This window comes from Lygodium microphyllum, chromosome 8 (genome assembly GCF_053477565.2).
Source record: "Lygodium microphyllum isolate KBCC chromosome 8, Lygodium_microphyllum_v1.1.10, whole genome shotgun sequence".
NCBI classification, from domain to species: Eukaryota; Viridiplantae; Streptophyta; class Polypodiopsida; order Schizaeales; family Lygodiaceae; genus Lygodium; species Lygodium microphyllum.
Window position 1 is genome coordinate 88,143,369 of NC_141142.1, and position 144,179 is coordinate 88,287,547.

The 144,179-nt window shown below is 41.9% G+C and overlaps 2 protein-coding genes across 2 annotated transcripts; one reads left to right on the top strand and one right to left on the bottom strand.

Annotated features, from left to right (window-relative positions):
- Positions 1-7,214: 7,214 nt before the first annotated feature.
- LOC148032561 (trafficking protein particle complex subunit-like protein) lies at positions 7,215-98,979 on the bottom strand. The gene is made up of 12 exons (XM_087683202.1): positions 98,451-98,979; positions 92,294-92,378; positions 91,924-92,054; positions 52,699-52,801; positions 52,555-52,569; positions 52,316-52,461; positions 49,343-49,538; positions 16,744-16,818; positions 16,427-16,543; positions 10,582-10,626; positions 10,344-10,442; positions 7,215-8,794 (listed from the first exon to the last, which is right to left on the bottom strand). Exons 1-12 carry the CDS (start codon positions 98,717-98,719, stop codon positions 8,774-8,776), a joined length of 1,302 nt encoding a protein of 433 aa, XP_087539328.1. The 5' UTR covers positions 98,720-98,979; the 3' UTR covers positions 7,215-8,773.
- Positions 82,416-88,762, top strand: LOC148032562 (uncharacterized). The gene is made up of 3 exons (XM_087683849.1): positions 82,416-82,714; positions 82,758-83,157; positions 88,613-88,762. The coding sequence occupies exons 1-3, from the start codon at positions 82,416-82,418 to the stop codon at positions 88,760-88,762; spliced, it is 849 nt and encodes a 282-aa protein (XP_087539975.1).
- Positions 98,980-144,179: the final 45,200 nt, after the last annotated feature.

Here is a 144,179-nt window from a genome sequence, read left to right on the forward strand (position 1 = left end):
ATTCCCAACAACCTCCCACCTAAAGGTTGAAGAAAAGAATCGACTAAGTCTAAGTATGCACAAAACTAAAATACATATAGTATCCAACTCCCATCATCTGTTTTGGCAATGAGCAAGCTGCTCTACTAGAAGACCCTGTGTGTGAGAAGATCTGCAGGATTATCATCTATATGCACCTTAACAAGCTCAATGCTTTTCCTATCAACAAGTACATCCCTAATAAAGTGATGCTTCACATGTATGTGCTTCATCTTTGCATGAAAGATGGGTTTTCTTGCTAGCATGATAGCACTTTGACTATCACAATGGAGGTCAAAGGTCTCAATAATGCCAAGCTCTCCCAACAGACATGAAAGTTAGAGATCCAATAAATTGCTCCCCTTGTGAAGATGAATACATACCCTGAACAGACTTCCTGTAGTCAGCCTGACCAACATAGTTTGCATCCGTAAAGCCAATGACAGATGCCTTCTTCTTTCCAAAGCAGATGCACAAATCCTTTGTGCCCTTAAGATATATCATGATACCTTTCACTACTTCCCAATGCTTTCTATCAAGATGTCCCATGTACTTGCTAACCACTTCCGCTGCAAATGGTATGTCAAGATGTGTAGTAACCATAGCATACATCAAGCTACCCACAACTACAATATATGGAATCTTGGCCATTTCAGCCTTTTCATCATCAGATGTAGGACTATCTTCTGCATTGAGTTTTACGAATGGAGACAATGGTACACCAATTGCTTTCTTCCCCTCCATATTGAAGCACTGCAAAAGCTTGGATACATACTCTTGATGTGACAGATAAAGAAGACCTTATGATGTGTCCCCAAGTATACGCATGCCAAGAATGTGATTTGCCTCTCCAAGATCCTTCCTATCAAAACTGCTGTGTAGGTTCTACTTCAATGTATCCAAAGCATGAATATCCCTACCACCAATCAACATGTCATCCACATACAAAACCAACATAATAAGTAGTGATCCACTTGACTCCTTTTGAATCCTTGAGATTATATGAATGTATTAAACTTATGATACGATTCACACGGTGCTTGTTTCACCCATACAAGCTTTTGTTGAGTTTAGATACTATCTTCTCTTACCCGTTGGCCACAAAGCCTTGTGGTTGTTGCAAATATATATATCCTTATGCAAATCACTATGTAAGAAAGCAGTCTTTACATCCATCTATATGAGTTCCATATCCTCACATGTAACCAAGCCCAATATGGTTCACAAATGAGTCATCTTGACTACAGGAGAAAATATCTTGTCAAGAAAAATCCCATGGTCCTGCTTGTACACCTTTGCAACAAGTCATGCTTTGTACTTTGGCGAGAAACTAGAAAAGTGACCTTCACCTTGTAAACCCATTTACATGGTAGAACTTTCTACCCCTCAGGAAAATGCATCAAATCCCTAATACCATTCTTTTTTAGAGATTCCATCTTTGATAGCATAGCTTTATGCCATTTCTATTGTCCTCTCTATCCATTGCTTATCAACATGACATAACCAGTGCCATAATTTTCATCAAGAACAAACCCATCTGGTTGTTTGGTATTTTCGGTTGACCTATGGTACCCAATGATCAATGTTTGTTGGCTATTCAACCTACAAAATGGCAATAAAGCTTGTTGTTCAAAGAATTTAGCATGCTATCCTACCTATTTCGGTGGTTCTATTGGCACATTTTCTTGTCAAAATTGAGGTATATCATGGGTAACTTCTTGCTAATCGATGTTAGCATCATATTTATAGGGTCATTTATAGTAGGTATTGCTGCTATATACAGTGGGCACTCTTTGATATCATACACGTATCTCTTCTCAAAACACAACCCTTTTGACTTCCTTAGCCTTTTCAAGCAGTTTATGCATGCAATCTTGCTGAAAGATAACATCAATGCTATGTACAATTTTCTTTTTCTTCAAGTGCCATAATCTATACCCCATTTCACCCTCATCACCATATCATGGAAAAATGCATTTACAAGACTTTCGCTCCAATTCGCTAAAAGTGGTGTGATAGCCTTCATCATCTAGCTCTCGTGTGCTTATCAAGCTCTTTTTTCTTGAGCTATGGTACATGGTTCACATCATGCAAGGTGAACATTAAACCATATTGAAATGCCATTGCACACTGGCAATCCCTATAATGTCACATGCATAATTGTCCCCCAAGTGGATGACACTGTAGTCCGAAAACCACTGATGGGGTGGTGTTGCATTGAATGAAGCACTTGAATCAAGAATCCAAGTGTGCATGCCATCATCAAAATTTGCAATTAATGATTGTGCACTTAAAGAAGAAGCAACAAGTACATTACTGCCATTGTTAGTTTCATGACTGACTACATTAACTTCCTCTATTTTCACACTGCTCTTCTTTGCATGTTGCCTATCCTTTTTCTCATTCTTGCTATCATTTGTGCTTCTGTCCTTGCCTTTCTCTTTCTTCCACTTAAAGCAATCCCACTTGAAATGCCCTTTCTTGCTACAATGACGACACTACATTTTTTCCACGAGACTTACCGTGTGCTTTGTTTTTAGAATTACCCTTCTACTAGGATTTGCCTCTAGTATACAATGCATTTGAAGACTTGTTTGCTAAATTATTTTTCCTATTTAGCTTTTCCATGAGTAAGGAGATCTCCACATCTATCTGAATATAACAACATGGCATTGGAAGAACTCATTGGTGTCCTAAAAGTGTTCCAACTTTCAGGCAAAGTGCATAGCAAAAAATATTACCTTGAACTCCATCATCAATGTGAAACTCCAAAGTAATTAGCTTGTTGAAAATAGAGTTAAACTCACTCAAATGTACCGACATGGCTATACATTCCTTCATACAAAGGTCCATCAAATTTTTAAAACCAATAAACCTTTATTATCGCACTTTTCTAAGCATATAACTCCTCAAGTCTTTGTCACATATCATAAGCATATTTTAATTTCTTTATGTTAAATAGAAAAGTATCTAACACTAAAATCTCTATGGTAGAGCATGCAAGCTCATCTAACTCATCCCACTCATCTTCATCCATGGTTGTTGGTTTTATCCCTTTTGTCTTTATGGGCTTCACCTATTTCTTCTACACCAAGACATTATAGCACTACTTCTATCATATAACAAAGTTATATGCATCCTCAAGCTTCTTAATGTGCAAAAGATTGTTGCTGCCAGCCATGATTTATAGCCCAAAAATGACTCAAAAGTCAACAAATAAAATCCCAACTCTCACACAAATGACCAAGGTAGAAAACAAGTACCAAACTGGCAATGAAAAAACCAAGTAATTATAGAAATTTTAGATCTACAAATCAATTTTTAGAGTAACAAAATGTATGCTACAGCACAACACAAGTAATTGCAATTGTGTCATGAGCTAATACATCAATTGCATGCGAAAGTCCCAAATTTTAGTTGCAATTTATGCTCCAAAAGTATCTACGGGCACAAATTTGACTCACATAGTCAAAAGCCCCAAAATTTCTCTACTCAAATTGCATCAAACATACTCCCAAGTAGCTTCCACAATCCAAGTTTTTCAAAATTTTAGAAATTTTGCAAAAGCCCCAAAATTTCCAAGGATCTAATGTGCTCAATTTTTGTATAGAAATTGCACTACAAGTACATATCAAGACCAAATTTGACACAAATTTTGTAGATTTTGCAAAAAGCCCCAAATTATGTGAGGTCCAATGTGTCAAAATTTCAAGAAATTATACCTATTGCATTACAATTTCCACAAATACACAAAAGCTCCAATTTTTGAGACCTAGATGTGTGCAAATTTCACAAATTTTACTGAATCGAGTAAAATCTTCAAGCATATGCCAGAAGCCCCAAATTTTGGGAGTAATGCATACACAATCTCTAAGATTTATCAAATGGTGCTTACATGAGTGTAATAACTCACCAAAATTTGTTTAAGGAGAAACTTTTTTTAAAAAACATGCTTTTTGTCTTTTTTTAAAAAAACATGGACTATGGATGGCTATTGCACAGGACCAATGCCGACCTGAAACTGACGTGAGTGTTGATGCCTAACTGCCAAGCACTTGCACTAACATGCAGACCTGCATTGACCAAAAAGGTTGTTGCTTGAGTTGAGCTAACCCATGACCTACGTTTGCACCCTACGACTAATTGCATACTGCAACCTACAATGGATTGCGACTTGTAACGTGCAAGCTACCATTGGTGACCTGAGCCTAATCTGAATTGAAGATGACCTACTGTTGGCATAGCTCGAATGACTCCAAGAAGCACCTCACAATGACCTTCACTCTAATACCAATTTGTAGTGTCAAATGTGTAGTGGAGATACAGTAGTCAACAATGGCAATGTCAGACAGAGAAAAACATGAGTAATAGTAGAGTGTAGAGAGTGTGAGAGATGCACGATTTGTGGGTTCAATAAGTTGTACCTCTTTTAGGTTTTTGTGATAGATATATGTAAAGTACAAGTGCTAAGGGTGGATTCACACCCGAGCACGTATAAAAGGCTCTTTATTCCCAACAATGTTTGCTTTGATGATCTCCTATTGGGTTGAGCTCTTTGCTCGTATCATACATGATATCATCATGACGAATGATTGCTCCACATGCTCCCATCCATCATTAAACTTCATTTTTGGTCCATCATGATCAGTTAAAGGTAGTTGTCTTATTGTGTGAGGCTTCGGCCCCAAATGCTTGCTCCATAAAGGAGTTAGCAAGAAACTTACATTTTTTTCTTTTCCATTCAATCAAAACAACTTGGAATACTTAATGGATATAAGTGAGATACACCATTAGTCTATGTGATGTAGTGGAAAAAGTCCAGTGGAGGTGATGAGCAACAATTAAGGTGAATGGTCACTTAAAGTGATAGATAATCACGATGATGACTTGGAAGTAGTTAAGCTAATTCATTTGAAGTCCTAGACATATTCATTTTACCTTGAATGACATCTATTGGATTGGTAGGGGTTATTGGAAAGCAAGGTTTTGAGCCTCAAATGTAGCGATTGAGATGTTCAACCATGTAGTAGGGTCAAAAGGAGCAATTGAGATGCTCAACCATGTAGTGGAGATGTAGAAGCCACATTTTGGTTTTGAGCCTCAAAAGTAGCAATCGAGACCCCCCAAAAGTAACACATCTTGCACGTGACCCCCTAGAGCCCCTTGGTATGAAGATGGCATAATATAAATGCCATCTCTTACATGTGTCAACAAAGGGTTTCCTTGTTAGGCCATCATACATAGTTCACCTCTCCCATGGGATATGCAATGCTACTAGATAGAAATGGATATCATCATAGTATCTCAAGATTGAGACAGATTGGTATACACACATCTGAGGATACATGCATCTATCAATTATGCCACCATGAGGTTGAGTCTAAGGAGGACTTTATTGTAAATGTACAATATTTTATGAGATCGAAGGGAGATCTCATTGCCTTTTTTGAGAGAGGGTTGAGCCTCTCCATAAGCTAATGGGGCACAAGGATCATAGATGCCTAGGATTATTCTTATTGCAACTTCAAACATAAAGAGAGAAGCTTTGAAGGAGTAGAACAAAGGCAAAGATAGAGCCACTAAGCTAGCCAGTTCTATAGATTCTTTTAGTGTTGGCTCTAGAGCGATCTCAATAAGTGATATCCCTACAACAAAGCCACACACCACCTATGAGCCAAGGAATCACAACAAACCAAGTAGCTATAGTCTACAAAGCAAGACACCCATCACTGTGCCTAGCATCCTTACCTTCAACAAATTCAAGCCATCAATGCTTGCCATCAAAGGAGTATCTCTCCTTAAGTGGACTCAATGTCTTGGACCACCCCATGGCACATATTCTTACCTTGAGGAGGGTATATCATCTATAGAGAGTCATATTTATTCAAATGCGATCCTTGAACTCAATTGAAGGGATCATCAAGAAATCATTTTATATGTGGTGGTAGCCTTTACTTACAATCATCATAGTTGTTTTCAATCTCATTTTCATTGTTCTCAAGTTGAGACAACATGATCAAATGTGCTCATTTTTATCTCATTAGCTTTTTTGGAGCCATAAATCTCTCTCTCTCTCTCTCTCTCTCTCTCTCTCTCTCTCTCTCTCTCTCTCTCGTGGAAGCAACAAGAAGAAAACAAAGCTTGGACTTACAAATTGCACACACGAGAATGAGTCTCTCTATTCATTTTACACATTATATACATAAGGTTTCTTAGCCAAGTAGCATCAAAGCTTATTCATTCTCATGTCTACTCTCATGTTTAATCTTCTCTTTTTTACATGGCTTAAACTATTTTCCATAGATGAACGAACTTGCCCGTAGATCCACCTTATTTTGTGGGTCTTATGTGCACACATGGATGAATTTAAAAACACGTTTCTATGACTCGAGGAAGTTTCACAATATGCACAAGTAAGCCCAACTCTCACATTTGCAATAAGTATTATATGTGTGCTTCAAGAATTTAACAACCAACTCTAACTTGCAACGGACTAGCTTCAACAATTGTAATTAAATAGAGATGCAATTAAAAGAGAATATGAGATCATAAATCTCTCTAAAAATTACTATGTTATTTTCTTAGGCCACCTTGCCTTAGTCTCTCCTTGCTATTTCCAACTGAAGTTGTGACTTGGAATTTAGCAATTACTGTATATAACAATTGCTATTTATAACTTGTGAAAAACATGATTTAACTCCGAATGGCCTTCACATTTTTCTTCATATTTGTTAGTCTCGAAGTTGCCACTTTTTAGCAATTTACTATTTTTAGCAAATGTTATACTAGCAATACATGAATTTGGTTAACATCCTCCACTAGGATCTTTACACTTTCATGGAGCATACAAAATGAATAGGGTATGTATGATGCTCTAACTACATTAGAGCTACTAACCTATTTATAAGTACAAGTTTGAATATTTTAGATTTGCTTTAAATGGCGGAGAAGCTTATCATAGCAAGAGCAATACAAATCGTAGCTCCCCTTGTGTAGGAAAGTCTCTCTCTCTCAAATCCATGCCCGAGGCAATTTGGGGCATTGAGCCATCCCCATAGCCATATCACCAATCAGTTTGTTAGATAAACTACTTTCATTTATAAGATCCTTTACTTTATGAAAAACTCAGCCCATTCATTGAGAAATAGCTTATATGGGTTGTTTACCCACCATTTCCCAATGCCTTGAACATGAGTCAACTTTTAGTGCTGGAAACTTGCTCTTCCTACATTATGTTGCAAAACTTTGGCCACAAATACATGCAAAAATATCTTCCATCTCTGAGGAGCACTGGAAGAGCATTTGATGAACCTCTTATGTGCAACTCCACCCTTGCAAACATACGCATATTAAAAGGTAATATTTACACCTTTACTTGCTCCATATGCCATTGAACACACAAGGGACTTAATTTTTAATGCATAGTTGCGATCAAAACATCATTTAGGTCAATGATTAAAGCGCTCTTCTCGTCTTCTAGTGGCGGTGGAGGTGGTGACGGTATAGGATTAATGGCACGACAAAGTTGAAGTTCCTGCATGGCCTCTTCAAAGAGCCCACTTGCTTTATGACCACTGGCTGCTTGTAGTCTCTTCCCAAGTTTGTCCAGTGCCTTAATCACCTTTTTCCAATCTCCAAACCGACTCCAAGCAGCATTTAGAGGCATTAAGTAACCAGACTCGGGTACATCATCTAGAGACGTTATGTATACTAGAGAGGTAAAAAACCCACAAAACAGTGCGTGTCTCTCTCGAACTCAAAAGGAAGAGGAAAGATCTAAGATGTATATTCAATGGTACAACCAAGCCACCATATCTTCTACGGCAGAATGCGGATGCACCTTTTTAAGTGAACTCATTGAGATGTTATTTTAAGACTCCAGTGTTGTCACTCGACCATTTCTTCCTCTGGTCTTCTAATAACCATTTGCAGCATGTTCATTGTGTGAGATAGCAAACGAGATGGTTTTGTGACTCCATCGTTCTACCTACAAATATGAGATATGAGATACACACAGAGTTACGTTGTCAGTTATTTTTGAAACGGAGCCATACTATCATCAGTCGATCCCAAACGCTAAATTTTGTTGAGAGTTAAGAGAACGAGGTGAACTTGTTTGAGTTTTGTGACTCCGTTGTGCTTATAAACATGAGATGCAGGCTGTCATGCCATAAATTACGTCATTATTGTAATACGATCATATCTTCACTGAAAGCTTGGTGCTGCTCAGGACATGCACCATCTTTTCCAGCATCGTCCTCGAGTTCTGTTCCTTGTATATTTCACTGCTTACTTCCAAAAATTCAGGCTTTAGCATGTGGTGGTATGGGTGAATGAAATCTTGCCTACAAAGGACACTCTCTTCGAAGATTTAGCAGATCACAATCCAAAGTCACAGGTGGCCGCCTAAAGGTCCAAGCGCCATTGACACACAATCGATCATTCACAGCCAGCTTAAACTTGATTCAAACCATATTTATCCCGATACCTCAAAATGAAGGGCAGACTGCCATTGCCTCACCTTCCAGAAGTGGTTAATTAGTTATTGTTCCTAAGAATTAAGGCTCATACAACGATGATCGAAGTGAGAAGTTATCCTGATCGACTTGGTTCCTCGAATTGAAATGAGAATCATCTGACCAAGCTGGATATTTGTACACTCCCATTGCATCTGCCCCCCATGTACACTTCCATTGCGTCTTCCCCCTTGTGCTCATTAGTGGTATCACAACACTATTCAAGAATCAGAACCCAGCTAACAAGATTCCACAAAGACCTGCATACTCAATCAAAAGCAAAATTAGAGTCTGTCAACAAAGTAGTAAGCATGTCAAATATGCTTTGTGTTCTCTCTCATTCTTATGGTTCAGCTACGGCATGGAAACAAGCAATTACTTGATGCATGCTGGGAAAGCTAGAATAGTTCTCAAGAATACAGCATGCCAGACAGTTTGCAAGGTAGGGGCTGAAACAGTTTTGGTAAATGCACAACCTTGTGGACTATCTGAGAAAGACTTCAAAAGAGATGCTTCTGACTTGATATTAAAATTGCTTGGGCCTGGAAAGAGGCAATCATCTAACGCATGCTAGGAAATCCAGAACAGTTCTCAAGAAGGTACTGATGTTACAGTTTGTGAGATAGAAGCTGAAACAGTTTTGGGGAATGCAAACCCTGTAAAGAAGCTGAGAAAGACTTCAAAGACGGTGCTTTTGCCTTGACATTGAAATAGCTCATCAAAGCAGAATTTATTAGCGTGCAGATTCTACTGACCAATTTCAATCACATATTTTCATAGATAATCACCATTTAGCTGGTGACTTCAAACGTAAAGATGAAGGTTGGCACAACGCATGTTCTTTCTCATCCTTGCTGAGGAAACTAAACATTGAACATTGAGATCAAGCTCTGCAACCTCGCTAAGACTACTTGCAAAGTTGCTACTACACAAGAAGGCTTTGAAGCTGCTCTTCAGTGTCACAGCAATACAAATTTTCTTAATGTCTGTTGTCAATGACCTTGACCATGTTTCATGCCAAACACATATTGCAGAGAGTTTAGACACATCCTTACAAATCTGGTTTGATAAAGAGCATAGCCATATTAAATGTTCTTTCTGAAATTGAGAACCTATTTGCCAAGGAACAAGCCTTCATGTGCTGACAAGGTCATGACACAATCAAAATAATCCTGGGCTTCTATCCCTCACAAACTATCAATGTACAGCTTCACATAATATAGAACCTTTAGATTCTATCTTATTTTGGCCAAACTGGTCAGATTGAGGACTGATAGTACAGTGTGCTATAGAATTCACTAGCCCAAAATCATAACAAATGCGTATGCATACAAGTCTCAAGTGTATCCTATACAGTTACTTCCCTTGCAGTAATTCCGCTATCAGTCTCCTCATCGAATATGGCATATTTATCCCAACAAAGCTTCACTAAAGGTCTAGAAGGCTCCTTTCATATTGCACATTCAAATGATGTAGATATGAAGCATCTCCCATCGCTTAATAGCAGTAAAAATCCATGCAGGAGTTTCTGGATGGAGGCAATGATGACCTATTCAACAGTCAGCCTCAGATTTCCCTCAATCAGGTTGGACATCTGTAAACCTACTTATTGCGCAGCAGTTTACTCTGTCTTCATCCTATGTGATTGTTTTTGCCTCAGTACAGTTCTTACAACAGGGACAACACATACTAGAGCTCTTTGGTGAAGCCAGTTGCAGAAGCAGTATTAAATCACAAATAGCATGAAAATAGGCACTTTATACAAGCTGTTTCTAAATTTAAAGTATTGATATGACACAATTCTGCTACCTCTATGGCTCCCAAAGTGTCATACGGCTTCCCATCTTGGGCATCTACTATCCCTATTCCAGCTATCTTTTGGACACCAACAGCTGTAGCAACAAGGGACTGAAAATTCCAACAGCACTGGTTTAGTTCTATCAGCATATTCCCTTGACAAACCACTATAAGAACTACTCTTAGACTTTGCAAAGGAAACTACATCAAACCTGACAGAAGAAGAAAATGAAAGTGGGAAGAAGCTTACAAGATTGAGCTCAGTGGTACTGAAAGGTTCCAGAATAGGAACGACCTGTAATCATCCACATGGCTATGTCAAGCAGGATTCAAAATTTTTGAAGCAGGTAGAAGTAAATGTTTGATCATACATATGAGTTGTTTCTCAAACTCAAGAACAGTGATCCTCTTGGTGAAGAATGGGTTACTTAAAATGCCTCTACATCTTAGTCAAAAATATTACACAATTTGCTAGAAGTAAAGCATTCAGGCAATTTCAACTGCTCTCATGCAGCATTAAAATCACCAAAGAAAAGCACCTCAGTGCCTATTATTTAGCACCCAACTACCACATAACAGCTTTCAAATTCAATACCTTAAAGCTTCATATGCATCAATGTGCATGCAATTCTTAAATGTGTTGATTGGAGCAGAAACCCAAGAGTCTGCATGTGTAAAGTAAACCCCCCCCCCCCCACCAAAAAAAAAGCATCTTTCACATTTACACAATACAATAACTCAGCTGCTCTCTTATCAAATCAAACTACAGTACATCCTGAACTCCTTCGCAACGCAGCATTCACTGCTTTATTCCTTTAATTTGAGATGGAAGTAAAACGATGGTGTCAAATGAGACAACCACTCAGACACAGTTTCTAATGCTTCATATTAATTAGACAACTTCAATAACTATTACTTTCAGCCCTGTCCTAAAAATGCTAGCATGAACTGATTGACACATGGGTTGTACAGTGGACCAAGGAGCATGTTTACTGCCTGTTGCAGTCATCATGCTGCCCGTTGTCTTCTCCACACATTCTGCCCCTTCAAGCCTCTCCCTCTCCTCTTGAAACCAGCCTTCCTTCCGTGGATGGGTGGGAAATCCCTGATTACAACTTAATTACAGCAACAAACAATCAATGCAAATCTGAAAATACAAATTTACCTACTGATCTTGGACAATGCACACCCGATTGGCCCCAATATTGGCGCCCCTTTCGGTATTTCTTTAGCTTTTTTGAAGAAGGAGTTGATTTACAATGGGATTCTCCCGATCCCCTTCACAATCCAAACTCCCTTGCTGTCCAAAGTGACCAGCAAGTCTTCAATCTGATTTGCCCCTTGATTCGGGCACTTAATTAGCCTTCACCCACTTCATAGACAATGGAAATGCCCCAAATTCAATGGCTGGCTAGTCCTCTACTTGAATTTAGCTAAAATTCACTTTCAGTCTTGTTGAATCTAAGTCTTGGAGCTTCCAATTTTGGCCACACTTCCCGAGGGTATTGCTAAGCCCTAATTTCTGCTGTAAGTTAGGGTTTGCAGCAAAGAAATTTGCAATTTCTCAACCTCCAAGGGTCCAAATGTTGCAATCTTCAGAGCAAGGCTATAAAATGGCTAGGAGATGAGAGAGAAAGCTGTAGAGAGAGAAAATTCAGAGTTTTGTCGCGAAGAATGACTGAACATCAGTCAAATGCAGCTGTTGCCCTGCCACAACAGCTTGTAGATGCAAAGAACTAAAGAAAATCAATCATTTAGGGAAATTCCGGTGTAGTACTTTGCTTTTGATGCATTTGGTAGTGCAATCGAGGACGATTGCAAGGATTTCAAGGGGGAGGGCTGTCATGAGGACATGTATTTTGGAAACCTCACTTAACATGTGGATTAATTTTTAATCCACATGTTAAGTGAGGTTTCCAAAATACATGTCCTCATGACACCTCTCCACTCGTATCAGTAGTAAGCACCCATCAGCTCGGCTGCTCCTTTGCCCTTTCCTTGGCTTTGTTTCAGTCCCCCTTTCCGATAATTCCCCCTCAATCTGTAGTGCTTTACCATGTTCCCCTCCACTTGCAATGTCCAACCTCTCCTTCCTACACATATCTAACTTCATTCACCCTCCCATGCAGCCCTCCACCTCCTCCCCTCACCTTCCCTCTCCTTTATTTTTAATACAGCTGAATGCATGACTGCATCAAGCGGTATTTTAATTATGCAACCTTTATGAAACTATGATCATTCTAACCATGGGTGTATCTAAAAGTTTCCTGATTAATTATTATGGCAACTTCTGTTGAAAACAGAATCCATTTCTGGTCACCAATTTGTCAATGGCATGAGAAAGAAAATTAATATTTATGAAATCTTTGTAACACCTTATTTAATAATCATTTGATATTAGTTTGGATTCGTATAAGGTTATTGAGTTAGAGGCTTAGTGACCATCAAATTTAAGTGTGAAAAGGAGAGGCCTCATCATGTTCAATATAGGTGTAGGTGAAGAACCATACTGCACCCAAGGGGAGTGTTACTTAGTCTTATGTTGGCTCTTTTCTCATGCTCTCCCCTACTTTCTCATGCTATGCAAACTCTCATACTTGGGTCCATGGGATTTATCACATTTTGCTTGCTATTTCTACCTTATACAACACGTTTCTGCCTTACGTTGATAGGACTGTGCACAGCAGAAGATAGGAAGAGAGGATCAACACGAGAATAATCTAGGTACAATGAATGAGCAGAATGTACAGTACGCAAGCGGTAGTGAATGAACAAGTGAATATGGGTGTCCTAAAAATAGGACAAAAGTGGGGCACAATTCAATGGGCATAAGTGGGTGGACAAAAATGATCCATCTATAAAAAACACATGGCCCAAAATAAATGAAGCTGGATGAACTCTCAAGTCCCCTCTTGACAACACTTTGGAGAAGTAGAATTAGAAACTAACATGCTAAGAGGGAAAATGGAAAATAAGATGTACAAGAGTGAACCAAGGGCCAAACAAAAAGTCTCCTCTGAAAAAGAACATACCTCATGTCAATGAGAAAACTCCTTGAGAACTTGTCTAGGCACTCCAAAACTGGAGCATGGAAGGAGAGAGGGTATGCACCCCGCCTTTTTTTTTGTGAGGATAATTGAATTAAGAAGTAAATATTTACATCAGACCATCAGGTTAGCAGAGAAAAAACAGACACAAATGAAAGTCTACCAAGACTCTACCATAGAAATATCACACAGAAAGGACAAATGGTGTGGAGTGAACAATATCTAGACACGGAGCAGCAATGTCAGGAAGAAACAAATCAGCTGACACCGTAGAGGAGATTTGCCATAACACTAAACCACGAACATGGGCCACTTGACCATGGATGCCCGATGTTGAATCAAAAATAAAGGCATTCCAAGTACTCCAAATATACCACAGGGCTGTCCATCTAAGGAAATGGAAGAGGCAGGAATAATCTGAATGCAAAGTAGACATAGAGGTCATCTTTCCCATAGACAAAAAGATGAAGCAATATCTCATCGCATGTAGTGCAAAATATAAAACGACCAGCTACGCACCCCGCTTTTAAAAAGTGTGGTCAGCACATCCAATGCTGACCTCTCTTGAAGAAACTTGGTGCTGATCCTGGGAACTTGAACCTCAAACTCTGAATCTATAAAGAACTCAAACTGAAACTAGAATCCCTAATCATGTTGAACTTGAGCATTGAAAGATCCTCAACAATCTGGTAAATCCTCAGGAAAGAGAAAGTACCTAAGAATCATCCAGAATGGCCAGAAAATCATCCATCTCAAAATCTGAAACTTGCAAAAAGAACACAGAGATGTCACCAACATATGGAATAGTCTCGTGGGATTATGATGGCCCACTCAAGGACCTAGAAGTAGGCAGCCACCTCAAGAACTAGGATGAAGATGTGGCTGGCCCCTTTGGGACCATGATGGCCCCCACAGGAACCTTCATGCCCCTTGTTCGGGACTAAAAGGACTCCCTCGTGAGTTGCACTGTCTCTCTATCAGACAGGAGTATCCTCCAATGTTTGGTCTTCAATTAAGAGATATAAACTTGCAACGTCATGTGAATAGTTCCCCTCTGAACCTAAGGAAACATCTCTAGAATGAGGAGTCCTGCAATCCTTGCACCAAGAGCATTACAACCTTCAAATCATCTAAAACATCAGCTAAATACATGATAGCACAATTTTATGAAACATCCTCCAAAACATGATCACTATGGAGAGTAGCAGCCTCCACTAAAATAGGACTAGAACCAAGCAAGGAACATGCGACAGTGGCAGTTTCAACTTTCCTTGAACATAGCATCAACCTCTGGAAGGTGACTCACCATAAGCATCCGAACATAACCTCGAAAGGAATCAAACAGATCCCATAGGTAAATTACCACTAGCAGCTACATAATCATGTGCAGCTCATGCCCCCTTAAAATAATGTTGTCAGTAAACACATGACCAACTGGGTCTCAAGCTCAGGGAATCATTTTCTCTCTCAAAAACAAGTGCCCGAATAGATAAACATATCTCCAATGCTCAGCAGTGTGCATGTATGTGCAAGCTTTGTGTTAAAAGAAGCAGACATCTCCACTTCAAGCAAGCAGGAGAAGCTCAGTCTGTAAAGCCTCTGAAACTGGGACTACAGAAATGGTGACTATGACCATAAACTTATAACCTCACTACTAGTTTCATGAACTTAACAAGCATCCAACCTCAAACAAAGCCTCAAGGCACACAGTCTAGAGAACAAAATAAATGGGGAGGAAAACACCTCAAAAAAGTAGGCCAACCTGCCAATGTGCATATATCAAAAACTGTACACTTTCAGATGCATTAAGTCACATAAGTTGTACCGGCCACCACAGAAGTCCCAAAAGTCACCTTGGTCAATCTTCGGGTTGTTGCACGAAAGAATGGGATCCCTCTGAACAGTTTCCATTTCAAGCTAATCCTCTCATTACAACTAGTTCGCCCCTGTGATGAATCACATGGTATCGTTCTATCTCCCCCCTAGCTTGTAAGTCAGCTAATATACTAGCTTGTCACACATGGTGTGTGGTTCAAGTTCCCTAAGTTTTACAGGCCACCAAATCAGCATTAGGTTGCTTGTCTTGCACAATGAGTGCTTGATCTCTGTCACGCGTTTTTCCACCTGCCTCCATTCACTTCACCTGCCTCTTCAATAGTTGATCTATTTGCCGTCATCACACCCATCATGAGTGGCAACCACATTTGACACCTAAACAGTGTCTTCACAATCTGCACTAGCACCATTCTCTAACTCATCACACCTTATGTTGGAGTTGTAGAGGGGTCGACCATGTTGGACTTCTGCTGCCTGTTCAGGTACTATGATCTGCCTTGGACTTTACGCCTATCACAAACAGATATATTGTGATGCCATCCTAATGCACCATCACAATTTACTCTGCAGCCTTAACTCTGATACTATTATAGGAGTGTGCACAGTGGAAGAGAGGAAGAAAGCCCAATGACAGAGAATAGAGAAAGAAATACAAATGATATATTACAAGGACGAGTCAGATGTACAGTGAGTAAGTGGTGTCAAAATGTATAATAAGAATGGCGGGTGCCCTGTATGATAGAACGAAGTGGGACTCAATGGACAGGAGTGGGTGGACATAAAATGGTTAGTCCATAAAAGGTGTGCTGCCCAAAATAAGGCCATACCCAAGATGGAGCTGGACAAACTCTGGAGTCTCGACATATAATTGCAACAATTCTACACTTTTGAAGCCAACATTGTGCCTCTCCTTGCAATAAATGATCTGCTCTCTGTTAACAGACTCAGTTATTACCTTGAACTCCACTGGCTCCAGTATAGAAAAGTGTCTTAGAGCTCTGAAAATTGTACATGTTAATTCACATTCTGTTTTACTTCTTCTAGTGCATCCAGCAAGACAGAGATGGGGATTAAAAAATCAGAATAGCTATTGGTGGCAGCGAACATAGAAGTTATGTGATCATTAGAATATGCACAATCCACTTTCAAAATCCATGATCCAATAAAGGAACAAGCTGAAAGAAGGCCAAATAAAAAAGATGCCAGACTGACCATTGTCCAAAGACCATTCACAACAATTGATTTCTTTGCTTCACTGTCATCTCGGGACATCTGTAACTGCAATGGACCCAATTGTCTATCTGTCCGATTGCTTATATTTAAAGATAACTGCAGTACAGAAGCATCAGAAACCGTCAGTCCCATTAACTCCTCAAATAGCAGCATAAAGCATACCATGCATCTATACATTCAGTCAGCATCTAAAGCACAACAGATTATATGCATTCATTCATGTACTGCTGTCAGGACTATGAAAAACACAAGTGCAAGCATTTTCAACACATCTGTATAACAAAGAAGGCACATACCAGGAAAGGTCTCTCAACGATTATCCGTGAGGGCAATTCCCTAACTCTTACATCAATCTCCTTTTGTGGAAGAGCCTGTTGCATGAAGAGCATAAGAGGTTTTTTTCAATTGAAACCAGCATAAGCTCATAAATCTGCATCAAAAGTAAGGAGCTTCAAGGCAAGTCCTAGTCAAGATGATACAGATAGACAGCTCTGTATCCATATCCAAATATATAAACTGGAATACGGTGGAAGACAAGTGAAAGCAGTAGTTGTCAAACAATCTAAACAATTTAACATTTAAACAACCTTTCTAGTTTGTTGATGTGTAAGAAAGGTATTTCCAATTTTCCTCCATTCATTATAACCAAACATAACAAAGAAATTGTTGCAGTGTATAAACCAGGTGGTTCACAAATGTGAAGCAAATACCACAATACCATCGACATCTAGACCTATATGTGATGATAATGTTATACTAAAAACAAATTCTGGGTGTGTGTGAGTATGCATGCTGGTGAATGTTCTTTTCAGTGCCTTGTCTTATGCAATTGCCACTCTAGTGTGGTCTAGAAACCTATTTTTACAAATAAACCATGTACATACAAATGTTCCCCATTGTAATAACTATACAGATTCCTGTTCTTTTCTGAAAACAAGATGCTGCTATTACTTGAAACGCCCAAAGGCCTACAAAATCCCCTATAGTACCAACTGAAACTGCATTGCTGAGCTGGGTGCTCCCACAGGATGGCAGAGTAGATGGTCCTCCAGCTGCGACACAGTATTGGAGGGGACACAGTACAAGTTCAGATTTTTCACAGAAATTTCAGGACAATTTTACACCTGCAAATGACTTTATTTGTTCGGTTGACAGTTGAAGGCTGGCTGGTTGTTTCAGAAGTCTGTGTCATATAGAAAGATATAAACACAGCATTTGCAACTGTCCGCCTTGCAAACACAAATTGGCAAAGAGCTTGGATGCTGTTTTTAAGTGTGAGTAGTAAGTTGGTAAGTGGTAGAAGGGTCCACTATCCCCATTCCAGTGCTGGGCCATAGGGATTCCCAGCGTTGTAGCTATTAGAGTCACTAAACTCTCATGTCTCTCATCTCAATTCCAAATTTCTCACAAATGATTGGGCTAAAATGAATAAAAAGGCCATTACTTACATTAAAATGGCTGTCACAGATGATACCTTGGTTGATATAAAGGGGTTTGATACTACCTATGTAGTTTGGGAGAAACTCAAGGCTACTTATGAGAATATAACTCCTGTCAATCAGGTACATCTCGTCCGGAAGTTGGTCAACTTGAAGCTTGATGAGTCTAAGCCTGCCTCAGAGCATTTGAATGCTTTCACTGGTATTTTGAGTCACTTACAGGATGCAAGTTTGCCAGCTTTTGATCCCCTTACAATCCATCATCTAATGGTGTGGCTGAGTAAATGAATCGCACGTTATGTGAGAAGATTCACTGCATGCTGTCCACAGCTAATCTCTCGCAATCGTTTTGGGGAGAGGCACTTAAAACCGCGGTGCATATTTGCAACCGATCTCCACATCGTGCACTTGAAAGTGGCATCCCTGAAGAGGTTTGGTCTGGCAAACCTGCTTCATATGACTGCTTAAGGGTCTTTGGCTGTGAATTCTATGTACATGTACCTGTTGATAGCAAAACCAAACTTGACATGAAATCTCGTTGAGGCATCTTCATGGGCTATGGAGATGAAGGTGAAATGGGCTATAGAGTTTGGGTTCCAAGTGTGAAAAAGGTGCTACGCAACCGGGATGTGGTATTTAATGAGTCAAAGCTGCTGAAAAATGTCACATCTAATGACTCAAACAAAAAGAAAATTAAATTTTAGCATGATCAGTCACTTGAGCAACCATCAGCCACTAAAAATTCAGCTCCTTTTGATGCTGATTATGACAATCAGCGTATCATTATTGAGCCAGAAGAAAATGGGCAACAAGAGGATGTTAAACATCAGCTTGAGCACCAAAATCAGCATGTTGAAAATGAATTACAACAACTTGAAATTGTATTACAACAACCTGAACATGCAGTTCAGCAGCCAAACAATGAGGTCATTGGCATTCCCTTGGATGTGGATCCATTACCTGATAACACACATCATTGGGTAAGGTCTACATGTGTCAGACGACCTATATAAAGATTTGATCCTTCCTTGGATTGCATTTTCCTCACAGATAAAGGTTAGCCTCTTACGTATAAAGAGGCCTTATCATCTAAATTAAAGAAAAAGTGGAAGCTAGCTATGCAGGAAGAAATGAAGTCATTGTATCAGAATGATACTTGGGATTTGGTTACATTGCCCAAGGATAGGAAAGCCATTCCTAACAAATAGGTCTATAAATCAAATGTGTGGATGGCAAACCAAATACAAAGCCAAACTTGTGGCTAAGGGCTATACACAAAAGGAGGACATTGATTTTCAGGAAGCATTTTCTCCTGATGTCAAAATGACCACTCTTCGAGTGTTATTTGCCATTGTAGCATCTATGGATCTTGAACTTGATCAGATGGATGTTAGAACTGCATTCTTGCATGGTGATATGGAAGAAGAGTTGTACATGAAACAACCTGAAGGCTTTGTTATACAAGGAAAGGAGCATTTGGTATGTAAGCTTAGGAGAAGCTTGTATAGTTTGAAACAGGCTCCTAGACATTGGTATAAAAAGTTTGATGCCTTCATGCTCTCACATGGATTTAAAAGGAGTAGTGCAGATCACTGCTTATATATTAAGAAGGCTCGTGATGAAAGCCTTATTATACTTGTGCTTTATGTGGATGATATGCTTATTGCTCGTAAGCATAAAAGCCAAATTAATGCATTGAAAAGATAGTTGAATTCAGCCTTTTCCATGAAGGATTTGGGTACAGTTGAACATATTTTGGGCATGCATATAACACAAGATAGAGAGCAACAACTCTTATTTCTCTCACAAGAAAAGTACATCAGCAAAGTACTTGATCGTTTTTCTATGGGGCTGATGCTAAGCCTCTTGGTGTACCTTTTCCACCTTATCTTAAGCTTAGCAAAGCAAATTGCCCAAAAGATGATAAGGCAGCCAGTTCTGTGAAGGGTGTTCCTTATGCTTGAGCTTGTGGATCACTCATGTATGTTATGGTTGCCACTAGACCTGACATTGCTTATGCAGTGGGAGTTGTAAGCAGGTTCATGTCAAATTCTGACAAAGCACATTGGGAAGTAGTGAAATGTATCTTACGGTACCTTAAGGGCACACAAAGAAAATGTATTTGCTATGGCAAGGGTACGTTAAATCTACAAGGGTATTGTGATGCAGACATGGCAGGTGACTTGGATACTCACAAGTCTACTAGCGGGTACGTCTTTACCTTGACTGGTGTGGCGGTTTCTTGGTCCTCTAGATTGCAAAAAATAGTAGCACTCTCTACCACTGAGGCTGAATATATTTTAGCCACTGAAGCTTCAAAAGAAGCAGTTTGGCTTGGTCGTTTGGTCAAGGATTTTGAGCTGCCCACCAAAACACTTGTACTTGGATGTGATAGCCAGAGTGCTGTATGCCTAGCTAAGAATGCCATGTTTCATGCACGTACCAAACGTATTGATGTTCGGTATCATTTTATCAGATAGGTTCTAGATGATGGTCTAGTCACCCTAACTAAGATCAAATCACAGGATAACCTTGTAGATGTTCTCACTAAAAATCTTGCAAAGGCTCAACATGAGCATTGCATTAGACTTGTGGGAGTTGGTTAAAGGTTTGCTTTGGATCTTTAAGTGGGAGGTTGTTAGGTGTAAAGGCTCTTTTCGCTCTCCCGCATATATATTACTTCACACACGTGAACTCACCCTAGCAGTGTAAGTGTACCGTATCCTAAGTATAAATACATTATTTCATTCTTTGTGTATACCACACTGGTACACACCTATCCGTTAACTCACTCTCACGCACTCTTACTATTCAATACTATTGAGCACCTCGACTAATGTGCATGCCCTCTCTCTCTGCTTCTGCTTCTACTCCACAATTTGCCTAGCCAATTTAATTATTGGCCAATCACATTATTTTTCTCGACACCGAAATAATTACTAGATTAATTTTCAATATTTAAAGACTGAAAATTAATATTTAATTATAGATAAGACTGGAAAAACCATTTGAGAAGGCTGCCACGTGTTAAAAATGTATATGCAAGAATTAAAAACATCTTTAGAGAATGGAGAGAGGCATTTAAGTGCATTCAATCTGTAAGAGAGAGAGAGGAGATGCTACCGGTCTGATTTGCAGCCATTGGAGGACCTTCTTGTTGAGAAACCCTTCACCCGCAGTTTGCATTTTTGTGTTTCTATGTTTTGAATTTAGGGTTTGCAGCCCCAAAAAGGGGGTGCCACCCTAGACTGACAATGCCTATCTATAGGCCACTCTCTCATTCATTCCTTACGACTGATCCTTCAGTCCGTTCTTGGGAATAAAGACCCTCATGCCTTTTAAATGTGCTCAGGTGTGAATGCACCCTAAGCACTTGTACTTTCATATATATATCTATCTAAAAACCTAATCCCCACTACTCCGCTCTCTTACTCTCTGTCTTTCTACAGCTAACAATCACTACGTATCTCGATCCCGCGCCCTCTGAGCTCTACAAACTGGTATCAGAGCATTGGTTACAACGTTCGTGTTTCCAAGGAGTGTCAAGTCGCAGGACTTGACAAGTGAGCTAGAAGGAGTGAACGCTTCTTCTCTCAAACGGACCAACGCGATGCAAACCTGACTGGAGGCGTGGGCAGTCAACGACCAATCGAGCGGGGGAGCAGGTGTGCAGCAACACGTGACGCTGACCAGTGTGGCGACGACCTCACGGGCGCTAACAGCAGGCGACTACATGGCACGCAACGGGACCAGCGGGGCATGACCAGCGACACGACAAGACTGCAACGACGCAACAACTGATGGGACCCGCGTGACACGAATGGGCAGTGTCAGCCTTGACGGATCAACGGACCCGTCATCCTACTTTTTTTTCCCTTTAAAATTTTTTGAAATTCCTCTTCCACTACGGTTTTTTCTCACGCAAGCACAAAAGGTCAAATTTGTGCAATCTTGGCCTAGAAATTTGGGGCTTTTCCAGATTGAGTGCTGTTTATGCAAAATTGAGGTATTTGTGTTAAAAATTACAGACATTGTGCGCATTTGAATTGGGGATTTCATCAAAATTATTGAAATTTTGCTCATCTAAGTGAAATTTCTCAGCATTGGATCCATAAAATTTGGGGCTTTTATTGTATTGGTGAAATTCTATTCAGTTGAGTCAGATTGGCTGACATTGATGCACATCTGGACCCGAGAAATTTGGGGCTTTTGCAAAATCTTGTGAAATTTTGCTAAATTTTTTCCGTTTTATGCTTTCAGAAACATGTATTAATGCAATCGTGACAGATTGATCAGTGAAATTTGGAGGGTTTGCTGAAATTGCTCAGTGTCAAAATTAAAGAGGTAAATGTAGTCACTCATGACAGTGACAGTGGGAATGACATACTCTTTGTCTTCACACTTTGGTACACATGCTTAACTTGCAGATACAAATGATGACATGCATAGTTGGATTCTTGATTCACGTGCTTCCTTTCATGTCACCCCTCATCATGAGTGGTTCTCTACCTATACAGAGAGTCGACATGGTATTTTCCATCTTGGGAACAACTATGCAAATGACATTGCAAGTCTTGGCAATTTGCACTTGCAGTTTCAACATGGTTTTGTCTTCACACTTCAGCATGTATGACATGTACCTCAACTCAAGAAGAGCTTGATTAGCTAGATGACGATGGATTTCACACCACCTTTGGTGATGGGAAGTGGAAGATCTGTAAGGGATCTAGAGTGATTGCCAAAGATTGTAAAAGTAATACCTTGTGTCCTCTCCATGTATCTAGTGTGAGTGATCATGTTGTTGCTATGACCGAGCAGCCAAGTATTTCTTTGTGGCATGGCCGGTTGGGACACATGAGTCAAGCTGGTCTCATAAAAAGTTTCTTTCGCTAAAATCTTCTCCTTTAGAGTTAGTACATTCCGATGTATGTCAAATGCCAAGATTATCTTTAGGAAAAAAGAAATATTTTGTCACCTTTGTCGATGATGCTACACGGAAGATATGGGTTTATCCTATTCATAGCAAGGATGAAGTGCTTGACAAGTTTAAAAAATTATTGGCATTGGTTGAAAATCAAACTAATAAGACACTTAAGTGCCTTCACTCAGACAATGGTGGGAAATATGTGTTCAAGGCCTTTCAGGCATTTTGTGACAGCAAATGGATCAAGAGAGAGTTCATTGCTCCTCATAATCCAAACGATGCTGTCTCATGCTGCATTACCCCATGGTTTTTGGGCAAAGGCTGTTGTGACAGCCATACACTTGATTAATCGGTCACCAAACAAGTCTTTCGGGGAGAGGGGGGAGTTCCCCAAGAAGTGTGGTCATGCAAGCCACCTTTATATGCTCACCTGAAAGTGTTTGGATGCGAGACTTTTGTGTACAGTAGTAAAGAAAAACGCAGCAAACTTGAGCCAAAGTCCTGTAAATGCATTTTCCTAGGATATGGTGACGAGGGTGAAATGGGATATGGATTATGGGATCCCGAGAAAAGGAAAGTAGTACACAGCAATGATGTTATCTTCCGGGAAGATCGCATGCATAAACAGCCCGAAAAGACTGAGGAGGTCCGTAGGGTTGTATTCCGGGAAGAAATACCTTTTGGACAGTAAAATTTGCCCGCTGTACAGCAACAAATGCCTGCTATAAATGAACCTGTAAATGCAGAAAATAATGTTGGAAATGATCAGCCAGTTATTGCCCATGATAATGAGCGACTACATGTGCAAGAACAGCTAGGACAGTAAGCTGTTAATGCTGAGTTGCAGGCTGAAATGCCAAGACAGCAAGCTGAAAATGCTCAACAGCTAGCAAACAATGATCATTGAGTTAGGAGATCATCTAGGGCTACTAGACAACCTGATAGATTCATTCCTCGTGCAAACAATGTGGCTGATTATGTCATGTTGACAGACTGTGGTGAACCTTCTTGCTTCAAGGAATCAATGGACAGACAAGACAGCAAAAAATGGTATAAAGCCATGTTATCAGAAATGCAATCTCTTGAGAAAAATGGCACTTGGGACTTGGTGCAGTTGCCTAAAGGGCAGAAAACACTTCCATGCAAACGGCTTTACAAGATGAAGGTCACTTCTAGTTTCTCACCAAAGTACAAAGCAAGATTGGTTGCGAAAGGGTACAAGCAAGAACATGGAATTGACTTTAATGAGATCTTTTCTCCTGTAGTCAAGATGACTACCTTGAGAACCATTTTGGGCTTGGTTGCAGCTGAAGATATGGAGCTCATACAGATGGATGTAAAGACTGCATTCTTACATGGTGATCTGCATGAAGACATATATATGCAGCAACCTAAAGGGTTTGTTGAAAAAGGGAAAGAGAAGATGGTATGTAAACTCAAAAGGAGTTTGTAGGAACTAAAACAAGCACCAAGAGAATGGTATCATAAGTTTGATACATTTATGTAGTCTCAAGGTTTCCATAGAAGTCAAGTGGATCACTACTTGTACACGAAGCAGGCAGCAGATGGCAGTCTCATTATCTTGGTTCTGTATGTTGATGACATGATTGATTGCTGACAGGGATACTCGTGCCTTGGACTCGCTGAAGCAAAGTCTTCATGGCAACTTTGACATGAAGGATCTTAGTGATGCAAATCACATTCTTGGCGTGCGAATACTCAGAGATAGGTCGAAAGGATTACTCTATCTATCTCAACAGGAGTATATCTCCAAGGTTTTGCAACGTTTCAATATGGAAGGGGGGAAAACAATTTGGGTTTCATTGCCTCCATATGTGCAACTCAGTGCAGAGGACAGCCCTACATCTGATGCTGAGATGGCTGAAATGGTCAAGATACCATATGCTTCAGTTGTTGGCAGTTTGATGTATGCCATGGTTGCTACACGTCCTGACATTGCCTTTGTAGGAGTGGTTAGCAGATACATGGCAAACCCTGGTAAAAAGCATTGGAAAGTAGTGAAAGGTATTATGAGATACCTCAAAGGCACAAAGGAGTTTTGCATTTGCTTTGGAAAGCAGAAGGCATCTATCATTGGCTTTACGGATGCAGATTATGCTGGTCATGCGGATTGCAAAAAGTCCACTTATGGGTATGTGTTTACCTTCACAGGAGGAGCAGTCTCTAGAATCTCCAGGCTACAAAAGTGTGTTGCATTGTCTACTACAAAGGCAGAGTATGTGGCTGCCATTGAGGCATGCAAGGAGGCTTTATGGCTTTCACGTCTGGTGGGAGAGCTTGGCATTACAGAGTTACATGTTCTCCATTGTGATAGTCAGAGTGCTATCATGCCAGCACGGAATCCCGTCGTTCATGCAAAGACAAAGCACATACAGGTGAAGTACCACTTTATTAGAGATGTACTTGACAGCAAGAGCATTGAGCTTGTCAAAGTGCATACAAATGATAATCCTTCAGACCTTCTCACAAAGGGTCTTCTAGCAGAGCAATTTGCTCATTGCCGACAGATGATGGGGGTTGGATAGATATATGTATTTCAGCTTTGTACATACCTAGACTTAGCCGATGTTTTCTCCTCTTAAGGCACATTGCCTTTAGGTGGGAGGGTGTTGGGAATAAAGGCCCTCGTGCCTTTTAAATGTACTCGGATATGAACAGACCCTTAGCACTTGTACTTTCATATATATATATATATATATATATATATATATATATATATATATATATATATATATATATATATATATATATATATATATATATATATATATATATATATCTAAAAACCTAAAGAGGTACACACTTGATTGTACCCACAATTCGTGCTCACTCTCTCTATCCCCACTACTCTACTCTCTCACTCTCTATCTTTCTGCTACTAACAGTCACTACATGTCTCGATCCCGCGACCTCCGAGCTCTACATCCGTGACTCCCACTCTCTCTTCGTCAATCTTCTGACACTCTCTCTCTTCCATCATCTCTCTCTCTTCTCTCCTACCACCATCTCCACACTCTCCTAGAACCAACCTTCATCTCCAATTGGTTGCGTTTATGGTGGTAGTGTGCTCCTCTTCAGCTAGCATTCATCCTCCATTGTTGGCAACAGCATCTTCTATGCTTCTATACCTTGCGTTTGGAGTCCACATTCTCTTCGCGTCAACATCCGCCCTATCTAGCGTCATCCTTCACCCTTCTGGTGGCTCCACCTTCTTGCATTTGGCTGCCAAGGAGGTTCCTCACCATTTGGCATCTCTCTCCAACAAGTGTCACCTTCATAGAGGTAGTTGCACCTTGCGTTTGGTTCCTCACTACTTCACTTCCGTGTGACATCACTCCACAGCTAGTGTTTCACTCCCAAAGCCGATCTTCATCTGTGTTTTCAGCATCTGGCTCATCCTCACCACCTAGCGTCACTCCCAGCGGCTGGCATTACCTCATCAGGCTTGTGTTTGCAGATGGAGGCTTCATCGGTTCCTTGCTCATAGGTACCACTCTTCATCCCTACGATTGTAGATTCAGAGGCTCCTCACCCTTGGACAGCAGTCTCCATACTCCAAGTAAGACCTCCTCATCTTGCGTTTGCAGACTCAAAGGCTTCTTCAGCAGTCTTCCTGCACTTCAGGGGTTCCTTTGTGCTACGATACCCTTGTATAAGATTCATTCATCAGCATGATTCATCTTTCATCATCTTCTGTGTTACTTTTCTCTCTCTGGGTTTGCTATACACACTATATCAAGTCCTTTCTGGCTCATATGGCCTAATCTCTTATGCCATAACTCCAAATGACAGCCAATTTCAGCAACTGCAAGAAACTTGCCATTCAAAGCTTTACAGTGCAGACAATACAAAGTGCCCTTCTTGGTTCCTTTAGCAATCAGCATGGAACCCCTTTTTAATTTTCACAAACCGCCACCAAACAGTGTGGTGTAACCATGCAAGTCAAGCTGTCCAACAGATAGTAAACTCTTCTTGATACCAGACACATATCTGACATCTTTCAACACAAGTTCTTGCCCATTATCCAAAGACAAGTGTATGGTGCCAATCCCATCAATGCTGCAAGCATGATTATTTCCAAGGTAAACCTTGCCATAACAGCCTGCATCAAAAGTAGCAAAGCACTCCAAGCATGGAGTCACATGGAAAGAGGTACCAGAGTCTACAATCCAAGTCACAGTGACACCATCATCAACTGACAAAAGTGCATCAATCACATCAGCCTTGGTGATCTGCATATCCTGCATGTGACATACAAGGGCATCATAATCGACTGCACATAATACATCAGCCTCTGCATCCGAGAGCTCCTCTATGACAACACTGGAGGCCACATTGGCCTTTTCCTTGCCTTTGCCTGCCTCAAATGCATCTGTCTTTTCCTCTTTCTTCTTTTTGTCTCCTGCATTCTTCTTTCTCTCTTGTTCCTTCTTGTAATACCTGCAATCAGGCTTCTTGTGGCCCTTCCGACCACACTGATAGCATGTAACACCACTCTTTTCTTTTCCTTTGCTCTTGCTCATGCTTCTCTGTCCAGCATTTGCATTTTTCTTTTCAGCCCTGCCTCTAACATTATAAGTTGAGTTGCTGCCTTCTCCACTAGACTTACGTCTAATTTCTTCATTCAAGATTGAACCCCTCATACCATCATATGTGAGATTGGGGTTATTACTGAGAGAAACAACCAAAGTCTCCCAAGAGTCAAGCAATGTCATGATCAAAAAGATTGCCCTCAACTTATCATCAAAATCTAAATTAGCATCCTTGAGCTGATTTAAAATACCAGTAAAAGCACTCAAGTGCTCAGCTGCAGACTTGGACTCATCCAGCTGCATATTCACCAACTTGCGCATTAAATGCACCTGATTAACGGGTGTGGTGATCTCATAGGTAGTCTTCAACTTCTCCCATATTGCATGATTAGTGTCTAAACCCTTAATGTCTGTCAAAATGTCATCAGTGACACCCATCTTTATATAAGCCACAGCCTTTTTATTGACTTTGGCCCAATCTGCCTCAGACATTTGTGCGGGTTTATCCTTCTGCAAAGTATCCTCACAATCCTTTAAGAACAATATGCCCTGCATACGATCTTTCCAAAGATCAAAACCCTGACCATCAAACCATTTGATTTCCATCAAACTCTTAATGTTAGAACTGGAAGAAGTTGCAGCCATTTTTATCACAAACACAAGTGTAAGTTCACTATTCTGCAAGAGCACAAGCTTAACCAGCAAATACACTGCTGTTCTTGCCCAACCAGCAATAATCATTTGCTGTTTTTACATAAACCAGCCGCCGCACAACAAATAATGCAGAAATTTATCAAATTCTGCATAAAATCCCAAATTTCCAGGTCCAAATGTGCGCAAATGTCAGCCAAACTGACTCAGTTGAGCAAAATTACATCAATACATGAAAAACCCCAATTTTTATTGGTCCAATGCCAAGAAATTTTACTCGGATGAGCAAAATTCCAACAAATTTGGCAAAATCCCCAAATTAATTGAGGTTAATGCGCACAATGTCTGCAATTTCTGACATAGATGTCATTGTCGAGCATAAACAGCATCAAATCTGGGAAAAGCCCCAAATTTCCAGGCTCAAATTTGCACAAATCTAAAAACTGTGCTTCCACGCGTGAACCCCCGTCAGTAAGGGCCTGCTTGCAGGAAATTTAAAAAATTTAAGGAAAAATGCCTGAAAAAAGTGACGAATCTGCTGCCGTTGACCAGCCGCCTGCTGTCGTGACCTGGAAACTGCCGCCTGATGCCACGGAAGCTGTCGCCAGCCTGTTGCCTGCTGTCGCCTGATCAAGCATGACCTGTCCTGCTGCCGCCTGATCAAAAACGACCTGTCCTGCTGCCGCCTGATCAAAAACGACCTGTCCCTGCCTGCCAGGTCAAAAATGACCTGTCGCCTGACTGAATCTGCTGTCGCCTGTCAAAAACGACCTGTCCTGCTGCCGCCAGGTCAAAAAACGACCTGTCCCTACCTGCCAAGTCAAAAACGACCTGTCGCCTGACTGAATCTGTTGTCACCTGTCAAAAACGACCTGTTGATTTCGCGCGAGCGAAACATTGGAGATGTCTCACCCGGACTCCGAGGAGCGCGAGCACCTTATCCGAAGCTCTGATACCAATTGTTGGAGAGCGCGGGTAGCGGAAGCGTGAAGATTTGCAGCAGGTGAAATGTGCAAGTGAGTGAGAGTGAGAGTGACGAGCTGATTTAGGTGTACCAACAATGTGTTGGTACACAAAGAATAAAATGTATTTATACTTAGGGCCCGTAAGGGTGCATTCACATGTACAACATAACAATACACGTGTAAAATACACGGAGGTGAATAAAGGACCTTTACATCCCAACATTTGACCATAAGTGTCAATTGGTGATACTAGAGAAGTGGCATTTAATGATACCTAATGCCAATCCAATGGTTAAAGATGGCGCAGAGACACTCGGAAATGGATTGTCGTTTAATGGTACCTAGTGCCAATCTGATGCTGGAAAAACCAATTGGGAAGGCTGTCACTTGTCAAAAATGCCCATACAAGACTGAAAAACGTCTTTAGAGGTTGGAGAGAGGCATTGTAGTACATTCAGCCTACAAGAGAGAGAGAGAAGATGATGCTGGTCTGATTTGCAACCATTGGAGAACCTTCTGAGGTAGCCAAGAGCAGGAGAAGACCAATCAACAGCAAGTGACAGCATCTACAAGCTATTGAGACAAGGCAACAGTAATAAATGACTGATTTCTTCAATTCTTTGCATCTACAATCTGTAGAGAGACAGGGCCTTGCTCTGAAAATTACAGCATTGAGATTACCGAAGGCTGAGAAATTTCAGATTTCTCTGTTGTAAACCCTAGTCTACAGCAAAAATTAGGGTTTTGCAGCAACCTCAAGATGTGTGCCAAAAATTGGCTCCAAGACTTGGAGTCAACAGGGTGAAAGGTGAGAAGGATCGAGGCTTGCTTGGAGGTGAGCTATGGCGGAGAGCAAGAGCAATACGAGAGAGATACAAATGGGAACTCCAACAGTCACAATGTGTGACCGGACCTTCATTTATTCAAACTGTCACTAAAAGAATAAAGAATAACGGTGACATGCGCTCGCCACCTGCAGTGTGTAGTGGCGGGTACTGTCAGTGTAGTAATACACGGGCGGCTAGGCAGAGGCGCCTTTACCCCCAACCACCTCCCACTTAAAGGCGAATCTATCCCACTCATGAGTGAGAAGAAAAAAGAAAAGACAGTACAATGTACACATGTACAACAGGATGAGGAAAAATGTCATCTCATCCAATGCCCATCAATCTCCTGAGGAAGGCAAAGCGCTCAGTAGTGATGCTTTTCGTGAGCAGATCTACAAGATTTTCATCAATGGAGATCTTGACAAGATCAACAGACTCGTCCTCCATGACCCCACATTTGAAGTGATACCTCACCTCAATGTGTTTCATTTTCGTATGAAAGACCAGATTCTTGGCTAGCTGAATAGCACTCATAGAATCCGAATGCAATGTAGATATAGTATCAATCCCAAGGTCACGAACCAAATGGCCCAACCATATGGCCTCCTTGCAAGCCTCACTGGCTACAACATACTCAGCCTCAGTGGTAGAGAGAGCCGTACACTTCTGAACCCTGGACATCCAAGAGACAGCACCTCCAGCATAGATGAATAGATAGCCAAAAGTGGACTTCCTACTATCTGCATGTCCTGCATAATCAGAGTCTGTGTACCCCACAACTCCAGTATCCTGGCTGCCATAGCAAATACACATATATGTTGTGCCTTTTAGGTATCTCATGATACCCTTCACGGCGTCCCAATGTTTCTTGCCAAGTGTAGCCATATAGCGTGCCACAACACCAATTGCAAAGGCAATATCTAGACGAGTGGCTATCATGGCATACATCAAACTGCCCACGGCTAATGCATAAGGAATCTTGGCCATCTCGGCCCTCTACTTATCTATTTGCAGACAATCGACCTTTGAAACCTTCATATAAGAAGGTAAGGGACAGCCAATAGGCTTTACGTCCTGCATGCGGAAACGCTCAAGGACTTTATGAATGTACTCCCTCTGGGAGAGGTAGAGGAGTCCCTGATGCCTATCGCGCTTAATGCGCATACCAAGAATGTGAGAGGCATGTCCCAAATCCTTCATCTCAAAGCTCTTCTTCAACTGAGATTTAAGAGCATCCAACTCATCATGAGCTTTCCCTGCTATCAGCATATCATCCACGTAAAGTACCAAAATAAGCAATGAGCCATCACGGGCTTTCTTCATGTAAAGACACGGATCCATAGCACTCCTGCTATAACCCTGTGATTGCATAAGGCATCAAACTTATGATACCACTCCTTAGGTGTCTGCTTTAAGCCATAAAGACTTTTCTTCAATTTGCACACTAGGTGCTCCCTGCCAGATTTTGCAAAGCCCTTAGGCTACTCCATGTAAATCTCATCATGCAAATCCCCATGCAAGAATACAATCTTGACATTCATCTAATGCATGTCCAAGTCAAGCTGTGCGACTAAGGCCAAAACCAAGCATAGGGTGGTCATCTTGACCACAGGAGAAAACACTTCATCAAAGTCAACTCCAAGCTCCTATTTAAAACCCTTAGCAACAAGTCTTGCTTTATAAGCTGGCTTGGGGTGTCCAAGGGTACTTTTCAACTTGTACACCCATTTGCATGGAAAAGTCTTCTTGCCCTGAGGCAATGCAATCAAATCCCAAGTCATATTCTTGTGCAAGGAGTCAATCTCAGACTGCATAGCCCTCTCCCAAGAGTGACTGTCACCCCTACACATAGCCTCATCATAGGTGAGAGACTCTCCTGCATCTGTAACCAAGACATAATGCATCGAGGGCTCAAATCTATCAGGTGGACGTCTATCTCTAGTAGACCGTCTCACGGCAAGCTTTGCTACCTGTCCAATACCTTGGCCATGTGTACCAATTGTTGCTGTAGGCTGACCATCTGGCTGTGCAGACTGTACTGAAATACGGGGCTCCTCCTGGAATATAACCCTGCGTATCTCTACCACCTTCTCAAGCTGTCGATGCATCTTGTCTTCATGGAAAACTACATCATGGCTATGGATGACTTTCTGCGCCTGCGGATCCCAGAGGCGGTAACCCATCTCGCCTACATCTCCATAGCCAAAGAAAATGCATTTGGCACTCTTAGGATCTAACTTAGTACGCTTGTCCCTAGGCACATGGCAGAATGCCTCACATCCAAAGACACGTAGATGCGCATAAGACGGAGGTTTCCCTATCCATACCTCCTTTGCAACCTGGAAATCCGAACCACTAGAAGGTGATCTATTTATGACATGCACAGCTGTAGTGACTACCTCAGCCCAAAAGCTTTGTGGTAGGCATGTGTGGCTAAGCATACTGCATACATGCTCCTGGATGGTTCTATTCATCCGCTCAATCAAACCATTCTAGGGTGGGATATAGGGGGCGGTCAACTAACGCTTAATACCCCTCTCGTCACATAGTTGCTCAAAGGCACGTAACACATATTCTCCCCCATTGTCAGTCCTAAGGCATTTCAGTCTATACCCAGCCTGGTTCTCAACCAATGCAAGCTATATCTGAAACACAACCAAGACTTTTGACTTAAGCTTAATAGGGTAAGCCCAGACTTTACGCGAAAAATCGTCAATGAACGTCACAAAATACTTTGCACTACCCATAGACCGACAGGGTATGGACCCACAGACATCCGAATGTATCAATGCCAAGGGCTCACTCATGCGTATCCTACCAAACTTCTTATACCTATTCCTAGTTTGTCTGCCATAAAGGCAATGCTCACATGAATCAAAACATGCATAGTCAAGGGGCGGTAAGTACTACAAACCAAAAAGCATTTTCATTCCCTTTAAGGACATATGGCCCAAACGATCATGCCAAAGAGATGCATGTGGAATGGAACAGACTGACAAAACATGGTCAAGAGAGGACCCATCAACGACAAGAGAATAGAGGCTGCCAGCCTTGGCACCTCTAGTAAGCACAAGTCTGCTACGGGTAATCTTTGAACCAAAATCCCTAAATGAAACATGAAATCCAGCATCATCAAGCTGCCCTGTAGACATAAGGCTGCGTGTAAGCGCAGGTACATGACGTGTATCATGTAACAGAAAAGTACTACCAGTAGAAAACTGCAGCCGTACATCCCTAATGCCAACAATAGCAAGTGACCTGTCATTACCCAAGCGAACTGAACCAGAGACAGTGCGGTAGGAGTGGAACCACTCATGGCATGGTATAACATGAAATGAAGCACCAGAATCTAAAAGCCAACACTGCGCATACATAGAGTGAACATCGGTCAACGATATAGCATCACAAGAACTAGCTGCAAGTATGTACTCCCCATCGGAGTCATCAGTCTGTATGGCATTTATCTCCTCGATTTTCACACTGGATTTTGCAGGTACCATACTGCGATTAGAGGACTTTTCCTGTACTTTGTCTTTCCCCTTCTCTTTGCGCTTCTCATTGCACAACTCATGATACTGTGGGCGTATGTGGCCCTTTTTGCCGCAATGATGACATGGTCACATTAGCATTTCTCCCGCGAGACTTACTGCGCGACTTACCACGCAACTTGGACCTAGACTTCTGCAAGTCTCTACCACGTCCATACCCACGATCATTCTTTCCATTACCATCTCTACCTCTAACAGTCAAAGCATGCGACACACGAGAGGCATCCAAGTTCTTACGGTTGATCTCTTCCTGCAGAAGAGCACTCTCTACATCAGGCAAGTTCAAAAGAGTAGCAGGAGCACATAAGGCAGTGCGGAATACATCCCATGGCTCACTTAGAGTCCCAAGCAAAAACAATGGAGTAACCTCATCATTAAAGGTAATACCCTGCGAAGTCAAGTTCTTGAGAATAGCATGAAACTGGCTCAAGTGAGCAGACATCATCATATTCTCCTTCATGTACAGGTCCATAAGTTGCTTCAACCAATACATCTGACTTGCTGGACTTTTCTTGTCATAGAGGTTTTTGATCTTATCCCAAAGCTGCCAAGCACTCTGTGCTTCCTCAACCACATTATAATGCACATGTTCAGTGAGAGACAAGATGAGGGTGGACTTGCATAACTCATCAAGCTCATCCCATTCGTAATCGGTCATTGTTTCAGGCTACTCGCCATGCATCCTTAGTGGCTTTATCTGCGATTTCTGCACTAATACCTGCCAAACTTGCCTCTTCCAATAGGCATAATTCATACCATCAAGCTTAATGATGTTGAAGATAGCACTGTCAATGGAAGAAGAACCCGTAATGCAGTCCAAAACAGTGCAGACAGTTTAAAACTGCTTGTTGTTTTCTACTGTAAACGGTCAAAATACCACCAAAAACAAGGCAAAATGACCAAAACTGATAGCTAATGATGCTGCCCACCAAGTACCATCAAAAGTACATAAAATCAGAATGATTCAGCATGAAAATTCCACATCAATCCATGCATAACTACTTGCTGTAATAAATTACAGCCAAGTACAATGAGAGCAAACTGTAGGCAAAATCAATGCACCAAGTCAACCACTGACTGTCAAAGCATAACCAGCATCAAGCGGGCATAAATCAACATATGACAGTTATACGGACATCAAGCAAACACCCAAGCATGTCAAACGAATTCGTCAATAAGCCGGCACACCCCCTTTGTAATAGAGTAAAGTGTACACAACACTAGCAAGACCTGACATAAAGAGGTGTATGCTCAGGGAGTGCAAAGCCCAAATTAGCCCAAGTACATATATGCGGACCACAACATATCAACCATGCAACATCCAAGTGAAGAAGATCCCAGTCTCAGAAGACTCAAAGCTCAATAGCATAAATCACCCACTCAATGTCTATCAAGTATCCAAAGATACTCCCACTTGCACAAAAGCCGTATGGATCAAGCCAAGAAGCTCAAGAAAGGCATATGAGAGCACCAGTGACGAAAGATCCAAGACCAGACATCAATAAGACATCATGAGCATATAGGCTCTGTAGCCTCCAATTAAAACATCCATAGACATCAACTGTATCCCAAATACAACTCTTTAAAGCCAAGAAATATCCCAAGTAACTTCCGTGAATCTAGATATAAGCCAAGACAAGGCACTAGTAGCAATCGGCTCCAAATAATGTAACTAGCATGTAGTAGTGGCTTAGGCCAAGCATGTCAAGACCGGTCAGATATAGGTAACATACATGCCATATGTACATCCAAGACAAAGCATCAAATGCATTCCAAAGCCAACCTCAAGCTCAAATGAAGATCTGGAACCAAGGACAAGCTCGATGTCTTACCCCAAAGGTCAATACTTCATTGCATATCCCAAAGACATAGCTCGAAACCAATAGGCATAACCAAACATGAAGTAATAGGCTTAAGCCCATTGTTGTACAACAGTGATTACTATTCGAAACTGAGCATTTTCAGCAAGCAAATCAGTCCAAAATGATGGCATACCATGTGCCTTGCATCCCCCAAACAATCGGGCATCAATAGGTACCAAACCGGTTAAGTAGAAAGAATATAACATGACTGTGGGACTACTGTAAACAGTCCTAGGAATGTAGAGATCAGACCCAAATCCGATGCCAATGATCAAGGAGGCTTCAACACATGTTGAAGACCATTGCCAAGTACATTGCCAAGCCTGAAGAAGCATGACATAGCCATCACTGAGGAGTAGGTGTTATTGCGTTATGCTGTCCAGATCAGCCAAAAAAATGGCGCAAATTTGCTGATGTATGCTTCTGCTACTGTACATCCACGTGGCCTCAATGGTAATGATTAGAGGCTCCAGGGGGTGCCCAGGGAGACACACAACAAGCCTCAAGTGTCCAAATGCAAGAGGAAGTAAGATACAAGCTCCAAGGGTTTGAGCTATGGCTGCCCTGATTGACTGCAACCTGAGAACTGAATGAAAGCACTGAAAGAACACTCAATACCTCTATAGCAATGCCTTAAAGGTGCCTCAATAGGCCAAGAAGGTGCTCGGGAAGCCGAGGAGTGACGGGAGCTCGACAAGGTCGGCTATGGCTGCCAGGAAGGAGACCCAATGCTGTAGGTATTTGAATGGAAGCTAAGAATGCCACGAACCAAGCTCGGGAAGTCGGGAAGCCGAGCTCTGATACCAGTTGAAAGGTGAGAAGGATCAAAGCTTGCTTGGAAGTGAAGTTTATGCACGATGGCTTAGACTCATCTTGGATCTTATAATCTTGTAATCTTTTACTTTTTTTGTGATTAGAACAATTGCCTTTTTTTTTTTTAAGATTGTTGAAAGGCCACATCCACTAATGTGAAAATGATAGACTGAAAGTGCAATCCCTAAGGATAGTACCACACCTTTAGTGGGTGTTGACATGAGTGAAAAGACCCTTCTCCAACTAGAAGGTAAAAAGTAGCTTTGGATAAGGGAGCATTTACACTAGAAAAATGGAGAACCATAATAAGTTTAGCAAACCTCCATAGAGTGAATGATGTGAATGTGTATATGGAATGGTAGATTAATCCCCAAATGGTAGTAAGCCTAAATCCTTGCGGGAGGCTTCAAACTTTTCTCTTGAAAGAGCTTCAGTAAATACATATGCAAAATTGTTATGTGTTTGACATCATGATAATGCACCTCAATGTTCTTCGTGCAAGTGTGAAACACAACTAATAGGCACTTAGACCGTAGTTACCAAGAACGGGGAAGAACGAGAACAGGAACGGGAATGAGACCCCCCTCGAACGGAAGGAACGTCTAAAGTTAGGGAACGGGAACGGAGGGAATGGCATATATATATATATATATATATATATATATATATATATATATATATATAGATATATATATATATATATATATATATATAGAGAGAGAGAGAGAGAGAGAACAGGCATGCAGGAGAGTCAAGCCAGGCAGGTAGGAGAGGCGGGGGGCCGCAGGCCAGGCGGGCAGGAGAGGCAGGAGCAGGTAGGGCCCAGGCGAGGTAGGCGGACAAGGCAGACGACAGAGGCGGGAGCAAGCGAGACACTCTGATTCCAAGGCAGGCGACAGAGGCGAGAGCAAGCGAGACAGTCTGATTCCAAGGAACGGCCATTCCAAACAAGGAACGGCTGCTGGAACAGCCCGGAACGGGTAGGAACAGGGTTGGGAACGGACAGGAACGTTCCATGGGTGTTTCGCTAGTAGACACATGCCGGAACGCGTTAATCGGTTCCTGAGGCTCGGAACGAGCGTTCCCTCTTTCTATGACTTAGACCATACACATTACACTGTAGCTGTAAATGTTTGCAAAGAGACCAACCCATCAAAAGTGTATAAATCAGCATTATCTCTTGCCAACAAATAAAGAGTAGTTGCAAAGCTTTGATACGACTCTGACAAAGCAGCCAATACAATGGACACAAGCGATGCATTAAGAATAATCTCATCAAAATTAGGAAGCTGTTTATTGAGATCTTTGGTACAACTAAAGTAAGCATCAACCAAGTCACCTTTAATCATGTGGTCAATCTCCAACTATAGTGACCGGGAGTCACGAAGACCGAGACAGTCAGTGGTTGCTAGCACCAGCGAGACAGAGAGTGAGTGAGAGCAAAGAGTATGCACGATTTTTGGGTACAATGACAAGTGTACCACTTTAGGTTTTTAGATAGATATATATGTGTAAGTACAAGTGCTAAGGGTGTATTCACAGCCAAGCACATTAAAAGGCACGAGGACCTTTATTCCCAACAACCTCCCACCTAAAGGCAATGTGTCTTAACATGAGAAAAGAATCAGGTAAGTCTAGGTATGTACAAAGCTGAACTACACATATCTATCCAAATCCCATCATCTGTCGGCAATGAGCAAACCGCTCTACTAGAAGACCAACTCCCATCATCTGTCGGCAATAAGCAAACCGCTCTACTAGAAGACCTTCGTGAGAAGGTCTGCAGGGTTATCATCTGTATGCACTTTGACAAGCTCAATACTCTTGTTGTCAAGTACATCTCTAATGAAGTGATACTTTACCTGTATGTGCTTTGTCTTTGCATGAAAGACAAGATTCCGTGCTAGCATGATAGCACTTTGACTATCACAATGGAGAACAGGTAACTCTGTAACGCCAAGCTCTCCCACCACACGTGAAAGCCATAAAGCCTCCTTGCATGCCTCAGTGGCAGCCACATACTCTGCCTCTGTAGTAGACAATGCAACACGCTTTTGTACCCTGGAGATCCAAGAGACCCCCTCCTGTTAAAGTAAACACACACCCAAAAGTAGACTTTCTACAATCTGCATGACCAGCATAGTCTGCATCTGTAAAGCCAACAACAAATGCCTTCTGCTTTCCAAAGCAGATGCACAACTCCTTTATGCCTTTGAGGTATCTCATAATACCTTTCACTGCTTCTCAATGCTTTTTGCTGGGGTTTGCCATGTATCTGCTAACCACTCCCACTACAAAGGCAATGTCAGGACGTGTAGCAACCATAGCATACATCAAACTGCCAACAACTGAAATATATAGTATCTTGGCCATTTCAGCCTTCTCATCATCAGATGTAGGGTTGTCCTCTACACTGAGTTTCACATATGGAGGCAATGGAACGCCAATTGCTTTTCCCCCCTCCATATTGAAACGCTTCAAAACCTTGGAGATATATACTCCTGCTGAGATAGATAGAGTAATCCTTTTGACCCATCTCTGAGTATTCGCATGCCAAGAATGTGATTTGCATCACCAAGATCCTTCATGTCAAAGCTGCCATGAAGACTTTGCTTCAATGAGTCCAAGGCATGAGTATCCCTGCCAGCAATCAACATGTCATCTACATACAGAACCAAGATAATCAGGCTGCCATCTGCTGCCTTCTTAGTGTACAAGCAGTGATCCACTTGACTTCTATGGAAACCTTGAAACTACATAAATGTATCAAACTTATGATACCATTATTAGTGCTTGTTTCAGCCCATAGAAACTCCTTTTGAGTTTACATACCATCTTCTCTTTCCCTTTTTCCACAAACCCTTCAAGCTGCTGCATATATATATCTTCATACAGATCACCACGTAAGAATGCAATCTTTACATCCATCTGTATGAGCTCCATATCTTCAACTACAACCAAGCCCAAAATGGTTCTCAATGTGGTCATTTTGACTACATGAGAGAAGATCTCATCAAAGTCGATTCCATGTTCCTGCTTGTGCCCCTTCGCAACCAATCTTGCTTTGTACTTTGGTGAGGAACCAGAAGTGACCTTCATCTTGTAAACCCATTTGCATTGAAGTGTTTTCTGCCCTTTAGGCAACTGCACCAAATCCCAAGTGCCATTTTTTTCAAGAGATTCCATTTCTGACAACATGGCTTTATACCATTTCTTACTATCTTGTCCATTGCTTCCTTGAAGCAAGTCGGTTCACCACAATCTGTCAACATGACATAATCAGCCATATTGTTTGCACTAGGAACAAATCTATCAGGTTGTCTAGTAGCCCTAGATGATCTCCTAACCCAATGATCATTTTTTGCAGGCTGTTCCTACAAATTTTCATTTTCAGCATGTTGTCCTGGCATTTCAACCTGCAAATCAGCATTTACAGCTTATTGTCCTGGCTGTTCCTGCACATGTAGTCGCTCATTATCATGGGCAATAGCTGGCTGATCATTTCCAGCATTGTTTTCTGCATTTACAGGTTAATTTACAGCAGGTATTTGATGTTGTACAACGGGCACATTTTGCTGTCCAAAAGGTATTTCTTCTCGGAATACAACCTACGGACCTCCTCAATTTTTTCGGGTTGTTTAAGCATACGATCTTCCCGGAAGATAACATCCTTACTGCGTACACATTCCTTTTCTAGGGATCCCACAATCTATACCCCATTTCACCCTTGTCACCATATCCTAGGAAAATGCATTTACAAAACTTTGGCTCAAGTTTGCTGCGTTTTTCTTTACGAATGTGCACAGAAGCCTCGCAGCCAAACACTTTTAGGTGAGCATATGAAGATGGCTTGCTTGCCCACACTTCTTGGGAAACTCCCCCCCCCCAAAGACCTGTTTGGTGACCGATTTATCAAGTGTACGGCTGTCATAACAGCCTCTGCCCAAAAACCATGGGGTAATGCAGCATGAGACAGCATCATACGGACCTTATCCTGTATGGTTCGATTCATACGCTCTGTAACTCCATTTTGGGGTGGATTATGAGGGGCAGTGAGCTCCCTTTATCCCTTTGCTGTCACAAAATGCCTGAAAGGCCTTGGACACATATTCCCCACCATTGTCAGAGCGAAGACACTTAAGTGTCTTATCAGTCTGATTTTCAGCCAATGCCAAGAATTTTTTAAACTTATCAAGCCCTTCATCCTTGCTACGAATAGGATAAACCCAGACCTTCCGTGTAGCATCATCGACAAAGGTAACAAAATATTTATTTCCCCCTAAAGATAATCCTGGCATTTGACATACGTCTGAATGTACTAATTCTAGAGGAGAAGATTTCAGCGAAATAGACTTTTTATGAGACGTCTGTGCATGTTTACCATAAACACAATGATCACAATGCTCAAAATCAGCATAACGAAGACAAGGCATGTAACCCAAACGAGAAAGCACTTTCATTCTTGTTTGACTCGTGTCCCAACCGGCCATGCCACAAAGAAACACTTGGCTGCTGAGTCATGGCAACAACATGATCACTCACACTAGATACATGGAGAGGATACAAGGTATCACTTTTACAACCTCTGGCAATCACTCTAGATTCCTTACAGATCTTCCATTTCCCATCACCAAAGGTGGTATGAAATCCATCATCATCTAGCTACCCATTGCTAATCAAGCTTTTCTTGAGCTGAGGTACATGCTGTACATGCTGAGGTGTGAACACAGAACCATGCTGAAACTGCAATTGCACACTGCCAATACCTGCAATGTCACATATATAGTTGTCCCCAAGATGGACAACACCATGTCGACCCTCTATATAGGCAGAGAACCACTCTCGATGAGGGGTGACATGAAAGGAGGCACCTAAATCGAGAATCCAAGTATGCATGTCATCATCTGTATCTGCAAGTAAAGCATATGCACCAAAGTGTGAAGAGATCAAAAGTACGTCATTCCCACTGTCACTGCTATGAGTGACTACATTCACCTCTTTAATTTTGACACTGCTCTTCCTGGGTTGACCCTCTTTCTTCTCTTCCTTGCTATCATCTGTCTTCTTGCCCTTTCCTTTCTCTTTCTTCCATTTGTAGCAATCACGTTTAAAGTGACCCTTCTTGCCACAATGATGGCATTCAACATCTTTTCAACATGATTTACTGCATCCCTTGCTATCAGATTTGCTTTTCTGCTGTGATCTACCCCTAGTATGCAAAGCACTAGAAGACTTACTGGATGTATTGTTCTGCCGATTCACTTATTCCATCAGTAGAGCACTCTCTACATCAGCATACAAAAGAATCGCATTGGAATTGCTCATAGCAGTCCTGAATGTATCCCAACTTGGAAGAGTGCAAAGCAAGAACATAGCCTTAAATTCTTCATCAATCAAGAACTTCAAGGCAACTAGCTGGCTGAAAATGGAGTTAAACTCACTCAAGTGAGTAGACATTGCTGTATCCTCTTTCATACACAAATCCATAAGCTTTTTCAGCCAATACACTTTGCTTGCGGCATTCTTCTATGCATACAGTTCTTCCAGTCAAGTCCAAACAGCATATGCAGAATCCAAACCTTCAATGTTGAACAACAAGGCATCAGAAATCAATAGCTCAATGGTTGAGCGTGCAACCTCATTTAACTCATCCCAATCATCCTGTTCCATATCTACAAGCTTTGCCCCTTTGGTCTTAATCAGCTTTGCCTACTTCTTTTGCAATAGGATATTGTAGCACTGTTTTTGCCAAACTGCAAAGTTATGAGCTCCTTCAAGCTTCTTTATGTGCATGAGATTACTGCTGTCACTACTGCCAGCCATGATTTTCAGCCCAAATGTGACCAAAAAATTAGCAAACGCAGGCCCAAACTGTCACACAAGTGACCAAGGTACAAACAAGTACCAACCAGCAATAAATGACAACGTAGAAGCAAAGATTTCAGATCTGTAATTAAATTTTCAGAAGCACTAAACCATGTGCTACAGCATTCCACAACTGATTACAGCTGTTCTAGGGGCAAATGCATCACATTACATGAGAAATTCCAAATTTTAGCTGCAATTTCTGTTGTACATATACCCACGGGCATAAAATTTGACACGCACAATAAAAAGCCCCAAAATTTTTGTGCTCAAAGCATTAACCACACATCTGCATTTTCTCTGTCATGCATAGAACAAGCCAATTTTGGCAAAATAGAGCAAATTCAGCAAAGCCCCCAATTTTTTCCAAGTGTTAGATGTCCAAATTGCATGGAATTAAGCCCGCATGTACATAAAATGACCAAATGGCACACAAATTTTGCCCAAACTGCAAAAGCCCCAAATTGCACTGGATCCAATGTGCATCAGTGTCAAGAAATTGGGTAAATTTCAGCCCAATTTTGCATGTACATGAAAAACCCCAAATGTCGGAGACAAAATGTCACAAATTCCTGCAATTTCTGAGACAAATATCACTGTTGTGTCTTGCTTGCACCAAATCTGGACAAATCCCCAAATTTCTCAAGTCTGGTGTACACTAATTTCAGTGAAATTGAAAAAATTTCACTAAAATGTGAAAAGCCCCAAAATTCCAGGGCAAATGTGCACTAATTTTGCAATTTCTGAGTCAGATTGTCCAGTTTTGCATTAAGGTCCCCAAATCCGAGAAAAGTCCTAAGTTTCAGGGCCTGAACCTACACACATTTGTGCATTGTGCTTGCGCGCGCGAACACCAGGAGGCAAAAACAATCTCAAATATTTTTGAAAATAAGAAAAAATGGCAAGTCAACGGCCATTCAGGTCCGTGACCTATCAAGCAACGTGGCGCCTGCCAAATTGCTGCCCGCTGGTCGCCCAATGAAATCGTCCCGTCCGCTGGTTGCCTGCTGAAGCCATCCGTGAGCCCCGCTGGTCCATCACACCTCTCGACCGTGTCACGTCTGTCGTTAGCGCTACCACACTACCACGCCTGCTCCCTGGTCTGGTCGCTGCCTGCTGGTCTTCAACGTGACATTGGTTCCCTAGTCAGTTGGACCCCATTGCCCAACCACCACACACACCAATTCGTTTTTTTTTGCACGACCTAAGCTGCACAGGCCTTTTGCCTGACGACCTATTCAATGGCTGCCTACACGACCTGTCGACTATCGACTGTTGCTCGTCGAGTCCACCTGAGACTCCTGCAACACCTAAGTTGTCTCTTGCCCGCTCTAATACCAGTTTGTAGTGACCGGAAGGCACGAAGATCGAGACAGTCAGTGGTTGCTAGCAGTAGCGAGACAAAGAGTGAGTGAGAGCAGAGAGTGTGCACGATTTTTTGGGTACAATGACGAGTGTACGACTTAAGGTCTTTAGATAGATATATATGTGTAAGTACAAGTGCTAAGGGTGTGTTCGCACCCAAGCACATTAAACAAGGGCCTTTATTCCTGACACCAACTGCTTAGGGAAGCAAGCAACACGTCTCATTAAATACAGAATAGAGAGAAGCAAGCTTCTCCCATGCTTGTTTTGCCATAGTGCTTGACCATATATGCAGAATAATTTGATTTTTGCGTAATAGTACAATTAAGGCATATGCCTAATCATCCTTCCTTGTCATCTTAGCTGATTAGGTGTGGGGCGAGGAGTTGGTGCTAATAATCCACGAGTGACCATAGTTGTAGCCAGTCTTCCTTCTGTGAATACCCAAGGGGTAATTCCTTGATTACAAGTTAGTTACAACAGCAACATTTATTACAAAACTGAGAAATGTAAATTAACTTACAATCTTGGGCAATAGACACCCTGTTGGCCCCAAAACTAGCGCCCATGTCTGTATTTCTTTAACTCAATTGAAAAAGAAGTTGATGTACAATCGGATTCTCCCAATACCTTTTGGTATTCCAACTCCCCTTGCTGCCCAAAAATACCAACAAGTCTTCAATCTGATTTGCCCCTTGATTCGGGTAGTCAATTGACCTTTACTTGCTTTGATGGAGATGGAAAATGCCCCAAATTCATTGATTTGCTGGTAACATTGACCCAACATTTGCACATTAGTCAAAGCCAACAAAGGAGTGTTAGAGATTGTCATCCCCTGGACAGGCACAGTTAGGGTTTCTGCACAGTTAGGGTTTGTACAGCAGTATACAATGTGTTTTTCCAGCCGGACAGCCACCCGAGAGGTTTACAATGTGCGGAGCAGGTTGACGGATCAGTTGACGGGTCCGTCAGGGTCGGACGGAGCAGACCAGTGCCACATCAGCAGCCACGTGAGCAGTGCCACGACAGCAGCCACGTCAGCAATGCCACGTCAGCTGCCACGTGGCAGTCTAGTGCAGGTCGGCCAGATCTGTACTAGTCGGCTGCATTTAATGCAGCCGACCTGTCATATTTTATCGCATTTTCTCAGGCTATTTATAGCCGTCAGCCAGCACATTGTTACACACTTGCGATTGCAGATTCCAGCAGGAGATCGGGCAGATTGCAGCGTACTTCGAGGTGGACAGCAGGTTGCATCATCGAGGTGGAGACACGCAGTCACACGCACTGTGCCCGTGTACATATCTGCATATCTTTGTATACAGCATACCTTATACAGCAGATCTTCATCTTCCACTGTCTCTCTCTCTCTCTCTCTCTCTCTCTCTCTCTCTCTCCTCTCTGTGTTCACTCTCTCTCTCTCAGTCTTGGTCCCACGCTTCTGCATCGCTGCACTTTGACAAGGAGATCACCATACCATGGGTCCTTAGCATGTCTCAGAAGCAGGATCCAAACACAAGATAAGCAGTTAAGAATAAACAAAATTCTTATTTCCCCAAATGAAAGGGATCCTTCTATCAGTCTAAAAGCCTAGGGGGTTACAATGACACACTCAAACCAGCCTTCCTTCTCGAAGAGGGTGTTAATAACCTGATTTAACACTAATTACAGCAAGTATAAAATTCACATAAACTAAAAATCCACACTTTACGACTTTACTCTTCGACAATAAACAAGCCCCAAAGCTCGCTCCCCTTGCAGTATTTCTTTAGCTTTTGTTGCAAATCGATGGAGTAAAACTGAGATTGGTGCTTTCCTTGGTGGCTGCAAATCACATCACCAACATCTCCTTGCTCTCTAACAATCTCCTCCTCTCCCACAATGGTTGAAATAGACTTCCACTAGCCCTTAAAAACGTTTTTTCCACTTACATAGGTAAGTTTTGCCAAGTGATAGCCTTCTAATCCCATTTTCTAACATTATTCAGCTTATTAAATTAATTTTCAATTCTAAAAAATTAATTTAATAAGTATTCTAATCCCCAGAAACATAACTCCACTAACCAATAATTAAATTGGCTAGGCCAATTCGTCGTCCAAGTATCCTTGAGAAATTATTAGCCCTTAGACTAGCATTAATTAACTAATGTCAAGTCTCTAATGTCACCACTGACGTTAGTGGCCGAAAATTTGGTCTAGGCCAAAATCTGACATCGTGTACCACCTACTACCTCTCAAACATAACTTATTACAACTTTTGCCTTTGGCAACTGATATTTCAAGATCCTAGGTCCAAAACTGTAAAATAATTAACTTATACCTTACATATGTAAGTCACATCAGCACATTTGATTAACTTTTAATCAAATGCTAAGCAAAGCAATAAAACTTCATGTCCTCGTTAATAGCAAATCATATTCTAAAAATTAATTTAATAATTATTTTAGTGTCCAACAAAATATTTCCACAACCAATAATTAAATTGACTAAGTCAATCTATCTTCCAAGTATCCTTGAGCAATTATTAGTCCTTAGAATAACATTAATTAATTAATTAATGCCTTGTCTCTAATGTCACCACTAACATTAGTAGCCAATAAAAATTGTTCTAGACCAAAATCTGACTCCAAGTACTACCTAGTACTACCTAGTACTTGTCAAATATAACTTATTACAAATTTTGCCTTTAGCAACTAATATTTTGAGGTCTTGGGTCCCACATTGTAAAATAAATTAATGTACCGATCCACTACATAGCCAAGCTGTCCATCACTAGGAAAGAAAAGATGAAACCTCTCCATTAGGCATCAAACAATACTCTCGACCTTCTATACTCTGCTAAGCCTGAAAGAGCTTGATCCAAAATTGGCTCTAACTGCCTCTTCTTGCCTTTGCTTTCCTCTTTTAAGAAATACAAAAAGTACATGAACTAAGGATTATTTGCTAATTGCATAAACAATTCAACTGCTATCCTCAGCTGATCTTTACACTAGTCATCAAATTCCTCTTCCTCTTATTGGTCATTAACCTCTGTAGGCCTAGAAAGACTCACATTTTGGTCTAAACCAACATTATCAGCTTACTATCCATGATACATGCCTTGTCCAAGATCAGGCACTGCATTTCAATTTCAGCATTAAAGCAAAGGTTTTGACCTTCAATCAAGTGCCTCGAACCCACCAATTCAAGGGAGTTGATGGTATCCCGGCAAACAAACCTTGAAACCAGCCTTCCTCCTCATAGTGAGTGGTAATAACTTAGTTTAATACTAATTAACAAGCATAAAATTCACATAAACTGAAAATGCACATTTTACCACTTTAATCTTGGACAATGGACAGCCTATTGGTCCCAAAGCTCACGCCCATTGCGATATTTCTTTAGCTTTTATTGCAAATGGATAGAGTAAATTTGAGATTCTCTGATCTCCTCCACTAATCCAAGTACCTCTTGGTATCAAAATTGACCAGTTAGCCTTCAAACTGGTTTGCTAGTGGATTTGGCTTTCACCTTACTCCTTTCTAGATTTTGCTAAGGGGAGTTGAGAAATGGTTGAAAAATGAGAGAATGCTATAGAGGAATTTCAGAGTATTATCGCGAGAAAGGTTGAAAAACTATTGTTGCCTTGCTCAAACAGCCATGGCAGTTGTCACCTACAGTGTTAGAACCACTTGAAAGGTTACTACATCCTCCTATATGCTGTCACCTATACTAGAAGGACCTTCGACTGCTATCATCTGCACCTGGAGGGCTCCAAACTACTGTCACTTGTTATAGAAATGATCCCTGATAGCTATAAATCACATCAGCAACATCTTCTTGCTCTCTAACAGCCTATGCCTCTCTCACAATGGTTGAAATAGACTTCCACGAGCCCCCAAAACGTTTTTCCCTCTTTGTCAAGTAGCAACCTTTTAATCCTCTTTTTCCACATTCTCCAACTTATTTAATAATTATTCTAGTACCCAAAAAAATGATTCCACTAACCGATAATTAAATTGGCTAGGACCATTTATATTCTAAGTATCCTTAAGCAATTATTATCCCTTAAGGCCAATATTAGTTAATTAATTAATGCTTAGTCTGTAATGTCACCACTAACATTAGTAGCCAATAAATTGGTCTAGGCCAAAATCTAACACCAGGTACCACGACGTTACTTATTATAACTTTTGCCTTTAGCAGCTAATATTTTTGGGTCTTGGGTTCCACATTGTGAAATAAATAACTTGCACCTCACATGTGCAAGTCACATTTGCGCATTCAATTAACTTTTAATCAAATGCTAAGCAAAGCTATAAAATTTCACGTCCTCGTGACACACCCTTATGCAAATAGAAAAAGATAAACCAAAAGACATGCTCCCAAATAAACACCACTATGGCTCAAGATCCTACATGTTACATATTAATGGGTGAGAATTGTCTACTAATTGTGCAATGACCAAATGCTAAGCAAAGCAATAAATTTTCACATCCTCATGACACACACTTATGCAAATAGAAAAAGATAAAGCAAAAGACACATGCTCCTAGACAAACATCACTAAGGCTCAAGAGCAAACATGTTATTTATTAATGGGTGAGAATTGTCTAGTACATTGTGCAATGACCACACACTTGCAACTCATGAACCTTTGGTCCTTCTCTTAATCTGTCTGTTTTCCTCAACACACTTCTTCCCTATCTGCAGAAAAACTGTATGCAAAACCTCCTGTCCAGTGGAGGCTCCAAAACGGCTTATCTCTGAAGAATCTTTTATCCTGGTTGTTGGCATCCATCAAGGGGGGGACCATATCAATATCCCCTCTCATCATGTCTATTATTTGGGCCATGCTAATCATATCCAATGGATTAGCCCTCAAAGGGATTCCGAAAGATATACAGTCTAGAACCTACCATTTGGCCAAAGGAGAGGATGACCCAAAAGCTTAAACCAAAGCTGCATCATACTTTTTATCCTCAAGTAAGGGAGGTTCAAAATAGCATTTCAAGCTCTAATGATGGTCACTACAAGACTGTCCTTGTTGAAGAAAAAAGGCCACTAGCTCTCATCTTTGGTTAGATCCACCTAGTGTTTATGGAGGATGGTTACAGCAGCAAGAAGTCCTGCACTCTTTAAGAAGCTATTGGACAATGAGTTTTCCTAGAACTGTTGTGCTCTAAATATGGAATAACAAGACCGGTCTGCCTGGACTGAACAATCACTAACGATAAGTGGGCCTGGCTGGCCTCCCATCTCCTAGTCAAGAATTAACTTGGTTTGACACACAATTTGGTACATACGTGAACAAAAGAACCCAGTTCACATCCAATGATTTCATGCCAAAAGAGTTTTGCTGTTCTACTGAAGCAATTTCCTCATACTCAAGAGGGGACCTATGCCCACATAACAGCCAATATCTTATTGTTAATGACATTCATCAAGTGGTCTCCAGAATCCACATTCCACAAAACCAATGTCATAAATGAATGCCTTTGATTTATTTACTTATTTGAAAAAATTTAAAAAAACTCAGTCGCTGCTCTACAGAGATTTTCAACATCACCCTCCATTGAGCTGCTGAGTAGAGGGTAAAACCTCCTCTGACTACACGAAACAATCCTCATCCTCTCTCACACTTGAGAACAACATTGTAAGGTCTTCATGCTAGCCATGCTCCAAAAACTGAAGATATCTAATGAAGATGCTTGATTGTTGACAATGGTGGAGGGACTGGATAAGGTCTTCTATGTGAGACTGAAAACCCTAATAGTTTCCACGCGGAACTAGTAGAAGCATGGATAAAGGAAGATATATAAAACTTTAGAGAGCTTATATGGACATCTAGGACTGCAATGTGACTACAAAATATTATTTGAATAAGCCTGTATCCTGTGAAAGATTTGAAAACACATCAAAAACCTTATCCTTGCATATTTAACTTCTTTGTTGCTGGTAGATTTCAAATACATGATTCTCTCCTATAAGCACACACAGTATGTTTTAGCCACTAAAATCAACCCTTGCTGCATTCTTTTTTTTTTAATAATTTTGTAGATACAAAAGATTATCAAGATGAAACAGCAGCGTAGTAGCACTTACACTTCCCAAAATCTGTTGAGTTTGGAGGCGTCCAGGTTCACCTAGGGTCGTTCGCCATGCTATTTCCAGCTTTCCAAGTGTATTGCTACCTTCAAGCCTTAAAGAACTTGGTTCATTCACAGGCTGCTTCAACTGGTACAAATAATTGCGAACCCCTCCATTAGCTCTGATGAGATGTGATTGCTTGGTAGGTTCACTGCAAACATTTATATAATGTTCCAAAATTCTTCTGGCCCTGCTTCCCTCCCTCCCCCCTTTTCAAACAGCTTTGAATCTCCACTTCAAAACTAATATACACAAATGTAATCAGCATGATGAGAAATGTAATAGCGCATTTGCCCTGGTCATATGTGAGCTCCCTACTGATGCTCAACAAATAGCCAGAGACTTACTCAGCTCATATGCTTTCTTATCCCAAGATACCGGGTTGTTGGCCTTGTACGTTTGTTTGAATCGTTCAGCAAAACTGTAAGAAGCACCACCTGCTCTATACTTCTCAGGCTAGTTCACAACTACATGGATTTTGGATTGCTCTTTAGTGCCTAGGCCAAGACCTGGCCACTTAATAGGTTACTTGCTAGCACTATGCTGATTTGAAGGACTCTGGAATTGTCTAGCAACTTGCATTGCAAGAGGTCTGAGACGGAGCCTTTTGATGCTCTTGTTCTAGTTCCACTCTGGGGGTAGGAAACCTTTGTAATGTTCTGAGCATGAGGTTGATGAATATCAGCCCTTTTTAAGAAAAAATAGTGCAGAACTTTGTCCACTTCTGTCTATCACATGCATAGGCAACTGAATACCTACAACTGATCAGCAAACCCAAATCAACCCAACTTCAAACAGATCTGGAGAAGATATTCCCACCAGGTTGGTTGTATGAAAGACCATCACATTTAGCAAATGGTATACCTATCTATCAAGATAAGATCTAGGAACACCACATGAATTTCCATTAATAAGCTTAAATAAGATCATCCAAGATCTACCGTAATGTAGGAACATTTAGGAGCCCAAAATTGGATACAAGAAACTTGTGCTCCTTTCAAGTCTACATCCTTCTTAGAACCTTCTTCCTCAGCTATGCATAATTGGTGATAATTAATAAAATAGGCAAATTCTTGTTGCCTCTGATTTTCACTCATACATACATATGTCACTTCAAAGATATGGTATCATGTTGAATGTTGGGCACTCTTTTGTGTGTGGGAATCCTTCAATAAGAAGGCCCTCTTTTGTGGTCTTCACAACATGAGGTAGAAGTACAAATATATAAAGAGCTCTTCTCACTTGACAGGCTGAGTTTCTTCTTATTTTGTGCACAACCTTGGGTACCCAAGTAGACACCCTCATCTCAAATATGTATGCACTGGACAATAAGTCGTGATTGTGAAAAATGAATCTAAAGATCTTCATTCATAATTCAACAAATCCTTTGTGGTGGATTGCCTTAGTCAATGTGACGGAAGCCTTAAAAGTGTTTTGACCTATACAGTGGAATATTGAGTCTAAGTCTTAAAGTGGTGATACACAACTGGTTCAAAGTCTAGCCTTCAAGTAGTGATAGACAACTTGTTCAAAGTCTAAGCCTTCAAGTGATGCTGAACTATGTCTAAGCCTCTAAATGGTGGTAGTGTACGTCACCCCACAAATTACCAGCAAACTTGCATCTAAGCCCTAACTCGTGGTAGTCAAACACCTTGGAAAGGTTGGATCACCAATAGATTCATATGGCTGACCATTTTGGAGAGAAAAAGTGTGTAGAGATTGATGCTCAAACTAAAAGACTATGGCATATGTCTGATTAAGACATTAAATAATAGGGGGTTAGCCCATTTTCCCCAACTTTCATGGGGTAAATATATTTGGCATGTGATACGCAGCATGTGAATGTAAAGAAAATACTCATCTATAGATAACAATCATAATCATATGACAAAGTGCAGACTAATTAAAAAACTCATTAGGGTTAAGATAACTCAAAGACATCATCAATATGTAGATCACCAAGAGAATAGTCACACTGCTGTCCATGATACCCATGATAAGCATGTGGCTGAGAAGTAAATGAATGCTGCTCATAGTCATATTGCTGCCCATATAGATAATGTCGCCCATAAGGGAGTGATTGTCTGTACTGATTGCTGCACAAATTTAGCAATGATTGTAGTAAGCCTTGTTGAGCTGCAGCATCATCCATAGCAATCAATGCAACCAACATATGCTTGTTGTGTACATGTGCTAAACCCTCTTGCCAAAATTGAGAGTAGGTCTCAGAGAAAGAGGCCCATGAGGGTGGTTGACAACACCAACAAGGTCCTCTGTATGGATCCTGAAATGTGGCAGACAGCCTCTAAATGTGCACGGCAGCAGAAACTATAAATAGGATATAGGTGACTGCTGTAAACAATAAAACACAGCAATTATGATGACGTGGCAAGCTGGTGACAGCTGTTGCAGCAAAACATACATTAAGAACTTCAGCTTAGTGGTGCCCACCACAAGCTTCACCCATTCTAGAAACGGCTTGCTGTCTTTACACCTGCCATAACATAGCAGCAAGCATACCAAGAACATAAGCACCACAAACATGCTTAACATGTATATCATACTCTTAAAGGAGTCTCACAGCTTAATATGTACTCTATCTCAGTCTCTGAAAGAGGGGGCTATAAGTCTTTTCTTCTAAAGCGTCTTCAACCATCCTCAATGAAATAATTTGAAGCTTGAAGTCCTCCATCTCAGCCTCAATTGATAATAGGAGCCACTTCCTCTAATCTCACTATCTTTTTCATCATTTAGAGATTGAGAAATTGTCATTCACACACAATTTGGCAAGTCTCCATACATGACGTCCATCAGTAGCATTCTGAAGTTATACCTATGTACATACATTGCATAGCCTAGTACAAACAGAACATTTCTTTAACACTCCAACAACGACCAGAAAAGCTAAAGTGTACACCTTCAAAATACCTTCCAAAAAGATTTAAAGGGAATTTTTCATCTTCAACTTGTATAACAGTTACTGTCCAGGGAGCAGCAGGCTCAAAGCGCACATCATCCATAAAGAGGTGTGCTTTCGTATGATTTTCAATGCAAGCTTCCAAGAAAGTGCTTTCCTAAGTGCGACCATAGGAATGGCATAAGAGAAATCAGCCAACTTCTCACAAAGGCACTAAAATGTCTGTACAAGCCCATAGGCAATCCCTTACCTTTACAGTCCGAACCTACAAACAAGCAGAAAAGTAGCAAATTAAATATATGCTGAAGGCTGTTGTTTGTACTAAAAACAGCACAAAACAAGTAGACTTCATGTTTTCCATGATTATTGTGACATGCAAATACAAATCTCCTACCTTTGTACGAACAGAGAGTGGATTTGAAGCAACAAACTTGAAGTACTGAGGCAGATATTTGCGTTCTCCTTCAGGATCAGTGTAAACAGCCATACACATCAGTCTGCAAACATGTGCATCCGATTGGGTTGTTCAAATGTATCACAATGTGTGAACATGAAGTATATATGTTGTCAGTGTACCAAATACAAGAAACAAAATGGCACAGGTGCTGATTGTATTCACCTAAAAGCAAACGATCACAGCACTTTTAACTTGCAAGATGTCAATGTCTATGAGATCATTCAGAAAAACCATTCAACCTGTGTATCAATTTTGAAATGATATCATAAACTTCGCTATTTGAACTCAATCAGCAATGACCCTACAAGAGAAAGAGAAAGTTACTCTGTTGGAAACTTAGGATAACACTTCCAACTGTGGGTTACGCTTCTATTAGGAACAAATTTTGTTAATGGCACTGCAAGAGAATGAACACATTGCTATGGTGAATACTCTCTCCAATCAGTTTCCCTATTGGCAGTGCACTAACATTGTAGAGCAGCCCATTCACTACAAATGGGCCTATAAAGATTTGAATACACCTTATTAAAGGCCACATCAGGGACCACTAAAGGGATTGTAGCTATAGGATAGGATGTCTGCAACTCTCCTTCCACAGTTCTCATTCCAATTTTTCTCACAAAGACACTGATCATCCACAGTGTGCTTTTCGTTATTTTCATACTATTAAGAATTACAGATGGGAAACATCAAAAGAGGTGAAAACCTGCATCATTAACAATACAAGAAGGGAGAAGTTACAATGCTCCCTGTTCCAAAAAGCTGGAAGACGACTCTCTGATAGCTCCGAGAGTGTATCATATGGATTCATGCCTCAACAGATCCTGAAACGCAGGAAGCAGACTCTGAGAGTAATCAGCTTCTGTAAACGCAGACTGGAGTGTCGGGTTAGGCTGATCAATGATGACTAATGGGCTGGGCAGCTGCTGTAGGTAGGCTGCAAAGGCAGCTGGCTGAGCGCTCTGAAGTGACGGGTGTGCAGTAGAGATGTGATATTCAGAAATGGCACTAGCGGGGGGGGGAGAGAGAGAGAGAGAGAGAGAGAATGTGTGTGTGTGTGTGAGCAGCAGTAGAGAGTGAGAGTGAGAGTGAGAGATGCACGATGTGTGGGTACAGTAATTTGTACCTCTTTTAGGTTTTTTAGATAAATATATGTAAAGTACAAGTGCTAAGGGTGCATTCACACCCGAGCACATATAAAAGGCATGGTGGCCCTTTATTCCTAACAACCTGCCATCTAAAGGCAACGTATCTTAAGGTTGAAGAAAAGAATCAACTAAGTTTTAAGTATATACAAAGCTAAAATACATATACTATCCAACTCCCATCATCTGTCAGCTTTGAGCAAACCGCTTTGCTAGAAGACCCTATTAGAATTTTGCCGATTCTATGAGCAGCGCCCAATGTAATTTGTGTGGTGTGGACACTTGAAGTGTCAATGTAAGGTGTGTACACCTAGTGTCTTAGAAACTTAAAGTAGTGACACTAGGCTCTAGAGCAAAATAAACCTAACTCTAGTTAGTTGGTGGAAGGCTGATTAGGTCAATCCTTGACCTAAACATAAGTTGTACTTTCACTCTATCTTTCATTCTAGCAAGTACACTCTACTCTTTTTGCTTCAGCTCACTCTCTTTCTGTCATTGTCTCTCCTCTCTCTCTCCATAGCTGGCTGCCATTTTCCAACATTTGGTATCAGAGCAGCTCGTACGTGCGGATTCCGTTCAGCCACCGTCAGCCGGTGCATCCCGCCCAAGGTCCTACTACTGCCAACTTGGTTCTCAGCTCAAGGAAGAGTTTTCAGCTGTCATGAGGTGCTGCTGAAGTGGAGGAGGAGCTATAGCTGAGCTGTCTCTTGTCTACTCCAGATTTGTCCAGTTCAACCATCAGCTCCAAATCTGTCCATTTGCTCCAGATCTTTCCAGCTCAGTCATCTACTCCAAATCTGCTGTTTTCAGCCCGCGCACAGCCCTGCACACAATCCAACGCACAGTCCCACACGCAGCCCGAGAAGCTGTTCTTTAAGTTGCTGTATTTTGTACTTTTGTGGGCACACATTTCGAGGCAGGTGTGGTACAGCAGTATAGTGCTGTAATTTACTGGCTGAGTGCTGATTTGGGTGGCATTGTGCACACTTTGGCATTTGAGTGACAGTTTGGTACTTGTTTCTTAATCCCGTGGGGGATTTTGGTACTCTGAGGAGTATACTCTATACTTCAGCATTGATGTATTTGACTGCAGATTTTTGTCTATCATTGACAGCATGGCACGTCAAGGGAATAATGATCAAAGCAACATCCTTGGTGTCCTCACTCAAGAGGACAAACTTGATGGCTAAAACTACCCGTTGTGGAGTTTTATGGTCCGTAACCTTCTTGTGGCGAAGGACTTATGGGACTATGTTACAGGTGATTTGTAGCAACTAGGAGATCTTGCACCTCAGACACCTCAACATAACGCTCAAGGACAGGTTGCTGTTGCTGCTCGTGGTGGTATTGGTGCTGCTACTGCTGTTGCCCCTCCTCTCTCTCCTACTGAGGATCAAAGGAAATGGGACTCAAAAGATGCACAGGCACTTTCTTTGATTGCCTTGTCAATAAAAAGGGCAATTATTCCGCACATTCGGTCTTGTAAGACCTCAAAATCCGCATGGGATGTACTTGAGCGTATGTTTGCAACACGTAATGAGGCAAGGATATTCTATCTCCATAGAGAGTTGGCCAATGTGACCATGGATGAAGATGATAGCATGACAGAGCACCTTACTCACATACAAGATTTGCGTGAGTAGCTACACAACGTTGATGAGGTCATTCAGGATGCTGAATTGGTAAACATCACACTGAACTCTCTTCCAAAGTCATATCTTGGTTTCCACACCTCTTTGATGTTGTCTTTGAGGGGGGGGGGGGCAACAGCCCCTTACATTTCTAGAGTTGAAAGGCCTCTTGCTGCAACAGGAACAGACTCGGAAAAATGTAGCATTGCGTTCAGGTGATGTGACTATGCTTTCCAAGTTCAAAGGCAAAGGATTGCATTCAGCCCCTGCTAGGAAGCGTGTTACATGTGCGAACAGCAGCAGTTATGATGTATGTGCCATTGAGACAATCACTATTACTGCACAAATGGTTGTGATTTCATGCTTCTAGATGTCTTGTTTGTAGCTGGCATTACAAAGAACTTGTTGTCTATCTCTGCTTTTAATAAGCATGGCTTTCAAGTCATCTTTGAGAATGACAAATGCATTGTTAGAGACAAAGAGATGGATTATGCACTTAGGCTGTCCGGCACCCTTCATAAGGGTCTATTTTTGTTGGATACACATGACAGACAATCTCGTGATGCTTTAGCAGTCACTACTCTTTCGCTCACTATGCAAAATGCGGAGCTATGGCATGCCCGCTTTGGACACATGAGCTTTGGGAGTTTGATGACCTTCAGAGGTGTCATATGGTAGATGCATTGCCTCGAGTGGAGACTCCACCTCCTCATGCATGTGAGGGATGTATTTTGGGCAAGATGCATAGGTTTGCCTTCAAAAAGGATGGTACAGTGCCTACTGTCCGAAAATGTAGCTTATTCACTCTAATGTTTGTGGTCCCATGAGGACACGTGCACTTGGAGGTCATCAGTACTTTGTTACATTTATTGATGACTACTCTCGGTATACATGGGTGTATAGGCTGAAGGCAAAATCCGATGTGTTCATGCATTTCAAACATCTTGTTGCAAAGCTTGAAGCTGAAACTGACTTAAAAGTGCAGACACTTCGCACAGATAGAGGGGGGGAGTACATGTCTCGTACTTTTGAGACATATTTGCTTGATCATGGCATTATGCATCAAGCCACTGTTAGAATGACTCCTCAGCAAAATGGTGTTGCTGAAAGGTCAGAATCGGACTCTTATGGAGATGACTCGTTGTATGCTAAAAAGCAAGGGGCTACCTCATAAATTTTGGCTAGAAGGCCTTCAATGTGCAAATCATGTGTTGAATCGTGCACCTGCTAAGGCACTGAAGACAATCACACCGTTCGAAGCTTGGCATGGCAAGAAACCCAAAGTAGACTACTTTTGGGTGTTTGGTTGCATAGCCTATGCACATGTTCTGATAGAGCTGTTGGGTATTTGACTCACGCCTTACTTACGCCTACGCTCATATGGGAGTGTCGGTGATCAGTAGGACACTGGGGCACTTTTTACTCTCGGTAGGAGAGGTTTTTCCCCCAGACTTATGGTCTTATTGTTGTATGTACTTATGTGCTTATGTTACACACATTTGGGCACTTAGTGTGTGTCAAGTGTGAACACCCCCTACAACCCTAAGGTTTAAGGGTTGTACTTTGTACTTTCTGGTTACACTCATTCAGTCTATTCTCTTGGGTGTCGTGCTTCAACTCTGTCTCTCACTCTCACACTGTCTACTGAATCCTGGCTACACCTCGATCCTTCCATCTCACATTTGGTATCAGAGCACAGCTCTGAACTCAGCTTCTGCCTGCAGTGTGCAAGTCTATAGTCTGCAGCCCACGCCAGTTCTGCTACAAGCCGCCGACGCACAGCTCCACGCAACCTGTCTCCAGCGCAACGTCAGTCTCGTCTGACAGAGTCAACGTCAGCTCCACCCGCCAGTCAGCTCGCATCAGCCTGCTCGTCCGCCAGTGCACAGGGTTTGACGCTGCAGTCCGCCAGCGCACAATCAACTCGCATCTGTCATGTCAGCAGCAGGAGCCGACGTCTGCTTGCGCGCTATTCGTTGCTGCAGTCCACGTCAGCACTGCCGCCCGCCCGACGACCTGCCACACAACACGCGCAGCCCGCCCGCCCGACGACCTGCCACACAGCGACTGTCCTGCCCGTCGTTTGACACCTCCACGACTCAACGCCTGCAGCTCGCGTCAATCTTCCCGCCGTATGACGAGTCCACGTCAGCAACCTGCGTTTCGTTTGCACGTCTGACCAGCGACCTGCCTCTGCTCGTGGCCTGCTCCACGTCAGGTACATTTTTAAACAAAAAATTTTTAATTTCAGCCCAGAACACAGCTCTGGAAGAGGAGGTTCATACGCGGCAAGCACAGGACAGGTGGGGGATAAATTTCATGCAAATTTCTGGACTGGATCATCAGAAATTTTGGGGCTTTTGTGTATTTTGTGGACAGTTGCATTTGAACTGCTGGTACAGTCACAGAAAGACTGTTTTGACAGAAATTTGGCAAAAATTTTGGGGATTTTGAGATAACAGTGTTGCAGTGCATTGTTTGCACCTTGGGAAGAGTGCATTAAAAGACAGTTTTCTGACAGAGTACGCCCTTGCACATTAATTGCAGAAACGTATTTGCTGCAATTTCTGGAAATTTGCAGGTTTCCAGTTCATACTGCTTTGACATTGCTCATTTTGTCTTTGGAAATTTGTCATCATGGCAAATCAGGGAGGTGATGTCTTTACGTATGTATCCAAGGAAGACAGATTGGACGGAAACAACTATTCCCTTTGGTCATTCATGATGAAGAATGTATTAGTGGCCAAGAATTTATGGGATTATGTCAATGGAGAGGAAACTCGACCGGGAGTTGTAGCTCCCGTTACTCCTCCTCCCCATGGCGCACGTGGACAACGAGGACCTCAGCCCGCTCCACCTCAGCCACTTCCTCCAAGAACTGCAGCTCAAAAAGCTTGGGATACACGTGATGCACAGGCCTTGTCGCTGATTGCTCTGGCAGTTCAGCGGTCCATCATACCTCATATCCGTTCGGCATCTTCTTCACGAGATGCATGGCTGACTTTGGAGCATATGTTTGCAGGAAAGAATGAGACTGGGATCTCTTTCTTGAAGAAAGAGTTGGAAACTCTGAAGATGCATGAAGGTGATTCTATGCAGGATCACTTAAATAAGATTCAGGACTTGAGGGAGCAGCTCATGAATGTAGATGAGTATTTTTCGGATGCACAGTTGATATCCACCACCTTGAATTCCTTACCTCCTTCGTACTTGTCTTTTCATACTGCATTGAACCTCACCATGAGGATTGCTGAGCACCCACTCACTTTTATTCAGCTGGTTAGTTTGCTTCTAGAGGAGGAGCAAACACGAAAAAATAGTGGTGTGGATGCTATAGTCTCTGAGCAGGCTTTTGTGGCAAGACAGAAAGGCAAAAACAGCAAGGTTAAAAATGCTCCACAGAGTTCTGGCACTTCGGGCACATCGCAGAATCAGCCACAAGGGGGGACGCAAGCAAAGAAAGGAAAATGTCATTATTGTAAGAAGCCCGGCCACTATATCATTGAGTGCAGAAAGCGCATTGCCAAAGAGAAGAAGAAGGAGTCAGGAATGTCTGTTTCTACTACTCCTTCCACTGCTAGTGAGTCCGCGTCCTTTGTTGTGGACAGGGACTATTGTTTTTACACTTGGCAGTTATGACATCTCTTGGGCCGATAGAGCACTTAGCTCTACAGAGGATGCTGATACTTGGTCTTTGACAGTGGTGCTTCTAGACATATTACATCTCGCAGAGATTTGTTTGCTTCAGTCAGTGCACCTCCCGTTGGGAAATCGGTATAGTGTGCCAATAATGCATCATACCCTGTTCGTGGTATTCGGGAGATTCAGCTCACAGCCATTGATGGCTCTATTCTCCGCCTGCAGGATGCTTTGTTTGTGCCTGGAATCAAGAAGAATTTGCTTTCTATTTCTTCTTTGGCACGCTGTGGTATGCAAGTCACCTTTGACGATAACCGTTGCATGGTTAGAGAAAAAGGATGCATGACTTTGGTCTTGACAGGATCTTTGTGTCATGGTTTATATGAGTTGGATGCTCTTTCAGTAGATCAGTCAGCATACTTGACATCCACTCTTACTCCTGCTATGATACAGGCGGAGTTATGGCATGCTCATTTGGGGCATGTAAACTTTGGCAGCTTGATGCTTTTGCAGCATACTCAGATGTTGGATGGCTTACCTCTCTTGGAGAGACCTCCTGAGCACTTATGCGAGGGATGCATCGTTTCTCATTTCCTCGTGATGTTGCTTTTCAGAGCAACAACCAGATTGCAGTTGGTGCATTCAGATGTTTGTGGGCCTATGCAGACCATGTCATTGGGTGGTTGTTATTATTTTGTGACATTCATTGATGACTTTACACGTTTTTGCTGGGTCTACTGTTTAAAAAAGAAGTCAGAAGTGTATGATGCATTTTTGGCTTTCAGTGCACTTGTTGAAAACCAATCTGGATGCAAGATTAAGACTCTCCGTTCAGACCGAGGGGGGGAATACATGTCCTCTATGCTGAATTCTTTTTTGCAGCAGAAGGGCATAGTTCATCAGTATACTACAGCTTATACTCCACAGCAGAATGGGGTAGCAGAGAGGAAAAATCGGTCACTCATGGAGATGGCCAGATGTATGCTGAAGGCAAAGAGCTTGCCTCATAGTTTTTGGATGGAAGCAATCATGTGTGCTTGCCATATTTTGAACAGATGCCCTACCAAAGCCTTGAAGACCATCACACCATTTGAGGCTTGGAACAGCCGTAAACCTTCTGTTGGTCACTTTCATACCTTTGGGTGTCTTGCCTATGCCCATATTCCACAGGTACTTAGAAAAAAATTGGACAACAAGGCTGTTAAGTGCATTTTTATGGGATATAGCAATGAGAGCAAAGGCTACAGACTCTATGATCCCGTTACAAAGAAGGTTTTTGTCAGCAAGGATGTTGTTTTTGATGAAAAATCAGAATTATCCTTGGCTGGTTTGGACACATATCAGGCTGCCCGTGATGTTTTTGAAGGGCTGCTGCCCATTACTTTTGGTGATTCAGCTGGAGGTTCAGAAAATGAACCTAATGTTCAGCCAGCTGCTCCTATGGAAAGTGCAGAAATTCAGCCATTGGCTGATCGGAATATTCAGCATCATGCTGAAACTGAAATTCAGCAAGAGCTTACACACAGTCAGGATGCTAGATAGTTACCTAGATGGTATTTGCAGACTATGCAAGATAGTCCTTTGGATGCACCCATGGCTGGTCGTACTAGAAGGCAAACTCGTTTGCATGATTCAGCACATACCATGGAGTTTATTATGGCAGCAAGTACTTTTGATAATGAAGAGCCTGAATGTTATGAAGATGCACAACACAATGTGCATTGGATGGCAGCTATGCAAGCTGAATTAGATTCTATTACTAAGAATCAAACTTGGGATTTGGTGTCCTTGCCATTTGGGAAGAAAGCCATTGGAACGAAATGGGTCTACAAATTGAAAAGAAAAGCAGATGGATCCATTGATAAATACAAGGCACGGCTGGTAGCTAAAGGCTACGCACAGAAAAAGGGCATTGATTATGAGGAGACATTTGCTCCTACTTCCCGTATGACGACCATCAGGTCTATGATTGCTTTGGCTGCACATTATGGTTGGACAGTGCATCAACTAGATATCAAGACTGCATTTTTACATGGGGAACTTCAGGAGGAAGTTTATGTACAGCAGCCCATTGGTTTTGCAGTTGAAGGCTCAGAACATTTGGCATGCAAGCTCAAAAAGGCACTATATGGTTTGAAACAAGCTCCTAGAGCTTGGTATGAAAAAATGTATGCTTTCTTGCTTGGTCAGGGGTTCCTAAACAGCTCATCTGAGTCTACCCTTTACGTATGTAAAGAAGGGGGATCTATGCTGATTTTATATCTTTATGTTGATGACCTTTTGCTCACTGGAACACATGCTGATCAGATTTCAGCATTCAAACAAAATTTGCAGCAAACTTTTGACATGTCTAACTTGGGAATTTTGCATTACTACTTAGGCATCCAGTTCCTACATAATGCTCGAGGTATCGTGCTATCACAGTCAAGGTATATTGGGCAGCTTCTTGAGAAGTTTGGCTTACAGGATTGCAAGCCAGTTTGTACTCCCATGGAACCTGGACTGAAACTGTCATTACATGATGACAGTGATTTGTTTGATATACATACATATGCTCCTGCAGTTGGATGTCTTATCTATCTATGCAATACTAGGCCGGACATACAGTTTGCAGTTTCAGCTTTGAGCAGGTATATGCATCAGCCACGTATGTCACATTGGCAAGTTGTCAAGCGTGTTTTTCGCTACTTGCAGGGTACTCATTCTCTTGGGTTGCTTTATGCCAAGGGGGGACCACTGCAGTTACATGCTTACAGTGATTCTGATTGGACTGGTGATTATGATACACGTCACTCCACTAGTGGCAATTGTTTCTTTCTTGGCTCTTCTTGCATTTCTTGGCTTAGCAAGAAACAATCCACTGTTGCCACATCGTCATGTGAAGCTGAATACAAGGCAGCTTTCACTACCACAGTTGAATGCGTATGGCTTAGACGCTTGCTAGCTGATTTGGATGTATCTGTTACTGAGCCTACTCCTTTGTTCACTGACAGTCAGAGTGCCATTGCAGTGGCACGGAACCCAGTGTTTCATGCTCGCACGAAACACATTGAGATTCACTATCACTTTGTCAGAGAGAGGCTACATGCAGGTGATATCAACCTTGTCTATTGTCCTACCACCAGTAATGTGGCAGACATCTTCACCAAAGCTCTTCCTTGTGACAAATTTGAGGCATTTCGCGATGCTTTAAATTTGATATCCTTTGGTGGCGGATGATCCTTGTACTCTTGAGGTGAAAAACTACTGGTGCGAGGAGGATGTAGGCATACGTGGGTCACCACCTCTTGTGGGAGGGGGAGATTGGTTTGGGGGGGATCACCTGAAATGGGTGCGGATCAGGGGAGGTGCTCGGCAGGGGTGGTGGTAGGGGGGAAGAGGATCGGGGGATGGTGGGACGGACGGAGGTACGTGGCGGGTGTAGAGGGGGGCTGGTGGCCCTGGAAGGGGGAGGGCTGTGCGCCAGGGTCAGTGAGGGGGGCATGGGAGGTTGGGGGGGTGGGTGTGGGGGCTGTGGGATCTCAGGTGAGGTAGTCTGTGGCGTGGGTGGTGGATGTGGGGGACTGCGGTCTTGCCGGGTGGGGCGGGCAGGGGGGGCTGCGGGGTACTTTATCGGGGGGCATCGCTCGCCCTCCTGCTCCCTGCTGTTGTCGAGGCTGTGTCTGAGGAGCTGGCTGTGGCCCCCCCTGCCATCTCCCTCTCTATCGTCTTTGGACCCGTGTGAAGCCGTCAGTGTCCACCTGCGGGCCCGGCGACGGAGCCGCCTTGGCTCCGAAATGCGTGCAATCTGCTGCCTGATGCCCAAAGTCGTGGGCAGCGTAGGCGGTGCCCTGGTTGCCCAGTCACAATGACCAGCTGCCTAAAGGAGTGACCTCCTGCCTCAATCTCCAAGAACTTTGGTATACCCTTTTTGTCTTTTACGGCCACTTGTATCTTTGGGACTCCTGCAGCTGTCACTGTATCCGCGAAGGAGACCGGAAGAACTATGCCACAGAGCGTCCAAAGTCCTCCACTAACTGGGTGTGAGATGGAAGGATCGAGGTGCAGCCAGGATTCAGTAGACAGTGTGAGAGTGAGAGACAGAGTTGAAGCACGACATCCAAGAGAATAGACTGAATGAGTGTAACCAGAAAGTACAAAGTACAACCCTTAAACCTTAGGGTTATAGGGGGTGTTCACACCCGACACACACTAAGTGCCCAAATGTGTGTAACATAAGCACATAAGTACATACGACAATAAGACCATAAGTCTGGGGAAAAAACCTCTCCTACCGAGAGTAAAAAGTGCCCCAGTGTCCTACTGATCACCAACACTCCCATATGAGCGTAGGCGTAAGTAAGGCGTGAGTCAAATACCCAACAAACCCCCCTGGAGTGAAGAGTGATCCCACACAGCCACCAGCTCATCTGCCCCTGCCACCCGTCACACTTTCCCGAGACAGGCACAGCTGTTGCCACAAGAGTTCTTCCGCAGTGGCCCATGGTCCTACTTGAGAGTTGCGGAGCACTAAGAGTTCCCACTACCTCTAGAGGTGGGGATCTTCATGGTTCGCAAGTCAAGGAGGGGCAAGGTCCATCTACTAGCACCACCGGATGGACCAAACTACACTTTTTTTATTTAGTCCTCTCACTCAAGGGATTGGACGATGACACAAATAGAGGAGGAGTTGAAGAGTCAAGTGGCGGACCACATCTCCCAGTGGATGGGAGAAGACGGACTAGCACTGTTTGCACAGCAGTGACCTGGTTGCATGATGGACATTAATTGGTGGGCTGGTGCTGAGGTCCCACACTTGAGCATTATCTTCCGAGCCCCTCCATAGTGGAGAGCTTCGAAGGATGTGACTGAGTGGCCCCTGGCAAAGGCGGCCCGTTTCTACCAGTGTACAGAGTCACGACTCTCAGCATGGCTAATAGATACATGGATAGTACCACCTAGAACATCTATCACCCCTATGGTCTGGCCGAGGACCACCATGGGGGACTGGAGTTTGCTGTCCAGACCTATGGCAAAGCGTACTTGCATGCCCCATAGTTTTTCCTCTTCATCAGTAGCCTCCACACCCAACAGATGCATGTTCAGTCAGTCGCAGGTTTCCCCATGAGCTTACACCTTGCATCCTCGAATGTGAATAGTCTCAACTACAGTGGGGCACATGGTTCCACAAAGTTGATTGTTCGGCAAGAGTTGCAATCTGCCCTTGCCGGACCAATCGACATCGTACTTCTACAGAAGCACAAGCTCACTCCCACACAGGCCCAATGGGTAGGAAAGGTACTCCCGGGCAGCTCACACACTTACTGGGAGCACGCCATAGGTGCCCATGGCAGGAGTGGAGGCGTATGCACCTCTATTGGCCTGAGTCTCACCGCCTGTGTACGAGATCACGGGACAATAGTGACAGGGAGGGTTCTATGGATCAGATTGGAATTTGGGGACTCTTGCCTTGAAGTCCTCAATGTCTATGCCCCTACGAAGTGTAGGGAAAGGATAGGCACCGAGATCGAGGTAGACAGACCTTACGCGCAGTGAGAGAGATAGAGAGTGCGAGAGAGCAGAGTATAGAGTGAACACGTTTTTAGGTACAATGACGAGCGTACCACTTTAGGTTTTAGATAGATAAATGTATGAAAGTACAATATGCTAAGGGTGTGTTCACACCCGTGCACATATAAAAGACACGACGGCCCTTTATTCCCAACAACCTCCCACCTAAAGGCAATGTGCCTTAAGAGGAGAAAAGAATCAGCTAAGTCTAAGTATGTACAAAGCTGAAATAAATATATCTATCCAACTCCCATCATCCGTCGGCAATGAGCAAACCGCTCTGCTGGAAGACCCTTCGTGAGAAGGTCTGCAGGATTATCATCTATATGCACTTTGACAAGCTCAATGCTCTTGCTGTCAAGTACATCTCTAATGAAGTGATACTTCACATGTATGTGCTTTGTCTTTGCATGAAAGACAGAATTCCGTGCTAGCATGATAGCACTCTGACTATCACAATGGAGAACAGGTAACTCCGTGATGCCAAGCTCTCCCACCAGACGTGAAAGCCATAAAGCCTCCTTGCATGCCTCAGTGGCAACTACATACTCTGCCTCTGTAGTAGACAATGCAACACACTTTTGTAGCCTGGAGATCCAAGAGACCACTCCTCCTGTGAAAGTAAACACATATCCAGAAGTGCACTTCCTGCAGTCCGCATGACCAGCATAGTCTGCATCCGTAAAGCCAACAACAAATGCCTTCTGCTTTCCAAAGCAGATGCACAACTCCTTTGTGCCTTTGAGGTATCTCATAATACCTTTCACTACATCCCAATGCTTCTTACCAGGGGTTGCCATGTATCTGCTAGCCACTCCCACTGCAAAAGCAATGTCAGGACGTGTAGCAACCATAGCATACATCAAACTGCCAACAGCTGAAGCATATGGTATCTTGGCCATTTCAGCCTTCTCATCATCAAATGTAGGGCTGTCCTCTGCACTGAGTTTCACATATGGAGGCAATGGAACCCCAATTGTTCCCCCCCCCCCCTCCATATTGAAACAAGTAGGAGCATGGAATTGACTTTGATGAGATTTTCTCTCCTGTAGTCAAGATGACTACATTGAGAACCATTTTGGGCTTGGTTGCAGTTGAGGATATGGAGCTCATACAAATGGATTTAAAGACTGCGTTTTTACATGGTGATCTGCATGAAGATATATATATGCAGCAGCCTGAAGGGTTTGTTGAAGGGAAAGAACAAATGGTATGTAAACTCAAATGTATTTTGTATGGGCTGAAACAAGCACCAAGAGAATGGTATCATAAGTTTGATACATTCATGTAGTCCCTAGGCTTTCATAGAAGTCAAGTGGATCATTGCTTGTACCCAAGAAGGCAGCAGATGGTAGCTGATTATCTTGGTTTTGTATGTTGATGACATGCTGATTGCTGGCAGGGATACTCATGCCTTGGATTCATTGAAGCAAAGTCTTCATGGCAGCTTTGACATGAAGGATCTCGGTGATGCAAATCACATTCTTGGCATGCGAATACTCAGAGATAGATCTAAAGGTTTGCTCTATCTATCTCACCAGGAGTATATATCCAAAGTTTCTTTGCAACCAATCTTGCTTTTACTTTGGTGAGCAACCAAAAGTGACCTTCATTTTGTAAACCCATTTGCATGGAAGGGTTTTCTGCCCTTTAGGCAACTGCACGAATTCCCAAGTGCCATTTTTTTCAAGAGATTCCATCTCTGACAGCATGGCTTTATACCATTTCTTGTTGTCCTATCTGTCCATTGCTTCCTTGAAGCAAGACGGATCACCACAGTCTGTCAACATGACGTACTCAGCCACATTAATTGCACCAAGAACAAATCTGTCAAGTTGTCTAGTAGCCCTAGACGATCTCCTAAACCAATGGTCATTCTTTGCTGGCCGTTCCTGCAAATTTCCATTTTCAGCATGCTGTCCTGACATTTCAGCCTACAAATCAGCATTAACAGCTTGCTGTCCTGGCTATTCCTGCACATGTAATGGCTTATTTTCATGGGCAATAGCTGGCTGATCATTTCCAGCATCATCTCCTGCATTTAAAGGTTCATTTACAGAGGGTATTTGCTGCTGTACAGCAGGCACATTTTGCTGTCCAAAATGTACTTCTTGCCGGAATACAACCCTACAGACCTCCTCAGTCTTTTCTAGCTATTTGTGCATGCGATCTTCCCGGAAGATAACGTCATTGCTTGCCACTATTTTCCTTTTCTCGGGATCCCACTATTTATACCCCATTTCACCCTCGTCACCATATCCTAGGAAAATGCATTTACAGGACTTTGGCTCAAGTTTGCTGCGTTTTTCTTTACAAATGTGCACAAAAGCCTCACAGTCAAACACTTTCAAATGAGCATATGAAGGTGGCTTGCCCGACCACGCTTCTTGGGGAACTCCCCCCCCCCCAAAAAACCTGTTTGGTGACCGATTAATCAAGTGAACGGCTGTCATAACAGCCTCTGCCCAAAAACCATGGGGTAATGCAGCATGAGACAGCAACGTACGGACCTTATCCTGTATGGTCCGATTCATACGCTCTGCAACTCCATTTTGGGATGGATTATGAGGGGCAGTGAGCTCCCTCTTTATCCCTTTGCTGTCACAAAATGCCTGAAAGGCTTTGGACACATATTCCCCACCATTGTCAGAGCGAAGACACTTAAGTGTCTTATTTGTCTAATTTTCAGCCAATGCCAAGAATTTTTTAAACTTGTCAAACACCTCATCCTTGCTACGAATAGGATAAACCCACACTTTCCGTATAGCATCATCGACAAAGATGACAAAATATTTCTTTCCCCCTAAAGATAATCCTGGCATTTGACATACATCTGAATGTGCTAACTCTAGAGGAGAAGATTTCAAAGAAAGAGACTTTTTGTGAGAAGTTTGTGCATGTTTGCCATAAATACAACGATCACAGTGCTCAAAATCAGCATAACGAAGACAAGGCAAGTAACCCAAACGAGAAAGCACTTTCATTCCTGTTTGACTCATGTATCCCAACCGGCCATGCCACAAAGAAACACTTGGTTGCTCGGTCACAGCAACAACATGGTCACGCACACTAGATACATGAAGTGGATACAAAGTATCACTCTTGCAACCTCTGGCAATAACCCTAGATCCTTTATAGATCTTCCATTTTCCATCACCAAAGGTGGTATGAAAACCATCATCATCTCATTGCCCTGTGCTGATCAAGCTCTTCTTGAGCTAAGGTACATGCCGTACATGCTGAAGTGTATAGACAGAGCCATGCTGAAACTGTAACTGCACACTGCCAATACCTGCAATCTCACATGCATAGTTGTCCCCAAGATGGACAACACCATGTCGACCCCCTGTATATGCGGAAAACCACTCACGATGAGGGGTGACATGAAAAGAAGCACCTGAATCAAAAATCCAGGTATGCATGTCATCATCTGTATCTGCAAGTAGAGCATGTGCACCAAAATGTGAAGAGACAAAGAGTACATCACTCCCACTGTCACTGTCATGAGTGACTACATTCACCTCTTCAACTTTTACACTGCTTTTCTTAGGCCGACTGTCCTTCTTCTCTTCCTTGCAATCATCTGTCTTTTTGCCTTTTCCTTTCTCTTTCTTCCATTTGTAGCAGTCACATTTAAAGTGACCCTTCTTGCCACAATGACGGCATTCAACATCTTTGCCATGTGATTTACTACATCCCTTGCCATCATATTTGCCCTTTTGCTGTGATCTGCCACTAGTATGCAAAGAACTGGAAGACTTGCTGGATGCATTGTTTTGCCGATTCATCTCTTCCATATGCAGAGCACTCTCTACATCAGCATACAAAAGGATCACATTAGAATTGCTCATAGCAGTCCTGAATGTATCCCAACTCTCTAGTAGAGTGCAAAGCAAGAAAGTAGCCTTAAATTCCTCATCAATCATAAATTTCAAGGCAACCAGCTGGCTGAAAATGGAGTTAAACTCACTCAAGTGAATAGACATTGCTGTACCTTCTTTCATACGCAAATCCATAAGCTTTTTCAGCCAATACACTTTACTTGCAGCGCTCTTCTGTGCATACAGTTCTTCCAGTCTAGTCCATATAGCATATGCAGAATCCAAACCTTCAATGTTGAAGAGCAAGGCATCAGAAATCGATAGCTCTATGGTTGAGCGTGCAAGCTCATTCAACTCATCCCAATCGTCCTGATCCATGTCCGCAGGCTTTGCCCCTTTAGTTTTGATCAGCTTTGCCTGCTTCTTTTGTAACAGGATATTGTAGCACTGTTTTTGCCACACTGCAAAATTATGTGCACCTTCAAGCTTCTTTATATGCATCAAATTACTGCTGTCATTGCTGCCAGCCATGGTTTTCAGCTCAAAAGTGACCAAAAAACCAGTAAATGCAGGCCCAAATTGTCACCCAAGTAGCCAAGATACAAACAAGTACCAATCAGCAATAAATGACCACGCAGAAGTACAGATTTCAGATCTGTAATTCAGTTTTCAGAAGCACCAAACCAAGTGCTACAGCATTATCCAACTGATTACAGCTGTTCCAAAGAGCATGTGCATCACATTACATGAGAAATCCCAAAATTTCAGCTGCAATTTCTGTTGTACGTGTACCCACGGGGATAAAATTTGACACGAACGGTCAAAAGCCCCAAAATTGGGTGCTTGAAATTGTCAAACACGCATCTGCATTTCCTCTATCATGCATAGGACTGTCCAATTTTGCCAAAATAAAGCAATTTCAGCAAAACACCCAAATTTTACCAAGTGTTGATGTCCAAATTGCACGGAATTCAACCTGCATGTACATAAAATGACCAAATGCTGCATAAATTTTGCCCAAATCGCAAAAGCCCCAAATTGCACGGGGTCTTATGTGCCTCAATGTCGAGAAATTGGGTCAATTTCAGCCCAATTTGTGCATGTACATGAAAAGCCCCAAATGTCGAGGATGAAATGTCACAAATTCCTGCAATTTCTAAGACAAATATCACTGTTGCATCTTGCTCGCATGAAATCTGGACAAATCCCCAAATTTTCCAAGTCCTGCGTGCACTAATTTCAATGAAATTGAAAGAATTTCACTAAAATTTGAAAAGCCCCAAAATTCCTGGGCAAATGTGCACCGACTTTGCAAGTTCTGAGTCAAATTGTCCAATTCTGTGTTGAGATCCCATATTCGAGAAAAGCCCCAAATTTCTGAGCCGATTTTGCACAGATCTAAAGTTTGGTGCTTACGCGCGCGAAACCCTCAGTGAGTGAAGCAAATATCAAAGAAAAAAAAAGGTTGATTTTTTTGGGGAAAAAAATCTGACGGGTCAACGCCGTCAACCGTGCGCTTTAACGCCCGCTGGACACGGCGCCTGTTCGCCTGTCCCTCGCGCCGCGTCAGCTGGATGCCCCCGTCGCCCGTCGTGCAAATGCTATTCCCTACAGATGTTGCACCCTCTGGTCCACGCCTGCCACGCTGTCGCCTGTCGCCGTGCAGCTATTGCGCCCGTCACCAGTTTGCAATCGCGCTCGTCAGCGCCTACTGCAGTTCCCTAGTTGTCGTCAGCAGCTGTCGTCTGGTCCCTACTGGACTTGCCGCCCAATCGTGAGCACCCGCGCTGGTCTTCTTCACGACCTGTTCGTTGGCTATTTGTATGTGACTTCTTCCTACAACTATAGCCTCTGATCAACAGCTTCTCGTCTGTCGGGCTTGCAATTGGCGACTAATGCTTGTGGCCTAAGCGAACAATTGTGGCTCTGATACCAGTTTGTAGGGAAAGGATAGGCACGGAGATGAAGGTAGACAGACCTTACGCGTAGTGAGAGAGACAGAGAAAGTGCGAGTGAGCAGAGTAGAGAGTGAACACGTTTTTCGATACAATGACAAGAGTACCACTTTAGGTTTTAGATAGATATATGTATGAAAGTACAATGTGCTAAGGGTATGTTCACACCCATGTACATATAAAGGGCACGATGGCCCTTTATTCCCAACACGAAGGTTAGGGCACGTAGCAAGTTCTGGGTGGAGATCGCAGAGAGACTCCCAGAGGTGGACTCCTGGATCGTTGGAGAAGACTTCAACAACCTCGAGGCTTTGGAGGACCAACAGGGTAGAGGTAGAAACTACCAGGGCATGGCCGGGGAGGAGCAAGAGGCATGGAAGGTCTTTCTACTGGCAGTAGGAGCACGCGATGCTCGGAGAGACCCTACCTTCCACAGGAGGGAGAGGTCGCTGGACTTCTCTTGGGGATACAGGCGGATAGGTGGAGTCCTGTTGGAGCGGTTGGACAAGTTTTATGTGGGAGAGTGGGGAGGCTCTCGGGGAGGCCAAATTGGGCAGTTGGCGGGCACCACGTTGTCCGATCATTGCCCGGTTTTCCTAACACTAGATCCCCCAGCATCTGCCCTAAACACACGATCCTGTCAGATCCCTGACTCGATCTATAGGAGGGAGGAGGTGACGAGACAAACAAAGCAGATTTGGACCAAGGAGTGGGGCAAGAGGGACCAGATTGCAGAGGAGGTTGCAGAGGACCTAGCCGAGTCAAGCAAAATCTGCCAAGAGGCAGCCATATAGGCCAGGCAGCAAAGTTGGGAGAAGGAGAGAGCACTCCGACAGGACCTTGCAACCACACAAAGATTACTACAAGAGGCACCATGGGATCCCACCCTCCACGCACAGGAGGTGCGCGCATGAGCAACCATTGCTGGCCTAGAGGACAGGCGCTCAAAGTTCTCTTTCTGCACCTCAGCAACTTTCTAGGCGCAGAAGGGGGACACGATGTGCAAGGAGTTTTTCTAGGTGCACCAGCCTCACACCTCAGGAGAGCAGATACACAGCCTTCGACATCAATATGGAAGGACTCATTCTAGCCCAGATGAGGTGATGGAGATTGCCACCGACTACTACAGACACCTTTTCCAGTAGGAGACAGCCTCAACTAGAGGACAGCGATGTAGGCAACAGGTCTGGAATCACATCCCGTCCCTCATCACAAAGGAGATGGGACGCTCCCTCCTAGCCCCCTTCACAGAGACGGAACTAGAGGAGGCTTTCCACACATAGGACAAGCACAAATGCCCGAGAGAGGGATGGCCTCTCTAAGGTTTTCTTCACTACCTATTGGGAAGTGGTGAAGGACCCCCTACTAATGGCCTTCCAAGAGATTTTCACTTCAAGACAGATGCCAGGGAGCCTTTTGGCAGGCCTTATTAGTCTTCTTCCCAAAGGGGGAGACTGGTTGGAGCTTTCACAGTGGAGACCGATCACCTTATTATCAGTGGCCTATAAGGTATTGGCAAAGATGATTGGTACGCGACTATGCCCCGTGCTTCCAGACATCATCCACGACATACAGACAAGCTTTGTCCAGGATAGGAGCATCCTAGATAATGTATTCACCTTCTTTGAGGCGACATAGTGGGCTCAGCACAATGGGCACAGACTGCCATACTATTGGATTTCGAGAAAGCTTATGACAAGGTGGACCGGATTTCCTAGAGGGCACCATGGTGAGGTTGGGTTTCCCCCAGACTTGGATTCACGGGGTCTCTGCACTTTACAGATCGGCCACCAGCAGGGTCCTCATAGGGGGTAGGCAAGGGAAGGAGTTTCGCTGGAGAGATCGGTCCGACAGGACTGTCCTCTAGCCCCGTACCTGTTCCTACTCTTTGCAGAGTCGATGTCTCACTTCCTCAGGTCCGACAGGGCTGCCCTCTGGCCCCGTACCTATTCCTACTCTTTGCAGAGGTGATGTCTCACTTCCTCAGGTCAAGTGTGAGCGGATTACGCAACCTCCGACTTCCAATGAGAGAGGAGACTAAGGTGTTAGACTCAGAGTATACAGATGATATAGCACTCTACATAGAGGACAATGAGTTGATGCAGGAGAGAGTGAGGCTGGCTCTTGAGATGTTATGTTCTGCAGCGGGAGTGAAAATCAACTGGCGAAAGTCGGTTGGTTTCCTCACAAACCCAAACTCTAGTACGGAGTGGAGCATCCACTTGCAATTTAGATGGGTGAGCAAAGGGCAAACCGTTCGGTACCTAGGGTTCCAAGTGGGACTCAACATCACTCCCACCCAACAGTTTCTTCCAGTCCTCGATTCTATTTGGAGGAAGCTGACCTACTGGGAGCATGGCTCGCCTCTCACTAGCTGGCCGAACCCTGGTGGTTAACCAAGTCCTCCTAGCAACGGCCTGGTACATCGCCTCGTGTTAGTGCTTCTCATCCTCCGTAGTGCAGCTTCACCGCTAGTGCGGAACTGTTAGCAGATATTAGTCAGCTCATGGTGTGAGTCTGTGTGCAGAGGCTGGGCTTTTTATGTAGCATTTTATGCAGTATTTTATGGCGCATTTTTGTGGCCATTTATGATGTATTTTTAGCATTTATTGCTGGCCGACCAGCATTAAATGCTGGCCGACCTGCATTTTATGCTCCCCACTTTTGTGGCTATTTATAGGGCTCCTCCTCCACAGTCTTCGGTACTTCAGCCATCAGTGGAGATCCTTCTGGGAGAGAGGAGCCGGTGCTGAGGAGCCCACGCAGCCAGTGATTCACCGTTGTATGCTGCTGTCTCGTGTTCGATATGGATCCCATTTCCCGAGCATACATCTGAGTTCTCATCTGTCTATTGTGTTCATTCTTTCTTTCTTTCTTCTGTCTTGTGTTTCAGCATTTATTTCAGCATATTCTTTACGCTTCCATTGCTGCACCACTTCTGACATGGTATCAGATTTCAGGCTGCAACCTATTTGTGCTGTGTTTTCTTGCTGATTTCAGGATTTACACCCTTCTTGCTGATCAGCCAGCTGTCCTTCCTGCTGGCGACTGCTGATTTGCTGCTAGCGACAGTGTTTCAGCATTTGCGTTTTGCGTTTTTCTGGACAGATTTGCGTTTACTGCTGTTCCACTCTTTGCTGCCCGTGTTTCCTTCATCAAACTACTGGCAACAGCAATGGAAGCGTAAAGAATATGCTGAAATAAATGCTGAATCACAAGACAGAAGAAAGAAAGAAAGAATGAACACAGTAGACAGATGAGAACTCAGATGTATGCTCGGGAAATGGGATCCATATCGAACACGAGACAGCAGCATACAACGGTGAGTCACTGGCTGCGTGGGCTCCTCAGCACCGGCTCCTCTCTCCCAGAAGGATCTCCACTGATGGCTGAAGTACCGAAGACTGTGGAGGAGGAGCCCTATAAATAGCCACAAAAGTGGGGAGCATAAAATGCAGGTCGGCCAGCATTTAATGCTGGTCGGCCAGCAATAAATGCTAAAAATACATCATAAATGGCCACAAAAATGCGCCATAAAATACTGCATAAAATGCTACATAAAAAGCCCAGCCTCTGCACACAGACTCACACCATGAGCTTGATCTGGGCTGGGCATTTTTATTAGGTATTTTAGGTATTTTTCTGGTGTGGCATTTTATGCCAGTGGGACATTTTATGCACCAGTCGGCTAGCTTTAATGCTGTCCGACCAGCATTATTGCTCCCCACTTTTTCAGCCTATTTATACTCTGTGGCTCCTCCTCAGTCAGTCACTTCATCTTCACCATCTGCAGACTCTGTGGAGAGAGGAGCCAGTGCCAGTGCCCACGCAGCCAGTGACTCACTTTTGTATGCGACTGTCTCGTGTTCAGATATATGGATTCCATTTCCTCTCCTTCATCAGACTCCGACTCCGATCCTCCGACCAAGGAAAAGTCCAAGGCGCGGAAGGGATCCTCTTCTTCGGATCGCAGGAAGGGCTTGGTGGCCCCTTCCTCGGCTGCTTTCTAGTGGTGGTGATGAGGTCATCCCTCACGCCTCTCTTGTGCCAGAGAGGGAGTGTGAGCGGGTGTTGGTGAGGCTGCCGTGCCTCATCTATATTTTGATACATGTGCACAGGTTCCAGAGAGGGACGTCCCTGACGCATCGACGGTATCTGGCAGTGAAATCCTAGAGACTGGTGTTGATTTCTGGGTTCATGATGAGCTATTCTTCTTGACAGAGAGTGAGAGGCTTTCGTCTGGAGCTCACATGAGGGGACACTTTGGTGGTTTGGCCAAAGGCGGGGAATCTATGGTCACATGTTCAGAGACATGTTTGGCAGATTGGCTTTGTATGTCCTGAGTGACATAGGTGACATTACACAGAGAGCTGCTATGAGTCTTCTCTATTTTCCGGTGTTGTTGGTACGATCGACATCGACATCAGATACTCTCCGAGGCATCTTGGTGGTGGGCTGGCCACTCACCGCTTGGACATCCATGGGTCCTTCTGGTGTTTCTTTGTTGTGTCGTTTATGATTCTCCATCATTGTACTATTTCATTGTATCCGATCACACATGATCTGAGAGAGGGTGTTAGCAGATATTAGTCAGCTCATGGTGTGAGTCTGTGTGCAGAGGCTGGGCTTTTTATGTAGCATTTTATGCAGTATTTTATGGCGCATTTTTGTGGCCATTTATGATGTATTTTTAGCATTTATTGCTGGCCGACCTGCATTTTATGCTCCCCACTTTTGTGGCTATTTATAGGGCTCCTCCTCCACAGTCTTCGGTACTTCAGCCATCAGTGGAGATCCTTCTGGGACAGAGGAGCCGGTGCTGAGGAGCCCACGCAGCCAGTGATTCACCGTTGTATGCTGCTGACTCGTGTTCGATATGGATCCCATTTCCCGAGCATACATCTGAGTTCTCATCTGTCTACTGTGTTCATTCTTTCTTTCTTTCCTCTGTCTTGTGTTTCAGCATTTATTTCAGCATATTCTTTACGCTTCCATTGCTGCACCACTTCTGACAGGAACTTCCTTTGGTCCGGGTCAAACGGACCCAAGAATTCCGGGGCCAAGGTGGCGTGGGCGACCATCATACGGCATCGGTCAGAGAGAGAGCTTGGGATCATAGACCCAGAGTATCAGAGTATGGCCCTTCTGGGCAAGCTAGTTGCCCGGCCTCACACTGGGAGGGCAGACTTGGAAGGTCCTATTGCAGGAGGGTCTTCAGGATTGTAGACCGAGGCTTGGTGGTGAGTGGAGGCCATCCCTGAGATGGATCTTCACGTCAGCTCAGATCACCCCCCCCCAGATCACCTTTCCTATGCAACTTCCTCCGCGTGTGGCAAGGCCTTCGTAAGGCCCTAATCTAGAGAACCCCATGCTGCCAAGAGGAGATAGACCGTCAGCCGGTGATCTGGAACCCCCAGGTTAGGGATCGGAAAGGAGCGCAGATTAGCAAGCGCCCCCACATCCAATGGGCTGGTTGGGAGGCTGGCCCAACTCGTACCATCAGGACATGGCGGGAGGAATACAGGATGGTGGACGAGGAGATGTTGCAGCGAGTATTAGGCTGCCAGAGAGGAGTGGAGTTGAGGAGAAGGGAGATAGATGCAACAATACCTCAAGAGTAGCTTGCTCCCCCGATACGAGGGCCGATAGAGCCCGGAGAGGTATGGGCCGCTAGGTTCTCACCAGTAGGCATCCCCCTACAGGTGGCAAGTAGAGTGGGCGGCGCTCCACCTAGGACCTTCTTCGCCGTATAGGAGGGGGGCGTCTGGCTCTTGACAGAGGGCAGCAGGATGAGGGGATAGCTATCCTTTCATGGACGAGGATCCGGGCGATTGGCCTTCAGGGGAAGACATGGCGGCTAGACTCTTTTGTCTTTTGGCAAGAGCTCAGGGAGTGGCGCCTCTAGATCTTGGAGGGCAGGCCACTTGATGAACTGGAGTGGGATCCAGGAGAGTGGCTATGGCCGGCCACTGCGGTCACCGAGAAGCCACAGAGGTTCCTGGAGTACACCGCCAAGATTGGCAGACACGTACTGATGCAGGAGGATATGGATTGGGCGTCCTCACATAGCAGGCACTAGGCGAAGCACAGCATCACGGAGCCTTCCCGGTGGACCTTCTAGCGCTGCCTATGGGATAGCTGGAGGCCGAGGAAGGTATCGTATTTTCTATGGCTGATGGCACAAGGAGGCTTGGCAATGGGAAGCTGGCTTGCCCAGATGCAGAAGGGAGGTTGTAAGCGCTGCACACAACAGCCTCTGGAAACCCCAAAGCATTGCCTTTGGGCATGTGAGGTGGCGCAGCTCGTATGGAGAGGAGCATGCCGCATCCTTCGCCATATAGCACCTGGCCTTGGATGTATCTCATGGGGAGCTTTTTGCTAGCAGGCGGTCAGCCAGGGCGGTCACCTTCTATATGAGGCCAAGATGCAAGACACGGTATTCATTATCGAGGTAGGGTCATGCGCAGTGGTTGGTTTAGAGGCTCTATCCATCCGCCAAGTTCTAGAGTCCACAGCAGACCGCTTTGAGGTGGTATGGGGATCATAGGGAGTCCTATTGGTTGGCATATCTGGAAGGCGCGTTGTCAGGAGGCTTTCGGCAGAGAGAGACTTTCAGTACAGACGACCTTAGCAGAGCTTTGGGCCTCCATCATCCACTCCCTCCGTGGTCGATGGAATCAGGTGTAGGGCGAGTCCAAGGCTTGTCAAAAGCTCTGATGTCATTTCATGCGCACTTGGGGCAGCCAGGACCTGTTTTTCATGATACAGGCAGGCAGCCCCAGATGGTGATACACTCCCCCTCCATGGCTTCTTGCCCCCAGACCGCCTTGAGAGGCTTGTATACATGATGTACTTGTGACTTTCATCAGCTCTAGCTAGTCTGTTGAGCACGAGCACTCCATTGTAATCAGTTTTTTTGAGTAATATAATCAGCCACATTTTACTCTCAAATATATATATATATATATGTATGTATATGTGTATATATGCATATATATACATATATACATATATATGTATATATATGTATATATATGTATATATATGCATATATACATATATATACATATATATACATATACATATATATACATATATATACATACAAAGCTAAAATACATATACTATCCAACTTCCATCATTTGTCGGCATTGAGCAATCTACTTTGCTAGAAGACCCTTCGTGAGAAGATCTGCCTCTGTATGCATCTTAACAAGCTCAATGCTTTTGTTGTCAAGTACATCCATGATAAAGTAATACTTCACCTGTATGTGCTTCGTCTTTGCATGACAGACGGGGTTTCATGCTAGCATGATAGCACTTTGACTGTCACAATGGAGGACAAGGGTCTCTGTAGTGCCAAGCTCTCCCACCAAACATGAAAGACATAAAGCCTCTTTGCATGCCTCAGGGGCAGCCACATACTCTACCTCTATAGTAGACAATGCAATACACTTCTGTAGCTTGGAGATCTAGGAAACTGCTCTCCCTGTGAAGGTGAATACATGCCTTGAAGTAGACTTCCTGCAGTCAGCATGACCAACATAGACTGCATCCATAAATCCAACAACAGATGCCTTCTGCTTTCCAAAGCAGATGCACAAATCCTTTGTGTCCCTAAGATATCTCATTATACCTTCAAGTTTCGCTTCTTCCCAATGTTTTCTACAAGGATGTGCTATGTACTTGCTAACTACTCCCACCGCAAATACTATGTCAAGACGTGTAGCAACCATAGTATACATCAAGCTATCCACAGCTAAAGTATATGGAATCTTGACCACTCCTACCGCAGACACTATGTCAAGACGTGTAGCAACCATAGCATACATCAAGCTATCCACAGCTAAAGTATATGGAATCTTGACCATTTCAACCTTTTCATCATTAGATGTAGGGTTGTCCTCTGCACACTGAGCTTCACATATAGAGGCAATGGTATACCAATTGCTTTCCCCCCCTCCATATTGAAATGATGCAAAATATTGGATACATACTCCTATTGTGATAGATAAAGAATACCTTTTGATCTATCCCTCAATATACGCATGCCAAGAATGTGATTTGCCTCGCCAAGATCCTTCCTGTCAAAACTACTCTGTGGATTCTGCTTCAATGTATCCAAAGCATGAACATCCCTACCACCAATCAACATGTCATCCACATACAAAACCAACATAATAAGGTCACCATCTGCTGCCTTTTTGACATATAAGCAATGATCCACTCGATTTTTTTTGAATCCTTGTGATTGCATGAATGTATCAAACTTACAATTGTTAGCAGTCATGTTTGTCATGCCTTGTCATCTCCTGCCTGTGAGCCTCAATCTGACTCAGACGAGGACTTTAGGAGCTCTGACTTGTCTATCACTTGTTTTGACGCAGAAGGTAGCTCATTCTAGAGCACTCGGTTTATTGCATTTCAATGCATTTTCTCCTTCAATCGTGATTTTATGTGCATTTCCCAGGACAATTTCTGCATTCTTCAGCCTGCCTCACCTACCGGACATTGTCCACCCTTTCCGAGATTTTTCTGAGCATTCCTGGCATTTTTTCCAGCATTAACTGCTGCTCAAATTTCAGGTCCGCAAGTTTTTGGGTTTTTTTGCTATTTATAGCCATTTCCCACTTGGCAGTCAATTGTATTATCATCTTCCCTCCTTCCTTGCCAGGTGCACACTCCAACTCCATCATCTTCCTCTATCTTCGGTGTTGCCATCATCATTAGCCTGATCCGGTGCCCTCACTGACACTCCGGGCTGCGTGCAGGACTGATCAGTCCACAGCTTTGTATTCAGCATTCATTTCAATCAGTACAATACTTCTTCCTTCATTTTCTGCTCTCTCTCTCTCTCTCTCTCTCTCTCTCTCTCTCTCTCTCTCTCTCTCTCTCTTTGCATGTTCCTTCTTCCGTTGCGCACTCTCACATGGTATCACAACATACCTGAGAGCACGGAGGAGAGCTTCCATTGCAGAGGAGGACACCATCAAGTGCAGCCCTACTTCCCTCCTTTCCAGCCCCTGGCGGTGCTGTCCAGGCTGAAACACAGCCTTCCATACCTGCGTTTTGCTGTTTTGCAGCATCAGGAGTAGGTGACAATTTTCTAGGTGTTTGCAGCCTGCATTTGCATCAAACGCAGCCAACAGGAGGTCGTCCACATCAGCAGAGGAGGAGGCATCATCATCTGGAGGATAGGTGGCAATTTTTCTCTCCAGGCGGCAGCATTTTCTCTCTCCTCTTGCAAGCGACAGCATCTTCTGGGTCCTTTCTGACATAGGCGGCTCCATCTTGACTGTCTGTTGGTTGCAGATTGTTTGGTGATTGCAGATATATACGAAGATGTCTTATCACTAGTTCTTTGTTGATTCAGAGGATGAGGTCTCTATTCCTACCTTTGAGAGACGGAGAGACTTTCGTGCTAGTTCACGCGACGACCAGAGGTCACCTAGCCCATTTGTACGAGATCCCTATATTCCCCATTCTCTTCACAGAAGGCTCGTTTTGCTGGCCTTCATATGCCTTCCATGGCACCCTCTATACAGGTACCTGTACTCCCTTTGCCCAAAGAAGACCGACTTGATGTGTTCTAACTACTCGCTTTGGTCGTGTAAGGTGGAGTGTATCCTTGATACCTTTGATCTTTGGGAGTTTGTTACCCACCCTATTCCCTGTCCAATGGAGGATTCCACCGTTGGATCATTGATGGATCGTGCGGCCTTATGGGATCGGCTCAACTCAAGAGCTTGATCTTTCCTCTTTATGAGTTTACAGGATTCTATCCTAGTGCATGTGTGTAGGTTGCGGAAAGCAGCGGAAGTGTGGACAAAGCTTCCTTCTTTGTACCATCAGAAGACATTTGCCCATCGGATTACTCTCGAGAAGAAATTACGGATGCTCACTGTTGATGATTCTTCTTCCATGAAGAATCATATCAACAGGTTGGAGGACATGAGGGATGAGCTTGCGTCCCTTAGCAGGATCTCTTCCGAGGATATGGCCATGATTCTTTTAACTCAGCTGCCATCTCCCCGTTTTGATGTCTTCTACACCAACCTTCTTACATCGAGGACCCGTGAGAAGCTTCTATGGGAGGAGCTTGCCCCGCTTGTTTTGGAGTATGATGAGCGCGCCAAAGAGGTAGCCAGTGGATCCACCTCCATCAAAGCTTTTGTTGCAGGTTCGGGAGGAGGGACACAGAAGAAAGGGAAGTCACTGGCTAAAAGACAGGAGAGTTCTTCAGGTTCTGACTCCGACTCGGAGAAGCCTAAATGCCCATATTGTGGGTAGGGGACACATCCAAAGGAGAAACGTTGGCAGAAGTACCCTCACCTTTGTCCGGGAGTGAAGGATGGCCCTAAGACATCCGAGCCTTCAACCTCTACTCCGGCGGTTACCCATGAGTCAATGTTCCTTCATATTGTTGACTTGGAGAAGCCTTCTTCAGTGGTTGCCTCATCTTCTGAGACGCCTTGGCTGGTTGATAGTAGAGCTTCTTGTCACATGACTCCCATGCCTCCCTAAACATCCCAAATACTACTTTACAGAAGACACCTCACACATCTACAATGGTTCTCTGCAGACCAGTTTACATACATTGGACTTGAGTAGATCGTTGGAAGAATGTACAAGGGATTTAGCAGAGGCCATACATGGATCAACCATGTATGCATTCCCACACACCTTGCCCCGATGTAGACCCACACGATCTACTGCTCCCCAAAATAGCTGGTATGATGATGAGTGTAGAGTCACCCGAGCTCGCTTACAGAGGAAAGTGGAGCTAGGCACTCAAACACATCACCAAGCAAAGGCGTTCTTCAAACGCCTTGTGCGGAAGAAGAAACGAGACTACCTAACGAAAGCAGAAGCAGAGATATATCAGCTATTTTTGGGGTGGGACAACAAGAGCGCATGGAAGATGTTTCATGAAAGACAGCCCCCCATACAGATTACATCACCAGACGCTTGGCTTGACTATGGGAGACAGTTGTATGACCTGCCAGGACAGCCACCTATGCAGCCCCACAAGCTTGTAGGCCAACACATTGGTCTTTCTTCACATGGAAAATGGTTAGGGATGCAATCTATAGATTACAAAATGGGAGGGCACAAGATGAGGATGGACTAGTAGCAGAACACTTCTCACATGCTGGTGACATATTAGCATCCATATTAGCACATATGTTCAATAGAGCAGTATGTGAAGGTTTCCCTATGAGTTGGTTAGACAATACTATAATTCCACTATTTAAAAGTGGTGATCCCCCAATTCCTAGCAACTATAGGACTATCATGATCGGTCATTCTTTGGCCAAGATATATGGATCTATATTGGAGCATGAACTCAGTGAGTGGGCTGAAATGCAAGGCAAGAGAGCACAAGGACAGGCAAGTTTCAGACGAGGATATACCACGTTGGACCATATTCTCACACTTGGAGCCATTATTGAGGAGGGTCGAGCCCGAGACAAGAGGATCTATTGTTGCTTTGTAGACTTTCCCAAAGCTTTTGATACAGTGCCTCATACACGCATCATGCAGAGATTGCAAGACATTGGAGTACCAGGGGGTATACGATGGGGTGTCTAAACATTATATGAGGCAGTGACAGGTCATGTACGAGCACTTGGGGGGCTATCAGAGAGGATTGACAATACTATAGGAGTGAAATAAGGATGTCCACTTTCACCCACATTGTTTGGTCTATACATAGATGAAGTGTTTGATTACATAAACCGAGAAGGAGGAGCTGGAGCCAACCTGGCAGGGGTGCTGATACCGATATTACTGTATGCAGATGATATTGTTCTCATTTCAGATTCACCGAAGGGTTTGCAGTGCCATCTAGATGCTTTGCACATCTTTTGTAGAGATAAAGACCTCACAGTGAACCTTGGGAAGACCAAAACCATGGTTTTCAATACTTCAGCAGCATGGGTGACTAGATCTATGTACCAATTCACATTTGGGGGAGACATACTGGAGCATGTGAGGGAATATGTCTATTTGGGAGTCACTTTCTCTGGACGACGTTTTTCATTGAGAGAGGCGTCAAAGGCACATCTGGCACGTGGATACGCAGCACTAGGGGCACTTGAGAGTCAATGTGCTCACATACAGTTCCAGGAGCCCCGCACCAAACTTTGGTTGTTTGACACCCTAGTCACACCTACATTACTATATGGAGCAAAGGTATGGGGTTGCAACTTGTACCATAGGCACCTTACTCACTGATCAGATTGGAGTAGAGAGGGATTATTATGATAGCTGGGATAGCATGGAAAGGCCATTGATCATGATAATAGCACGTATGATTAGGAGTAAGCCCTCCACCCCACACCCCATTGTCAGAGCAGAGCTAGGGGCAACACCCATAGTCATGGAGGCACTCTTCAGGGCAGTGACCTTTTGGCACAGACTATGGGAACTTCCATGCCATAGATACTCTAGATTGGCACTAACCTCATCTAGACAACTAGCAACAGGAGGCGAAAACTGTTGGTTTTCACAGATGGCTATTTGGATGAGCCTACATGGTTTGGATATTGACCGTCTTTCACCTTTAGATTATAGCCTTAACTGCCCTACACTTTCTCTCAGCCAATCAGAGTTGAACCAAGTGATCAGAGCTGATGTCTTGAGGATTGAGACGGCAAGGACATGGATCCACCCACCACTCCCTCTAGGATCGAGGATGGAGTTCTACAGGAGTCATTTCTTGTGCCTCTGAGATGATGGTTTCACTATTCGGCCAGCATATATGGACACGGATTGCTATCGGACAGATTCGCACCTCCTCAAATAGGCTCCAGATGAAGACAAGAAGATGGACAAATATCCTAGCAGAGGATAGGACTTGCCAGCTTTGTGGTCAAGAGCCTGAGACGGAGGAGCACTATATATGTAGATGCACAGTATACTATGACATACAAGGACGCTACTACTGCCTCTTCCGGAATGGATTTGGACCCCTTCGTCGCGTCATGGAGTACGAGAACCAGAGATGCCTAGGTCTCTTCCTCCTGGAGCTCGAGAGGCGCCGAACTGCACTACTGCGAAACAGGAGGCCAGGTCACCCAGAGAGACACACATAGAGAGCAGTGGCACTTCTTCTACAGAGCCGACCCTACTAACACTACCAGCCTAGGAGAGACAGAGCCACCCCGCCAAACATCTTACAAGCCACACCGTGGAGTCACATCGGATAGAGCCATTTCCCTTCGTCGAGCATGACCACCCCATCTACCAAGACCACATCCGAGGAGGCCACACCACAGTCGGATTAGAGCCATTATCACAAGACATTGCAGACTCACCACCAAGCATATCAGTGAAGCAGCTAGGGACCGCATCATAGATGAGATCATGTGCAGATCTTGAGACCAGCTACAACTCGTAGTCTCCACCACACTTTTGTACATGGCTAAATCAGATCCGGTCCTCCTTTCCTTTCCTTTTCTTTTCTATCGATGGAACAACACTACACATGGTTCAACCCTAGTATAGCCCCATCGTATAGTAATTTTCAGTATAGTTTCATAGGCCACCCACTTACTTGTAATGTTATCTTTACCCTACTGATGAGATGACATTAGACATGGATGTAATCTAGATTTTGTCTCATAGGCCACATTGGCCTTATGTAGACGTTAATATATCTTTCTTTCTTCTGTATATGTGTGTGTGTGTGTGTGTGTGTGTGTGTGTGTGTTCCTTCTTCCGTTGTGCACTCTCACAATAATACCATTTGCATAGTGCCTGTTTCAACCTGTACAAGCTTTTATTGAGTTTACATACCAGCTTTTCCTACCCCTTGGCCACAAAACCTTCTGGCTATTATATATATATGTCCTCATGCAAATGACCATGTAAGAAAGAAGTAGTCTTTATATCCATCTCTATGAGTTCCATATCCTCACATGCAACCAAGCCCAATATGGCTTGCAAAGTAGTCATCCTGACTATAGGAGAAATTATCTCATTAAAAAAAATCCCATGTTTCTGCTTGTACCCCTTTGCAACAAGTCGTACTTTGTACTTTAGCGAGGAACAAGAAGTGACATTAATCTTGTAAACCAATTTGCATGGTAGAGCTTTCTGCCCCTTGGGCAAATGCACCAAATCCCAAGTACCGTTCTTTTTCAGAGATTCCATCTCTGACAGCATAACTTTATGTCATTTCTTATTGTCCTCTCTATCCATTGCTTTCCTAAAGCATGATGGTTCACCACAATTTGTTAACATGGCATAATCAGCAACATAATTTGCACCAAGAACAAACATATCTAGCTATTTGGTATTTCTAGTCGACCTACGGACCCAATGATCTGTGTTTGTTGCCTATTCAGCCTGTAAATCTACATTAACAACTTGCTATTCAAAGTGTTTACATGCTATCCTGCCTATTTCGGCTATTCTATTGGCACATTTTCTTGCTCAAACTGTGGTATATCATAGGCAACTTCTTGCTGATCGATTTCAGCACCATTCTTTGCATTTATAGGGTCATTTACAGTAGGTCTTGTTGTTGCACAATGGGCACTCTTTGCTGTCCTACAGGTATCTCTTCTAACACAACCCTTTCGACTTCCTCAGTCTTTTCGAGTTGTTTATGCATGCGATCTTCCCGGAAGATAATATCATTGCTGCATATAATTTTCCTTTTCTTGGGATCCTATAAGTTATACCCCATTTCACCCTCATCACCATATCCTAGGAAAATGCATTTATAGAACTTTGGCTCCAATTTGATGTGTTTTTCTTTGCATATATACACAAAAGCCTCGTAGCAAAACACTCTCAAGTGTGCATACGAAGATGGCTTGCCTGACCACACTTCTTAAGGGACTCTCCCCCACAAAGACCAATTTATGAAGTGTACGGCTGTCATAACAACCTCTGCCTAAAATCCATGAGGTCACATGCTCTACAACATTGTTTTGGGGTGGATTACAAGGGGCGCTGAGCTCCCTCTTTATCCCTTTGATGTGACCAAAGGCTTGAAAGGCTTTTGACACATAGTCCCCACCATTGTCAAAGCAAAGACACTTTAATGTCTTGCTGGTCGTATTTTCAGCAAGTGCCGAGAATGTTTTAAACTTATCTGATGCCTCGTTTTAGGGCGAATCAAATAAGCCCACACTTTATGTGTACAAATATTTACTTCACCCTAGAAACAACCTTGGCATCTCACATACATCTAAATGCACTAAGGGTGAAGAGACTTTTTATATAATGTTTGAGCATACTTACCAAATATGCAATGATCACAATGATCAAAATCGGCATACCTCAAACACGGCAAATAACCCAAACGAGAAAGCACTTTCATTCCAATTTGACTCATGTGCCCCAACTGGCTATGCCACAAAGACACACTTGGTTGCTCGATTATGGCAACAACATAATCATGCACACTAAATACATGTGATGGATACAAAGTGTCATTCTTAAAGCCTTTAACAACAATCCTAGATCCCTTACATATTTTCCATTTGCTATTCCCAAAAGTGGTACGATAGCCTTCATCATCTAGCTACCACTAGCTGCACACTGCCAACCCCTACAATGTCACATGCATAGTTGTTCCCCAAGTGGATAACGCCATGTCTACCACCATCGTAGTCAAAAAACCACTCACGATGTGGTGTCACATGGAATGAAGCACCTGAATCAAGAATCCAAGTGTGCACGTCATCATCAGAATCTGCAATCAATGACTGTGCACTTAGAGAAGAAGCAACAAGTACATCACTGTACTGACTACATTGACTTTCTCTATCTTCACACTGCTCTTCTTTGCATGTTGGCTATCCTTTTTCTCATCTTTGCTATCATCAGTACTTTTACCCTTGCCCTTCTCTTTCTTCCACTTAAAGCAATCCCGCTTGAAATGCCCTTTCTTGCCACAATGGCACTCTATATTTTTTCCACAAGACTTGCTATGTACTTTATTATCAGAATTACCCTTCTACTAAGATCAACCTCTAGTATGCAATGCATTGCAATACTTGTTTGCTGAAATATTTTGCCTATTTAGCTCTTCCATGAGTAAAGAGCTCTCCACATCAGAATATAACAACATGGCATTGGAGTTACTCATTGCTGTCCTAAAAGTGTCCCAACTTTCAAGCAAAGTGCATAGCAAAAATGTTGCCTTGAACTCCTCATCAATGTGGAATTCCAAAGCAATTAACTGGCTGAAAATAGAGTTAAATTCATTTAAATGTACAGACATGGCTGTACCTTCCTTCATACGAAAATCCATCAATTTTTTCAACCAATAAACCTTGCTTGCTGTATTTTTTGAGCATATAACTCCTCAAGTCTTTGCCATGTATCATAAGCAGATTTCAATTTCTCCATGTTAAAGAGCAACATGTTTAACACTAAAAAGTCTTGGCAGAACATACAAGCTCATCTAACTCATTGCACTCATCTTGATCCATGGTTGCTAGTTTTACTCCTTTTGCCTTTATGGCCTTCACCTATTTCTTCTACACCAAGACATTATAGCACTGCTTCTGCCATATAGCAAAGTTATGTGCACCCTCAAGCTTCTTAATGTGCAAAAGATTGCTGCTATCACTGCTGCCAGCCATGATTTACAACTCAAAAGTGACTCAAAAGTCACACAAATGACCAAGGTACAAAGCAAGTACCAACGAGCAATGGAAAAACAAGTATTTGCAGAGATTTCAGATCTGCAAATCAATTTTCAGAGTCATAAAATGTGTGCTACAACACACCACAAGTAATTGTAGCTATGCCATGGGCTAATACATCAATTGCATGAGAAAGCCCCAAATTTTAGCTGCAATTTTTGCTCCAATGCATCCACAGGTACAAATTTGACTCACACAATCAAAAGCCCAAAATTCCTCTACTCAAACTGCTCAAATTACATCAAACATAACTCCCATTAGATTCCAAAATTCAATTTTGCAAAAATTTCACAAATTTTGTAAAAGCCCTTGATTTTTCCAGGGTCCAATGTGCTAAATTTGCATAGAAATTACACTGCAAGTACATACTAAGACCAAATTTGACACAAATTTTGCAAATTTTGCAAAAGCCCCAAATTGTTTGGGGTCCAACATATCAAAATTTCAAGAAATTGTACCTATCCCACTGCAATTGCCACAAATATATGAAAAGCCCCAATTTCTAAGACTTGAATGTGTGCAAACAAATTTTACTTAGTCGAGCAAAATCTTCGAAGATACGCCAAAAGCCCCAATTTTCGAGAGTAAATGCATACCCAATCTCTTAGATTTGTCAAATTGTATTTACACGCACATGACAGCCCGCCAGAATTTACCAAGGATAAACCTTTGAAAAAAAAACATGATTTTTTTGCTTGAAAAAAAAAAATGTTGATTGTTGGGATACTGCGCGCAACTTGCACCTAGCCTGGGAACTGCCGCCGAACCTGTGCCAGCCTGCAACTGACTGCGCTGACCTGGAACTACTACTGGCTTCGGGAAGCATGCTCGTGATGACCTTCAATTCTGATACCAATTTGAAGTGACGGGTGTGCAGTAGAGATGCAATGTTCAGCAATGGTACTGGCAGGGGGGGGGCCGGGCGGGCGGGGGCGGGTGAGTGAGAGAGTGAGCAATAGTAGAGAGAGAGTGAGAGAGATGCACGACGTGTGGGTACAATGAGTTGTACCTCTTTTAGGTTTTTAGATAGATATATGTAAAGTACAAGTGCTAAGGGTGCATTCACACCCGAGCACGTATAAAAGGCATAGTGGCCCTTTATTCCCAACACGCTCCAACAGACTAGGCAGCAGCACTAATGACAACGTCAGCTACTTGACAACCTGCACAAACAGCAAATACACCTCCCGCTGATGTAGACAGCTACTGGATGCTGTGGAGATGGTGTAGACAGTTTGTGATCAGCAAATGCAGGTTGTACAGCAGGGCTGATCAGGTTGCCAGGCTGAAGAGGAGCTGGACAGTGCACCACGAGCTGATATATCCACCAAGATGAGTGTGGACAGCAGCTGATGTAGACAGCTGTTGGATGCTCTGGAGATGGTGTAGACAGTTTGTGATCAGCAAACATGGGCTGCACGGCAGAGCTGACCAGTTTGCCAGGATGGAGAGGAGCTGGACAGCACACCACAAGCTGAGATGTCTGCCAAGATGGGTGTGGACAGCAATGGAAATCAGGCGCCAGCTGAAGTTTGTGGATTTGCTTATGGGACACGGAAACTTTGTGGCATTTTGAGTTCTGGGCTCATTTAAAATGAGCTAATGAAGGTTTTAATATAAGCATGCCTTTTTTAACTTAGCAGGTGGCATTGTATTGTACATCTCATGCTTCATCATATGGATTCCATTGTATGTATTCTCTAGGGTCTCATTATGACTCCTAAGGCCTATATATTCTCCTCTCCACTCTCAATCGTATCATCGCAGCCAACCTTGCCAAGCACATAGAATATACTTTCTTCATCTAATGTAGTATAATCCTTCTATTCATGATGATTGGTTTTCTATTACCGATGTGGCTCTTACTTGTTATTTTGATACTGGTGCTTCTAAGCACATCACTTCTTGTGGAACATTATTCTCATCTATTTCTCGTGTACCTAAGGGGGCATTGTTGCATGTGCAAAGTTCAAACAATGCCTCTCATGCAATTGAAGGCATTGGTAATGTGCAGGTTACTACCATTCCTAGCACTTCATGACATTGCAAGATGTCCTCTATATGCCAAGCATTAAGAAGAACCTACTTGTCATCTCAGCCATGGCTACTTGCAGCTATTGAGTTCTCTTTGATGGCCCTTGGTGTGCGGTTTATGATGATCGAGTACCTTGTTCCATTGTACTGAGCGGACCGGCACTCTCACATCACGACTTTATTGTCCTAATTCTTACGATTGGCAATATGCTGAAATTTCAATTGATCATGCTCCTTCAGCAAGTGATCCTTTTATGGCACTGGTTCCTTCAACACACACACTTCAAATTTTCTGACTATTGTTTTACGTATTGATGATTTGCTTATTATTGGTATCAATGTTGTCCAAATTGGAGCATTACAGCATTATTTATAGCCACCACCTTTTGTCACTTATGTTGGTGTACTTCATCCACCTTTGGCTCGCCAATTTTTCACCATTGAAAGGGGCATCCTTATCACCAACAATAAAGTATTCAGCTGCTCAATCAAGCATGATCATTTACAGCCCCTACAGCAGCCACCTGCTGTCATTTATGTTAGTGTACCTTGTCTATCTTCGACTTCCCAATTTGTCACCATTGAGGGGGCATCCTTACATCACCAACAATAGAGTATTTAGCTGCCCAATCAGGCATGATCATTTACAACCCTTTTGCGTACCATTGGCAAGTAGTGAAGTGTCTTTATATACTTCAAACACACCAAGGACTCAAGCTTTTTCTTCAAGGCTGTTTCTTAACTTACTATGCATGGAGTCATGGATCATGGTTGGGCTGGTTATTCAAAAGACATTTGATAAATCTTGTTGTAAAGGCTATTCCTCCATCACAGTTTAAGCTATACCGATATCTCTATATTTAATATCTTTTAAAACATTGTATTTGTCATAGGTTGCTATATCCACTGGGAAAAATTTGGGCAACCATGACCTTATATCTCATTGCTATTTTCTAGGATTTTGTTATTGTTTCTAGATCAATCTGCCCATTCCATGGAGGGGTTTTATAGGCCATCTTATGGGTTTTGCACTGATGCCCTTTAATACATGTTTTGGACTTCTTAGGTATTTAAAGTTTAAACTATCATTAAAACAATTGTTACCCCTAGTGCTCTATGACCCTAGTGACATTAGAGTTACGTTTTCTTATGATGATTAAGCCGTTTTAGGGTTACGTTTTTCTATAACAACACACTTGGTGTAACCCCAGCACATGACATGTAGCATTATTCATTGTGGTTTGTTCAAGCATTGTGCTCCTAAACATTCATTAGTACAACATCTTTTGTTTTGTAATCAAGTACCACTGTGCATTAATTGACTCTCTCATTATCTTTCATTCTCTATCAATTAATCTCACAATACTTCACACCCGGATTAACAGTAGTAAGGTAGGCTATGGTTCTTTTGATGCACGTGATGCTATTACAAACTAGGCAGTGCTTTTCTAGAACTATCTCGGTGGTTTTGGAGCTGTTCTATACAAATTTGATGAGATTCGAGGCTCACTAGAGAGATCTATCACATCGGGCAGATTGTTCTTCTCATGTCTCTGTGGAATTTCAACCAATTTGATTCAGATCTGGTGATTTTGGTCCTGCCTGGTGAGAGCAGCTGGAGTCCAAGTGCAAATCCATGAACTGTTTTGATTGGCCTACTGAGGACTGAGTATGGAAAGCCAGTGAGCGAGGCTTTCTAAATAGTGATAGTTCTACATGCAGTCCAGTAATACCGCAAGGGGTGCCAAGCTTTGGGGTCAATCTTTCTCTGTATCCACATACAGGAGAATTCTAGCTCCACTATTTGCTTTGTTTTTCTGTTGCTGGACTTCTGTTTTTAAGATTAAGTGTTTACGAGTTAAATATCACTATCCTTTGTTTTACCAAAGGCCAGTTTCAGATTGCATCATCTTCAACATCTGCTGAATCTTCTACCTTTACTTTATCCTGGTGCTGCCCAAGTAAAATATGCTCCATGAGGTGAAATACAAGAGCAATGATTTCCAAAGTTAAATATGTTATGAGATCAACAAGAAGAATTGGATGTATTTGAGTGATTGATTTTCACCTACAATGGCTTGGCCAACCTCAAGAGACATGGGAACACCTTTCTAAGAAAGTGAATATCGTCTCATTCCGCACCAATCTCTTCCTTGACAATCAACAATCACTAGCTTTTTCCAACATCAAATGTAAATAGGTTTCCCTATTCAATCTATAGCAGTCAAAGCAACCTCAATCAATGATTCAATAGATTGCTTGCAATTCACATTGAGGTCTGCATGCTGTTACTTAGGTGTCTTAAATATGAACATCTCATATGATCAAACTAACAAAACCAACCAAGTTTGATCAAATCCTTTACTTCAAAAGGGTCATGTGAATATCATTCGTGCAGACTCACAATAACTGCAATTCTGTAACATTATACTGAAGGCGAAAGGGGACTAGAAAAGCTCATAATGAAAATACACCTCCTGGAGAAGCTAACAGTCATCCAAGCCTTGAAATAAACTGTGGTCAATATGAATCTTTGAGATGATTATGTCAGTGGCATCAATCCAATCCCAAGTTTTAACAGAATACCAAAGCCAGATTCCAAAATGCATTATGGCACTTACTATGACATCCACAACACACATCCCATGTACCTTGAGGTACAGAAAATCTCCTACAGTACCAAGATCGTCCTAATACAGTAAGTCTACTAGATATCTTACGTATGCGGTCCAAGTTCTTTGATGTCATGCTCAATTATAAAATCATAACGCCCACCTCCTTTGATAGAATCCATTGGCAGCTTTGAATTGTCAGCTAGCATAACCCTTTGGCGTTCTGTTTGGATCTCAGCCTGCAGACAAAAAATATGTTAATGTCAAAGAATGTTGAAGAGCACTAGTGCCACATACAGCCTAGTGTCTCAGAAAAATTTTTCAACCTCTTTTGTTCGATATTTATCATATTTATCATGAAAGAGAAATCTTATGTACCAATTAATGTATCAAGAAACATTTTGAATGTTTCAGATGGATGTTTTTTTTTTTTTTTATGAAACTTTCCTTTTAGATATGTCAGTCAAAGAGTTTTCACCTTTATGACGACATCCCTGACATCAAAACGAGTCTGATTTGCAACACTGATATAACTGCAAAATGTTTCCCCCAGATATATTGAGCTGTGACAGAAAAGCATGTTAGAGTTATGTCACTCTTGGTAACCTCTAGAAGTCTCAGAAATAAATAGATGCCAGCCCAATGCATAGGATAGCTTAACACCAAACAACCCATTGAATACTAAGCAGTTCTTTTAATATTAATATTGGCATGAATGCACACATGGTCTTATTAGGCAAATCAGCCATTGCATCTTCATTCCATGTCAAATTAGACATGTAGTTGCTGACCTTAGTTGGAAACAGTGTTACCAGCTAGACCCCTAATTCAATAATAAGAAGTCTCAAGCAGAAACAACCATAACAACTAAATAACACCAGGCAGAGAGAATTGGGTCAGATGCAAAGGATAGCTTAACAGCAAACAACCCGTTGAATACTAAGCAGTTCCTTTAATATTGGCACAAATACACACATGGCCATATTAGGCAAAGCAGCCATTGGATCTTTCGGAAGACAGAATGCATTTATTGCATATCAAATTAGACATATAGTTGCTAACCTTACTTGGAAAACTGTGCTTCCAGCTAGACCCCTAATTCAATATTGAGAAAGCCTAATACCACCAGACAGGGAGAATTTGGTGGGAGGCAGAATCATTGAGAAATTTTATTTGGACTCCCTCGCTTTTAAATTATTAACAAACAGAAGATTTTAAATAAACATATGTTGCTAACGTTCATAGATGGCCCCAAAAGCAAAGCCTAATTCTTAGTTAAATATTCTGGAGCATCCATACCATTAGAATTTTATTCACTCAGGTGGATCATTTTAACCTTCGCCTTTGTTAGGCTGAAGATGCTGTCTAAACTGATGTCGCTCTTCCTATGCTCAAGCCCCTTAACTGTCAGAATGGCAGCAAAAGAAGGAACGCCCAAAGGGAAGACAAGAACACTAAAGAGCAAGATGGAGGCGATAGAGAACTGACTAAAGATGAAGGCGGCTGATTCTGGAGAAGTCATCAACAATCAAGATGAGGTAAATAGCCTTGGCCAATGAAAGTGAGCATGGGGATGCATAAACCCATGTAGACAAGCCCAATGCAAATAGGAGCTCGGTAAGATGCCTTCTGCTGGAAATGCTCTTTCCTATGCTTGCCGTGTATGTAATTGAGACAATGTGCTAAAAGCACATCCCAAAATCTAGTAACCCCACAACTAGATGCATAAGACTGGCTTATCGAGAGGCCTCATAGTTCAAGTGCCCATAATAAGCAAGCCAAAGAAGGCCTAACGCTAAGGATCACTGCTGCAAGGGCATAAGCTTATACATGTGAACAGTACCACCCTTGAATAAAAAGATGAGTATTTACTACATCATCTAGCATCAACCCTCCTCACCTAGACTCATCGTCAGGCTTCATTTGCAGCAGATTCAGGCCATTTACAGCATGTTACACACTCTTTATTAGCGCTACATCAGATACCTGCATTTTTGTGTTTTCTTCACTCCTGAAAGACTGCCCAATAGTTGCCTCTCTGCAGCCACTTACACGAAGAGATCTTCATCAAATATTCTTGTGTTTTTTTCTCCAGCTGCCTGCCCAGTAGTTGCCTTGACAGCAACCATCTGTTAGCAGAGTATGTCAGCTCATCTGTGAGTCTAAGCACGTATTATGGCCGGGCACAGGCATTTTTAGTGTGTAGCATTTTATGCTATTGTGGCATTTATTGCTGCCAGTCGGCCAGCATTAAATGCTGGCCGACCTGACATATTTTATGGCATTATTCATGCCTATATATATTCTGGGCTCCTCCTCCTCAGTCAGTTCAGTTCACCACCTGGAGGTCCCGTGGAGAGAGGAGCCGGTGCCGGTGCCCATGCAGCCAGTGACTCATTGTTGTATGCGACAGTCTCATTTATGATGTATGGATTCCATTTCCCGAGCATACATCTAAGTTCTCATCTGTATTGTGTTCTTTCTTTCCCTTTCTCTTTTGTCTTGTGTTTCAACAGTTTATTACATCATATGTTTACGCTTCCATTGCTGCTCCACTTCTGACATGGTATCAGATTTCAAGATTTGTGCTCCTATTGTGTTTTCTTGCTGATTTCAGGACTGTTTTCACCCTTTCTGATCAGGTGACTGCTGCTCCATACACGCGACCTGTTTTCCTTGCGTTTTTTGCAGATTTGCCATCACCTGCTGTCTACAACCCCTCTATTGCCTGCGTTTTCAGTTTTCAGGCTGCTTCGACAATTTTCCAGCCTATTTGTGGTAGTACTCAGTCTGCATTTTGGTGTTCCTAACTCCTTCCTAGCTGGGCGACTCTATCTTCGGGCCGTTTTTGCTGTTTTTGGCAGTTTTTGACTAATTTTTTGACTTTTTGCAGCAACTTTTGTCTTCTTTTGGTCAGATTTTGGGTTAACTGTATGTGAACTCTTGTTTTTGTAGTCTGTACTTGTGTTTTGGCTGTGTTCCCTCTCCAAATATCTTCTTTTCTCTACTTCTCTTCCAAATCCTCTATAGATGGCTCCTCCATGCACATCCACTGATGACAAGCTCCATGGACCTGATATGAATTGGGCAAAAGTTGTATCCATGTTACGCACAAACTAATTAGCATAGAACATCTCCTCCTTTGTTTTGAGAATAGATAGTACGAGTGGTTTACTATATATGATCTCAAAGGATGCTTCCCCTATAGAATAACATTCTTCCATTACTTTAGACTTGAAATCTTTTAGAGTAGAGAGTGTGGAAAGCTCAAATGAGCAGATACTAGAAAGGAGTAGAGAGTGTGTGAAGCTAAAATGAGTAGATACTAGAAGGGATAAACAAGATGGGGGAGGGAAAGTCTAAAGAGATTTTTATAGAGAGGAAGAGCTTTAAAATTTAGAGTTGGAGAGAGAGAGAGAGAGAGAGAGAGAGATTTCAAATTTGAATGTGTAAATAAGAGAGAGTGGGTGGTGCATTCTGTATGTAGAGAGAGAGAGAGAGAGAGAGAGAGAGAGAGAGACTTAAGGTGTGAGGGAGAAGAGAAGAGAGCTATTAGAGGAGAGTAGATGGTAAAGAAGAGAGAGTTGTTGAATGAAAACAGGTAAAAAAAAGCATTAAAAATGGTCAAAGAATGGTCATTTTGACCTCAATCCTAGCATAGTTGATCAGAGCAAGGAATCCATCAGACGCCTCCGGACAAGATAGGATGAGTGATACAAGACAGTACGGATCGGATGGGGCAATTCGTCCGTCGAACATGAAAAACGATATATGGATGATATGTTGATTGTTGGGAGTGCTCATGATGAGCTAGATGCCTTGAAAAGTCAACTCAATAAGAGCTTTGAGATTAAAGACATGGGACAAGCTCGCATATTCTTGGGATGCCCATCATGCACGATTGCTCTAAAGGACTCCTTTACTTGTCACAGAAGGAGTATATCCAAAAGGTCCTTGAGCAGTTTCATATGCAGAATGTTAAGACTAACAGAAGGAGTATATCCAAAAGGTCCTTGAGCGGTTTCATATGCAGAATGTTAAGAGTATTGGCTATCCTTTACATTCTCATATGAAGTTTAGTCCGGTCGATTGTCCGCAATCTGATTAGCAAAAGGCAAAGATGGCCAAGATCCCTTATACACCCACTCAATTAGATGTATGTTATAATAGCCACTCGTCTTGACATAGCATTTATAGTGAGAGTTTTGACCTAGCAGGCGGCACTGGAATGCCGTGAAGAGTATTATAAGATACCTTAAGGGCACTACAAATATGTGCATATGTTATGGTGGCCAAGATACAAGAGTCATAAGATACACTAACTCTGATTATGTAGGACATACAGACAGTGAAAGTCCACCTCTAGCTATGTCTTCACCTTTGCTGGAGGTGTTGTTTCTTGGATGTCCAAGGTACAAAAATACACAGTCCTATCCACTACAGAGGCAGAGTATGTTGCAGCCACTAAGTCTTGCAAGGAGGCTCTTTGATAAGACCGTCTCGTTGCAAACCTTGGTATTATTGATGCAGTCCCTACACTGCATTCGGATTCTATAAGTACTATTCAATTAGCCAAGAATCCAGTCTTCCATGCGAAGACCAAGCACATTAAGATGCATTATCACTTTATCAGAGAGGTCGTTAAGGACAAGTCCATCGAGCTTATCAAGATCTTAACTGACCAAAATCCTACAGATCCACTCACTAAAAGTCTCTCAACAGAGCGTTTTGCCTTGTTTAGGAAGAGTGTTGGATGACATGGTGTATTTCCTCATCCTATTGTACTTTATGTACATTTATACTTTGTCACTTTTTTCTTGTTCTCTCCTCACTAGGAACACATTCACCTTTAAGTGGGAGGTGGTTGGGGGTAAAGGCGTCTATGCCTAACTACCCGTGTATTCATTACACTAACACTATCCACACACCTATACACTATAGGTAGCGGACGCCCATCACTATCACTTTATTCTTTATTCTTTCAGTAACATTTGAATAAGAGAAGGCCAGTCACACATTGTGATTGTTGGAGTTTCCACATCCTATGTCTCTTAATCTTGCTTTCTTGCTTCTTTTACCATAGCTCTTGCTTCCGCTCACATGCTTCTACTCAAGGCTTCTCCCTTCAAGCGTGATGAGGACACCAGATCAGATTGATGACAAATGGCGACACTCGAAGACAAAGGAGAGTCCTGAATGTTGAAGTGTGCTAAAGATTTACAAAAGAATGATGACCAACAAACAACTAATGGCTATATAAAGCCAAATAAGGAAAAAACTAGCCAACTACTAATCAAGCATGGTCAAAATCTGGCCAAACTGCCATAAATGATAAAATAATGTAGTCACCAATAATAAATGCCTATTGCCTCATAAATGTGGTATGAATCCCTCCAACCACTAAAAAAGGAATACAAGAGCAAAGCTAGAGTTACTCATGGAGACCATTAAGAAAGTGTGTTCCTCAACGTAAAAAGTATCTACCATGGTCTCATGGATATTGGATAGTGGTGCCTCTTGTCACATGACTAATAAGAAAGGTCTATACAATTTTGTGAGCCTCTATAAGAATCCATCATTGTGATGGTTGAAAACAATACAAAATGCCCTCTTGAGGGCACACATACTATTTCCTTTGTTGCTGCAAATGGTAAAGTCAAAAAGCTTTCAAATGTGTTATATATTCCAAAGATCAAGAGAAATATCTTATCAGATGCTTCCATAACTTATCTTGACCATGAAGTGAGGTTCACCAAGACATGTGCATAAATTCTCGATAGTGCTAGCAAAGTTATTAGCAAAAGATAAAGAAGGTGCCACTCATATATGGGCACAAGTAAACTTTGGGGCGAAAGATTTGGTCACATTAGATTTGCAATGTGAAAGGAGACGCATGAGCAATGTTTAACAATCAAGCACTCAATTCACTTCCTTTTAAGGAAGTAATCTACAACTTATGTACCACATAATGGAGAGTCAACATTACACTTTTCAAGAGGTCCGCATCCTTCTTGTATACAGCCTTCTCCTTCTCTCAATGCCACCTCAAAGATCATTACCAGCAATCAAAACGGCATAGGTCTATGTTGCACAAACCATTGGTGCTATATGATGTTGTCCACTCTCTCTTTAGAAAGGATGAAAGAGGCTTCTGAATTGTGAATAGCATTGCAAAGATTCAATGAATTACTCAGAATTGACTGTGCAGGGACACTAGCACCTATATACTTAGTATTGAGCAGCCTGAAAACAAGTCAGAGCAGATTTATGCAAATTTGCACCTCCCTATCTAAAGCTGCAAAACTCCAATAATCCCAAATAATCCGCAAATTCATACATGATGAATCCCCATATAGTTTCACAATTAGGTTGTTTTTGTCTTTGTACATCATGGTTTGTCACCATTGAATCTGTATTTGTTTTTAAACTGTTAACATTAAGCATCCACTAGAAATGGGACAGGCCCTTGATAAATGACTGGCATTCAGAGGGAAAATCTTCAATGAAGGCGGCATGTCACCATAGGGCTTGATTACTGGCTTGCAATTACACGGATATCAAAAATGAAGGTGCATTAATCACCATACTTCTTGTCAGAAAAAAGCACTAAAAATCAGGACTGACGAAGCATTTACCCGAAAGTCTGGGGGAGGACAAGGAGACCAGATAAGCCCATGGCATCGGAAGGATCCTCCAGTTCGAACCGCTTCCAGTAGCCTTCTTCGCGGGCAAGGTCCTTGGAGAGAAGGGAGGCGAGGTCCCTGGCGGATTGAGGGTCCTCCAAGAAGTCCTCCCCGACCATGAGATCGACGGCGTCCACGCGCAAGGGCAGATCCACCTGGAAGGAAGGCTTGCACAGCCGCATCACCCTGAACGCCAGCGAATGCCCTCCTGCCCCGCTCATTGTTGTTGCTCGATGATGGTGATGATGATGACGGCGGCGGCGGCGGCGGCGTCGACGATGGTGCGCAGAAGAAGCGATGAGATATGCGTGCGATCAAGCAGAAATTGCAGGCTTCCGATCCAGCGCACCACCCTTCGCAGTTGACGACGAACTGGCTTTGGCTAGGATGTGTGTGTCACCTCACCGATCTGCTCAAATGCCTACGATGAGTGTCACCTTCTTTTTACCTCCATGGCTAAGATGAGTGTTACCTTCTTGCATCTTCTCCTACCAATGGCTAGGATGAATTATGAATATGACCTTTTCAATCTAATCCTAGAGCAAAGGGACTCCACCCACACTTAATGATCATGCAGGCATGTCGAGCTAAGTTGCTAACCATAGAGGTTTCCGAATGTTCAAAATCTTGATCAACTAGAATCTTGCACCCATATAAGCCATACCCACAAAAACCCAACTATTGTGTTAGTTGATTAATAAACTCAGTTGCTTGTTGCATAGAGCATGCACGGTCTACCATTTAGCCATTCGTACATGGTGTTGGCAAAAGCTCCAAAGTTTTTTGAAGCTACATATAGGGTATGTAAAAGGTTATGGACCCCTTTCTCCAAGAATAGGGTGACCCATTCAAACAAGTATGAAACAATCTTAGTCATAGCTTTCTTGTTGTGCTTACCCTAGACATGAATAATAGTATACCATATGGATGAAGGTAGAAAATAGATGTTGCATCTCATGATGGTAAGTTTGGTGGTATTGAGGCATCCAAGAATGAGCCCATTTAAAGAAATAGGGGTACGATAGAAATGTACACCTCCCTCTAGATTTTTGTACAAGAGAGCTAGTCGTGTGATGGTTTTTACACGTGTCTTTACAAATCCAAATCAGCCACAATATTCCAAGGACACCTCTAAAGCAATTTGTGCAAATAACATGCCAATAAGATAAAATTGTAATGGGGTGCATTAGTTAATTGGCCCCCTTAACCTAGTTGCACTAGGCCCATGCATTATCGTGTAAAGAGTTGTTGTTAGCTTTCAAAGGTTTCTCAACTACTTGGGCTAAATAAAAGCTATGTTGTCTTAGTAGGCTTTCATCTCACATCATCTGAGGTTGTTTCAAAAGACTCATTCGTGCCTTCTCTACAAGTGAAGAAAAATAACTTCTATAAAACTTAGAAGGTGACAATCGTGACTTAGGTAGGAGAAGAGGACAAATTCCTAGCCTTTGAATTTGTATCCTTTTGCATAATATATTGGGGCTTGGTAATGATACCTCAACTACTCTCCTTGAGGATTTTGGAAGGCATGTAGAGCCATCTTCTTTGACTTCTCACTTCGAACCCTTGCTATGAGGCTAGATAAGGATTCTTTGTGTCATCTTTCGTTCCCTTAAGCTAGGAAGAGAGTTAGAAATACACTACATTGTCTCTTTCCTTATTTATCATCACCCCTCCTTACTTGCTTTGATCTAGATCCTACTATGAAGTATTTACATGTAGTGGCATGTGTACTAAAAGAGCCAATCAAGTTTGAGTTGAAGGTGAAATGAGTCCTTGGTTGTTTTTAGGCCTATTGAGACCATTGTAAGAAGTGGTGGCAATGCCTTTATGAACACACAATCTCTTAGGTCAATAGAATGAGTTGTGACTTAGGCATGTATGATTCCAACTCCCTCTTACCTTTTGTTGACTGCTCCTTAGACAAGCAAGGTATGGACTAAAAAAGAAGAGGCTAATGTAGACTTTGATTAGTAACCATGGGAGGACATGAGCCATTTGTCCATACACCAACATTGACTCTTCAAGCATAGTTGCTCTTACATAGCATCAAATTAAAGGAATCTTAGTATTGATGCTTGTGGTATGCTTCTTTGCTAGCCAATATGTATATATAAATGATCAAGCTATGCAAGTTATTATTTTTGCAAGCTTCTCACATGAAAGGAAATAAAGAAAAGGGGTACAGTGAAAATATCAATGAAGAACATAGAACTTATATTTCTAGATATGCTTTCTTTCTTGCTAGTATTCCCTTTAGACCATCTCTCCATCCTTTACAACAATAAAGCCCAAGGTTCTTGCAACAATAAATTTGGTTTTGATGCATGACCATTTACCATGTCAACCAATCCGTCAAAGTCATGTAGGCCTCATTTGAGTGTCTCATCACTTCAATTAGGAAATGTTAAATCAATTGTGCAATATATTTTATCAAAACATTGTGTATATCCACTAATAAGAGATACATCTAGTGTATCTTAGCTTCAAATTGCTACAAGACAAATATATTTAAAAACACAAGCAATTAAGAAAATAAAATAATAATGATTAAGTAAATAAAAAGAGAAATAATAAAATAACAGTTTGAAAATATGAATACAAAAGCATACATTGGTTTCCTAATCCTAATATACTCTTATGAAGCCTTCCAAACCAACCTTTTATTTTCATTTTGTTTTTGGAAGGTAGAGCCCAAGTGGAAGTGCGTAGGCAAAAGCAAGAGCAAAGCAAGAGCTATGGTGGATGGAGCAAGAAAGCAAGAGAAAGAGATATATATATTGTATCTGGGAACTCCAATGGTCACAATGTGTGACTAGCCTAGGCATTTCAGCCTATACCTAGATTGATTCTCAACAAGAGCAAGCCAATGTTAAAAGGTAGATAAGACATCTGAGTTATACTAATAGGATATGCCCTAACTTTATGTGAAAAATCATCAATGAATGTAATAAAGCACTTTGCGCCACCCAATGATTGACAAGGCTCATAAGACCAGATGCTTCACAATGCACAAGGGATAGAGGCTCACCCATGCGCATAATGCTAGACTTCTTATGAGAAGTATATGTCTTCCTACCATAAAGAAAATGGTCACAAGAATCAAAACATTTTTAATCAAAAGACAGAAGATACTATAAATAAGTAAGCATTTTCATTCCCTTTAAAGACATGTGTCCAAGGTGATGTTGCCATAGAGATACATGTGATATGTTAGCCAAAGCCAAAACATGGTCAATAGAACCAAATATAAGCAATAGATAGAGGTGCAAGCCTGGCACCTCAAGTAAGACAAGATTCCCATATGTAATCTACATCATCCAACTATCCACCATAGAGTAGGCTTTTGGTCAAAGTCGGAATATGGTGTATATCATGCAAAACAAAAGTGCTAGCTAAATTAAACTATAGTCTAACATCACCAATACCAATAATATCCAATGCCAAGTCATTTTCTAGTCTTACAAAACTTGTCATGCTACAAAAGGAATGAAACCAATTGTAGGATAACATGGAAGGAAGCCCCCAAATCAAGAAGCCAACATTGAGACCAAGTGGACAAGGCATCAACCAATTGACTATATCAAGAGAAGAAGTTGCCAAGATGTAATCATCATCAAACTCAAACTCCAATGCATTTGTCTTCTCAAATTTCATGCTAGACATAATACAAACAATGCTTCGATCATTAGACATATTCTACACTTTACCCTTGCTATTCTCCTTGTGCCTGTCATGGTGCATCTTATGGCATTGTGGATGAATATGATCTCCTTCCCACAATAATGACATGTAAGAGAGGTCTTATGGCCATGGCACTTACTGTGAGACTACCTGCAAGATTGAGACCTCTATGAGTCTCTACCACAATGGTCATTATTACTCTTACTATCATGTTTATACCTAATAGTCAATGAATGAGAAGTATGGGCTATGTCCACATTTTATTTATTTATCTCCTTTGTGAGTAGGACACCCTCAACATCTTGGAGTTTCAAATCATCCTTGGGTATATTAGCACACATGATAGTATAGAAAGTATCCCATGACTCACAAAGTGTCACAAGCAAGAACAAGGGAGGAAGTTTATCCTTAAACTCAACGCCATGGGAAGTCAATCGGTTGAAAATCAAGTGAAACTCATTCAAATGCACGTATACACTAGTCCCTTCCTTCATGTGAAGGTCCATGAGCTATTTCAACCAATACATCTATGAAGTAGGACTTTGCTTGTCATAAATATTGCATATATTTTCCCACAACTACCAAACATTAGCCTCATGTGCCACAACATTGAAATAAACTTGTTTAGATAATGACAATATAAGAGTGGATTTACACAGCTCATCCAACTCATCCCACTCTTGGTTTTCAAAGGGCTAACCTACTTTCTTTGAACTAGTACATGCAATATCTGTGTCTTCCAATAGGTGAAATTTGTGCCATCAAGATTTTCTCAATATTGAAAATAGCACTATCATTTGAAGAAACATCCATAATGATAGTATACCAATGTAAAATCCAAGAGAATGGGCTATTGTAATTGATTGTAAATCAGCCCCCAAAACTCAACCAAAACAAGGGAAAAATGGGAGGGAATACCAAAGTATAGAGCTGTCCACCAATTGCAAGCAATAGATCGCCAAAGTAGAATGTCTATTCTCCAAGATAATTCTAAAAACTGTAATTACATCAATATTAAAATAAAGATAGTAGTACGTATCAATCCAATTGTGGGAAAATAGCCAAGAAAGAAAGCTTTGATTGCTAGGGATATTCAAGTAGCAACCAAGATACAAAGAATGCAACTAGCAATGACTAAGCATATACCAGTGGTATCAAAGACTATCAAAAACTCAAATTGTTAGTAAACCATACATCCTATAAGCATGTACATCACTAATAAATTACTAACAGAGGTAAGTGCCGTTGCCCAAAGTAGATGAAATCAAATCAGCCCATAAGTAAGCATAACTGCATCCAATAGCACACAATAGAGCATATACATGAACAAAGAGTCCTGCTATCTCAAAAAACCAAGCATAACTACATAAAGAGTCCAAATCTCTAATGCCAATAGCAAGTATCTTCCACTAAAGCAAATTTTGATTTCAAATGAGCAACACAAGCTCAAGACATCAAGTACATGGCCATCTAGAATCCAAGATACATATGGGAGTATGAAACCTAAGTAAATCTTCAAACCTATAATGTCAATGACTAAAGCAACTAAAGCATAAATCCAAAGCTCCAAAACATCCAATGTATCTCAAATGTGGGTGATAAAGCTATCCATAATCATATCTAGGTCCAAGTATCAATGCTAGATATCAATGCATGTAAGTGGCATGCCTGAATAACAACAAGCCTCAATAGCCATAAAGTTATTGTTAATAGCTTGATGCCCAAACTATTATTATAGCATTGAAACTCTAAAAATTTAAGCTAATCAATCTCTAAATAATCCAAATAACATCTCAAAGCATAATCATGACATTCGGGCACCAAAATAGAATCATTGAGGCATTAAACATGCATAATGAAGCTGACTGTTTGCTATCCAAACTAGAACTGTTCCATTATGTGTGAAAAAAAATTTGAAAACATTAAAAAATCAACTCTATTAGTGCTCTACTTTGTAGCTTTCATTGTGCTCTTCGTTTTTAGAGTTATAACACCTAAATCAAATATCGTATGTAAAAGTTATGGCTAAAATACAAAAGTGATGTCAAGCTGCTATAGTTATCCATGACTTTTGTAGCATGCTCTATATCCACTCAAATTGGATAGAATGGCTTCTCATTATCTCAATAAGCACTCAACAAGGCTCGGCAAAGCCTTGGGAAGCTTTTCAATAAGTCGAGAGCAAGCTAGGAGAAGGGAAGACTCAATGCATACCTCAGGAGAAAGAAACAATGGCTGCCATGAAACCTTGAACCAAAGCTTTGAATCTGGGTTGAAGCAAGGGATAAAGAAGCCCCTCAAATGTCCGCTCTAATAGTAGTTGAAAGGTAGAGCCCAAGAGGAAGCACACAAGTAGAAGCAAGGGCTATGGTAGATGGAGCAAGAGAGCAAGAGAGAGAGACACCGTTGTCGTGTCGCTATGCAGACATAGTGTGAAAAAATTTGGAGTGCATTATCATCAAACTTTCTTATTAATCTAGAGAGTTAATGCCATATTAGTCATTAGCATTAGTGTCCGTAGTATGGATAGTTCCAAATATGGGATTGTTGGATAAGTTTAGCCTATTTTTTATATTTTGGATAGTATTTCTAGTAAATATCCTTTAAAAAGTGTAGAAAATTCTAGAATAGGGTGACATGCAAAAAGAAAGTTTCTTTTCAACCATTTTTGGGAGATCTCATGCAAAAAAGGACTTGTGAATTTGCATGGTGTGCGATTGCAGTTTTTAGGCAGCAAATAACACTCCAAACAAGGAGAAGAAGAAGGAGTGATCTGGGAAATTCTGAGTAGATGTCTTGAAGTTTTACCCCTCTTTTGGAGCCAACAGAACCATCGGATTTGCTGTTTGCATGACATAGAAGAAGCTAGTGTTTGATGCATGTTTTTAGTCTATTAAGGAGCTTCGGGAGATCTAATGCTTGGAGATCGCTTCTGGGTAGTCCCAGATAAGGATTTTGTTTATCTTCTCAGGTTCTATCAATACATAGTGCTTTGATTCATTGAGCTTTGTCTTTATCTTGTGTATCTCTTGTCTATTGTTTTTCCCTCTTCTATCTCCTATTCTCTACTTCATTCTCTCTCTAATTCTTGAAAACCCCTCTGACACCGTATGTGGGAACTCTAATGTTACAATGTGTGACTAGTCTTCCCTTATTCAATAGTCACTAAAAGAATACAGAATAAAGAATAAAGTGATAGTTTGATGGGTGCCCACCACCTACAGTGTATAGGTGTGCGATCACTGTGTGTGAAGTAAATACAAGGCAGCATAGGCACATGTGCATTTACCTCCAACAAATTCTACTAAGTGAACAATATTGAGATAGCAGGCTCAACACATGTGAGCATTTACAGATTACCTAGTTGGATGGGTTAGCACGTCTACACTTAGGATGAGGATGATCACTATGACCCTCACATAGCCACTAACTCATCACTTATGTTTGGTTAGTTACATCTAGGTGGTGATAGAATACATGTTTTAGTAATTCAAGTATCATGTGTCATTACTATGGGAGAACACATAATATTGCTACCCATTTTTTAAATAAGAAAGATGACATCAAAAGTGGTAAATTACAATAAGGGATTATGCATCATCATGTAGCTAATATGATAATAAAAATGAGCATTTATTTTTCATCCAAGATATGATGAACATTGATATAGACCATTCGCAAAATGAGATGAATCATGTTAATCCAATCTGATGACATATCAGAGACTCTTTGCCAACTGTCCCAACATGACAAGAAAACATGAAGTCTTTTACATGCCTCAAATCTTAGTTGGTGGAAATAAATCATGAGCTTGTAATTAGATGAAAAAGGGGGACTATACTTGAAAAAGGACATGTTTTTTGTGTGGGCAAATCGTGTCGAAGAGAAAGGAAGAGGGATGTTGATTCAACACAGTTTGTGCCTATTTTCTAGGCAATAGGCATGGGTTTGGAGGAGGGAGATTGCATGGAGAGGGCTTCTCTTGGCCAGGACTAATGGAAGAAGCATTCTTCAAGGCTAAAATACAAGTATACTACATAGCATACATGATATGTATCAAGCTAAGCATTATGCTACATTTTAGGGTTGAATAGGGGATGCATTTGGCCTATTATATGAAGATTCAATGCTATAGTACACTTTTGTGTACACATAGAAATAGGGTAGCACTACTATTATGCATGTTCTCTTGTAGTTACATGCTCGTGAATGCCTTGCTTTAAGAACATCAAGTGGATTGTTTTGAAGTCTTCTTATATGTCTGTCTTCAAGATAAAAGCAAGAATTTGGAAATGTATCAAAGTACTTCAAGGTCAATGCATAAAAATCAAACTTTTTTGGGATTTGTATGAACAAGATGGGCTGAAATTTTATGTAGATTGTGTCTCATGAATCCAAGCCATGCAATAAAAAAAGTTTTTCACTTCAGGGAACCACATGGGGTGATTTTAAAAAAGCAATAAATGAAAAATACTTTATAGAAGATATAGGGGTAATCACAAAGAGAACCTTATTGGAATGGTTTGTGAAGCACAACAAAGGGTTGGTTATAGCAGAGTTGCTTCATGAATTTGAATAGAGATATTCCCACTTGGATAACATGATGCACTAATCTCTCGAATCCAAAAAGATAGAGTTGTTTATTCAATCAACGAATTCTACACTAAAATCAAGTCTTGAGCTATTTTTGGAGGATGAAACCATAGAGTAAGGATTCAATTTAGACTAGAAAGATGTAAAAGATTCTATGTCTATGATGATAAAGCAACAAAGAAGAAGGGCAAAGTAGCATATAGGTAGTATTCCTTCACCTATAAATAAGGTAATTGAGCAAATAGATAAATAGTGTTGAGATATCGAGCTCCACTCGTGATATGCCAGGGTGACCGTTGTGCATTTATGTCACCGACTTGTCAGTTGTTGCAGATACGGTTGGTACACCGCCCATGAATAATAGCTAGATGACAACTATCCTTATCTACTCTAGTTCGTGGCTCAGTTAGTATGCCACCTTAGTTAGTTGAGTTTGGTTTGAGACCCATATATAGGGTTCTTCTATTTCTATGTACTAGAGTTCTTTTTGGCTTACACAACTAAGAAGAGGAAAACTGTTTTCAGCCTCCACCTTTGTGTGTATTTCCCCCATTGTGCAAGCAAGAAAGCTATAAGTGAGACTCCTTCCTTCTCTCCCACAATCTTGGCATGGTATCAGAGCCTTGTTCGTGGTAAGGAGCTCAAGAAAGCAAGCCAAGCTCGCGGTGTTCTGGTAAGAGGAGCAGTGTTACTTTCATTTTCTGTTTTGGGAGCAGATCTCTGCAGGTAGCACAACCGGAAATTGCAAGAGTGCATTGTCTCAGGTTGAGATGCCCTTCGTGGTGAAGCAAGAGGGTAGTATATGCTGTGGGACAGGGCTTTAGCCCTAGGTGACCCTGTTTTTTTGATTTGAGGCCATTTCGGGGCCTGTTTTGGAGGCGGAAGTTTTCTGCACGCACTCAAGAAAAGGCCTTGTTTTATGCTGTGCGACCACTGTTCTACAGGTTGGTGAAAAGTTACCACAGAAATTGCATCGTATGCTTGTGTGCAGAGACATTGGGAGTTACAGAATCATCCTTGTTTCCTGTTTATGCAAAATCGTCACTAGGAAGTGACTATGTGGTCAAATACCACTTTCGCCAATTTTGTAGATTTGCCCTTGTGAGGGTGAAGTTGTGTTTTTTGCAGTGACAGAATTTTTTGCAGTATTTTGTAATGGCGTCTAATTCTCTTTCACAGATTGTAATAACTAAAAAGCTTGACAAGAACAACTTCCAAGCATGGAAGTTTAGAATGACGAATTTCCTTATGGGAAAAGGATATTGGGAATTTATTGCAGGAAATGAAGAAGAACCAGTTCTTCCTGATGTTCCCAATCAACAGCAAATGCAGGCATTCAAAGCATGGCATGAGAGAGCTAGGAAAGTTATGTACTGGCTGTCTATCAGTATTTCAGACTCTATGATTGTGCATATTCAGGATGCAAGTACGCCAAAGGAGGCATGGGATACTTTGTCAAAAATGTATAGCACAAATACGCAAGCCAAGAAAATGCAGCTCAAACAAGAGTTGCATAATGTGCAAAGAGAAAGTATGAGCATCAATGACTACCACATGAAGGTGAAGAAGATTGTAGATGCACTTGCTTCCATTGAGTCGCCAGTGGAAGATGATGATTTAGTTTCTGTGACCTTGAATGGTCTAGGAAAGGATTATGCACAGTTTCGGACATCCATTTCAGTTCGTGAAAGATTTCCTGATTTTGAGGAGTTGATTGCTCTTCTAATTTCTAAGGAGCAAAGAAATGATGGTGCATCTTCTTCAGGAGGAACTTCAAAAGAAACTGTCTTCTACTCAAATCCTGGAAGAGGTAGAGGCAGAGGTAGAGGAGGCCGATTTGGAGGCTGTGGTAGAAATCAGAATATGCAGCAGACTCAAGAAAATCGGTCCTATGGAGGAGGACGTGGTAACTCTAGAGGCAGGGGGAGCCAAAGAGGTCGTGATGGATGGCAAAGAGGCCAAAATGCAAATAGCAATGTTGAATGCTACTACTATGGTAAAATGGGTCATATGGTTAAAGACTGCTATAAAAAGCAGAATGACATCATGAATGGGAAATTGCAACAAGGAAATTATGCATCTTCTAGTAGACAGGGTGATGACAGAAATGAGCATTTGTTTATGGTGCAGCACATGAACAATTCTGTGACAAGTGTAGAAGAAAGCAACGAAGTGTGGTATGTTGACTCAGGTGCATCAAACCACATGACAAGTCATGCAGAATGGATGCAGGATGCAAGAAAAATGGAAAAACCAGGATTTGTGGAGATTGGTGATGATATTGCACATCCTATTGTGCAGATTGGAAAAATTCATTTGTCTATGCAGGATGGGAAAAAGAAATACCTGTCAGATGTATTTCATGTCCCGAATATCACCAAGAATCTGGTTTCTGTTGGTCAAATGGTTGAGCAGGGCTTGCAGGTCAGATTTAATCCTCATGGATGCTTTGTTGAGGATATGAAAAATAAAGGTCGCTTGATAGCAAAAGGAAAGAAGAAGGGCAGAATGTTTACATTGGATGCAAACATGCCTGAATTTAGTGCAGCAATGTTTGCACATGGGACCGGTGTAGTTGCAGATATTGATATCTGGCATAAACGCATTGGTCATGTTAATGTACAGCGACTTAAATCAATGCAGGCCCAAAATATTGTTGCAGGATTGCCTAAATTCAAGGTTGCAGAAATGCATAAGGTATGTGAAGCCTGTCAGTTTGGAAAACATGCAAGGAAACCATTTCCTAGACATGTTCAAGAGAGTAAGAAGCCATTGGAATTAATCCACTCTGATGTGTGGACTACTAAAGCTGTATCTCTTGGAGGCTGTCATTATTTTGTTACTTTTATTGATGACTATAGCAGAAAAGTTTGGGTGTATTCTATGAAAAAAAAAAGTGAAGTTTTTGGGCATTTCAAAACTCTTAAAGCTATGATTGAAAAAGAAATAGGCCTGCAAATAAAATTCCTAAGGTTAGATGGAGGGGGAGAGTACCTCTCAAATGAGTTTGCAAGGTTCTTGCAGGAGCATGGCATAAAGCAGCAATATTCATGTAGTCATACCCCACAACAAAATGGAATTGCAGAAAGGAAAAACAGGAATATTGGAGAGGTATCTCGTGCCATGCTCAATGAAAAAGACTTGCCAGATTTTTACTCGGTTGAAGCAGTTGCTATAGCAGTCTACATAATGAACAGGACTCCCACTGCAGCAATACATGGGATGACTCCAGAGGAGAGGTATACTGGTAGGAAACCAGATATTTCTCATTTGAAGATTTTTGGTTGCATTGCCTATGTTCATGTGCCAGATGAGTTGAGATCCAAGTTGGATCCAAAAGCTGAGAAGTGCATCTTTATTGGTTACTCTTTGCAGCAGAAAGGGTATAGATGTTATAACCCTTCTACTTGTAAGTTTACAGTGAGCAGAGATGTTGTTTTTGATGAGATGAGTAGCTGGTATAAACCAGTAAATGTGATTGATAATGTAGATGCACAAAATGGTAATGCTGCACAAAATTCACAGCAGCAGTCACAAGATATTAGTGGACCTGGAGCATCCTCTAGCAGTGGTTCTCATTCTTCGCCATGGACAGGCAGATTGAGATCAGGAGAATCTTCTCAAAGCAATGCAGATAGTGGTATGCAGATATCACGAAAAGGAAAAGAGAAGGTAGATCAGCCCATGTTTGATGTGAATGCAAGTCACTCTTATGTGGATGGTGAATCCAGTGGCTCAGAACAGAGCATTGATGATGAGTTGGGTATTCCTTCTATTGTTACACCTGGAGTAAGGAAGACCAAGGATATTTTGAGAGCACCTAGAAGTGAGCCTACTTTGCGTAGGTCTACCAGAGCTAGGTATCCTGTGGATAGGTTGAAATATGATGGATTTACAACCATTCACTATGCATATATAGTCAAAGTGATACATGAACTAGAACCCACTTCTTTTGAGCAAGCCATGGAAAAAGAAAAATGGGAGAAAGCTATGGATGAAGAAATGGATGCCTTGGAAGCAAATGCTACATGGGAGTTGGTACCTTTGCCTAAAGATAAGAATGCAATTGGCTGTAAGTGGGTTTATAAGGTGAAGCACAACGCAGGTGGTTCTGTGAACAGATACAAGGCAAGATTAGTAGTCAAGGGGTATGCACAAACATATGGCATTGACTATGAAGAAACATTCAGTCTAGTTGCAAGGATGGCAACCGTAAGAGCAGTCATTGCTATGGCTGCATCAAAGGGATGGTCTTTACATCAGATGGATGTAAAGAATGCCTTCTTGCATGGTGATTTGCAAGAAGAGGTCTATATGGAGCAGCCACCAGGTTATGTGCATGTTGTTCATCCTAAGTTTGTTTGTAGGTTGAAGAAAGCCTTGTATGGCTTGAAGCAAGCACCTAGAGCATGGTCTAACAAGATAGGGCAGTATCTTGTCACTATTGGCTTTCAGATTTCCAAGGCAGATTTCTCACTTTATGTGAGAAAAACAGAGAAAGGTATTATGCTACTTGTCATTTATGTTGATGATTTGATTATGACAGGTGACAGTGATGAAGATATCCTTCATGTGAAAATGCTATTGAAGCAAAAGTTTGAGATGAAGGATTTGGGAGAGCTGCGTTATTTCTTGGGCATTGAGGTGATTAGATCACCAAGTGGGATATGGCTCTTGCAGAGGCAGTATGGATTGGACATGCTGTCCAAATATGGGATGACAGGCTGTAAGCCTATTTCAGTTCCTTTGGAGCAGAATGTGAAGTTGAGCACAGATGCAGGTGAGCTTCTCGAAGACCCTACTATGTACAAACGCATAGTAGGAAGTTTGATTTATATGACTATTACCAGGCCAGATTTGAGCTATGCTGTTGGATTGGTAAGTCAGTTTATGCAGGCTCCAAGGAAACCACATTTGGATGCGGCTAGACGCATACTCAGATATGTGAAGTTCACATTGCAGTATGAAATATTTTATGAGACTGGGATTCAGATACAGTTACATGGATACACTGATGCTGATTGGGCTGGTAGTATTTCTGATAGACGATCTACCAGTGGATATGTGTTCTCTTTTGGGAGTGCTGCAGTCACTTGGAGCAGCAAGAAACAGCCTATAGTTGCCTTGTCGAGCACAGAGGCTGACAGGGGTGCAGCAATGGCTGCATGTGAGGTAGCTTGGTTGCATAAGCTATTTTATGATATGCATCAGCCTACAGATGGGTCAGTTTGCCATTTATTGTGACAACATGAGTAGTATACACTTGGCAAATAACCCAGTCTATCATGCTAGAACAAAGCACATTGAGGTGCATTATCACTGTGTGCGGGAGAGGGTTTTACTAGGTCTTATTGATCTAGTTTATGTCAGCACAGAGGATCAGGTAGCTGACATATTCACGAAGGCATTGGGCGCGCAGAGAAGCTGCGCAAGTTCAGAGACCTGCTTGGTGTGCAGGAATTGGGATTGAGCTCGAAGGGGAGTGTTGAGATATCGAGCTCCACTCGTGATATGCTAGGGTGACCGTTGTGCATTTATGTCACCGACTTGTCAGTTGCAGATGCGGTGGGTACACCGCCCATGAATAATAGCTAGATAAAGCTATCCTTATCTACTCTAGTTCGTGGCTCAGTTAGTATGCCACCTTAGTTAGTTGAGTTTGGTTTGAGACCCATATATAGGGTTCTTCTATTTCTATGTACTAGAGTTCTTTTTGGCTTACACAACTAAGAAGAGGAAAAATGTTTTCAGCCTCCACCTTTGTGTGTATTCCCCCATTGTGCAAGCAAGAAAGCTACAAGTGAGACTCCTTCCTTCTCTCCCACAATCTTGACAAATAGTTAGTCACTCCTATGATTCCTATGAAGGATGAGATGATGGATGATTTGGTGAAAAGCGTATGAGACACTTACAATTGAAATTTACAAAATTGGAAGAAAAATGGTGGTCTATAAGACCAAAGTCTTAGACTCATGAAGGCTTTGTACACAAATGTATTTTGTGTAGTATAGAGCATTAAGGTAGAGACTACAAGACATATAATGATATTTTAGATAAAAATCTACTTTTCTTCGGACATGGAAAAAACTATCTAGGTGGAACTAGATTACCACTCAATTGAACTTTGGAAAGGGTGGTATGCAAAATTGATAGATGAAATCGCTATTAATAAGCATAAGCTGCACTAGAGGTTGCAACCTTTGGCTTGAGAATATTTCTAGGAAGGATTCCAAATGCAAGACTATGTTTGGCAAGAAAACAAAACCTTGGCCACATGTAATCCATACTGGAGAGAAAGGGAAGTTTCCTAGAGATTAATTGAACAAAACAGGGAATTTTATTTGGGAAATAACAAGATGGGGTGCTCCAATTGATTCTTTCTTTGTGTATCCATATTTAATCAAAACCTAAAATATCAAGGTTATTGTAGAGAAAAAGAGGAAGCATGATGATGGGAATCTAGGGACATCAAATAGGGCAGCAAAAGGGAGTGGTAGGCCTGAGTTTGATTAGCCTTTACATCTTGTTAGGCCTTTGCCTAAGCAATATATAGAAGATGTATCAAAAGAAAAGTTGCAGGATCATGGTAAACTGAAAGGCAAGCAGCCAAGTTATGAATTACCATCTGATATTGAGGCAACTTGAAGAAGGTTCTAGAAGAGTGGATTTTAAATAGTGGCATTCACTTTGGGTGAAATTCTTGGTATTTCCAAGCAAGAATTTCATGATGAGATTAGGGATCCAACACATGCTACTCTTCAAGATGAAAAAGAATTAGGTTTGTAAGGTATACAATCAGTGCACGAAGATGATGAGGTTGCTAAAAATGCAATTCATTAGGTTTGCAAGGTATACAATCAACACATGAAGATGGTGAGGATGCTAAAAATGTAATTCATTATGTTTTAAATGCAAGTGCTAATGCAAAAAATGCAATTCTTGATGTAGAAAATATAGTGGTTTTTTGTAGCCATACCTTAAGAGGAGGATGTCAAATGCATTTCAGTGAAGATGAGATTGTTGCATTTCAGTGAAGTAGGCGTTATACTTAGAAGTTGCTATACATGAAATCATTGGGCTAGAGCAACCATTGAGATGCTAGTAAAAGTGGGAGATCTTGAGGTGCCTTGTGTTGCTTTGATTGAGCGTATATGTGAACGTAGGGAGTCTTCAGTATGTGAGTTGAAGGAGTCGACGTATACTAAGCATGAACATGAGAATATGGAAGAAGAAGAGGTAGAAGATGAAGACATTGACATGGCAGAGAATACTTCTTCTGACACTACAGATCCATAAGACTTTGGCACATGCTGAAGGATGTGTAGGTTAAGAGGGGGTGGACGTCGTGTCGCTACATGGACACAACATGAAAAACTCTAGAGTGCATCATCATTCAGCTTTCTTATTGATCCAGAGAGTCAATGCCATATTAGTCATTATTGTCAAAGTCCATAGTGTGGATGGTTCAAAAATACTAGATTTTTGAACAAGTTTAGCCTATTTTGGATATTATTTCTTGTAAATATCCAAATTTTATGAACAACTTCTAGAATAGGATGACGTGTAAAAAAAGCAAGTGGCTCTCAGTCATTTTGGGGGGATTTTATGCAAAAAGAAGGATTGGCAAAATTGTGTGATTGCAGCAGTTTACAAGCAGCAAACAACACTCTGAACTGGGAGAAGAAGAAGGAGTGATCTGGGAGAATTCTGACCAAGTGTCATGGTATTTTACCCCCCTTTCGAAGCCAATGAAAGTAGCAGATGGGCAGTTTTGAGCAACAAAGAAGAAGCTACTGTTTGATGCATGTTTTTGGTCTACAAGGGATTTATCTTCTCAGGATGCAGAAATAAATTGACAGGCTTCACCTCTATGAGTATTCTTCTACATCTTCTATTTCTTCTAACCCCTTCTCTTTCATCAATTGCTCTCCCTGAATCTCCCTTCACCCTACTTTCTCTTACCCCCGTGGTAGACTTTCAGCCCCAAATGCTTCGACATCGTAAATATAAGGGAACTTGCTCTTGACAAAATACATGAAATGGATATTGTATCTTTGGTTGTTCATGGGCCACACGAGGATAATCAACCTCATGTAGGTTTGGTTTCAAATTCTCATAGTATGCATGAGCATTCTAGCTCATGAAGTGTTTCGGAAATGATTATCATTGGTTTTTGTTTATTCCATCATTACATATGTATATCTTTGGTTTTGATGGCTATCTCCAAAGTGAATGATGGTAGGATTTTAATAATAAAAATAAGATTTGATGATTTGCACCATATTCTTATCTCATCTCTAAGCTCTGTTACAGCAGTATTCTTTGTCCTTTATCTTCATAATATTGTAGTGAGCTACTAATATGATGTTAAGCTAGTATTCATGGGTTTTCCATGGATGGCCAAAAGTCATAGGGGCTCAAGTAAGTAGAGCTAAGAACAGGGAGAAACAAGTTTCAGATTAACTTTAAAAAAAGAGAGGTGATAGTTATAAGACAAGGGTCCAAGAAGTAGGGCTAAAAATTGAATTGTATTTCATAAAATCATCCAAGATTCATAAATCTAAATCATAACTACATATATTTTAGTTATGGGGTCCATATTTCATCATGGACATGGCCAATATCAATCAAAAGCCATATACGTCATTATGATTCTAAGTAGATAGCATGCAATGCTTTTATGCTTCAAGTCATTAGAATAGTCTTGCTTTATAATAGACCATATACATTCAAAAATCCTTGCACGAGAGAATGATCAACCCATAAAATTTTCTAAATCCTTACTTTTGTCTTCAATATACATACAAAAAGACTTCAAAACAATCCACTTAGTTTTCTCAAACAAGGCATTCACGAGCATGTAACTATAAGAGAACATGGATAACAATAGTGCTACTCTATTTCCTTGTGTATGCAATGGTGTATTACAATAATGAATCTTCATATAACATGCCAAAAGCATCCTCTATTTAGCCTTGAAATATAGCATAATGCTTGGCTTCATTCATGTTATGTATGTCGTATAGTGTACTTGTATTTTAGCCTTGAAGAATTCTTCTTCTTAGCCAAGAGCAACCCTCTCCATGCAATATCCCCTCTCTAGATCCATGGTTTTTGCCTAGAAAATAGTCACAAACTATGTGAATTATAGCCATCTTCCTTCTTCTTCTTCGACACAATTTATCCACACAAAAAGCATGACCTCAAGTTTAGTCCCCCCTCTTTCATCTAATTAGAGACTCATGGTTTTATTTCCACCAACTAAGATTTGAGGCATGTAAAAGACTTCATGTTTTTTTGGCATGCTAAACACAATAAAGAGTTTCTAAGAGGTCATCTAATTGGCTTAACACTTAATCCACACAGACAACTAGTGTCTTACACATATACAAAGTGAAACACTAGTGTACATGGACCTTTTCATTACTTTCCTCCAATGGACCTATGATCACACAATATCCACCCCCTAAACCTACACATCCTCCATTGTGCCACATCTCTTAATCTTTAATAGGTTCAAGATCATCTTCATTTTGATTCTCTTATATGCTATCGTGAGTAGTCTCAACGTCATGAGCCCATTCACTTCATAGGTGGTAGAATCCTTTCTTTTGAACAACTTGATCCTCTTTTCAGCTATAGGAATCTTCAACTCCATCCCATCAAGGTCGTAGAGAGGATAGGTAGCATTATGATATACATGATTCATAATCTAAGGACCAAACCATCTCTTCAAAACCTTCATGATGGTGTTATGATGATTATCCAAGCTACTATCATATAGGAGCACCCAATCTCCTTCTTCCACAACTCTTGAATGAAGCATATGCTTTTTATCAAACCTATATTTACTCTTTAACCTAGCTTCCTTCAACTCATCACTAAAACCTCTATATCCTCAAGTCTTCTCTCCAACTGTTAAATTTGTAGGGCAAAAGGCTCTTCTTTTCTCATTCCTTCTTTCCAAGATAGTGCATTCTATGTAGCTACAACTTTCTCTATTAGCACAATAGGCGATTGTCCATACATAAACTCTTTAGTCATGTAACCTATAGTGGCACTATGAGTAGTATAATCAATCCACAAAGCGTAAGGAAGTAGCCTTGGTCACTCTTGTATCTTCCCTCTGCATACTTTTGTCAAGGCCTTAACAATTAGTAGGTGTCCTCTTTCACACTTCCCATTTCCTTGAAGATGGTGTGCTAATCTGAGAGCAAGATTAATTTCCATTCTAGAGAAGAATCCTCTAGCTTCATCACCATCCATTTATCCTCTATCAATTGGGATACTTCCCATATATCCATAGGCAACATATCATATCTGACAACAAGGACTTGCATATAGCACTAGTAGGCTCTGTCCTCAAGGCTCGGCCTTCAACTTGGTTTGTGAGATCTTCCTGTGCAAGTACCATTTATGTCATGTGCCACAAACCTACAAGCATGGTCACTAAGTCCACAACCCCCTTATAATGTATAGAGAATGGGCAAGGAAGATGTAAACCATCATAGTGTCTTATAGAAGAAATACATCTAACAAGTACTACAAGTCTCTACAACACTGCAAGGCATCCCTATACATACCTTTCCACCAACATCTCTCTTTTATCTTCTCAAATATTGCCCAAACACCTCAATGAGCTACCCATAAGCTCTCATGAAACTCCTTCATAGTCTACAACTGAGTATCTCTATTGCATTCTACTCATAGTGGGGTACCTCTTCTATGCTTTGGGTGTTTCCATAGAAAACCATTCTTTAAGAAATATCCATATGCTTTCCTTTAGATACTCTAATATTCTAAACCTATCCACCCTTCCCTCCTAAACACTCTAGAATTATCATTCTAATGTTCTCATTCAACAAGTCAATCAGCTTGGATAGATGAGCTTTAGGCATTGGAATCGACTACAAATTCCAAGGTACATGAAGCATGGTAAAAATAACCATAGGGTGCTACAATACTTGGATCAACACAACCAATTTCATGTGATTGCAATGCGAATGCTCTACCATGTCTAGACACCATATCCATAAAGCACTATCTCTCTATAGTAACTATAAGAAAATCCTCGAAACCAATCTATAATTCTTTTAGAGAGTCTATTATAAATCGACACCTAATCTTTTTCGAGTCTCTCAAATTTAGCTAATGCTAGAACGATGCCCAATATTTTTTGAAGCCAATTCAATCTTCTCCTTGCTATTAGAAGGCAATGGTAGTGCGATAGGCTTAACCTTTTTTGCCACAATTTTATCCTTTATATCAACCTTTACTTAGCTCTTTCATTTGAACATATACATTCTTGTTTTAGAATCTCTTTAATCACATGATACATATCCAAGGAACATACTTTAACCATGTTATTTTCAAATTTCAACCCAGAATAACATAGTTGAAAGCTCATCCATGGTATTTTCAATTTTCAGCCCAAAATAACATAATTGATAGCTCATCCGTGATGCATATCCAATGAGCATACTTTAACCATGTTATTTTCAATTTTTAGCCTAGAATAACATAGTTGAAATCTCATCCATAATATTAGCATAGAACAACTAATCATACACTCCTATATACATTCTTTAGCTTCAAGCAATCCATGTCTCCTCATATCTTCCTTTGTCTTGCGAATATACTATTTTGCAACACTATGCATGCTTTCAAACTTCTAAAAACATATTGTACTATCTACTAAAAATTCAACAAAATCTACAGAAAAATCACTTAAGCCAGCATACTATAAGAGGTGAGAGCCTTTTCCATCTTGCAACATCATAGTCTTGCTTTATGATGGTACCTACTACTAAAAACACATTGTCTCATGAGAATCAGATCCTTGAATTCTTTAGCATTAAGAGGCAAAGGATAGTCTCTCAAATTATTACGATTTCTTGATGATTGACACAAACAATAAGAAATTCCAGAGCTGACTTTCTAACATAGCTTCTAATTCTAGTGTATGTTGAATCATCATCTAAAACTTTGGTTTCCATGTGAATTGTTGTCATTTATAGCTACCCAAGGATCACAATATATGAAGAGGAATCTTACATAGTGAAATCTTATTAATCTTGAACATCCCCAATAGTAACTTTCACATTAGGATAACCATCGCTTTGCCAGATTTTGACTGGCACTATGCCGATTTTCCAAGCTATTGTCATAAACCAACACCTAGTCCCCTTCTTGTATAGCTCGTGGTCGAATTCTATGTCACTTGCCAAACCTCTTCTTGTTCTTGATCCTTTTAGTTTTCAGCTTTTTCATGGTTGTCTCAATGTCTTCACGCCTTCTTTCTAACTGTCTAATGTGTAGGACCAACAACTCTTCTCTATTCAAACCCTCTTCCTAGGGTAGAACACTCCAAGTAGCAATAGTCTCCTCAATAGGCATCATTGGCTGTTGTCCATACATTAATTCAGCACGCATATACCCTGTAACTGCACTATAAGTGGTCCTATTAGCCCACAAAGCAAAGGGTAACATTCTTGGCCACTCTTTCATCCTGTCCTTGCATAACTTTGCTAATGCCTTAATGATAGGTTGATGACCCCTTTCACTTTTGCCATTTGCTTCAAGATTATAGGCTGAAGTTAAAGCTAGTTTGATACCCAATCGTGAAAAGAAGTCACGAGCCTCATCTGCATCCAATTCTCCTCTATCAGCAACCACTTTATCAACACAACCATACTTGCAAAAGACTTCTTCCAATAAGAACTTGCAAACTGCTTGAGTAGTCTTTGTACTAAGAGCTCGACCTTCCACTTGATTTGTCAAGTCTTCTTGTGCAAGCACAAGATATCTCATATTTAGTAAACCTATAGGCATAGTAACCAAATCAACTACCCATTTGCCACCAATACTTCTCTTTGATATTGGAAAATGTGCCCCAAACTCCTCTATGTCCAGCCCATAAGCTTTCATGAAACTCCTGCATCACCTGTTGTTGAGAAGCCCTATCTCCCAATACATGTACTAAAGCTCCTCTCTTTTTCTTTACATGCTTCCATAAATATCCGTCTTTCAAGAAAAACTCATAAGCTTTTCTTTTAATCCTTTTGAATTCAGCTTCAGACCACTCAGCCTTCTTTGTGTAATGAAAGAAGTTGAGGGGAGAGAGAAGGAGAGCTGAGGAGAGAGAAAGAGAACAAGAAGAAGAAGGAAGAAGACTAGAAGAGGAGAGAGAAAGAGAGAAAAGAGGAGAGAAAGGAGAAAGAAGCCATGGAAGCTGGAGATGAAGGTGAAGAGTGTGATCTTGAGAATAACCGATTGCCCTAATCTGGGGCTTTTAAGCCTTAAATACCCTAGTCTGTGTGACGGGGTGTCTAAACCCTAGTCGGTATGTATCCCACTTGTTACAATCCATCCCCACTCGAAAGGTCTTTGCCCTAAAAAACAATGAGAAACAGAGGGGAGTGATGGGTGGGGTAAGGGAGGGTTGCAGAGTACTACTCAGAGCCCTTTGACAATGAAGAATAGGTGTGGAGAGACTAGGGACAGCATGCAGTCCTGAACCAGTCGGCTAAAGGAAACTGGTCATAACTTTTGATAGGTGGCTCAAAATGGGGCGTACTATGTGTCGAAACGGAGCTTATGACGAGTAATTTCAGCCTATGTAGAATGCACATGCATGTGATTTGAGTAAGTACAAAACGGAGGGCGTACTATATGTCAAAACGAAGCTTATGATGAGTAATTTCAGCTTATGTAGAATGCACATGCATGTGATTTGAGTAAGTACAAAATTGTTCTAAAACAATGTGTAGCCTGTGGGCAGGAAGTGGGCAATTTGGGGCATAACCGGCTAGTCTTCCAGCCATTGGGTTTCACGGAGGTAAGGAAATTCATCGAGGATGGTTGTTGGGCGCCAAGAGGCTTCTTCCAAGGGTAGATGTTGCCATTTGATGAGGTATTCTTTGATGGATCGGGATTGTAAGTGCTTATCTCACTGACCAATGATTGCTTTAGGAACATATTGAGTGATGCCCTCTTCATTGATGGGAGGGAGTTCTTCCACATAGTCCACTAAGGAGACTACAAAGGGTTTCAACTGAGTGACATGAAACACATTGTGTTTTTTGGTGGTGGGGGGGAGTTCTAAGCGGTAGGCCAAGTTGCCAACTCTCTTTAGGATGCAGTATGGGCCATAGAAGCGGTGGGCTAGCTTGTTACTGTTGCCCTCTTTGAGAGTGGAGTAGCAGGACTTAGGCACTTTCAAAAGGACCAATTCCCCTTCTTGGAATCCCAAATGCCTGCGTCTTTCATTAGCATAGATTTTCATGTGTATTTGGGCCTTCTGAAGATTCATTTTGCATTCCTGAAGTAAAGCTTGCATACGATCCAATTCAGCTTGACTTTGAGGATTGATCTTATCAGTAAACAAGACTGTAGGAAGGGAAACCTTATACCCATATAAGGCCTCAAAAGGGGAAACTCCAATGCTAGAGTGTGTGGAGTTATTATATGCAAACTTAGCCAAGTGAAGCCACGTATCCCAACTGTGCTATACATCATGGCAAAAGTGCCTCAAGTATGTCTCAAGCCATTTGTTCACTCTCTTAGTTCGGCCATCAGTCTGAGGGTGGTATGCAGTGGATGGAGCAAGCTTGGTCCCCATGGAGGTGAAAACTGTCTGCCAGAAGTTGCTCATAAACTTTGCATCCCGATCACGTACTATGACTTGTGGTAAGCCATGCAACTTGAAGACATGTTCCCTAAAGTGAGTGGCCACCTGAGAGGCAGTATATTGGACCTTAGTGGGGATAAAGTGGGCAGCTTTGGTGAGGCAATCAACTACCACATAGATACTGTTCCATCCTTTCTTAGTCACGGGAAGGCTGGTGATAAAGTCCATTGTGATGCGAGTCCATCTTCCTTCAGGGATAAGGAGAGGCTACAAGAGGCTAGCGGGCCTGAGTGTACTATCCTTGTTCTGTTGGTATGGAACACATTTGGTCACAAAGTCCTTGACATCCTTCCATAAGCCTTTCCAATGAAAGCTCTTGGCAATCCTGTCATATGTTTTGAAAACACCCAAGTGACCGGCAGTGGGGCAAGAATGCATCTCTTCCATGATCTTCTGCGTGAAGGGGGAAGTGTGTGGGATGAAAATCTTGCCATGGGACCAAATAAGGCCATGCTTGAGCTGATATTGGGAGTTTTCAGCCATAACCCCATGTTGTAATTTCTAAAATATGTGGCTGAAATGATCATCTAACAAGTAAGCCTCCTGGAGCTCTTCAACCCAATCACTGTGCAATTTTAAAATAGATGACACTCTGCATGCCCACATTCGAGAGAGAGAATTAGCCACGATATTATCCTTGCCCCGCATGTGTGAAATGTCAAAGTCATAGTTCTGTAAGGTTGCCACCCATCGCCTTTGCTTAGGAGTCAAAGTAGACTGAGTCAAGAAGTATTGGAGGACTCGGTGATCGCTTTTCACTTGGAAGCGGCTGCCATACAAATAGTGGTGCCATTTCTTGATGGCATGGAGGATGGCCAACATCTCTTGGTCGTATACATTCATTTGTATCTCCTTCTCATCAAGCTTGCAGCTTTCAAATGCAATCACACCATGATCTTGCAACAATACTGCACCAATACCCCGGCCACTGGCATCACAATGAATGGTAAAGAGCTTAGAGTAGTCAGGGCAAACAAGGATGGGGGTCGAAGTAAGTGCGTCCTTTAACTGTTTGAAGCTATGATTTGCAGTGGCATCCCAAAAAAATGACTCTTTTTTCAAGCGATCAATCAAAGGTGTTGCAATGGTGGCATAATGCTTAATGAAGCGTCTATAGAATGAAGAGAGACCAAGGAAGCTATGCAAGGAGGTGGTGGTGGAAGAAGTGGGCCAATCCTTAACACATTGCACCTTTTTGGGGTCAGCCTGTATACCATTTTTGCTCACAATGTGTCCCAAGTACTCCACAGATGTCTGCATGAATATACATTTGCTCTCCTTAATAAAGAGTCGATGCTCTCTCAATATATCAAACACCCTCCGAAGGTGTGTCAAGTGCTCCATAGATGACTTGCTGTAATTGAGGATGTCATCAAAGAAAACAAGCACAAACTTGAACAAAAAGGGCTGTAGGATTTTGTTCATGAGGCTTTGAAAGGTGGCAGGGGCATTAGTCAACCCAAAAGGCATTATAAGAAAATGGTAAAGTCCACGATCAGTCTTGAAGGCCGTTTTGACCTCATCTCCTACCCGCATACGAATCTGATGGTAGCCAGAGCGCAAGTTGATCTTAGTGAAAAAGCATGCCCCTTTTAACTCATCTAGCAAATCATCAATCCATGGGATGGGGTAGCGGTTCTTCATTGTAATACTGTTCAAATCTCTGTAGTCAATACACATGCGAAAGGAGCCATCTTTCTTTTTGACTAAGAGGACAGGGGATGCATAGGGGGAAGAACTCGGTTCGATGAAACCCATCTCCAACAACTCCTTGATTTGCTTTGCAACCTCTTCATGCTCACACTTGGGGGGGTTTGTTCATTGGCTTGGAATGGGGCTCTAGGTCAAGTGGGTGGTCCACTTGTCTCTTGGGAGGGAGGGATGTAGGCATCTGAAATAAGTCCTTGTATTCCTCAAGTAAGGACTGCAAGGCAGAGTCATATGATACTGTGGAGGGCTGATCAAAATTGACCTTATTTAATTGCAAAACAAAGATCTGTGAGCATTTCTTAAACTCGTGTTTGAGTTGCTTTGCTGTAATGAGTTGAGAATTGGCATGATCTCAAACTCCCTCTAGGTGGATAGGCTGTCCATGCATCATAAACTCCATGTAAGGCTGAGAGAAGTCCATAGCAAATTTTCCCAATTGTTTCACCCAATCAGAGCCCAAGACAACATCAATGGGGCCCATATCAAGGGCAATCAGATCAACCAGTGCCACATAATTTTCAGCCAAGCATAAGGGAACTGCAGGACATACATGTGTGCTGATTTCTTCTTCTCCGTTTGCTACTTGGACCTTCTAGGGGTGGTGTAATGCCATATGAATACATTTCAACCGGTCAATGGATGAGTTATTGACAAAACTGTGAGTGCTTCCACTATCCACAAGGATAAAAATATGCTTCCCATTGATACTGCCTTGAATGCAAAGGGTACTGGGGCTACGCAAACCTGTCCAAGCATCCAAGGAGATCGAGCAAAGGGAAGTGGGAGGTGGGTGGGATGTTAAATCAAGTATCTGTGAGGGCGCACCGCCTGGGTCAAAGGGAAATCCATCCTCCAGGTCATAGAACTGCTCATGATCAACATCCTCCGTGGGCTCAGTCTGGTCAATAGCCAGGTCATCCTCCTCATTGTGCCAATCTTCCATGACATACATGCTATGAACTTTGACCTTAGCTATCTTATACGGGCATTTGGAGGCATGATCAGCAGTGTACTTATCTCCACATTTAAAGCATAGGCTCTTTTCTTTCCATTCCTTGACAACATTTGGGGAGATGAACTGTTGACTACTAGATCCATGGGAAGGTGATGCAGTGGACTGTTTATTTTCAGCATACCGATTTTCAGTAATAGAGCCCGATGCTGTCCCAAAAGTGCCCATTTTTCTTTCAGCATGGAAGGCGGGGTAAGTGGGTACTTTGGGTTGTTCTTAGGCATAGAAGAGCCTCAAAAACCACCTCCATATGGGGCTGATCGTGAAGGGATGTGGGGAGGTCCAACATCTTGCTGAAAATGCTCATTCTTATGGTACTTTCTTGCATATCTCTTAGCCAGTTTGATTGCATCAAACAGTATAATGGGTTTTTGGGCCATGATATCAATTGATAGACTCAGTTCCAACCCATAGATGTACTTGTGCAATTTAGCATCATCACTGATGCTTTCCACATACATGGTCAAGTTCATGAATTGATTGGTGTAGTCACGTACAGTGAGGTTACGTTGGTCAAGAGTGTACCGTCTTCTTGCCAACCGTTCTTTTTCCACATGGGACACAAAAAGTTGGACCATATGCATTTTGAAATCTTCCCAATCAATGAACTGTTGATTCTCCCGATTGATATAGCGCCACCAAGTGTGGGCAAAACCTTTTAAGTGGAGAGAAGCAAAAAGTATTTTCTGTTCATCAGTGTGGGGGTAGATGTTGAAGTAGGACTCCAACTTGGACGTCCATTCTTCTAGGTCAGATGGTGAGGGGGATTGCCCATTGTACTTTGTGAGAATGACCTTGTCATGCAAATCATAGGGGCCATGCTGCCCATGAAATCCTTGTTGTCCATGCATCCCGTGGTGGCCATACATGCCCTGCTGTCCATACATCCCTTGTGGTGTATTTAGCCCATGTTGTCCATTATAGCCATGCTGTCCATGATTGCCAGGCTGGCCATTTGTACCATATTGTCCTTGATGGGGCTGATTCATATGTTGTGCATGGGAGCTCCTAGGTAGAGCAAGTGAAATTCGACCCAAGGTGGTGGAAGGCCTCAAGTGAATGTTGTCGGCATGGTAAATAGGGGAACTCAATAGGGGCTCATCATGCACATGAGAGGGTTCCCCGATCTCATAAGTAGAAGGGGAAATTCCCTTAGCGCCAAGTATACCCTATGGTCCATGCGACAGTTTCTGATGTGGAGGGCGTCTAGACTCATGTCTAGAGTCATTGGTCTTCTCTTGGGATGAAGCGGTCGCTAACTGAGCAACAAGAGCAGTGAGTTGTTCCAAGGTCTATTGGGTCTTTGAGTTTGAGATAGCCATGTGCTTGATCGCTTCATCAAATTTAGACATCATCTGGCGATGGTTGGTGACCATATCATTGTGGCGTTCCATATGACGGAGCTCATGTTTACAAAGGGTGTGACTATGAAGGGCATACAGGTCCGTTTCAAGCATTTCCTCTTGTATGTCACCATGGTAATCTTGCGCTAAGCTTGGTTCCTCATTCATGGAGGTCCGGGAGTCTTTGATCTCCCTTTGGAGTTCCTCTTGGGCCTTGCTTTTGCCTTTTTGGCCAGCCATCTGGATGCAGTCCACAGGACCTGTTGTTAGTAAAAAGGGTGTAACTCTTAGTAGGAAACTCCAATTGATGAGAATTTGGGCTCAAGTCGGAGGGGACAATGGCCTCTTTGAGATGAGCTTTTAATCTTTATGATAGAAAATGATCAGAACTTTCTGTAGGGGTTTTACAATGCCTGTCCTGGAGCGGTCTGCAACCTGTCCACAGTGACCCTAGTGCACAAAAATGGACATAACTTTCACATCGTAACTCCGATTGGGGAGATTTTTTATTCAAACCAAAGGGGACAAAGCCCTCTTCGAGATGAGCTATAGATTTATCCCCAGATTCAGGACAGAATTTTTTGCAATTGGATCTTTGTGACAGTCTTGTAGGACTGTGACAAAAAACATTGTCTATCCCTTAGTGCCCATCTCTGACATGGATAGAGCATAGATCAAGGGGCCCGATCTGACACCTCAATAGCATCTTGAGTATACTGATCATAATCCCGAGCATCATTTCATACACATCAACTCTGCTATTCATGCATAAGTACATTCATTGCCATACATCTCCATTGACTGCATGTACCTCAAGTGGCATACATGGGTGCCATTATCATTGCGAGGTATTCAAGAGGGATCATTGGGGTAGGGAAGTGGGGCTTATGGAAGTACCTGCACATGCAAACAAGTATTGGGCTTCGGATCACCGAGGGGTGGGCAAAGTTTTCCCTGGGCCAGGTTGTGTACCCCTTCAGGGTCTTAAGTGGTAAGGAAGGGTCACTGTCTTTTGTCTTACCACCTCGCTTGGCATCGGCCTTTTTCCTCAGCCGGAGTATACATGGCATATATTTTTAATTAGTAGTTAGCATGAGATGCATTGGAAAGAAGACATTGGGCCTTTTCATGAGATGCAAGGAATGATGAGGGTTGGGGTAGGGGTTTCCTTGGCAATCCAGTGACTCACTGGCTGCTACTTACCCAATTTACAATGGCTAATATTCTTCCAAGATCATAAGACAAAGTAGGGGTTAATGTTAGTCATTACAATGAAATTAGGGAAGAGGTATGATGCTTGTATGCAATCTTGAATCTCTCCAACAATGGATTAAGCTCAGCAAGTGGCTAAATTGAGAGATTAAGATCAGAATGGCATACCTTTTTAATGCTTGTGATAGACCATTGAAGCCCGAATCGTCATGATGCTGCTTGCTCCATTGATCAAGTCCAGTTGTTGGTTGGGCATCCGTGGAAGAGTGCTTTGTTGGGGGTAAAGGCGCCTCTGCCTAGCCGCCCATGTATTACTACACTGACAATCACCGCCACTGCACACTGCAGGTGGTGGGCGCTCGTCACCGTCACTTTATTCTATATTCTTTTAGTGACAGTTTGAATAAAGGAAGGCCCGGTCACACATTGTGAGTGTTGGAGTTCCCATTTCTAGTCTCTCCCTTTCTTGCTCTTGCTCTCCCGCCATAGCTCTCGAGTCCAACCTTCGATCCATCACTCCCTTTCAAATGGTATCAGAGCTTTGCTTTCCGACTCTTGAGCTTGGTTCGTGGCATTCTCAGCTTCCCATCGACTCCCCACTCGCATTGGGTCTCCTTCCCGCGGCAGCCATATTTGACTCTTTCGAGCTCCAGCCACTCCCCGGCTTCCCGAGCACCTTCCCGGCATTGTTGGGCACCTTCAGGGCATTACATCAGAGGTATTTGATCATTTTCTTCAGGGTTTACTTTAGTTCTTAGGTCTCATAGGTTGTAAACAAGTTGTGGGCAGCCATAGCTCACACTCTTAGAGCTTCCTTCACCTAGATCTTGCAGCTCACACCTCTTGGAGCTTCCTTCACCTGGATCTTGCTTCCAGCCTATCAAGGCTTGCGAGGCTTGGTGTAGACCTTCTTTGGCCCTCATTTGTGCCCCCTTTGGGCCCCATTGTTGATACGTGGGACAGTAGACCCCCCCAGCCAGCTCACGTTTTTTTTGCGCTTGTTTCAAAATCTGGCCCAAAAATCACTCTTTTTGTCATATCTTGGGCATTCGGAACCCGATTCAGGCAAGGTAAGAGTCTAAGTTGGGGTTTTGGCATGCTCTGGATGCGATGGTGATGTCAGATTTTCCAAATTCTGATGACAAAATCTTCTATAATAGATTTCAAGTCTGAGATAGCATGTATTTGTATGCCTATGCTTGTTTGAGCATGACTACATAACCGGTTTGATGCCTATTGCATTCCGATTGATTGGGGGATTGAAGCTACATGTAACGCTATGATTTTGGCCTGATTTTGGGGCTGGAAATACACAGTTTACAACAGTAAATGCATGCTGAATACTCTTAGGCTGAAGCTATCTTTCATGCTTTGACATATGTCTATTGGTTTCGGATGTATGTCTTGGGTTATGCTATGATGTATTGATCCATCGAGGGACGACTTTGAGCTTGTCATTGAATCCGGATGCTTTTGGAAGCTTGAGCTTATTTCAGCCCGTACTTATTGACATTGGTATATGCTTTGACAGTGATGCTTCTTGGGTTTATGCATACCCGTTGCCTACGGCTTGATGCTCATGTCACGGTTGATTACCCTATGCATACGTTGAGCTTGAGTGCTCATTGAAGCTCCACCTTGGATGCATTTTGGATTATCTGGAGTAGTCTTGGATATTACTTGGCTTGTCAGAGTTTGGATTGGGATGTATTTGATGTCTTACATGCTTACGGATGCTACATACGGATGCTCTACCGCCTACATGTTCGGGATGTACTATTGATGTATTGTCTTGGACTTATGTCATTGGCACTGTGTCTTGCCTTGGCTTGAGCTCTTGAGCTCGTACATACGGATTTTGTGCCAGTGAGAGCATTCTTGAATGCTTATTAGACATTGAGCAGGCGGTACTTTTATGCATTGAGCCGTTACATGCCATTGAGCAGTTACAGACACTTGAGACTTTGAGACTTCTTACCTTGGGATGATACATCATATGTCTTGGTTCGCTGTATGCTTATGAGCTAAGTCTCAGTTTTGGATCCATATCTTTGTGAACTGACACCTACTTGTGTCAAGTTTTGGTAGTGGCAGGAACACTTTGCCCCGTTGACTGGGGGATGTGCCTACTCATCACTGGCAGATGTTTGTATGACATAGTTGGGTGTTGGATTCATGCTTATCGACGGTCATATGCTTATGTTACGCCCGCATGATGCCGGCTTTGGTCTTGGCAGTATTTGATTGCCTTGGGATCTGATTTTGACACTGTTAGCTCTCTTTTACTGAAATCTGAAATTTATTATAGCAAGCATATATGTATGGACGAACATGGATTTTTTATGCTGAAACACTCTGAAATGATGCACTTTTACTAGTACTTGGTGGGCAGCAGCTTTGGTCCCACTTTCTTCGCCATTTTTTCTCGATTTTGGTGATTTTTTGGTCATTTTCTATAGTAAGCAGCAAGCAGTTTTGAGCTGTCTACAGTCTTCCAGCCTGCATTATGGCGAGTTCGTCCACTGATCATGATATTTTCAACATCACTAAGCTTGATGGTACGAATTACTCTTATTGGAAGAGCCAGATTTGGCAGGTGTCGGTGCAGAAATCGCAGATCAAACCTTTGAGGTTAAGCGGGCATCCGCTTGCAACTATGCCAGATGAGGAATGGCTTGAACTTGATGAGTTATGCAAGTCCACTGTTGTATTGTCTCTCACAGAACATGTTCACTATGATGTCTTTGAGGAAGAACAGAGTGCATGGCAGTTGTGGGAAAAGATCAAAAATCTCTATGACAAGAAAAGTCTAGCGAGTTAGATGTATTGGCTGAGGTAGCTTATGGATCTACGCATGAAGGAGAATGTGACTATGTCTGCTCACTTGAGTCAGTTCCATACTATACTCAAGAACTTGACTTCGCAGGACATCACTTTTGCAGAGGATGTCACTCCTCTTTTCTTGCTTGGTACTCTTAATGAGTCATGGGATGTATTCCGCACTGCATTATGTGCCTCTACTGCTACCTTGAAATTATCTGATGTTGAGAGTGCTCTTCTACAGGAAGAGGTTAACCGTAAGAATTTGGATGCCTCTCATGTGTCGCATGCTATGACAGTTAGAGGCACGAATGATGGATATGGAAAGCATGGCAGTGACAGTGGCCGTGGACAAGATTCTCAAAAATCTCGGTCCAAGTCTTGTGGAAAGTCACGTAGCAAATCCAGTGGCAGGAATGCAGATGTTACTTGTCACCAATGTGGGAAAAAGGGCCATATTAGACCACAATGCCATGAATTGCACAATGAAAGGCGCAAAGATAAGGGAAAAGACAAAGTGCAGGATAAGTCTTCTGATCGCAGCATAGTACCTGCAAAGTCCAGTGTTAAAATTGAAGAGATCAATGTTATGCAGCCTGAGAATGTTGATGATGATGATTATATCCTAGCAGCTTCTTCTAGTGCTTTGCAGATGACAGAGATACACTCTATATATGCACAGTGTTGGCTTTTGGACTCAGGTGCGTCCTTTCATGTGACACCTTGCCAAGAGTGGTTTCATTCATACCGTATTGTTTCAGGTTCTGTGTGCTTGGGTAATGATAGCTCTCTTGATATTGTGGGCATTGGTGATGTTAGGCAGCAGTTTCCTTCTGGCAACAATTTGTTATGCAGGATGTACGTCATGTACCTGCTTTGACACGTAGTCTCATGTCAACTGGATAGCTTGATGACGCAGGATATCATGTATATTTTGGAGACTGCGTGGAAGATCACTCGTGGCAGAATTGTGATTGCGAGAGGTGCCAAGGCTGGCAGTCTCTACCCCTTGATTATATCAACTTGTTCCCTTGATCATGTTTTGTCTGTGGGTTCTATCCCACATGTATCTCTTTGGCATGCCTGTTTTGGGCCATATATCTTTGAAGGGAATGAAAATGCTTTCTGGTTTGCAGTACTTACCGTCCCTTGATTATGCATGTTTTGATTCATGTGAGCATTGTCTTTATGGTAGGCAGACTAGGTCTACACATAAGAAGTCTGGTAGGCCACACATGAGTGAGCCCTTGGCATTGGTACATTCGGATGTTTGTGGGCCCATGCCTTGTCAGTCTATGGATGGTGCAAAGTATTTTGTTACGTTCATAGATGATTTTTCACGAAAAGTTTGGGCTTATCCCATTAAGTTGAAATCCAATGTCTTGGCTGTGTTTTAGAGATGGCTTGCATTGGTTGAGAACCAGTCTGGGTATAGGCTAAAATGCCTAAGGATAGATAATGGGGGTGGGTATGTCTCACGTGCTTTTGAGCAATTATGTGATGAGAGGGGTATTAAGCGTTAGTTGACCGCCCCCTACATCCCCCCCAGAATGGTTTGGCTGAGCGGATGAATAGAACCATCTAGGAGCATGTACACAGTATGCTTAGCCATGCAAGCCTACCACAGAGCTTTTGGGCTGAGGCAGTTAGTATAGTTATGCATGTCATAAACAAATCACCTTCTAGTGGTTTGGATTTCTAGGTTGCAGAGGAGGTATGGACTGGAAAACCCCCCTCTTATGCGCATCTCCGTGTCTTTGGATGTGAGGCATTTTGCCATGTGCCCAAGGACAAAAGAAGTAAGCTGGATCCCAAGAGTGTCAAATGCGTTTTCCTTGGTTATGGGGATGCAGGCGAGACGGGTTACCGTCTCTGGGATCCGCAGGCGCGGAAAGTCATCCGCAGTCATGATGTAGTCTTCCATGAAGACAAGATGCATAGGCAGCCTGAGATAATTGTTGAGATCCGCAGGCTCATATTTCAGGAGGAGCCAAGAGCTCTCACATAGCCAGTTGGACAGCCTACACCTGGCAGATGCTCATGGTCAGGGTGTTGGACAGACAGTTGGGCAGGCAGCAGAGCCTGCCGTGAGACGGTCTACTAGAGACAGACGTCCACCTAATAGATTTTAGCCCTCGATGCATTATGTCTTGGTTACAGATGCAGGAGAGCCGTTCACTTACGATGAGGTTATGTGCAGGGGTGACAGTCACTCCTAGGAGAGGGCTATGTAGTCTGATATAGACTCCCTGCATAAGGATGACACTTGGGATTTGGTTTCCTTGCCTACGGGCAAGAAGGCTTTGCCATGCAAGTGGATGTACAAGCTAAAAAGTACCCCTAGACACCCCAAGCCGGCATACAAGGCTAGATTGGTAGCAAAGGGTTTTAAGCAGGAGCATGGTGTGGACTTTGATGAGGTATTTTCTCCTGTGGTTAAGATGACCACCTTGCGCTTAGTCTTGGCTTTGGTTGCTCAGCTTGACTTGGATTTATACCAGATGGATGTCAAGATGACTTTCTTACATGGGGACTTGCATGATGAGATTTATATGGAGTAGCCTAAGAGCTTTGTAGAACCTGGCAGGCAGCACCTAGTGTGCAAATTGAAGAAAAGTCTTTATGGCTTGAAACATGCATCTAGGGAGTGGTATCATAAGTTTGATGCCTTTATGCAGTCACAGGGCTACAGTCGGAGTGCTATGGATCTGTGTCTTTACACAAGGAAAGCCCATGATGGTTCTTTATTGATTTTGGTACTCTATGTGGATGATATGCTGATATCAGGGAAAGCTCATGATGAGCTAGATGCTCTTAAGGCTCAGCTTAAGAAGAGCTTTGAGATGAAAGATTTGGGATAAGCCGCTCACATACTTGGTATGCGCATTACACGTGACAGGCATCAGGGACTCCTCTACTTGTCATAGAGGGAGTACATTCATAAAGTCCTTGAGCGCTTCCACATGCAGGACGTAAAGCCTATTGGCTGTCCATTGCCTTCTTATGTGAAGGTATCACATGCTGATTGTTTGCAGACAGAAGAGCAGAAGGCCGAGATGGCCAAGATTCCCTATACATCCGCAGTGGGCAGTCTTATATATACCATGATAGCCACTCGTCTAGATATTGCCTTTGCAGTTTGTGTTGTGGCACGCTATATGGCTACACCTGGCAAGAAGCATCGGGATGCCGTGAAGGGTATCATGAGGTACCTGAAGTGCACTGCAGATATGCTAATATGCTATGGAAGCCAGGATACAGGAGTCGTGGGGTACACTGACTCTGATTATGCATGACATGTAGATAGTAGGAAGTCCACTTCCGGCTATGTATTCACCTATGCTGGAGGTGCTGTTTCTTGGATGTCCAGGGTGTAGAAATGCACGGCCCTTTCTACTACAGAGGCCGAGTATGTTACAGCCCCACTGAGGCTTGCAAGGAGGCCATTTGGTTGGGTCGTTTAGGTGTTGACCTTGGTATTGATGCTATTCCTACATTGCATTCAGATTCTATGAGTGCTATTCAGTTAGCCAAGAATCCGGTCTTCCATGCGAAGACGAAACACATTGAGGTGAGGTATCACTTCATACGTGGGGTCGTTGAGGACAAGTCTGTTGATCTTGTCAAGATCTTGACTGACCAGAATCCTACAGATCTGCTCACAAAAAGCCTCTCTACAGAGAGCTTTACCTTCCTCATGAGGTTGATGGGCGTGCGATGAGATGACGTCTTTCCTCATCCTCTTGTACATGTGTACATGTTGTACTATCCTTTTTCTTTTTCTTTTCACTCCTCACTAGGGCAAAATCGCCTTTAAGTGGGAGTTTGTTGGGGGTAAAGGCGCCTCTGCCTAGCCGCCCCTGTATTACTACACTGACAGTCACTACTACTGCACACTGCAGGTGGTGGACGCTCATCACTGTCACTTTATTCTTTATTCTTTTAGTGACAGTTTGAATAAAGGAAGGCCCGGTCACACATTGTGACTGTTGGAGTTCCCATTTCTAGTCTCTCCCTTTCTTGCTCTTGCTCTCCTGCCATAGCTCTCGAGTCCAACCTTTGATCCGTCGCTCCCTTTCATGATTCAGCCTTTGAGTGCTCTTGCTGATGAAGGAGGCTCCAAAGCTTATCCCCGAGCTTGAACTTCAAGAATGGGAAGCTTCAAGTGAAGCTTTCATGGCTGCCCGCAAAGCTCCCGTGCATGCTGAGCTCAATGGCTTCATCCTGGCAAGAGGAATCCTTTACGGGCTGAAGGGGTTGTGGGGTTGAGCTCTCCAAGTCAGAGGAAGCTTCAGTTAGGAGAATCCATGGCTACCCCAAACTGTTTCAAATAGTCCCAGCTGCTGTCCACCATGGGAGTTGATTCTCGGAAGCAAAGTGCCCCATGTACCTAGAGAATAATATGATTTTTTCCTTCATTTCTCAAACTTTTGGATTTAACTTAGTCATTAAAAACCTTGTGGTTGCTTCCTCTCTATGTGGAGTATAAATCATCCATCACTATTTGAATATGACTAATCCTTTTTGTTGGCGCTTGATCCATGTCTTTAAGTAGGGAGACAAATGCATGCAAAAACAACATTATTCAACACATATAAAACATATTACAAATAGAAAATTTAGAAATAGAAATGGAGGGTTCAAAATGTAAACGAAAAGTTCTTTTTAAACAATACTTACCTACATTCAATTTAGATAACAACTTCAAGTATCTCTTATGGCATATCTAAGCACTTGAAAACCTATGTGTACATGCATGCGCATGTGTGTGTGTATATAAGGCATGTAATAATCAAATATAAGTTTATTAAGAATTTTAACACTACCAAACGTGCAAATACAAAGGAAAAAGAGTGTTCTTAGTATTGCAATCACCTTGAAGAGTTTCCCGCTTTATATAAATCAAACGATATCAAAGGCATCTTCAATGTCATACATGAATGCCCAAAGAAAGAAAAAGAGTGGGAAGAGAGAGAAGAGTAATAAGAAGAAAGAAGAATAAACAAGAAGGACTAAATGAGTATGTGAAAAGGATATGAATAAAAACATTGGAAAAGCTCAATCTACAAAATGATGAAAATTAAAACTCAAAAATCTTACTCTTCACAATCCTAATCAAAACTTTAAAAAATATGAGTGCTAAAAATGAAAGGAAAGAGAAAAGAGAGAAAAAACAGAGGCTTCAACATTGTTTGATGATAATGTGATTCTAAAGTTAGAGGAAAATGAGTAATTAATGGCATGAGATTTCTCCCCTTCATTAATCTAGCTAGGATGTGATTTAAAAATTAATCAAAATCTCAATACTCTATTTAACCTTACTTTTGGCCCTAATGTTAACCTCTCTATCTTTCACACACACACACACACACACACACACACACACTCTCTCTCTCTCTCTCTCTCTCTCTCTCTCTCTCTCTCTCTCTCTCTCTCTCTCTCTCTCTCTCTCTCTCTCTCTCTCTCAAACATGTTCTTGAGGAGTCAGAGAGAATTAAAAAATCCCTAATATAAAAGCACACAGTCAAAGGGTTTATTTAGCTAGCCTCACTATATGCATCTCTAATCTCCTATTTATTTTTTGTATCTATCTAATCCTCTTTATATCTATGGGCATTTAGCTGATTATGCACATTATTGTTCTCCTTGATATATACATCACATTACTTTTTAATCCTGGCTATGTACCTTGGTGGATCCCACCCAATTCTTGCACATTAATGAGTCACATGGTGTTGATCCCTACATGTAGACTCAAACAAGAAAATGCCAGTGCATTGAGCTGATGGTTGCCTAGAGCTTGCAACAATGTCTAGATTAAAAATAGGCACTGCAAGCATCTAATGTCAATAGAGAAGGGTTTTTTGTTAAGAAAGCGTAGAAGGAGAAGGTGTAATATTGTGAGCAAAAATAGGCAATACAAGTTATGGTGGAGAAAGTAGGTGTTATATGTTATTTGTATTCAACATATATGGTACTTCTTACTTTGGGAAAGTGTAATGTAAAGTGGTAGGGATCAGCTAGATATGGTGAAGGTGGAGTTGACTTTGTTAGTGTCTATCACCCTTGCTAAATGTTCCCCCTCTCTCAAAAAAATATTTTCTATTACTAATGTGAGAAGCCTTTATTTTTAATGAGAAGGAAAACATGGCTCATACTAAGGTAAAGTAGCATTGAATGGCTACCATCACTAAAATGTACCATGGTGGCAAAATGAGAAGCCATACATGGGGTTGCAATCCTTTCTTTTTGGGATTTCCAAACATGCATGCCAAAGGAGAGCCCACTCTTAGCATGGGTAAGATTACGCCCAATCTTATATCGGGGCATTTATCTTTGAGTCTAATTTAGATTGTATTTATTATTGGGGGGAGAGAGAGAGAGAGAGAGAGAGAGAGAGAGAGAGAGAGAGAGAGAGAGAGAGAGAGAGAGAGAGAGAGAGAGAGAGAGAGAGAGAGAGAGAGAGAGAGAGAGAGAGAGAGGAATAAAATCTCTATGATTTAATCCTCTACACCAAATCTATCGATGAACTCCATGTAGCACTAGTATGAAAGCTTTGGCTACACTCATAGGCTTCTCATAGACCCTACCTACATGCACAACAACCTTATCCACTACTTCTCTTGTATTGATTTTGCTATGTATTCCTTTCGAAAAATCATCTTTATAGTTGCATTCATGTGCACTAAACCCATGAAACCATCCATTTTAGCAATTTTGGTGCTTCTTATTTTCTTCATAGACAGTTAGAATTTGGCGATTTCTCCCTATTCTAAGCAACAAATCTATCAAATTAGGGATCATGTATCAATTTTTAACAAGGCATAAACTAGAAGAATTTGTTTACATGCAAGAAATTTGTGTGATGAATCTCCTCTGCTTGCACCAACTATGAATCAATAGATGGACTAGCACATGGACCTTCAACATCTCAATCCTATTGAGTACATAAAACAAGCCAAAATGAAGAATTAAAAAATCTAGTCCTTCAGATTATGAATCTAACCCTAGATGCTCAATCCTTCCAAAAGGGTTCAAAGATAAACACACACACTTTTAGTATAGCTGCAGGAAAATGTCTTTCATGGCATAGTAGATTTGATTGCACTTTTATTGATTAAAAAAAACTCTAAACAACTAATATGTCTCTTTGGTGGAATCTTACATGTAAGTGCATTAACAAACCTCTTACTTGGGACACCTTTCAAAAGAAGGTCCTTGAATGTTTTCTACCATCACAATTCAATTGATATATCCAACAAGCATGGCATACCTCAACAAAATGTGACGATGTATCTATTCGCTAATATAAAAGAAGAATAATAGAATACTTTATTGTAAGTAAGGACGATGGACCTTGTTTCACAAAATACTATTCAATTTTTTTAAATGTCCAGCATCAATCCCTCTTTTATTGCTCTCTAAAGTGAATATGTTTATGCTAGTCACATTCGATGACACCTTGTTGGCCCTCTAATGGAGAAAGCAAGAACAAAAAGGATTGACTACTACCACAATAACTAGGTAACCCTTTTCCAAGGTTTTTGTAATTCAGCAAAGACCTTGGCCAAGAAATCCAAATTCTTGGAAAGGCAATGACCTTCAACCCATACTATTGATAGTAAACTATTCATGCTTTGTTAAAGTTATATTGCTAAGTATATGATGAAGAAATAATGTATTTGCACTTATATACCGTGCCTTCTAATCACAAAATTAAATATGTATACTTAGACATGAGATATAAGGGTACTAAGGAAGTCTGTGTAAAGTACTTGTTTTTAATTGGGGGAAAGTTGAAAAAAATTGTTAGATATATTAAAGGATATACTCACCCATGCACCTATTTTACAGCCACCCAATTGTAATAACCCATTGTTTAAAAAAAAAAACCAAGGCAAGAGGGTCTACCACCAAGATTATATTATAAAAGTTACACATCCTATCACAAACCATAGCTATAAATTGAATCCTACTTAATTAAATATACTACCTATGATAATTAGCTTTTAGTAGTTTTGCTTGCCTTAAAACTTAGAAGCAATACTTAATGGGATCGAAGCTTATGATGAAAAACAAACAAAAGAAGTTTGAAACATCTCTTAAAACAACACAAATTTCTAACCAACATATTCATTTAGCTTCATTCATCCATTTTTTCTACTTTCTAATTCAATACCAGCCTTAGTAAGAAAATGTCATGTTTACTAATGCGCCTTTAACCAAAGGCCAAGTATAGACAATATCTATGCTTTCTTGTATAACTTCACATTCAATGAAAGATGCATATTTTCATGATTCTAATTTTCGTAAAACTAATGCCTTAATTTTCTTAATTTTTTTTGAATCCATTGATTCCTATTCTTTGATTGTGACAATTTTTTATTTTCAAAATGTGATTGTGTATCTTATCATTTTGACATTTTGTTTTGCAGGAAGTTTCGTAGAGTTCAGTACATCTAAATCATCTATATCATGTGTATTCAAGACCTATTAAAAAAACTCTTATATGTGAATTTTCCCTAAATAAAACACATCCCTTTTCTATTCAATCTATAAATAACCCATTTATATGGCATCCTTCTATATGTAAAAAAAGTGTGAAAATAGTATTTTAAAAACTTGTGATATGCTTACATATTTATGAGTAATCCCCCTGTTACGAACCTTCACGGGACTTCATGGTAAAATTTGTCATGAGGCACAAAAAGGCATAGCAAAATGGCACACAAGATATATCAATAAGGAATCTTTGTATTCATGATATCGAAAGATACAACATTGAGGCATATCTCAGGACTACACCCTCGTAACGCCGCACATATGAGGGTTCACCATTGAGTATAGAGAATCACACGTAGAGTGAAAACCAAGTTGAGCTTAGAATCACAACTACTCTCTATATATCTTAATGAGTCCTCAACAATTGAGGGTGGTTTCTTAACTCGTTCTAGGGTCTTAACACAGCTAATGCTATCAAGCTGGTCAGTGTTTACCGGTCTAGGATGACTAACTCCTTAGTGGGATCTTAAAGTAGCCTTTTCTATCAAGCTAGTCAGTGTCTGTTGCACTACGACTTGGGGGTCTTAACATAGCTTATGCTATCAAGCTCGCCAAGGTTTTCCCATCTAGTCTTAGTTTTGTTTATTGTTTTTGCATTCCAGTCCACCCTCGACTCAATTGCATTTGAGGAGTGGAGGCTTCATAGTCCCAACTTGAGGTGGCTTGGTGCTTATGGCTTTGGATGCCAAGCTTTGTAGGTGCGATCCCAAGTTGTCACGCTATTGGGGTCAAGGTGTGGTGGCGTGATTGTTGCCATGTTGTGCCATGCCTTAAGGGAGGAAAACATTGAGTTGCTCCTTGCGTCAGGCCTCCCTTTCTTTGTGTCATCGCCTTGGGCCTTGGGGACTTGGGTATCTTGGTTCGTTTGCCAAGATGCTTCGCCCTCATTGCCAAGTCAAGTACTTGGGTTGTTTTCTTTGGCCTCTTTGCTAGATCTTTCTTGCTTGTTTTGTACTTAGACAAGTTGGTTGGTTCAACTTGCCTTCTCACACGGAAGGTGCGGTCTTGGTGAATGGCACCTCTTTGGCTCTTCTTAACCTCATTTAGAGTTGAGGTTCTTGGCGGGGAATGGACTAAGTCATCACACTTAGACTAGATTTTGGTCTGCGGAAGTAGAGGTATCACTGAAGCTCTAGGGGTGATGCCCATCTGTGTGGTGCTTGGTGTGTCACGGATCCATAGGATTGGGATGACAACCCCTTGTACTACTTGCGGCCTGAATGCTAATATCTCAATCTTTGTTACCATTGAGTATGGCCCCAACGAGTTCCATAGACCAAAGACATTCACCTTAAGAGCGAGTTGGAGAGTTCTCCAAGGCTCAACTAGCAAGGATCCCTTCCATGGCACTAAGTTACCTTGATTGGACCATATTGCGAGCACTCCCTCATGCTCTCCCTTCTTTGATGCTTTGTCCTCTGACTCATTCTATCCAAGCTCTTAAGGGTTTGCCTCTTTGGGCTCAAAGGCATAGCCAATGACTCCATTGGTGAAGTATACTTGATTCCTACTTTGATCTGATTTGGCTGGGATGGGATGTGGCCTTGGATCAAAAGCTGGGGTTGCTTCATCCTTAGCCACGAGTTGAGTTTGGGGGGTTTTGGAGGCATCTTCATTCTCATCTCTCATCTTGGCTCTAGTGGCCTACCTCCATTTCTTGGCGTTTGGTTTCGCCTTCTTCTTCGTCTCATTCTCCTTCTTTTCCTTCTCTATCCCTTGCTCTTCTTCATCCTTCTTGTTTTCTATCTTTTCTTCTTTGGCCTTCTTGCCTTGATCTATCTTTTCTTACTCTAGACTATCTTCTTCCTTTGGCTTCCTAGCTCTCCATACTTGTTCTTTCAACTGGCTTTCTTCGTCTTTTTCTTCTTGCTCAATCTTTTTCCTAACTTTCTTCTTCTTGTTTTCTTCTACTTGTTTTCTCCTATCATGGTCTTGCTTTTCTTCTTCTTCTAGCTTCTTCCTAGCTAATTCTACTTGCTCTTCTATTTTCTTGTGTCATCTTTTTCTTGATCTTCTCTATGGCTCCAGCTAAGAAATATTTTTCTCCTTCTTTCCTATCATCTTCTTCTATCTCATCCCATATTTTCATGATTCTTTCCTTCAACTCTTTTTCTAGCCTATCAGCATTGAACTGTGAGGGTTTGGTTGATTCTTGTTGTTGGGGTTGTTGGGGTCGAGGTGTTCCAAGATTTGGGCTGAGCTCATTTCTCCCCCTCTTCTTCTTTCTTCTCTTCTAACTCCTCTCTCTTTTCTTTTTCTTCACCTATATCATCATCGAAAGTAGAAGTGTTGGTTCCATGTAATGAATGCCTGGCCCTAATGCTTTCGCTCTTCCATTCTCATCTTCTAATTGTATTTCTTCATCTACTTCTTCATCTTCTTCTTCATCAAAAGCATCCCGTGCCTCACAAGGGGGTGCCAACTTGGCCTCACCCTCAATCTCAATGGGTAGAGGTGTTCCAATATCAGGATCGAGCTCATCCTCCCCTTTCTCTGGTTCTTCAACCAATTAGGCTACCACTTGTGGGTGCAATGGTTCATCCCTTTGACATGTCCACCTTGCTTCCTCTTCTTTTCTGTATCCTAACTCCATCATAATATTTTCTGCCTTTGAACTCACATCCATTTTCCTTCCTTCTCCCTTCACATAATATTCTATGATTTCTTCCTTTTTTGTTGGAACTTCTTCGGTTTGGCATTCTTCGGGATAGGGGTAGTCGATGTAGAGGTATTCTCCTTCCGGGTGGTAGTCGATGGGAACATCTTCAGGGTAGCAGTATCCATCTCCTTCAGGAGGGTATTCGTTGTTGAAGTATTGATCTTCAAGGTAGCCTTCTGGGTAGTAGTGTTCCAGGTAATAGTCAGGGTAGTAGCCGTCAGCTTCTTCTTAGGGGTGAGGTGTTCCAGGATCAACGTCAAGCTCATCCTCCCCCTTGTCTTCATCTTCATCTTCATCTAATCATATTTCTTCGTCATCTTTCACTTGTTTCTGTCTCTCTTGGCTCTTTGGTTATTCTTTGGTTGGCTTCACTCCATTCTTCAGTTCTTGGACTCTTTCAGCCTGCATCTACTTCAAGTATGGTTCAACCTTCTCTTTGGCTTCTTCAGATCCACATGTAGTTTCCCAATCCCACCTCAGTACGATTTTCTCTTGTAACTCCGTGTCAAGGTCTCAGGCCGTCTTCACTTTTGCCATAGTCTGGCTCTCTCGCACCATGATCAACTGGTAGTCAACCTCTTCCAGGTCTTCATCCAGCTCTTCAACCTTCTCTTCCAGATCATCCAGCACATCTGCTCCTTGTTGGGTCTTCCTTAGCATCTTGATGGTTTTCCCTGTTTGCTTGATCATTTTGAGCCGTAGATCTTTCTTCTTGTATGTGATTTTGAGCCAGTGACATAGCTCATCTTCCTCTTCAAAGAAAGTGTCCTCCCACAGCCTCAGCTCTTTCCAAGACATTTTTGAATGGTATGCCACGTGTTCCTATCATGCCACATAGATCCCTCTCAACTTTGTTGGTACATTAGGTTCTCTTCCAATTTTCAGTAGGAAACTTGCCCGGGAGGGCGTCTGACATGGGGCATTACGCCATGTCGTGTCATGTCGTGTCGTGTCAGGGTCATGGCAAGGTCATTGCGTCATGTTGCGTGACATGTTATGGTAGGATCTCCTCCACATCTGTGAGCCTCCTCCCCTTTCGACCTAGTAGGATCTGCGCTAGGGTTGCTCTGATACCAAGTGTTACTAACCTTCACGAGACTTCATGGTAAAACCTGTCATGAGGCACAAAAAGGCATAGCAGAATGGCACACAAATATATTAATAAGGAATCTTTGTATTCATGATATCAAAAGATACAACATTGAGGCACATCTCAGGACTCATGATACCACACATATGAGGGTTCCCCACTAAGTATAGGGAATCACACATACAGTGGAAATCAAGTTGAGCTTAGAGTCATAACTACTCCCTATATATAGGTGTTTCTGGTTCCTATGCCATGGTGTAGCTACCAAGCCCATGCCCTTACACAACCCTCCCCCCCCCCCCCCCCCCCCCACACACACACACACCGAGCAAGGAGTTTACCATTCTTCCTACAATTTCTAGCCTTCACAACTAATTTGAAAATTTAGAATGGGATGAGATGTGAACACAGTTTGTATATGAGCATGAGCTCTATCAATGTAAAAAAAGAAGCCATGGAAATAATGTGATTTATTTACCTCTCTTACTATCCTAACCTTTTGTGGGAACCAATTTCTATGGATTATATTTTTTGTTTGTCTATAGTTTTGACTATATGATTTATTTGCCTCTCTTACTATCCTACTCTTTTATCGGAATCAGTTTCTATGGACTATATTATTGGCTTACCTACTACCTCTTTGCAACGTAACATGTTTGGACCATTATAGATTACTTTAATTAAGTAAGCTTAATTTATTTGTTGTCTTTTTGTGGGAAGCAATTTTTATGGACTATATTATTGGCTTACCTACTACCTCTTTGCAACATACATGTTTGGACCATTATAGATTACTTTAATTAAGTGAGCTTAATTTATTCATTGTAAGAAAACCTTAAATGTTTCCCAAGCTATGTTTATGTCTCTCAAGTTAGTGTTTGTTAATCAAAATTTACTAAAAGTCATTGTCTCTTATCATGACTCTCATTTTTGTCATTTACTTTGGGTGGGTCTCTTTTTTAGTCTTGGTGCCAAAATAAATTTTAGTTTCACTATCTTTGAGCTTTTACCTTCTTATCCTATTTCTTCTCTACATTGGTAGGATTACTATTTGCATGCAACCTATTGTTGCATGGTCTCTCAATAGACCTACTAGAAGAGGACTCCATTGACCCAATCAATGCTTGCAATTGTGGGCTTGCATTTTTTGCAACCAACTTTTTTTACGCAATCAGCACCAACATGTTTTTCAATAGTATACCCACTAGAGATCTCATCAAATGCTAATGGGGTTATATCGTCAAAGCCCTTTTAACAAACACACACATTTTAACCTTTGGATACAACTTATTTCTTGCCTCACTAGGCATATATACATGTGCAATGCATCCAAACACTTTAACATGTGAGAAATCAAGTTTCTTGCCAATAAACATCTCTTCTATATCAGATACATTCACCTTCATGTGTTACAATTTGCATATAAGAATACTCCACACACTACCACTAATAAGGTTCCCAATTAAATAAAGTACGACTAGAGAATCTCCACTCTAGCCTTTCATTTTCCAGTTAATGTTCCAATTTTGATGCAATAATACAATAACATTTGTCTATTCTAAAGTAAGTTGAGGGTATGATTGCTAAGGCCCAACAATCATATATTGGATAAGCCACTAAAAAGCATAAATCTATAGAATTTAATATTGATGTTTTAGCAAGGTTTAATGTTGATAAGAGACAATAAGTATTTTAACACCTGTAAAGGGTATTTTACTTTTTCATTCCATCCATGATTGAGCAAATTTCTTAGAGGAAGAAATTAAGATTTTTAGAACTAGAAGCTAGCATACATATTGATCATATGACTACTCATTTGGGGATGCCTATCCTCATTACGTTGTTAGGTGCAAGGATCAACTTCTTGAGAAAGCTCAATGGATGATAACCTATGCTTTGCACTCATATCTTACCTTACCATCTCCATATCTAGCCTATATAAGTTGAGGACCATTGCTATCCCTATATCTAGGGGAGGAGGATGACCTTACATGACTCTATTATGTCTCATCAAGGGAATGATGACCTTAAATGATTCTTCCTTCATGTTAGGATATGTTTTGAAGTGAATGATGACCTTAGATAGTTCACCCTTGAGCAAAGACTATGCATATCCTTCTCAAGAGTTGACACTCATTTATATGTATGTGGGTGATACCACTAGTGGATGGTTCCATAATAATGCACATAAACCAATTGAGGCATTTATGTGATTTAAAAGTCTTTATACACACTCTAGTCAATGTACACTTGGAGGATCCTTGAAGTGTTTGTGTTATGACTAGTTGTTTTCTAATTCAAAAGTAT

Excerpts from the sequence above, each read along its gene's own strand:
- LOC148032561 (XM_087683202.1), bottom strand. The coding sequence starts at position 98,719 with ATGAGCGGGGCAGGAGGGCATTCGCTGGCGTTCAGGGTGATGCGGCTG. Across the intron at positions 92,379-98,450 it reads GTCCTCCCCCAGACTTTCGG|CTCAATATATCTGGGGGAAA; the intron begins GTAAATGCTTCG and ends TTTCTGTCACAG. Across the intron at positions 10,627-16,426 it reads TGAATGGTCTTTGGACAATG|GTCGTTCCTATTCTGGAACC; the intron begins GTCAGTCTGGCA and ends GGATGATTACAG.
- LOC148032562 (XM_087683849.1), top strand. The coding sequence starts at position 82,416 with ATGGTTTTCAATACTTCAGCAGCATGGGTGACTAGATCTATGTACCAA. Across the intron at positions 82,715-82,757 it reads AAGGTATGGGGTTGCAACTT|GGATTATTATGATAGCTGGG; the intron begins GTACCATAGGCA and ends TGGAGTAGAGAG. Across the intron at positions 83,158-88,612 it reads ATGTCTTGAGGATTGAGACG|GATGGAGAGGAGCTGGACAG; the intron begins GCAAGGACATGG and ends CCAGTTTGCCAG.